Source organism: Podarcis bocagei, assembly GCF_964188305.1.
Source record: "Podarcis bocagei genome assembly, chromosome: 13".
In the NCBI taxonomy this organism is placed as follows: domain Eukaryota; kingdom Metazoa; phylum Chordata; class Lepidosauria; order Squamata; family Lacertidae; genus Podarcis; species Podarcis bocagei.
Window position 1 is genome coordinate 57,046,538 of NC_138138.1, and position 139,493 is coordinate 57,186,030.

Consider the following 139,493-nt stretch of genomic DNA (forward strand, 5'->3'; position numbering starts at 1 on the left):
ATTCTTAGCCATTCCTGGGGGGCTATTTTCGGCCCATACTCCTGGTGGCACCTGTAGAGTTCGGAGGAGCTTGTTTAACTCTGTATCCAATGTGGGTTGGACTTGCAGGGCTGACATTAGGCGCCATGATTGTTCCTTAGGTACTGAGAGGGAAATTATTCCTGCTGCCTTTGATGGCAGTTTCATTTCTGGACCTCGAGGAGTGAAGGTGATTTGGGCCTGCAATTTGGACAGCATATCTCTACCTAAGAGAGGTATTGGACACTCAGGTATATACAAAAACTGATGGGTTAAACGATGTCCCCCAATCTGGCATTCCAAAGGTTGGAGGAAAGACCTCTTAGCTGACTGACCAGTGGCACTTTTAATGACTACACTTTTGGATGCCTTTTTCTGCAATAGTTCTGGGAGTACTGAGTATTCAGCCCCAGTATCAATCATAAAGTCTATTAAATGGCTTCCTAATTGAATCGTGACCGTGGGCTCCTGGAAGCCTAACTTTATGGAGTCCGGTCTTTCCTAGTCTTGGGTAAAATCCTCCTCTGCCAGTCCAATGACATTGTCCCTACTCCGTCCTTGTCCAGGTCTCTGATATCTTCCATCTCGGATCATTCCCCGTCCCCGTCCCTGGTTTCTTGGGCCGGAGCCTGGGCCTGGGCCTGGGCCTGGGCGTACTTCTTCCAACCTCAGGGGTTCAGGACACTCCCGCTTCCAATGACCCTCCTTCTTGCAATTCGCACATTGATTCCTTCCCAGTGGTGGATTCCTTCCCCGCCCTCTTCCTCCATTTAAGGGGCGGTAGTCTTGCTTCACTGCTGTGGCTAGCATTACCATCTTTTCCTTCTGCCACTTCTTCTTCTCTTGTTTCTCAGCCTCATCCCTATTCCGATAAACTCGGCGTGCAATGGCCATAATTTGGCTCATCAGCATCCCTTCCCATCCTTCTGATTTCTGAATTTTCTTACGAATGTCAGAAGCGCACTGGGCCACAAATGTAGCAGTAATCATTCTGCTGTTTTCAGGGGCTTCAGGGTCAAAAGGAGTCCATATACGATAGGCTTCTTGCAGCCTCTCTAAAAAGTCTCCTGGACTCTCATTTGGTTTCTGTTCTACTTCTGAGACTTTAGACATATTAGTGGGCTTCTGGCATGCCCTGCGGATACCTTGCACAAGCGTCTGGCGATAGGTGGTAAGTCTGGCCAGGTGAATTACATTGTTTGGATCCCAATTAGGATCTTCCAAGGGAAAGTTGTCTTGGAGATGACGGTCAATATTATAAATATTTCCCACTCTGGCCTGCTCACGCAAATATATCTGTGCCTTTTCAATTATGTCTCTCCTTTCCTCAGTGGTGAACAGAGTATTCAGGAGCTGGCGGCAATCTGTCCAAGTAGGACTATGAGTATTTATTATTGAAGTCACCAAGTCCATCATAGCCTGAGGTTTTTCTGCAAAAGATGGGGTGTGTGTTTTCCAATTCATCAGATCCGTAGTTGTGAATGGAATATATTGCAGGGTCGAAGTTCGAGGTGGCCGTGGTCCGAGTTGCCCGTTAACCAGCACAGGCTCCTCAAGTGCATCAAATACTCTTCTGAGAGGGGCTACTACGTGATCTTTCTCTTCACTTCGCTCTAGGGGCCTCAAATCATAGGGGATGGTATTTGTCCCAAGGCGTTCTTTTAGCAGCTTTATACGCCTGGCTGTATTGCTTGCTGACCGATTAAGGTCTCCCTGTAACTTCTGTAATAATTCTCTAGGATTTGGATGTACAGGAGTTTGGGGTAGGCAATCAGTTGTTTCACTAAAAGAGACTGTAGATGGAGTTCTACTGGGACTCACAGATGGAATAACCGCTTCTGCTTGGGCTTTATTATAGGCCTCCAATGCCTCCTGAAGATATTTATCATAATCTATCAAGGAATCAAGTTCTGTGACTCCAGCCCCATTATTCATTCCACTTTCTTGCCTTGGGGTTACAACTGGTGGAGTGTTTGGATTAGGCTCCCTTCGATGTGGAGCATAGGGTGGAGGTGGAAGCAGCTCTTCCTCTGGTCCCTCAAAAATGGGTTTGAGTTTATTTGGCAAGATTCCTTTCCTAGCTTCGGCTTTTACAGCCAATAATTTGCATCATTGGACTTTGCATTCCCTTATCCATGGAGGATTTTTATTTAATGTGCTCAGCCAGGAATCTATATATGAAAATTGTTCTGGGCACCCTCCAATTTCTTTGGCGATGTTAGACCAAAGTTTGCTTACTAAATTTATATCAAAGGTTCCTTGAGATGGCCATTCAGTATTTTGCTTTGGCCACTCTAATTCACATAACGTTCTCAGGCGCTCTGGCGTCATTTTGACTCCATATGCCCCTGAGAAGGCTTTCTTAAAATTATTTAACATACATTCAAGAGGTGTATTTTCCCCTTTTGAACCCCCAACTCCCATTGTATGGCCCTGTGAAGTATCCACTCAGTCACTCACACACACGCTTCGTGGGTTTCCTTGCCCAGATGGAGTCGCCTCACTGGGAACCGAAGTACTACCCACTCCACACTCAGGTCAGCTACAGATTGCTCTGTACTTTCTCACACATACAATGCGCTAGATACTTCACCACACACTACCTCCCATTCTTCCCTTTTCCCCCACCAGATCACCATCTGATGTATCCAACCACCTAGCGTACTCAGTTCCCACTTACTGAGACGCAGAAGTTTGATCAAGACTTCTCTTCCTCCCAGTTAATTGGAGGGCCAAAAATCCCTTTGTGCACTTACCCTTGGTTGGTTCCGTTTCCCCCCGGTCCGTCGCCGCCAGTGAGCAGGGTATCAGACAGACGAGACTTCTGCGTCCCCCCTGGAAAAATTTACCAGTGCGCGCTTGGGTAAGCAATCAGTTGTCTTCTCTCTTGTACCCCGCCCAGTGAGGCGAAGGGGCTGCGTTCCAGCAGACCACTTATCCGAGTCACAGGAGCACCATAAAATGTAGCACCCTGCTTGTGGTTAACGCTTAGCTGGAATGAAATATTCAACGCAGCAATAGAGAAATTAAAATAATTATTTATTTGTCAGACAAATAAATGAGAGGCACAGTGGTATATGGTTACCAAGCTCTGGCCTGGGCTCCTGCCATTATGGCCAGCACTTATATCCCCTTAATCCAGCCCCCTTTGCTCCTCCTGTGGCTGCCTCTGTCCAATCAGCCTGGTTGGATTTCCTATTGGCTGATTGCTATAACCAATCCTAAAAGATACACCCATATCCTCCTGTCCTTATAAGGAACACAAAGAGCTATATATTGTTACATCTATAAATGACAAATAAGCAGTAATATATCTTACATGTGTCTCAACAAGGAATCTTAATTACCAGCTCACCTCTTGCCCTCCTTGCCCTATTGCCTTCTAAAACAAATGGTTAATCTTAAATTTTTATCTTAAACATATGTCAAGGATCTTGAGTTTCACATCAACATTGAAAGATATCCTTCATTTGAAGGTTTCCAAACAAATGTCTGACAGCCATATATCAGGACAGCTTGGATGGCGTCTCTTTGTCTAGCAAGAGGGCTGGGCTGGTGTCTGACTTAATTCCAGGATAAATACAACTCTTTACAACTATATGAAATAAGAATCTAGCATTTCTAAATCCTTTGCATAATTATATTTAAGACAATATATTTAATACACAACACAGGTAGCCTCTTAAAAGGAATAAGGTCTTTGTAAAGTAGAAAAGGGAACTCAGTATAAAACAGTTTCAGAAGAAACCTCTTTAGTTTACATTCCCCCCCCCTTCAGCCAGCTGCTTCAGCCAGCTGCTTTGTTTCCATTAGCTCTTCCCAACATTTATTGAAACTCTCTCAGTTTAAGAAAGAAACAGCTTTAAAAGACTTCCCAGCTAGATGCTTCTCCATTTGGTCTTGGCCTTTTTAACCTTAGAAGATCTGGCTCATTTTACTGGGAGGCACATTGGCATTATTTTTCTATTTACCAACTATTAATTATGTTTATCTCTGCCTTTTTTATCTTCTATAACATGTAGGGTCAGTGCCTTACTCAGTCTGTAATTTCAGCTTTTACGACTTTGAGAATTGTTTTCTGCTATCAATCAAAAGGGGCCCCTTGTCTAGGAGGAAAAACATTGCCAGTGTTTTCTTAAGCAGCTAGCCTTCTTGCCTGGCATGAAACTTTTGAAAATCTTTTAGGCTCTCTCTTTAATATACAAGTCCTGATCAAACATTAATAAAATGCAGGCTTATGCCTGATGCCTCACAAGCACCATTTTGTAAGGCTGCAGTAGCAGCAGGAGCTCCCGTAGGGGCCGCTCTTGCAAAGGAAAAATCAGGTCATTTTAAACTTTAAAGGGGATGTCATGTTTTGGTGCTTGGGGACGTGTGATAATGCACTTAGGTTCCTGCATTTATTTTTGGGGACTTCAATTTCTTATACTGCCCTGAAGAAAGTACACTTTTCACCCAGCCGTTATCGAAACCCCCACCCCCACAAAAAGTGGGAGAAATGTAATAGAAAAAGGAGAAATTTGAGTGTATGGTTTGCAACTTATCCATCAGGACATTTTGAGTGCCAATGTCTTGGGGTGCTTCTCGCATTTTGATGCCTATTTGCATTTCCTTTTGCAATTTCAATTCCTGAAACCAGGTCACAGGCTCACCCTATTTATACACAAATACACCCTTAAGACAGGTAAGCAAAAGACAGAGCAGGGATCCTCAAACTTTTTAAACAGGGGGCCAGTTCACTGTCCCTGAGACACTATTGAGGGCCAGACTATAGTTTTTAAAAATGAACGAATTCCTATGCACACTGCACATATCTTATTTGTAGTGCACTAAAAACAGGAAAAATACAAAATATAAAATGAAGAACAATTTTAATCAACAGAAACTTATATTTCAATGGAAATTATGGGCCTGCTTTTGGCTAATGAAATAGTGTCCAGTTCCATTTTTGTCACGGCTAGTCGTAGCAAGTGATGCAAGTGTTCATCAGTTAGTCTGGGTCCGGTTGGGGATTTTAGATGTTTCATTTGGGGAAAAGTCTGTTCACAGACATAGGTGCTCCCAAAGATGGTTGTAAATTTGAGTGCATGATTCCTGAGATTCAGATATGTCTCAGAGGGGAGAGATGCACAGAAATTAGTGAGGCTGCTTGATTTGAATGCATCTTTCAGAGAGTCACAATTCTGTAGTTCGATCAATTCCATTCCGCAAATTGGATCAGCAGTTTCAAAGTCAACAGAAAATGGGTTCTGGGAAAGCTGTATGCCCTGCTCATGGATGTGAAGCTCTTTAAACAGAGTTTGAAACTCCTTTTGCAACATTTCCAGTAAATCCACACGTTTCGTGGGGAGATGGCAGACGTTTTCCTCCTTCACTTGTTTAAAGAGGTCTAATTTTGCTTGAAACGCTTTCACAAGTGAAAACATATCACAGATGAGATTCCCCTTTCCTTGAAGCTGAACACTGGAAACTGTTCAGTAGCTCTGTTATGTCTGTCAGAAAGGCAAGGTGCCATTTCCATTCTGCCAACATGGGGATTCAGGGCACAGTTCGAAAATGGTTACGCTCCTTTCTCTCAGGTCGGGGACAGAGGGTGCCGCTAGGGAGGGAGTTGTTGCTGCAGCACTCCTTGGTGTGTCGAGTCCCGCAGGGTGCAATCCTTTCCCCAAAGCTTTTTAATATCTTTATGCACCCCCTTGCCCAGATTGTCCGGAGCTTTGGGCTGGGTTGTCATCAATATGCTGATGATACCCAGCTTTATCTCTTGATGGACAGCTGCCCTGACTCTGCCCCAGACACACTGACCAGATGCTTGGAAGCTGTGGCTGGATGGTTGCATGGGTCCTGGTTGAAGTTAAATCCTTCAAAGATAGAGGTCCTCTGGCTGAGTCGGGGTGACTTGGGGTTGGGGGGCCAAATCCCATCTCTTGCGGGGGCTCAATTAGTGCCAGTGCCTTCTGTCAAGAGCTTGGGTGTAACCTTCAATGCCTCCCTTTCCATGGAGGCGCAGGTTGCAGCCATAGGAAAGGTGGCATTTTCCCATCTCTACCGTATTAAACAGTTGGTCCCTTACCTTTCTCACCCTGATCTGACCACAGTGATCCATGCAACGGTTACATTCAGGCTTGATTATTGTAACTCGCTTTATGGTAGGCTGCCCTTGAAGCTGACCCAGAAACTCCAGCGGGAGCAGAATGCCACAGTGAGGCTCCTTACAGGGTCCTTGCCGCAGGATCACATTTACCCGGTGCTTTACCAGCTGCACTGGCTCCCGGTGGAGTAGAGACTCAGGTGTATGGTGCTGGTTTTGACCTTTCAAGCCCTATGCAGCCTAGGACCCACGTACCTACAGGGTATACCGTATTTTTTGCCCCATAGGACGCATCAAGTTTTTTTGGGGGGAAATAAAGAAAAAAAAATTTATTCCCCCCCAGGCGCTTGTGGGGCAGGCAGCGGGGAGAAGCGCTCTTCTCCCCGCTGCCCGCCTTGAGATCAGGTCCGGGGACAGCAGGAAGACGCTCCGCACGGAACCCCTTTTTTCTTTCCGTATATTTTCCCTCAGTAAGACCGAAACGCTCTATCTAGCCCTATCCTTATTATGGGTAGACCAACTGTCTGAACTCAGGGTCAATCGGCTGCCGTTCCAGCCAATCAGTGTTACCGAACAGCGCCCCTTGTGGCGGCCACGCAGGTACTGCAGGCAGCAGGCGCTCGCTTCTCTATCTTTGACGGTTCTCAAATACAGAGTTTCCGAGTCCAATTGACTGTGACTGATTTAATCAAAATGTTGCAAACCGCTTCCGGAAAGGCGAAAGTGCTTTGAACTTCAAGGACAGTAGTATTCATAAATTCGCCATAAATCAGCCGTATATCGGATTTTCACCGGACCACTTTTATTCTGCTTCACATTACAAGGACTATCAAGGGGGGGTGGCCTGATACCAGTCAGCCATAATCCCTTGACCGAGCAGGCACGTACTCGGCAGCCCTTCCCAGTTGACCTGGCAACCTTGACAGTCATCTTGATGGGCTCAGACAGAAGACTATCAAGGACACAACGAAATGCATACACTAGTGTATTCAACTCAGACTTTGACAAAGGGACCGTGACCGGATTCCCCTCAGGGGGCAGGAAATTGCGCCTTTCCCTTTGTTTTCAGAGAATGACTCATGAGGAGGAAGGGAGGGGGCTCCCGCCAGGTGTCAGGATGTTCAGATTACCTGTGCAACCCCTCCCCTGACTCCTCCTGTTTTAATGTAGACATGATGTAAATATGATGTATTTCTAGGGGTGTAACTTAGGGCTCCAGTACTTTGGCCACCTCATGAGAAGAGAAGACTCCCTGGAAAAGACCCTGATGTTGGGAAAGATGGAGGGCACAAGGAGAAGGGGACGATGGAGGATGAGATGGTTGGATGGTGTTCTTGAAGCTACCAGCATGAGTTTGACCAAACTGCGGGAGGCAGTGGAAGACAGGAGGGCCTGGTCCAGGGGGTCACGAAGAGTCGGACACGACTAAACGACTAAACAACAACAATTTAGGGGATTAGGAGCTAATAAAAGTTGGGGTCTTCTTTTGTTCTGGACTTCCATCTTGCTTCACCTTGTGGGCGGTGGGAGTCGTGTCGCGACAGTTTTTTCTTCAATAAAGACCGAGCCTACAGGCTGCTGATTTGCTCCAAATTGCTCTGGTTGGTGTCTTGATTTCTGCCCAAGGGAGCCCTCGGATTTTCCCGGTAACAGTGTCTTTAACTTCCCTCCTTTCAGGGTGTGTGGCAAAGGCCTCTGGGCGTGCTGAGAGGTACTCTGCTTTTAAAAACTTTTTAATACATGCAGAGAGCATTTTGCTCAAGGCCCTTCTCTTTCCCCAGCGAAATGCAGAGCTTGCCAGCAAAACTCCATAAAGGGAGCCCACTGACTGAATTCCTATATTAGATGCTCTAAGCTACGTTTTGGTATGAGCAATTCAAAACAGACCACTTCATTTATTAATGAACTGCTTGTTTTATGTTTAGGAAACACAACCAGACAGCTGTCGCTATTCAATGTATCACTCTTCTTACTAAGATGCAGAAAGAAAGCATGTTGGTGTCAGCGGATGTGAAAAATAAGCCAGTTTGGCTGACTTTGGTTAAACAGAGCACACACACACAAGATATTCCCTTTAGGCTTTCCCCATTTCCTTCCTCCTTGCGGAGGAATATTTGAGGTCAATTTGGGAGAGTCGAAATGGCTTCAGGATTGCTCTCCTGTACTATTTCAGACACCTGGTTTATATACTTAGGTAGGTGTTTGCCTTGTACGTTTATGAGCATTTAATTTATATTTGAGACCTTAGAATTCTTACAAGAATACCCTCGCCTTGAAACCCTAAAAGGGGCAGGAGGCTGTCCGTTCCCCCGCTCAGCCTCTCCTACAACTGCCCCCCCTCCATGGCAGCCATTTTGTGACCGGCACCCATGGCACACCCCCACCCCCCGGGGGACCTGCCTGGACCCCACCTCGCCAGCTGGGAGCATATGGGGCAATGGCTCTGAGAGGGGAGGAAGAGACTTACTAGGATAGACCGGGCCCAACAAAAACAGGTTCCCATGAGGTCAACATTGCAACAGGGAACACTGGCGCCTCATGAATCCTGAGGTATGGGCTGAAGATAACCCCCCAGGCATGGCTAGAAATATACCCCCCATCATCGCGAAGCCCAAACCATTTGCTAATCCCATAGTTGCTAGACAGTATCCCATCCCACGCCTAGCGGCAGAAGGGGTCTGGTTCCAGATTCTTCTTTGCGTTCCCCTTCGTTAACAAACAAACACAGTGCCCCCCCCCACTGTCCCAGAAACTGGATAATCCTTTGCTGAATGGTTGGTAATACTTTGTCTCAAGTAATAATTTTGTGTGGGAAGACTACGGCCCTGATCCAACAATGGTTCTTCAGCATACGGAATAAGGTTTCGACAAATGATTCAATCTCATCTGTTCTTGCTAAAGGCTGTTGCAGCAACAGACAGCACAGCTTGGATCTAAAGGCAGTACAGATTCATGCAAGTAGTAGGACATCAGTTTTGCACGCTTATCTCTTGGCTGCTATGTCATCATCCTGAACTATCGTATCTGAAGAAGTGTGCATGCACACGAAAGCTCATACCAAGAACTAACTTAGTTGGTCTTTAAGGTGCTACTGGAAGGAATTTTTTTATTTTGATCATCCTGAACTGCTGGTCATACTGCCTGGAGCTAATTAGGAGCTACAGCCCAACAACATAAACCCAGAAGGCCAAAGTTTACCCACCCAATGCTCTAAGCAAGGACCTCAAGAGTAACTTCTTTTAAAAAAAAGCAAGTGAAAGTGTTTTGGGAACTTTGTCAAAGTTTTTTTTTCAGGTGCTGTTTCACTCTGGAAGCGTTGTAATCACACCTTCCCAGCCCAGACAACCGTGACTGAGTCCGCACTAGGAACTCTTTCTGGCTGTAATCTAACTAGGTGCCTGACACACTTGGCAAGGGCTTCAGAAGGGGGAGGTGGTGTCTCTGATCAAGAACATGATGTGTATTGGGTGTGTGGAAAGCTGGCTTATCATATCCTGCCAAAGGGATGGTGTGGAGTGTGCTTCCCAGCCTCTTTAATTCCTCCCATGTGGATTTATGAGCCAATTGCCACTGCACCCCGTCGGAGGAGACGCTCATAGAATCATAGAATCATAGAATCATAGAGTTGGAAGAGGCCACAAGGGCCATCGAGTCCAACCCCCTGCCAAGCAGGAAACACCATCAGAGCACTCCTGACATATGGTTGTCAAGCCTCTGCTTAAAGACCTCCAAAGTAGGAGACTCCACCACACTCCTTGGCAGCAAATTCCACTGTCGAACAGCTCTTACTGTCAGGAAGTTCTTCCTAATGTTTAGGTGGAATCTTCTTTCTTGTAGTTTGGATCCATTGCTCCGTGTCCGCTTCTCTGGAGCAGCAGAAAACAACCTTTCTCCCTCCTCTATGTGACATCCTTTTATATACTTGAACATGGCTATCATATCACCTCTTAACCTCCTCTTCTCCAGGCTAAACATGCCCAGCTCCCTTAGCCGTTCCTCATAAGGCATCGTTTCCAGGCCTTTGACCATTTTGGTTGCCCTCCTCTGGACACGTTCCAGTTGGTCAGTGTCCTTCTTGCTCGGTTGACCTAGTAGCAGTTGCAGGAGGCAGCTCCCAAAATTGGGGCAAGGATCAGTGGCCTCCAGAAAGGATAGTGGCCCATTACGATCCGGCCTCATGGAATCGGGGAGAAAAAATCACAGGGGCGAGGGGGCCAATTTATAATTTAAACTGCATAATAAGACTCCAAGCGGTAGTAGAGATTGTTGCCAATGCCACAGCCACAGCCCTCCGGTTAATCGCCACCCAATTAGATGAGACGCACACAGCAGTCCTTCAGCTCCGCTTAGGGCTGGACTTTCTCCTGGCGCGACAGGGCGGATTTTGTGTTGCGTTAAATTTGACAGGAGGGGCCTGTTGCTTTAACATCTCTGACCGTGCTGAAGCTATTCAAAATTTGGCAGCAGAAATTGAAAAAGTGGCCCATGTCCCTGTCCCTACTTGGAATGGATGGGACATGTCCTGGTGGACTGATTGACTTCCAAACCTAGGGTGGTTTTGAGGACTTTTAATGATGTTACTAGGCCCATTGACAATTTTGCTTCTTTTCTGCTCCAGTGTACCTTGCTTCTTGCAATGCTTGCAAAATATGATGCATAAAATGGTGTCACTAATGGTTCGGCCCCAGATTATAGCACTAGCCCGAGAATATCAGCCAGTGCCTCCTTGGGACGAGCTGGAAGGCTGTCCAAAATAAAGGGGGGGGAATGAAGGGACAGGATACCCAAATCCTGACTGTGTGGTCACCCCAATTAGTGTGTAGTCACCCCAACTAGGCCTCAAGACTTCCCAAATTCTTCCTTTGAGAATGCAAACCTAAAATGCATTAGCTCTGCTGTATAACACAAAGCATAACACAAAGTAGCTGAAAGGAAGAAAGCTTTCTCCTCTTCTCAGGAAAAGATGACCTAGCCGCCAGCAGCGCATCCAACTGATCAGCCTTCTCGCAACTTTCTTGGCTCGCTGACAGGAGCAATGCACACCCGACCCGTGGGAAAGGCCTGAAAGGAAACAACCCAATGCAAAAATCCTGAGGATGCATGTGGATCTGTGCTTTGTAACCACGTTTTTGCTGCATTGCAGCCCCACAAAACAGTGGGTGGGTGATTTTTTTGGTGCAGGCTGTAGTCATGGACATGCTATGTGATCTGGTGGTGAATTTGGGGTGACCCAATGCAAAAATCCTGAGGATCCGTGGGCTTTTACCTCCCCCCTCCCAGGCAGCCTCCTTTACCTCTAGCCTCCCTTATCTCGCTCCCGATCGCTTGCCGATCAGAGGATTTGTTTCAACACCCCCTTCCCTCTTTCAAAAAAAGAAGCATGACCTGCTTTTCTCCCCTGGGCAATTCGGCTCCAGGGACCACACATTTGCTCCGTAAGACGCATAGACATTTCCCCTTACTTTTTAGGAAGAAAAAGGTGCGTCTTATGGAGCGAAAAATATGGTAGGTGGGAATCCGTCTTCCCCCTCTCCTCCCCCCCTCCTTAAAAACCCTGCTCTTCCTGGCTGGGGTCTCTTTCCCCTCTCCCCCCCCAGCCAACCCCCCCCATTCCTGGGTTATGGGTTCGGGCCCCACGCTGGGCCAAATATTCCTGCATTGCACGGGGGGGGTAGACTAATGACCCCCCCTTCCAGCTCTGATATTCTATTATTGTATATATGGGCAACTTATGAACACTGATAGGATTGTAGAGCTGGAAGGGAACCCGGGGGTCATCTAGTCCACCCCCCCACCCACCCCGCAATGCAGGATTCGTCAGAAGAATCGGGAGCCAGGAAGAATCAAATTTCAATAAAGAATGGGGAGAGTTTAATATGCATTTGAAAAAAATTATTGTAAACAACAACAATCCCTCGTAGGTTTGACAGAAAACGTGTAGTAAATATTCGAATCATGGATTGGAGTAAGGACTTATAATAACTGGAGTCAGGGAGGAGATGCAGGACAAAAATTGTAACCTAAGGGTCCACAAAGGGGGGGGGAGTCAAAGGAAATATGATGTTTGTATTTTGATTCTTTGTAACATTGAAAATGAAAAAGAGGAACCTTTGGCCCAGCATGGGCTCGAACCCACGACCTTGAGATGAAGAGTTTCCTGCCATACCTTCCAAGTGTCTTGATTTTCCAGGGACAGTCCCAGAATTCCGAAGGCCCACCAGGCTTCTGATCTTTATTTGTGTATTTTAATTGTGGGTGTTCATGTTTTCATTGGATTGTTTTGATTTCTTGATATATATTTTTTTGTAAACCAGTGTTTTACCTTCTGTGGCTAATGTGCCATTAGATTATAAACTACGTCTTATACAACCAAAAATAATATTGGGCTCCGATACATCAGTATAGAAAGGGATGATCTACAAGGACGTCTTGCTGGAGGTGCCAAAATGAGAATGCCTCTTGGGAAATAGTAGAAAAAGATGGAAACACATGGAGACTGCAGAGTTTTGAGAAATTAAAGGATAAAGTGCGAGACTGGTTACATTATGCTCAGATCAGAGAGGCCTTTAATATGGACAAAAAAACAGGTTTCCAGGTGGAAAAATCGAAACTAGAAACAGAACTGTTAGAACCAAAAATTAAGGTACTTTCAAAAATGTATAACTTGCTGTTAAAATGGAACACTCAGGATGAAACGGTTAAATCAGCTATGATAAAATGGGCGCAAGACATTGGCTACAATATTATGTTTGCTGACTGGGAACGGTTATGGACCACCGGTGTGAAATTCACGGCATGTAATGCCTTGAAAGAAAATATTATGAAAATGATATATAGGTGGTACATGACCCCAGTCAAGCTTGCAAAAATATACCATTTGCCAGACAATAAGTGTTGGAAATGTAAAGAAACTGAAGGAACATTCTTCCACCTTTGGTGGACGTGCCCAAGGGTTAAGGCTTTCTGGGAAATGATCTATAATGAGCTAAAAAAGGTATTCAAATATACCTTCCTTAAGAAACCAGAGGCCTTCCTTTTGGGCATTGTCGGCCAAATGGTGCCAAAGAAGGACCGAACTTTTTTTATGTATGCGACAACAGCAGCAAGAATACTTATCGCGTATTCTTTTCCTGGCAACGACATTGCTTCCTGCCTTAGGGCAGGGCAGCCTCTCTACAAATTAGCATTTATATATCCCAATACTTTCCTCCAGAAATCTGTAAGCATCAGACATTGCATAAGCAGATGCTTCAAAGAGGCATTCTCATTTTGTTTTTGTTTTTTTATAGAATATTTATTAAGAGATTTTAAACAATTTAAACAACACAACAATCTTCCCATTCACAATCCATAAAAAAGAAAAACACCATAAACCAAATAAAGACAAGAAAAACATACAAAGCATACAGAAAAAAACAAGCAAAAAAGACATAAAAAGACAAAAAAAAAGAAAATGATTCAATTTCTTAAATATTATTTCCATAACCCTCTTTCATGACTCCCTCACGTCTCCCTTTTCTGTGTTCCTGTTTATAAAATCTTCTTCAGCAATACTTCACCTTCTTTCAAATCTTATTTTATATTATACATTACAGCTATTACATCTCTAATTTTTCCCTTTTCTTATCAGTTATTTGAGCTTAACATAATATTATTCAAATTTCACCTTTGTTCTTATAAACCAATTTTTACATACTCCTCTCAAATTTGTCACTAATGCCACATTATCTTTATATCCTGCATCGTTCTAACATTCATACAATTTACAATGCTTTTGCAAATAAACCTTAAATTTCTTCCAGTCCTCTTCCACTATCTCTTCTCCCAGGTCTCGGATTCTGCCAGTCATTTCTGCCAGTTCCATGTAGTCTATCCGTTGCATCTGCCATTCTTCCAGAGTGGGCAAATCTTGAGTCTTCCAGTACTTTGCGATGAGTTACAGATAGGTAGCCGTGTAATGCCTTGAAAGAAAATATTATGAAAATGATATATAGGTGGTACATGACCCCAGTCAAGCTTGCAAAAATATACCATTTGCCAGACAATAAGTGTTGGAAATGTAAAGAAACTGAAGGAACATTCTTCCACCTTTGGTGGACGTGCCCAAGGGTTAAGGCTTTCTGGGAAATGATCTATAATGAGCTAAAAAAGGTATTCAAATATACCTTCCTTAAGAAACCAGAGGCCTTCCTTTTGGGCATTGTCGGCCAAATGGTGCCAAAGAAGGACCGAACTTTTTTTATGTATGCGACAACAGCAGCAAGAATACTCATCGCGTATTCTTTTCCTGGCAACGACATTGCTTCCTGCCTTAGGGCAGGGCAGCCTCTCTACAAATTAGCATTTATATATCCCAATACTTTCCTCCAGAAATCTGTAAGCATCAGACATTGCATAAGGAGACGCTTCAAAGAGGCATTCTCATTTTGTTTTTGTTTTTTTATAGAATATTTATTAAGAGATTTTAAACAATTTAAACAACACAACAATCTTCCCATTCACAATCCATAAAAAAGAAAAACACCATAAACCAAATAAAGACAAGAAAAACATACAAAGCATACAGAAAAAAACAAGCAAAAAAGACATAAAAAGACAAAAAAAAAAGAAAATGATTCAATTTCTTAAATATTATTTCCATAACCCTCTTTCATGACTCCCTCACGTCTCCCTTTTCTGTGTTCCTGTTTATAAAATCTTCTTCAGCAATACTTCACCTTCTTTCAAATCTTATTTTATATTATACATTTCAGCTATTACATCTCTAATTTTTCCCTTTTCTTATCAGTTATTTGAGCTTAACATAATATTATTCAAATTTCACCTTTGTTCTTATAAACCAATTTTTACATACTCCTCTCAAATTTGTCACTAATGCCACATTATCTTTATATCCTGCATCGTTCTAACATTCATACAATTTACAATGCTTTTGCAAATAAACCTTAAATTTCTTCCAGTCCTCTTCCACTATCTCTTCTCCCAGGTCTCGGATTCTGCCAGTCATTTCTGCCAGTTCCATGTAGTCTATCCGTTGCATCTGCCATTCTTCCAGAGTGGGCAAATCTTGAGTCTTCCAGTACTTTGCGATGAGTTACAGATAGGTAGCCGTGTTGGTCTGCCATAGTCAAAATAAAAAAATTCCTTCCTGTAGCACCTTAAAGACCAACTAAGTTAGTTCTTGGTATGAGCTTTCGTGTGCATGCACACTTCTTCAGATACACTGAAACAGAAGTTGCCAGATCCTTCTATATAGTGAGAAGGTGGGGAGGGGTATTACTCAGAAGGGTGGTGGGAATGGGAGATTGGCAGATAGCTGAGATGAGCCTGTTGACGACTCTTAACGACTGTAATAGGTCTTACAGGAAAAGGCAAGGGGTGAGGAGGTGAGAGATGGCTTAGTCATGTATAATGAGATAAGAATCCAATGTCTTTGTTCAAACCAGGTCTCTCCATGGTTTTAAGTTTGGTAATGAGTTGCAATTCAGCAGCTTCTCTTTCCAGTCTATTTCTGAAATTCCTTTGTAGTAAAACAGCTACTTTGAGATCTTGTATAGAATGTCCTGGGAGATTGAAGTGTTCTCCTACTGGTTTCTCTGTTTTGTGATTCTTGATGTCAGATTTATGTCCGTTTATTCTTTGGCGTAAGGTTTGGCCTGTTTGTCCAATATAGAGAGCTGAAGGACACTGTTGGCATTTGATGGCATACACAATGTTAGACGATGAGCAATTAAATAGTCCCGAGATGGTATGTGTGATGTTGTTGGGGCCAGTAATGGTGTTGTCCGGGTGTATGTGGCAGCAAAGTTGGCATCTGGGTTTATTGCAGGCTCTGGTGCCAGTGTCCGTGTTAAGTCTGGTTGTAGTATTATTGTGGGTTAGGAGTTGTTTAAGATTGGGTGGCTGTCTGTAGGCAATGAAAGGTCTTCCTCCCAGAGCTTGAGAAAGAGAACTGTCATTGTCCAGGAGAGGTTGTAGATCTCTGATGATGCGTTGTACTGTTTTAACTTGGGAGCTGTATGTGATGACTAGAGGTGTTCTGTTGTTTTCTTTTTTGGGTCTGTCTTGCAGCAAGTTCTCTCTGGGTATCAGTCTGGCTCTGTTGATCTCTTGTCTAACTTCATCTGCTGGGTATTTTAGTTCTGAGAAGGTTTGCTGTAGATCTCTTAGGTGAGAGTCTCTGTCTGTAGAATTGGAACAGATGCGGCTGTAACGTAGTGCCTGGCTATATACAATGGACTGTTTGGTATGTTTGGGATGGTAGCTAGAGGCATGTAGATATGTTTGTCGGTCAGTTGGTTTACAGTATAAGGTGGTGTCTATGTGCCCATCCTGTATTTTTATAGTAGTGTCCAAAAAATGTATTTCTGTAACTCATCGCAAAGTACTGGAAGACTCAAGATTTGCCCACTCTGGAAGAATGGCAGATGCAACTGAAAGACTACATGTAACTGGCAGAAATGACTGGCAGAATCCGAGACCTGGGAGAAGAGATAGTGGAAGAGGACTGGAAGAAATTTAAGGTTTATTTGCAAAAGCATTGTAAATTGTATGAATGTTAGAACGATGCAGGATATAAAGATAATGTGGCATTAGTGACAAATTTGAGAGGAGTATGTAAAAATTGGTTTATAAGAACAAAGGTGAAATTTGAATAATATTATGTTAAGCTCAAATAACTGATAAGAAAAGGGAAAAATTAGAGATGTAATAGCTGAAATGTATAATATAAAATAAGATTTGAAAGAAGGTGAAGTATTGCTGAAGAAGATTTTATAAACAGGAACACAGAAAAGGGAGACGTGAGGGAGTCATGAAAGAGGGTTATGGAAATAATATTTAAGAAATTGAATCATTTTCTTTTTTTTGTCTTTTTATGTCTTTTTTGCTTGTTTTTTCTGTATGCTTTGTATGTTTTTCTTGTCTTTATTTGGTTTATGGTGTTTTTCTTTTTTATGGATTGTGAATGGGAAGATTGTTGTGTTGTTTAAATTGTTTAAAATCTCTTAATAAATATTCTATAAAAAAACAAAAACAAAATGAGAATGCCTCTTTGAAGCGTCTCCTTATGCAATGTCTGATGCTTACAGATTTCCGGAGGAAAGTATTGGGATATATAAATGCTAATTTGTAGAGAGGCTGCCCTGCCCTGAGGCAGGAAGCAATGTCATTGCCAGAAAAATGTTTGCGTAATTTCTACCTCTGCCCCCGCAAGGCTCAGGTCAGCTTGGACCTCACTGCCCTGCCTGGCAGGAGACGGAGGAGGAAGAGGAGGAGGAGGCAACCTTTGAACTGCACCCAACACCCCCACCCACAGGGTGCTTCAGAAACCCTAGTGATTTCTTACCCTGTCTTTCTTCCAGGGGCACCTAAAGGCCATCAGGAGGAGCTGCGCTTGATCCCTTTGAAAGGGAGGCAGCTGCAGATCCTCAGAGCACTCTTCACCTGCTCAGAGGCACTCTTTCTTCCCTAGAGCTACAGTACCACCAAAGCTGCGATTCCTGCCTTGCAAGGGGTTGGGCTGGATGACCCCTGGGGGTCCCTTCCAACTATACCGCTTTATGGTTCTACCAGAAGTCCCACTGTTTTTGAAATAAATCTGTTGTTTTGAAAACGGTTCTTCTCTGCTTTTTATGGCATTTTATGCTGCTCTGACCCCGGCTTTGGCTGGGGAGGGGGGGGATATAAATAAAATTTGATGATGATGATCTCCTAAAGCGCAGCTTCCTCCGTGGTTTGGAGAATGGAGGCAGGCAGATGGGGCAATCGATCCTGGCACCCTAACCTTTGTCTTGTGGGCCAAGAGGGCGGGGCGGCCCTGGAATGAGGGCCAAGGGGAGGGAGCCGAGGGCCGGCAAGGCAGGTGCCAGGCAGGGCTGCGAGTCAAAAGAAACGAATCTGAAGGTCCTCTGGGCACGCCCAGTTTGGGAGCCACTGGGCTTGACCTTTTTAAGATCAGGAATGAAATGACACACCTTGTCTCCTTTCGGAGGAGAGCTCAGCCAGGTCCCCTTTGCCTCACCTGAGTGCCAGCAGCATCCTTATTGCCAACTCACCTGGCTACCAAAGAGCAGGTGGCAGAGAGAGACTTGTGCATTGCAGCCGCGGGCAAGACAACATCTTCTCCTGGACAAGTGAGCCTCTTTCCTCCTCCTCCTCCTCCTGCCCCACATGCTGCCCCCTTCCTGAGGGCACGGCTGAAGGGGAGCAGCTGGGCTTTGGGATGCAGGTCAGAGGCCACCTGTGCTGAACACACCTGCGTCTTCACGCTCTCCCTTCTGCCAAGGCAGGGGCCCCTCCTGGCTGGAGTCCTGCTGCAGATCCGCCCCACAACCCCCCCTGTGGATTCCCCCCCCCCCCCAGGATCTCTTCCTTTTCCTCTTCCTGAGACCCAGGGTCAGAAGATGGCTCTGAAGAAACACCTGGAGGCTCTTAGCGTCTTCCAGTGGGTCCTCACCTTCCTCTTCTTTGGTAAGTTGGGAGCTGGGGTGGGAGGGAGGGAGGGGCAGGGGGTGCTCAGGGAAGAGGGGCAGGGGGTGCTCAGGAGGTCCTCTGGCAGGCCAGGCCCCTGTAAGAAACGTAAATCTGCCCTTCTTCCCTTATGGGGGACACAAGAGCTCTTACAGAGTCCTTTGCAGGTTCTCCATCGGTCGGAGAAAAGAACAGAGGCCAAGCAGAGAATATTGAGAAGCAAAGCAGCTAGTCTGATGTATATTGAACTGTTGCAACAGGGTGCCCCCTTCACACGCAGGAAAGGAGGAGGACCCAGAACCAAGGTGTGCCCGCTCTCATATAGACATTTTAAATTGCCCGCCCTGGAGTCCAAGACCACCCCCAGAAACATCACACCTACATCACAGAAAGTGTGGTCTACAACAGAAATCTGAGTGCGTTGTTTACCTCCTGTCTGGCAGGTTACCTGTTAATGGTCACTTGACTGGATACCCTGGGGAGCCTGGCCAGTCTTTTGTGGTGACAAATGCTTCGTTCCTGAGCCAGGTCACAGGCTCACCCTATTCATACACAGACATACCCTTAAGACAGGATTTGTGAAGGAAAAGACAATGGGGAGGCTTTTCTATTTTCCTTCGACCTTGCAGAGAAATCGTTTGGTCAGTTTGGGAGCCAAAATGGTTTCCGGGCTGTCTTCCTGTGCTGCTGCAGACATGTGGTTTATATATTTATGTACATGTTTACTTGGTACATTTATGAACATTATATATATATATGTCAGGGCTGCCTCAGGTCTCAGCTCACAAAAGACCAACGCCAGGTTCTTCTTATATACAAGGATGTTTATTGCAGTTCATTATTGGTTCCACAACCGAGGCGCGCAGCCCCGCGTCTCTTAGCCTAGACATTTGAAGTCCCCTCTGAATCGGTCCCGCCCCTACACCAGCTTAAGAGGCTTGTGCTAGTCCACCTCTTCCTGTCTTTCCTTTTCCGCAGGGTCTTTCTGCCCCCCTGGGTTCCTTCCCTCCTGCTCTCTCCTGAAGCGGATTCCTCAGATGCCTGTTCCCCCCTCCTTCGTGCTTTGGGGCCAGGCTCCTCCTCCGAGCTCTCTCCATTTCCGCGCGCCTCCACATTTGAACTTGGCGCGCGTTCGCTACCCCTGACCTTTCTCTTGACACTTACACTACTCCCTGTACTACTCTCCGCCTCTTCCGGCAGGACGTCCTGCCCCGATCTCCTTCCCCTGTCTCCTCCCTGCTCCGCTCCGTGTGTCACACTGGGAACTCCACTCTCTTCACTTCGTTCCTGCTGGGAAGCCGGCCCCGATCTCCCACTCCCACTCGGGGTTTCCCTGCTGCTTCCCTGCTCCTGGCAGGTCCCCCCTGTGACCCCCCTTGGCCTGACTAGGGGCGCCCCCTTCTGGGAATCCTCCGATTCACTTGAGAGACTCATGGAAGACCTCAAGTCATTGTCATCCTCTTCCTCACTGTCCTGGGATTCTTCCCCATCGCTCTCCGTCTCCCCCCTCACCTGTGCCTCTGTCTCTGAACCCCTGACATCCATCCCCCCTTGAAGCCCCCCCTTCCCCCTCCCGCTGCTCGGGCGCAGGTTCCGGGGGCTCCGTCGTTGCGGAGGTCGCTGCCGGACACAGGTCGTCGACGTCGATCTCCTCTGCTTCCAGTTCATTGTTTGTGTGCTCGAACCCATGGTCCTCTCCCAACATGTTCACGTCCTCCCCTCCCCCTGTTGCCTGGGTGGGGTCTGCTTGCCAAGGACCCATCCGCCACCTCGTGCGCCAGTCCTCTTCTGGTTGGTCGTCCCACCAGTAAGAAGGGTCGGTGTCCACCCCCGAACACGATCCCCTTGGAGGGCTCGACTCTGGCGTCGTCTCCTCTGCGGAGGAGAACCCTCGGAAGGTGCTGGCGGAAAGTGTGGGCGTAAAAAGCCAATCGTCGAAAAACTGTGCTGGCATGGGCCTGTGTGGGAAAAGGGCATGGAACTTGTCCTTGAGGAGGGGTTCGTCCAAAGCGTAGTCCGGCACCCAACTGTTGGCGCTGGCCGGGGCGCCCTCCCTGGCGAGAAAATATTCTACTCCCTCTTCCCCCCATCTCGAGTCCAGAATCTCTGTGACCTTGTTGATTGGTTCGTCCCTAGGTGACCTCCCCCTCTTGGGCGACTCTCTGCTCGGTTCTGGTGCCGTCCCTGACTCCTGAAATCTGTGTGGGGCCCTGTAAGGGGTGAGCACCGACCTATGAAAGACCGGGTGCATTCTGGAACCTTCGGGGAGGGCCAGTCGAAACGCTACGGGATTGATCCTGGCCTCAACTTGGTACGGCCCTAGTTGCCTGTGTCCTAGCTTCTTTTTAGCTAACGACTTGGCCGGCATTGCTTGGGCCGCTAACCATACCCAGTCTCCCACCTGGATGTCTTCCCCCTCCCTCCTGTGTCTGTCTGCCTGCACCTTATAGGCCTGTTTGGCTAGCTCCAAATGTCACCGTAGCTCGTCGTGGACCTCTTGCAATTCTGCTGAGAAATGGTCGGCTTCCTGTGGCGCCCCCTCCCCCGTCGATACGAGCCCCGGGAAGGTTCTGGGATGCCGTCCATTGTTAGCGAAGAACGGCGTCACCCCCGTCGACGCGTGCTTCGTGTTGTTGTAGGCAAACTCAGCCATCGGCAGGTAATCCACCCAAGCCGCGGGTCGCTGATTGGCGTAACATCTCAGGTACTGCTGCATGATCGCGTTGACCCTCTCCGCTGGGCCGTTGGTCTGCGGATGTCTCGCCGACGACAGGTTGATTTTGACGTGCAGGATCCCTAGGAGCTTCCGCCAGAAACTGGACACAAACTGGCGCCCCCTGTCGGACAGAACGGACCGTGGCAAGCCATGCACCTTGAACACGTGGTCGATGAACAGTTTGGCGGTCTGCTCCGCTGTCGCCACCTTCGCGCAAGGAATGAAATGCGCCATCTTGGTGAACAGGTCTACAACCACAAGCACCACCGTCTTGCCTCGCGAACTGGGCAGATCAGTGACAAAGTCCAGCGCCACCCTCTCCCACGGTTGCAGTGGCGTCTCCAGCGGTTCCAGCAGTCCCGCTGGCTTCTGGTGCACTGGCTTGGACCTTTGGCATGTGTCACACCTGGCGACGTACTCCGCGACCTCCCCTCGCATCTGGGGCCACCAAAAGTCTCTGGCCACTAATTCCGTCGTCTTTTCCTTGCCGAAGTGGCCAGCGCTGGGTGCGTCGTGCAACTGCTGCAGAACCTTCGCGCGGAGATCGTCTCCCGGAACGTAGAGAGCACCTTTACGGGTCAGCAGGCCGTCGCGTATCTGGAACTCGTCGTCCTTCGCCGTGCCTCTCCGCACCTCTTCCATTTTGGACTGTGCGAACGGATCCGCCTGCAACACGCGCCGCACCGCCTCCAGGTCCACGGCGGCTGCAGCGCACGCCCACGCCTGTGGTGCAAAAATGTGCCTGGCTGCCGCCGGTGCCGCTTCCTCGAGATACTGCGGTTTCCTGGAGAGCGCATCTGCTATGACATTGTTATCGCCTGGGATGTACTCTATCCTGAAATCGAAATCCGCAAAGAACTCCGCCCAGCGTATGTGCCTCTGGCTCTGTAGCTTCGCCGTGCGCCAGTACTCTAGGTTCTTGTGGTCCGTGCAGACCTGCTTGGCTCCGATGAGAAAGTGCCTCCATGCCTTGAAAGCTGTGTGGATGGCCAGCAGCTCCCTGTCCCAGATGGTGTAGTTCTGTTCCGACTTGCTGAGCTTCCGGGAGTAGAAAGCACAGGGCCTCCAGTACCCCTGCGGGTCTTCCTGCAAGAGGACGGCCCCCACCGCTCTGTCAGAAGCGTCAGTCTCCACCCTCATGGGCCTGCCGGGATTCACGTGTAACAGCTGTTCTTCGGACGCAAAGAGACTCTTAAGTCTCCTGAAGGACTGCTCCGCCTGGTCCGTCCAGGTGAACTTCTTCTTCTTGGAGCTGAGAGTGTCCGTGATAGCTGCCGTCTCCCTGGCGAAACCCCTGATGAACTTGCGGTAAAAGTTGGCGAAACCGACGAACCTCTGGACCTCCTTCCGCGTTCGCGGGCTCTTCCAGTCCAACACCGCGCGGACCTTGGCGCTGTCCATGGCTAGTCCCCTGTCGGACAGCCTATAGCCCAGAAAATCCACCTCCGTCACGTCGAATTGGCACTTCTCCAGTTTGGCGTAGAGCCTGTGCTCCCGTAGCCTCTGCAGGGCTTCCTTAGCGTCGCTCTCGTGAGCCTCCGGCGATTCCAAGAAGATAAGAATGTCGTCGAGGAAACATACGCACTTCTTGTAGAGGAGTCCCGCTAGCACGTGATGCATAAAAGCTTGGAAGAAGTGGGAGCCATTTTGGAGACCAAACGGCATAACTCTGTATTCGTAGGTGCCCAACGGTGTGAACATGGCCGTCTTCCACTCATCACCCTCTCGCACGCGTATGAGATTGTATGCGCCGCGGAGATCCAACTTGGTGAAGATCTTTCCTTTCCGCACCGTCCCGAGCAGGTCGTCAATCTTGGGCATGGGGAAGGCTGCAGGCTTTGTTTTCGAGTTTATGAAGCGATAGTCCACGATCAGCCTTTTTTGGGGCGTGTCCTTCTTCTTCACGAAAAACACAGGACTGCCCCCTACAGCCTTCGATTCTCGGATGAATCCCCGCTGCAGGTTGTGAGCTATGAACTCCTTGAGCTCCTGCAGCTCGTCCTCGGACATGGAATACAGCTTCGCAGTCGGTAGCGTTGTCCCTGGCAAGAGGTCAATTGCGCAGTCGTAGGGCCGGTGGGGTGGCAACTGGTCAGCCTCCTTCTCGCAGAAAACCTCCAAAAACCCCTTGTACTTGAGGGGTACAGCTTGCGCCATGCTGAGCCTCAGCTGCTGCCCTTCCTCTGGGCCCTCCTCCTCTTGACCGGTCTGGATGCAATGCTGCGCGCAGTAGGACGAGCCGAAGGTGAGCTGCTGCTGGTACCACGCCATGGTTGGGCTGTGCCTATCCAGCCAACTCATGCCTAACACTATAGGCGTGTCTGACAGGCGGGTGACGTTGAAACTGATGATTTCTCGGTGATTGCCAATCTGCATCACCATGGGTGGCGTCTGTTGCACCACCTGCCCACCCAGCAACTTCCTGCCATCCACCGTGACGACGTTCAAAGGCAGCGTGGCTGGTAGGAGCTCTATGCGATGCTGCTTGACGAAGTGCACCCCCACGAAGTCTGCGTTGCTCCCACTGTCAATTGTAATGGGGACTTCTAGGGTGCGTCCATTAGGTAGTTGGAGAGTTGCAGTGAGCTGCACCACTGGCTTAGGTGGCAGGGGGTCTGTAGGCTGCAAAAGCGCTGGGGACTGCCCTACTGACTCACCTGGCTGTGCCCCAGCATTCCTGCTTCCAGCCAGGCATTGCCGTTTCCCTGAAACTGCTCTTCAGGGGGAGCCAGTGTGGTGTAGTGGTTAAGAGTGGTAGTCTCGTAATCTGGGGAACCGGGTTCGTGACTCCGCTCCTCCACATGCAGCTGCTGGGTGACCTTGGGCCAGTCACACTTCTTTGAAGTCTCTCAGCCCCACTCACCTCACAGAGTGTTTGTTGTGGGGGAGGAAGGGAAAGGAGATTGTTAGCCGCTTTGAGACTCCTGAAGGGGAGTGAAAGGCGGGATATCAAATCCAAACTCCTCCTCCTCCTCTTCTTCTTCTTCTTCTTCTTCTTCTTCTTCTTCTTCTTCTTCATGTTGTGCTGCTGCAGTTACTGTTGCTAAGGCTGCAGTGTGCTGCCGGAGCCTCTGGGGACACTCTTTGGCCATGTGCGTCCCACTGTCACAGATGTAACACTTCCTGTTCCCTCTAGGAGGCTTTGTCTTGACTGCTCCGGACGCTGGGGCTCCGGCCGCTGACTGAGCCTTTGCACTCCCCAGTTCCATCGGTTCCTCCCCTGCCGGCAGCTGAGGGGAGGGACGCGTACGTCCTGGATCTCTGGGAAAGAAAGGAGGCACTCTAGACGGTGCGTGAAGCTGGCTACCCCCCTCATTGCGCCAAGGGCGTTCTTCCTGGCGCACTCCAATGGCAAGCGCCCGCTGCACCACGTCTGCCAGGGTTTTAGGTCTGTCTCCCCTTGCCAGTTCGTCTTTCATAGGGCCAGAGAGCCCCTCCCAAAACAAGTCTCTGACTGCCAGGGAATCTTTCTCCCATCGCAGCACATTCAGCAAGGCGAAAAAGCGAGCATGGTACTGACGTACTGAAGCCTTGCCTTGCCTTAAACCATGCATCTGCTGGCGTGCTACATCCACATCCACGCTAGACTGGAAGCAAGCGTCCATGCATTTGATAAATTCATCAGAGTCCCTTCGAGCAGGGCAATCCTCGCGCCACAGATTGCGCAGCCAAGCCCTCGCTTCCCCATGCAAGTGGGACACAATGAAACCCACCTTCTCCTCCTCATCTTTAAAGTCGTCGCGAAGCAAATGCAACGCATATTCTACGTCTGCTCTAAAACTGGGGTACTGCTTCAGGTTCCCATCGAAGTGGGCTACCAAGTTGCCTCCTCTTCTGCCCAGTGCTACTCCAGCAGCTTTGGCCCCCGGGAACCCCACCTGGCATGCATGATCCCACCTGGCTTGCAGATCTTGGCACCGCTTTTCCGCCTCTTCCCCCCTCTTCTGGGAGATCGCTACCTCAGTGGTAAGCTGGGAGACTGCGTTGCGTAGCTCAGCTATCTGCTGCTCCATACTCATGGCTGCCAAACTTCGTGAGCTTTGCAAAAAAAAAAAATTTGCGTATCTTTGGGAGGGGACTTACTGTCAGGGCTGCCTCAGGTCTCAGCTCACAAAAGACCAACGCCAGGTTCTTCTTATATACAAGGATGTTTATTGCAGTTCATTATTGGTTCCACAACCGAGGCGCGCAGCCCCGCGTCTCTTAGCCTAGACATTTGAAGTCCCCTCTGAATCGGTCCCGCCCCTACACCAGCTTAAGAGGCTTGTGCTAGTCCACCTCTTCCTGTCTTTCCTTTTCCGCAAGGTCTTTCTGCCCCCCTGGGTTCCTTCCCTCCTGCTCTCTCCTGAAGCGGATTCCTCAGATGCCTGTTCCCCCCTCCTTCGTGCTTTGGGGCCAGGCTCCTCCTCCGAGCTCTCTCCATTTCCGCGCGCCTCCACATTTGAACTTGGCGCGCGTTCGCTACCCCTGACCTTTCTCTTGACACTTACACTACTCCCTGTACTACTCTCCGCCTCTTCCGGCAGGACGTCCTGCCCCGATCTCCTTCCCGTCTCCTCCCTGCTCCGCTCCGTGTGTCACACTGGGAACTCCACTCTCTTCACTTCGTTCCTGCTGGGAAGCCGGCCCCGATCTCCCACTCCCACTCGGGGTTTCCCTGCTGCTTCCCTGCTCCTGGCAGGTCCCCCCTGTGACCCCCCTTGGCCTGACTAGGGGCGCCCCCTTCTGGGAATCCTCCGATTCACTTGAGACTCATGGAAGACCTCAAGGCATTGTCATCCTCTTCCTCACTGTCCTGGGATTCTTCCCCATCGCTCTCCGTCTCCCCCCTCACCTGTGCCTCTGTCTCTGAACCCCTGACAATATATATATTTTTTTATTTCACCCCCTCCCCCAAAAGCCAAACCCCCTCTTCTTTTCAAAGCAGGTTTGGGCCAGATGAGTCTGGACTAGGGAGTCAGCACTGCAGGGGGTTGGGCTAGATGACCCTGGGGTGCCCCTTCCAACCTAAAATGTTCTTCTGGGTTAAGGGAGGCTTCAGATCACATCTTCGGGGGTCCCGTGAAATTGGGGTTGTGGTCCCAGGCAGGGCCTCTGAATCCCAGTGAGGGGGGAGCGCTGCTCTTGCACTCAGAGTTGGAAGATATATTGATATATGATCCAAAACTGGTTTGAAGTCCACATTGTGATATTGGTTTCATTTTATAAAAAAATTATTTATTTGGTTTTTCAAATCAGAATTTTGCAATCATATATGCAGAATACAACATAAAAACAAGATTCCACAGAATCTCCTTCCCTCCCCCCCCCCCAGGTTCCTTCTTCTCCGTTCTCCTGGTCTACCTGCTCTTCACCTCCTACTGGCCTATCAGCGTCCTGTATTTCGCCTGGTGGATCTTTGACTGGGATACGCCACAGAGAGGTGAGTTCGATTCCCCCCAACCAGGGCCGGATTGGGGTTTGATGAGGCCCTAAGCTACTGAGGGTGATGGGGCCTTTATATGTCCAGCTGTCCGTTGTCCACATCAAATTCTGTTTTTTGAGTTGAATACATGCTATATGGTAATTGATGGACCTCATAGGCATCTCAAGCCATGCAAGCAGTCCATGCAGATTGTAAGGTAAAGGGACCCCTGACCATTAGGTCCAGTCGCAGATGACTCTGGGGTTGCGGTGCTCATCTCGCTTTATTAGCCAAGGGAGCCGGAATATAGCTTCCGGGTCATGTCGCCAGCATGACTAAGTCGTGTCTGGCGAACCAGAGCAGCGCACGGAAACGCAGTTTACCTTCTCACTGGAGCGGCACCTATTTATCTACTTGCACTTTGATGTGCTTTTGAACTGCTAGGTTGGCAGGAGCAGTGACTGAGCAACAGGAGCTCACCCTGTCACGGGGATTTGAACCACCGACCTTCTGATCGGCAAGTCCTAGGCTCTGTGGTTTAATCCACAGCGCCACCCGCGTCCCAGATGCAGATCATAGGTACCCTATATATAGAAATGAACAAATAAAAATACCCAATAAAAGACACAATGGCAGAAAGCTTTTCTCTTTCTCTCTTGTGGGATGTAAAACACAGGAGCAGTCAATTACAACATTCCTAGAGTGTACATGTTAAGGCATGGGGAGGGATGTTTGTCCAACCAGCAGGTAAACTTCCTGGGACGTACTTCCTCCGCATGTGACCAGAGGTGGGTGTGGCCTCACCTGTGCAGGTAATGATAAAAGCACAGGGCAGACCAGCCATCTCTCTTGCCTCTCTTCCATCGCTCTAGTAACATCTGCTAAAGATGCCCTCTTGGCTCCCAGCCAAGAGAGGAGAAAGGGACTATCTTCTTATAAGATAGATTCTAAATGTATATTACTTTATTAAGCCTGTCTGCCTTCTGGGATCTGATTGTGAACAGAATGTGAGTAAACTCTTTTTATACTTTTATGAAAGACTGTGTCGTGTCTTGCATTTTAAGAGGGAACAAGGGGGAAAATACCAGAGTGATTATTATAGAGGTTCTAGCGAACCTGAGCACACGTTACCCTTGTGAACTTAAAAAGGGAATGTTTTATGTTAGCACAAGTTGGATAAGCATATAATTAGTCAATATATCCTCTCCTGCATCCCTGAACATTCCCACATCTCTCTCTGTGTATACGGAGGGCAGAAAAATCAGCTGCATTTATGTATAATTATTAAATGTTACTATAAAAAACACACAAAATCCTGTAATTGAAATGAATCAAAAGAACCCTCCCAAAATATAACATAGAATCAGAGTTGGAAGGGACCCCAAGGAGCATCTTGCTCCTCATGATTGATTATAATTTTATTTATACCCTGCCCATCTGGCTGGGCTGCCCAAGCCACTCTGGGCAGCTTCCAACAAACATAATAATAATAATAATAATAATAATAATAATAATAATAATAATAATAAATAATAACAACAACAACAACAACATCAAGTATTAATAGTAACAATCAGATACTATATAAACAGTCACAATAATGTTAAAATAATTTATACCAAGTAAAGCAATATGCACTGATCCATTAGAATCCAATAATAAACACTAAAATTAAACACCAGCGAGTAATAATTTAATTAATTAATTAATTGATTTAAAGCAGAGGTTGGGTGGTCACCTGCCAGGGATTCCTCAGCTGTGATTCCTGAATTGCAGGGGTTTGGGCTGGATGACCCCTGGGGGGGTCCCCTTCCAACCCCACAATTCTCTGACTCTTGTCTTCGCAGGTGGGCGCCGCTGTGACTGGATGAGGCGCTGGAGAGTCTGGGAGCTCCACCGGGATTATTTCCCCATCAAGGTATGAGAAGGGGGCTGGCAGGGCGAAGGAGGGTCCGCCTTCCTCAGAAGGATGCCCGGGGTCTCTGGAACCCCTGGAGACCAGATTACGGAGGAGGATGTGGTGGTTGTCAAAGGCCACTGGCCATGGAATCTGCGCATGCCCACCAATGGAAAGCAGGGCATGCCTTTGAATGTGACATTCAGGTGGGGGTCCAAATGCCAAAGGACTTGCCCCTCTTGCCTTGCAGCTGGTGAAAACGGCCGAGCTGCCCCCGACGCGGAACTACGTCCTGGGCTCCCACCCCCACGGGATCATCTGCGCGGGGGCTTTTTCCGTCTTCTGCACCGAGGCCACGGGCTTCTCCCGCGCCTTCCCAGGCCTCCGCCCCAGCCTGGCCCTCCTTGCACGGCAGTTCCACATGCCTGTCTACCGGGAGTACATGATGAGCTCAGGTGAGGCCAACGGGGCGAGGAATGTTGGGGGTGGGGAAGTGGGGTGGCCCCTCCCCTAAGGACCACCTTCAAGAACCCTGCCTGGCCCATCAAATGGGAGGAACCACCCCAGTCTCAGGAATGCCCTCCCAGAGCCCCTCGGAATAGAATTCCCCAGCAAGAACGTCTGTTTTTCCTTCCATTCTTCGCTCCTGTGCAAAAGAAAAGGGGCGTTTGTTTGTGCAAATGATGATGATGATTATGATTATTATTTATACCCCGCCCATCTGGCTGAGTTTTCCCAGTCACTCTGGGTGGCTTCCAACAGAGAATTAAAAACATGATAAAACACCAAACATTAAAAACTTCCCTCAACCTTCAGATGTCTCCTAAAAGTCAGATACCATAGATTCTGGCATATAAGACGACTTTTTAACACCGGAAAATTCTCTAAAAAGTCAGAGGTCGTCTTATACGTTGGGTATGGGTTCGCTGGGCAGCGGCAGTGGGCAGCGGGCTCTGCGCCGGGAGGAAGCTGCCCAGCGATGCTAAGCCGGTTTTGCCGGGCGGCTTCCTCCCGGTGTGGAATGGCCAATTTAGGGGGTCATCTTATACGCCCAGTTCCCTAATACGCCGTAATCTACGGTAATTGTTTTTCTCTTTGACATCTGATGGGAGGTCATTCCACAGGGTGGGCACCACTGCTGAGAAGGCCCTCTGCCCTGTAGCTTCGCTTCTTGCAGGGTGGGAACCGCCAGAAGGCACTTGGTGCTGGACCTCAGTATCCAGGCTGATCGATGGGGGTGGAGAAACTCCTTCAGGTCTACTGGGCTGAGGCCGTTTAGGGCTTTCAAGGTCAGCACCAACACTTTGAATTGTGCTCAGAAATGTACTGCGAGCCAATGTAAGTCTTTCAGGACATGTGTTATATGGTCTCAGCGGCCGCCCCCAGTCACCAGTCTAGCTGCCACATTCTGGATTAGTTGCAGTTTCCGGATCAACTTCAACGGTAGCCCCACGTAGAGCGCATGCCAGTAGTCCAAGCGGGAGATAACCAGAGCATGCACCACTCTGGCCAGACAGTCCAGGGGCAGGAAGGGTCTCATCCTGCATCCCAGATGGAGCTGGTAGAAAGCCGCCTTGGACACAGAATTGACCTGCGCCTCCATTGGCAGCTGTGAGTCCAAAATGACTCCCAGGCTGCGCACCTGGTCCTTCAGGACCACAGTTGTCCCATTCAGGACCAAGGAGTCCCCCACACCTGCCCGCCCCCTTTGCCCCCCCAAACAATACTTCTGTCTTGTCAGGATTCAACCTCAATCTGATAGCCACCGTCTCTCCTCCAACCACTTCTAGACACGCTGATCCTTTGCCAGCAACCCTTTTGTGCTTTAATATACTCGCATAATTTCAGAGTTGGAGAATCGCGAGTGTCTTCTAGTCCAACCCTCTGCAAAGCAGGGAACCCCAGGAAATGTCTCACACCCACAAGGATGTTTGCTTCCTCCCACTTCCAGGGATGGTCCCAGTCAACAAAAGGTCCCTGGACTTCCTCCTGAGTGGCCCCCCCGGGCACGCGGTGGTCATTGTGGTGGGGGGTGCGTCCGAGATGCTGGACAGTGTCCCTGGAGAGCAGCGCGTCCGCCTTCAGGGGAGGAAGGGCTTCGTGCGCTTGGCGCTGCAACACGGGTAGGGGCACCAAGGGGGCAAGGGGTGGGGGTGGGGGTGGGCACAGGTCAGCAATATCTCGGGCTGCGTGAGCATGGCAGTGCTTCCTGGTGGATTTTGCCGCAATGAAGCAATTGCAAGAACGGAAGGTTCCTGCCCTTCCTTGCTGTATAATTTCTCATTATATTTTTCATACATTTTCATAGTAACCTTCCCAACAAATAATTCCGCTGTTCCATAAGTGGACTTTCCACCTACAGTGTTTTTACTCAAACCTTTTCTACTGTGCTGTATCTCCATCTATTACAAAAAGATTAGTAAAATTATTTTGTCATTTTTCTTCTGCTGCTTTTATCTTGAATTCTGTCCGTGATTTCATTTGACTGTAATATTTTTTAAGTAATCCACAAACTGCCTCCACCCTTCTGTAAGAAGTTCATCATTCTGATCTCTTAATTTTGCTGTGAGCTTTGCTATTTCTGCCTAGTCCACGTCTTTCAAAAGCCACTCCTCCTTCGTTGGGACCTTCTCTTTTCCCCAATTAAGTTTTCTCTTAATGTATAACAGGCCGTGGATTCCATATGCTAAAGTCCCTGACTTCCCACAGCCTAGCCTCCCTCGCAAGGTTCTTGGTTGGATTAAATGCTCTCCCTGACCCGACATTCCATCTGTGAGTTATGAGCTATAACCTGTTCTGCTGAACATCTATTTCGACTGTGAACAGCTGAGTGCTTTGGCATCCAGCACTCTTCTGATGCACAACCCTGCTCCTCCCGGCTTCAGCAGAGTATAACAGATAGCTTGTGTGAGTAGGAAACAGTTGTAGGAACGATTCAGAGTGAAATTCGCCATTTCCCAAGCTTCCGCCCAGAAGCGTTGTGGTAAGCCTGAGTCAAAAAGCATCGCTTCCACCGCTTCCTGGAGCGTTCTGTTCCGCCTTTCTGCCATCCCGTTTTCCTGTGGTGAATGCGGAACCGTCAACCTGTGATGTATCCCTTTCTGGTGAAAGTAATTCTGCAACGTAGTGAACTCCCCACCGCTGTCTGATTGGAAACTGCAAACCCTCAGTGAGAATTGGAGCTCCACTGCAGTGACCCACTCCCTCAGCATGGTGGCAGCTTCACCCTTGTCCTTCAGAGGTATCACCCAGCTGTTTCTGGAGTAATCATCTGTCAAGGTTAAAACATATTTAGCCCCACCCAGACTTGCAACAGGCATAGGGCCACAAATATCTACATGAACCAAGGTTTCTTGGTTACCCTGTCAGACCTAGGATAACTGCACGTTTTTACCTTTGCCTCCTTGCATGCTCTGCAATCCAGGAACTTGGCACATGACTTCATTTTGCATCCCTCAGTGCACCCTGGTATTTTTCTCACATATCCCCAATTGCAGTGGGACATCCTCCTGTGCCACAAATGATGACACATATAGTGAGTGGGAACATTTGCACACTGTACATGTGCTGACCCAGTGTTACCCTTACCTGCTTGAGATGTTTCCAGAATAGCCTGTTCTGACATTCAACACTGAATGCTGTTCAGTGTTCCAGTCCCGCCCCTGGAAATAGAGCATGCATTATTCTCAAAGCAAACCTTAAACCCATCTCTAACTAAAGAAGACACAGACAATAGACAGCATTACATCCCTAGGACCACAAATGCTTCCAGTTCAGCTTGCAAAAAAGGAACAAAAACAGAGCCAACAGTTGTCAGCTGTCTCTTGGATCCATTGGCAAGAGCGACTGTTTTTCCTTCAGAAACAGCTCTGCAGTTCCGCATTTGGCCACCAGATGGCAGAAGATGATGACTGGCTCCGCTGTCGATCACCCACCGTTCCCATGGAAACCGCCAAATGATGGGACCTTTCCTTACGTTCCCACACTGGTCCGTTCCCCTAATCTGGTTGCCCGGGGCAACGGCCTTGGAGGCATTCTGTGCAGCTTCCTTGGGACATTGTTTACGCAGGCGGGTTTCCGAGCCACAACAATAACGTCTCATAGCAAAAGCCTTCATGGTGTCCTCTTTCACTGCCCCCCCCCCACTCTTGGAAGCAGGACTGCCCGGGCCAGCATGCCCCTCTCTGCCGATGTTCCTCCTCATCGCATAGGCGACCCGAGACAAACTGCAACGTTAGGTCAGCAAGGGGCATGGCTTCTAGAGTTAGGCACAAATTGTCATAACTCTTGTCTAGTGAGCTCAGAAGAATGTGAACTTTCAAATCTTCTGAAAAATTCATGTTTAACTGTCTCAGTCGGTTAAACACAGCCACCATTTTTGTCACATATTCTCTGATGCTGTCCCCTGGACGTAGCCTCAGCTCAAACAAACTTCTGGTGAAATGGATCTCCTGCTGTGGTTCTGTGATGGACCCTCTCAAGAGTTTGCCACATTGCCTGGGTGGCTGACTCCATAACCTGTGAGTTATGAGCCATAACCTGTTTTGTTGAACTTCTGTTTCGACTGTGAACAGCTGAAGTGCTTTGGTGTCCAGGACTCTTCTGATGCACCGCTCTGCTCCTCCTGGCTTCAGCAGAGCATAACAGATAGTGTGTGTGTGTGTGTAGGAATCTGAGCCATGCAGAGAAACCCTTGTACGAAGCTCCTTCTAATCTAAGAAGCGATCTATTCAGCAAAATAAATCAACGACCCGGGAGAGCACGGTGACATGCTGTCTCTCCCTCTCTCAAAACAGAAAGTAAATCAGCTCACATAACAAAGTGTAAACCCCGTATCTGAAACCCCCCCCCTAGTGATAGGACTTAACTTCCCACACTATTAACCCTATAAGCTCTGGGTCTCCTCACACTTTCTTCCTCCTCTTCCTCCTTGCAGGGCTGACCTGGTGCCTGTTTACACCTTCGGGGAGAATGACATTTTCCGACAGATCCGCTTCCCCGAGGGCAGCTTTGCTCGCCGCTTCCAGCTCGGTTTCAAGCAGCTGACCCGCTTAGCCCCTTGCCTCTTCAGCGGGAGGGGCCTCTTCTCCAGCACCTCTTGGGGGCTCCTGCCCATGGCTGCCCCCCTCACGGTGGTGGGTAAGGACCCACAGGGCTCCCCATCCCTTCCTTAGCCTTCGCCCTGCACCCCAAAATCCCAACCCACCTACCTGCTTGCAAAGAGCCACAAACTCTTCTGCATCGTACAAAACGGCAGGTTGTGGTGCTTTCGCCCCCTCCTAGAACTGAACCAGAGACCTGTGGAGTTGGATGGGAGCCCCAAGGGTCATCGAGCCCAACCCCTTTGCAGGAATCAAATGAGCAGGCTCGTTTTATGAGGCTTGCTATGGAGGGAGTGGAGATTGCACGCACGCACGCACGCACACACACACACACACTTCCTTCTCCTCATCCTTGGAGGTTACTAAGCAGAGGTTGGTTGGCCACCATTCAGGGATTCCTGCATTACAGAGGGTTGGGCTGGATGACGCTCGGGGGTCCCTTGGGTTCCTGCACTTAACCCACCCCTGAATACCAAGCCAGGGTGCAAAGCTGCCGGGGTGCGGAGGCCCTGGCTGCCATGGGGTGGGGGCGAGGGGCAGAGCAGACCCCCCAACTGTCCATGCTTCCTCTCCTTCCTGCAGTGGGGAAGCCTATCCCGGTCCCGCTCCGCCCGCGCCCCACCGAGGACGAGGTGAACAGCTTCCACGCTCTCTACGTCGAGGCCCTGAAGGAGCTCTTTGACGCCCATAAAGAATCTTGCGGCCTCCCGGCCTCCCAGCAGCTTCTCGTCACCTAGACTGAGGGACCCAGACTTGACCCGAAGCAGCATCAGCGGACACAAGGTTGCGGTTGGGGGGAGACACGCGGGAGCCTTTGTTCCCCCCACCCCTGTCTGTACACACCATTTCCATCAATCAATCAATCAATCAATCAATCAACTTAACTGGCACGCAGAGAGTCCACAAAAGTATATACAGTGGTGCTTCGCAAGACAAAATTAATCCGTTCCGCGAGTCTCTTCGCCTAGTGGTTTTTTCGTCTTGTGAAGCAACCCTATTAGCAGTTTAGTGGATTAGCGCTATTAGTGGTTTAGCGGCTATTAAAGGCTTAGCGGCTATTAAAGGATTAGCGGATTAGCGGCTAAAAGGCTATTAGCGGCTTAGAAAAAGGGTGGGAAAGCGGAATAATAATAATAATAATAATAATAAATAATAATAATAATAATAATAATAATAATAATAATAATAATAATAATAATAATAATAATAATTTTTTATTTATACCCCGCCCATCTGGCTGGGCCTCCCCAGCCACTCTGGGCGGCTTCCATAAAAACCAAAAATACAGTAAAATGTCACACGTTAAAAACTTCCCTGAACAGGGCTGCCTTAAGATGTCTCCTGAATGTCAGGTAGTTGTTTATCACTTTGACATCTGCTGGAAGGGCGTTCCACAGGGCGGGCGCCACTACCGAGAAGGCCCTCTGCCTGGTTCCCTGTAACTTGGCTTCTCGCAGTGAGGGAACCGCCAGAAGGCCCTCGGCGCTGGACCTCAGCGTCCGGGCAGACTGATGGGGGTGGAGACGCTCCTTCAGGTATACTGGACCGAGGCCGTTTAGGGCTTTAAAGGTCAGCACCAACACTTTGAATTGTGCTCGGAAACGTACTGGGAGCCAATGCAGGTCTTTCAAGACCGGTGTTATATGGTCTCGGCGGCCGCTCCCAGTCACCAGTCTAGCTGCCGCATTCTGGATTAGTTGTAGTTTCCGGGTCACCTTCAAAGGTAGCCCCACGTAGAGCGCATTGCAGTAGTCCAAGCGGGAGATAACCAGAGCATGCACCACTCTGGCGAGACAGTCCGCAGGCAGATAGGGTCTCAGCCTACGTACCAGATGGAGCTGGTAAACAGCTGCCCTGGACACAGATTTGACCTGTGCCTCCATGGACAGCTGTGAGTCCAAAATGACTCCCAGGCTGCGCACCTGGTCCTTCAGGGGCACAGTTACCCCATTCAGGACCAGGGAATCCTCCACACCTGCCCGCCTCCTGTCCCCCAAAAACAGTACTTCTGTCTTGTCAGGATTCAACCTCAATCTGTTAGCCGCCATCCATCCTCCAACCGCCTCCAGACACTCACACAGGACCTTCACCGCCTTCACTGGTTCTGATTTAAAAGAGAGGTAGAGCTGGGTGTCATCCGCATACTGATGAACACCCAGCCCAAACCTCCTGATGATCTCTCCCAGCGGCTTCATATAGATGTTAAAAAGCATGGGGGAGAGGACAGAACCCTGAGGCACCCCACAAGTGAGGGCCCAAGGGTCTGAACACTCATCCCCCACCACCACTTTCTGAACACGGCCCAGGAGGAAGGAGCGGAACCACTGTATAACAGTGCCCCCAGCTCCCAGCCCCTCAAGACGGTCCAGAAGGATGCTATGGTCGATGGTATCAAACGCCGCTGAGAGATCCAGCAGAACTAGGAAACAGCTCTCACCTTTGTCCCTAGCCCGCCGGAGATCATCAACCAGTGCGACCAAGGCAGTTTCAGTCCCATGATGAGGCCTGAATCCCGACTGGAAGGGATCCAAATGGTCCGCTTCTTCCAGGCGTGCCTGGAGTTGTTCAGCAACCACTCGCTCAATCACCTTGCCCAGGAATGGAAGATTTGAGACTGGGCGATAGTTGGCCATCGTGGCCGCATCTAAAGATGGTTTTTTAAGAAGCGGTTTAATAACCGCCTCTTTCAGCGGGTCTGGGAAGGCTCCCTCACGGAGGGAAGCATTCACCACCCCACGAAGCCCATCGCCCAGTCCTTCCCGGCTAGCTTTTATAAGCCAGGATGGGCAAGGATCCAGGAGACAGGTGGTTGGTTTCACTCGTCCAAGCAGCCTGTCCACATCCTCGGAGGTAACAGATTAGAATTGATCCCACTCAACTTGACTAGACAGAACTCTAGCACTCTCCCGCCCCGGCCCTGCTCCCACGGTGGAGTCTACTTCTTCCCGAATCTGGGCGATTTTATCTGCAAAAAACTTTGCAAAATCATTGCAGGAGAACATGTGGCCCGTACTGGGCCCCGATGTTGCAGGTGGTTCCGCTAAATTGTGAACCACCTGAAAAAGTCTCCTGCTGCTGTTTTCTGCAGATGCAATAGAGGCGGTGAAGAAATTCTTCTTCGCCGTCGCTATCGCCACTTGGTAGGCTCGACGTTGAGCTCTAACCTGTGTCCGGTCAGATTCGGAATGAGTTATCCGCCACCGGCGCTCTAGCCGTCTCAACAATTGTTTCATTGCCCTCAGATCCGTGGAAAACCACGGGGCTGTCCGGGCTCCATGCAATCGGAGAGGGCGCTTCGGAGCCAAACAGTCAATAGCCCTGGTTAACTCCACATTCCAGCGGGCCACCAGGGAATCGGCTGAAAGGCCATCAACATGGGATAAAGCATCCCCTACCACTCTCTGGAAACCATTTGGATCCATTAAGTGGCGGGGGCGGACCATCCGAATTGGTCCCACCTCCCTGCAGAGGGGATGGGTCGCAGAGAAGTCCAGTTGCACCAGGAAGTGATCTGACCATGGCACTTCTTTCATTTCGCTTTTACTTAGTGTCAGATCACCAACATCCATAGAGGTAAACACCAGGTCCAAGGCATGTCCACGGCTATGGGTTGGGCCAGACTTATTCAGGGACAGCCCCATGGAGGCCATGCTTTCCACGAAGTCCCGAGCGGCCCCTTGTAAGGTCGTGTCGAAAAAAAATGGAACACTTGCAAGACGTTTTCGTCTTGCGAAGCAAGCCCATAGGGGAAATCGTCTTGCGAAGCAGCTCAAAAACGGAAAACCCTTTCGTCTAGCGGGTTTTCCGTCTTGCGAGGCATTCGTCTTGCAGGGCACCACTGTAAGTCAAGGCATAAAATTGGAGTCTGCTTATAAAACGATATTCTAAGGCAATAAGGTTAAACAGTGTCTTTATAGCGACGTAGTTTCATAGCATCTCTTAGAAATTCTGCTACCTTTATACTTTCGCCTAAGGCTGTTCCATAGAAAGGTGTGAAAGGTGCAGGGTAATAAAGCACGTGGAACCCTGGTTTCCACCTGCCTTTGTGCCACAACTAAAACGAAGCCTTTCTGGGTGTGGAGTTTGCGGGAATATTCCTTGCAGGGTTGCGGGTGGCGTGAGGTCAAGTCTTGTAAGGGAAAAAGCTCTGCGTTGGTGGGGACGTAAATATGGGTGGGCAACGGGGTGAGGGGTGTGCCAGGAGCCTCTAGCCGAAAGGGCATGGGGGAGCTGGTCTGTGGTTCAGCATTTTGCCCATCCGTGCACGTCGTGTGCACTCTGTGCATGCGCCAAAGCAATCACCGTCTGAGCTTGCACCTTGATAATAATAAATTTTATTTATACCCCACCCTCCCCTGCCAGAGCCGGGCTCAGGGCGGCTAACACCAGTAAAATTACAGTAAAAATATAACAGGGTGGGGGAAACCAATTTAAAACACAGGTTAAAATGCAATTTAAAATGCAGTCTCATTTTAAAAGAAGCTCATAGATCAAAACCATAAGGGGAGGGAAAACATAAGGGTCAGACTGTGCCTTGGCCAAAGGCCTGGTGGAACAGCTCCCTCTTGCAGGCCCTGCGGAAAGATGTCAAGTCCTGCAGGGCCCTAGTCTCTTGTGACAGAGCATTCCACCAGATCGGGGCCAGTACTGAAAAGGCCCTGGCCCTAGTTGAGACCAATCGGGTCTGGGTAAAAAGCAGATCTACACGGGTATCCTCATGGATCCTCCACTTCTTAATAAATAACTCCACAAATGCAGTGACAAATCACACCTGGAAGGCACGCCTACAAACTGGACTATAAAAAGGTGGATCCAACACTTTGCCGCTCTGCAGCACCACAAAAACATGGATCCGAGGCACGGATCCTCATGAATTCATATGCTTTTTATATCGAAACAAAATAAAACACCATGATACTGTAGACCACTTCTTAGTCTGTAGGCAGAACCAAAAAAATCACGCATCCATTGTTTCGTGGTGCCGCAATGGCGCAAAAACATGGTTAAAAAACACGGATCCTCATGATTTTTGCACTAGATCAGCCCAAACTCACCGTCAAATTACACATCATGGCCAGGGGCACAGCCTGCACCACAAAAAACTCAGATCCACGCCTGTCGTGGATGGAGGACTTGACCTGGCATGTGTAAGAGACTTGGTTGGATGAAGCAGATGGTCCTGTCCTAGCTGCTGCTTGTCCACCAGGTTTCTCTTACACATAGCAACCCAGGTCATGGGGTGGGGTGGGGGTTTGCAGTGATTTTTAGGAAGTCACTAGCTTGCATCAGGCGTCCTATTGGGAAGACCCAGTTTTCTGAGTGCATGTTCTGGAAGTTGGGCAATAGGGGCAGTACAGGATTCCTTTTGGTGTACTGACCTCCCCGCTGCACCAAGGATTCCCTGCCTGAGCTGCTTCAGGTCATGGCGGATGTTCTCCTGGAGACACCTAGTTTGGTTGTCCTAGGGGATTTTAACATCCATGCCAACACGACCTTACAAGGGCTGCTTGGGACTTCGTGGAAAGCATGGCCTCCATGGGGCTGTCCCTGAATATGTTTGGCCCAACTCATAGTCACGGACATGCCTTAGATCTGACACTAAGTAAAAGTGAAACAAAAGAAGTGCCATGGTCAGATCACTTCCTGGTGCAACTGGACTTCTCCGTGACCCTTCTCCTCTGCAGGGAGGTGGGACCAATTCGGATGGTCCGCCCCCGCCACTTAATGGATCCAAATGGTAGGGGATGCTTTATCCCATGTTGATGGCCTTTCAGCCGATTCCCTCTTGGCCCGCTGGAATGCGGAGTTAACCAGGGCTATTGACTGTTTGGCTCCGAAGCGCCCTCTCTGATTGCATGGAGCCCGGACAGCCCCGTGGTTTTCTTCGGAGCTGAGGGCGATGAAACAATCGCTGAGACGGCTAGAGTGTCAGTGGCAGAAAACTCACTCCGAATCTGACTGGACACAGGTTAGAGCTCAACGTTGAGCCTACCAAGTGGCGATAGCAACGGCGAAGAAGACTTTCCTCACTGCCTCTATTGCATCTGCAGAAAATAGTAGCAGGAGACTCTTTCAGGTGGTCCGCAATTTAACGGAACCACCTGTACCACCGGACCTTGTAAAGACCCCAAGATCTCCTGCAATGCTTTTGCAAAGTTTTTTGTAGATAAAGTTGCTCATATTCGGAAGACACCACTGTGGGAGCAGGGCCGGGGCGGGAGAGTGCTAGAGCTCTGTCTGGTCAAGTTGCATGGAATCAATTTCAATCCGTTACCCCCGAGAATGTGGACAGGCTGCTTGGACGCGTGAAACCAACCACGTCTCCAGGATCCTTGCCCATCCTGGCTAATAAAAGCAAGCCGGGAAGGGCTGGGTGATGGGCTCTGCGGGGTGGTGAATGCTTCCCTCTGTGAGGGGGCATTCCCAGACCTGCTGAAAGAGGTGGTCATTAAACCGCTTCTTAAAAAAAATCTTTAGACCCGGCCAGTAGGGCCAACTATCGCCAGTCTCAAATCTTCCATTCTTGGGCAAGGTGATTGAGCGGGTGGTTGCTGAACAACTCCAGGCTCGCCTGGAAGAAGCGGACCATTTGGATCCCTTCCAGTCGGGATTCAGGCCTCATCATGGGACTGAAACTGCCTTGCTCGCGCTGGTTGACGATCTCCGGTGGGCTAGGGACAAAGGTGAGAGCTGTTTCCTAGTTCTGCTGGATCTCTCAGCGGCTTTTGATACAATCGATCATAACATCCTTCTGGACCGTCTAGAGGAGCTGGGAGCTGAGGGCACTGTTATACAGTGGTTCTGCTCCTGGTTTTGAAGCACGGATCCCCATGGAACCTCACGCTTTTTGCACAGCCTGAACCACAGAAAACTTGGATCCATGGTTATCTGGCAACACCATGGACCAAAAACGTGATTTCGAAGCACGGATCCTCATGGATCCTAACGCTTTTTGCATTGGGCCACCCCTAACTCACCATCAAATCACACATTATTTCCAGGGGCACAGCCTGCACCACAATAAAACTGGGATCCATGTCTTCCTGGCCATACCGTGGCCCAAAAACGTGATTTCGAAGCACGGATCCTCATGGATCCTAACGCTTTTTGCATTGGGCCACCCCTAACTCACCATCAAATCACACATTATTTCCAGGGGCACAGCCTGCACCACAATAAAACTGGGATCCATGTCTTCCTGGCCATACCGTGGCCCAAAAACGTGGTTTCGAAGCACGGATCCTAATGGATCCTCATGATTTTTGCACTAGATCATCCCAAAGTCACCATCAGATCAAACATCATGCCCAGGGGCACAGCATGCAACACAAAAATCACGGATCCACGGCTTCCTTGTGAAATCGTGGCCCAAAAATGTGGTTTTGAAGCACAGATCCTCATGGATCCTCACGCTTTTTGCATTGGGCCACACCTAAATCGCCATCAAATCACACATTATTTCCAGGGGCACAGCCTGCACCACAGAAAACTCGGATCCATGGCTTTCTGGCCATACCGTGGTAAAAAAACGTGGTTTTGAAACACGGATCCTCATGCTTTTCTCATTGGGCCAACCCAAACTCAACGTCAGATCACGCGTCTTAGCCAGGATCACAGCTTGGACCACGAAAAACTCGGATCCACAGCTTCCAGGACACTCCATGGCCCTTCCTCCTGGGCCGTGTTCAGAAAGTGGTGGTGGGGGGATGAGTGTTCAGACCCCTGGGCCCTTACTTGTGGGGTGCCTCGGGGTTCCGTCCTCTCCCCCATGCTTTTTAACATCTATATGAAGCTGCTGGGAGAGATCATCAGGGGGTTTGGGCTGGGTGTCCATCAATATGCGGATGATACCCAGCTCTACCTCTCTTTCAACTCAGAACCAGTGATGGCGGTGAAGGTCCTGTGTGAGTGCTTGGAGGCGGTTGGAGGATGGATAGCAGCTAATGGATTGAGGTTGAATCCTGACAATATGGAAGTTCTGTTCTTAGGGGACAGGGGGTGGGCTGGTGTGAAGGACTCCCTGGTCCTGAATGGGGTAACTGTGCCCCTGAAGGACCAGGTGCGCAGCCTGGGAGTCATTTTGGACTCACAGCTGTCCATTGAGGCACAGGTCAATTCTGTATCCAGGGCAGATGTCTGTCAGCTCCATCTAGTACACAGGCTGAGACCCTACATGCCCAGAGACTGTTTCACCAGAGTGGTGCATGCTCTAGTTATCTCCCGCTTGAACTAATGCAATGTGCTCTATGTGAGGCTACCTTTGAAGGTGACCTGGAAACTACAACTAATCCATAATGCGGCAGCTAGTCTGGTGACTAGGAGTGGCCACCGAGACCATATAACACATGTCCTGAAAGACCTACATTGGCTCTCAGTACGTTTCCAAGCACAATTCAAAGTGTTGGTGCTGACCTTGAAAGGCCTAAAGGGCCTCAAAGGCCCAGTATACCTGAAGGAGCGTCTCCAACCCCATCGTTCAGCCCAGACAATGATGTCCAGCACCAAGGGGCTTCTGGTGGTTCTTTCACTGCGAGAAGCAAAGTGACAGGGAACCAGGCAGAGGGCCTTCTCGATAGTGGCGCCCACCCTGTGGAATGTCCTCCCATTAGATGTCAAAGAGATAAACAACTACCTGACGTTTAGAAGACATCTGAAGACAGCCATGTTTAGGGACGTTTTTAATGTGTGGCTTTTTAATGTTTTTTTATTTCATATTTTTTTTGGAAGCCAGCCAGAGTGGCTGGGGAAATCAGATGGGCAGGGTACAAATATATTATTATTATTATTATTATTATTATTATTATTATTATTAGTAGTAGTAGTAGTAGTAGTAGTAGTAGTAGTACTTGTACTTTGTAGGATTTGATAATCTTTACAGGTCTTTTAAATTTCTTATCTATCTATCTATCTATCTATCCCCTCCCCCTTTTCCCTACCCGGAATTCCCTATCCTTATAAAACTGAATATATATATTTTTAAAAAATTTACGGCTCCACAGTTTTCTGGGTAGCCCCATATTCATTACCTATGCTGCTCATGGCCAGATCACTCTGGGGCACTGCCATGCTGTAAAAAGATTCTCATGAAGCACAGATCCCCATGGATCCTTAGGTTTTTTATGTTTGGTCACCCTGAAATCACTATCAAATCACACCTGATGTATATGACCACAGAATGACCACAAAAACCACAGAGCACAGCCAAGGAACAAACACTATATTAAATACTTTAATCCTCATGGATCGTCATGATTGTTAAATGGGCTCCACCAAATTACATTGTAAGATCACACCAATGTCCATGGAATGACCGAAATAAAAACTCTATCTGAAATGGTTCTGCATTAGCAAGAACATTGTATTAAAATGACATTCATATCCATAGCTTCCACTGTGAAGAACTGCACCTGGAAATTTTTGACGCTGCTAAACTTCAAGAATATCCAAGGCAGAGATTGTGATGATCTTACCTGTGAATGTAAAGTTTTCTTGCCAACAGAGTTTGTCAGTGCATACTTTGAAATAGGGGGTCTCCAACGTGGTGCCCATGGGCATCATGGTGCCTGCTGACAGCTTTCCTGGAGTCCACCACATGTTTTTAGAAAAAGAACAGGATTAGTGGTGAATTGTGCCCAGCATGACTTCAGATTGTTCATAGTACATTTGATTGGCTGCAGGGGCATACGAAGGGGCAGTGGGGTGGTGGTGCCCAGGGGTGCCATGCTGGGGGGAGGGTGACAGTACGGTCGCTGTACTGGCTGCCGCTTGTGTGGCGTCCGCTCTTGCAGCAACTGTACAGGCAGCCCTTCTCGCAGCGACCGTATGGGCCGTACGGGCAGCTGCTCCTGCGGCGACTGTACAGGCTGCTGCTCGCGTAGCGTCCATACAAGCAGCCCCTCTCGCGGCGGCCGTACAGGCTGTACAGGAAGCCGCTCTCCTGGCGATCATACGGTCTGCCATGCATGCACAGTCCGTACAGGACATTGTGTGCATGCCCATCATCCAGGACTTGTTACCATATTATAGCTGCCGCAAAATCTATCGGCATGCCACCAGAACCAGGGAAGCCTTTGTAGAGTCTGGTGATTAAAGAGTTAACCTCCTTTGTGTTCTGCCCTGGAAGGAGGAGCGTCTGACCGAGGCTACACTGTAGGTCACAGGTTTCTTTGTCACTTCTTCTTCTCCTCTGAGCGCGAAAGGAGACAGACAAGATGGAATTGAGTTCTGATGGAATGGAATGCTTCTTGCTGTAAAGAAAAGCTTCTTAGAATAGAAGACGTTGCCTGGACTGATTTAGAACTCCCTCTGCTCTCACACGAAAGACGCTGCGTATCTGCTGTTTGTTTTTCTCCCGGGGCCGTGCTTAGCAGAGCGCACGCAAAGGAAGTGTGGCTGGACGGAGAAAGCAATAAATCAATCAATCAACAGTCTTGCCAGTTGGAGCTCACACAGTTGAAGCAAAATAAAAGACATAAGAGTAGATCGGGAAGAAAGTTCCCCAGACTGCAGGAAAAGATAACAGTAGCTCCAGCAGCTGATTCAGTGCAGGCTGCTGAGGGGGTTGACTCCTTAAGATCACCAACTGACTATGAGACACCTGGAAAGCACTCAGCCTCAAATGACCTCCACTCCACTTCACATTCCTGCCCGCCGTAGCCATTTAGTGATCGCCATGGGGGGAGGGTTTTGGGGGGTTGGGTTTTTGGAAGATGCCTGTGCGTGAATTTGTTTTATGTGTGTAGATCAGTGCGCGCTGACCAAGTAGGGCTCTGTTCTGATGGCATGGAGTAGCCACGACAAATCGGTAGATTCCTATCTGCTGCAGCCTTCACCCGCGTTGTAACATATCGCTTGTTATCATCCGCTTGTTCTGCCGTTGAGGACTTCTTGGATCATTCTTTGTCTAGCTCCTTCCCTGTTATGTACTAAGCTTGGATCCTAGAACAATAGGCAAGTAGGATCCTAGAATGCAAGAACTGATTGGCTTGCAGGAAAAGACCAATCAGGCTCCAGGAGGGAAGCAGAATCAGCCAATCAGACGGGACTCATTGTGTAAATAATGTATATCAAGCCTGAGGTTTGGGGGGGAATTCAATCACTGTTTTACAAGCTGCAATAAAGAGCATGAAATCACTACAGGACTCTGAGCATATTTAATTTTCTTTGACCTTACCACCTTGGGTGACCCTGCTGGGAGTACGAGATTCCCAACGGCTTCGCTCACAAGGGTCATAGGAATGTGCAAGCCCACTCACCATGACAAGTGAGAGAACTGAGATAGATTGCACTGAGCCCTGGTCTCATTAGACAAAGCATTCCACCAAAAAGGCTCTGGCTCTGGTAGAGGACAGCTGGATAGGTTTTGGGCCAGGGACCACCAGTAGGTTGCTGTCAGATGAGCATCACACTCATGGGGCATGAATTGGAAGAGAATTCCCACAGATAAGAAAGGTCACAGACTGTTTAGGGCTTTAAAGATTAGCACCAAAACATTGAACCTGATTCGATACTCCACCTGGAGCCAATCCAGCTGATGAACAACCAACTGAATGTGGGCTCTCCACAAAGTCCAAGTAAGAACTCATGCATCTGCATTTTAGACCATTTGGAGTTTCTGGAGCAGTCTCAAGGGTAGCCCTGCATCTCTCTCTCTCTCTCTCTCTCTCTCTCTCTCTCTCTCTCTCTCTCATTTATACCCTGCACTCCCCGGCTCAGGTGTACAGCAAGTTAAAGTAGTCTAGTCTGCAGGTGACTACTGCATGGATCACCACGGCTAGGTTGGAAAGGGACAGGTATGGTACTGATCGCCTAACCTGACATAGATTAAAAAATGCCAGTTTGGTTACATTTGTGACCAATGCCTCCTTAGAGATATAAGCATCCAGGATCACACCGGGACTCCTGATGGCGGCTACAGGTGACTATTGCACCCCATGAAGAGCTGGGAGCCGGCAAACCGAATTGAAATCATTCTTGCCCAGCCATTGGACGCCCATCTTTAATGGACAGAGATTCAGCCGACTCCATTTCCTCCATCCCAGCACACCCACCTAAAAATTGGCCAATATATCTAGGTTAGCATCTGGCCAGGGCCATGAAGCAGTAGATCCATGATGTTTGTGGTCAGATCTGTAGTTATGTACAAGATATTTGAATAAAGGGTGAAATTGGGGTTCCCCAATGCAAAAAGTGTGATGATCCATGAGGATCCGTGCTTCAAAACCACGTTTTTGGGCCATGACGTTGCCAGGAAGCTGTGGATCCTAGTTTTTTGTGGTGCAGGCTGTGCCCCTGGCCATGACGTGTGATTTGATGTTGAGTTTGGGTTGGCTCAATGCGAAAAGTGTGAGGATCCATGAGGATCCGTGGTTCAAAACCACGTTTTTGGGCTACGGTTTCACCAGGAAGCTGTGGATCCGTTATTTTTGTGTTGCATGCTGTGCCCCTGGGCATGATGTTTGATCTGATGGTCACTTTGGGCTGATCTAATGCAAAAATCATGAGGAGCCATGGTTCAGAACCACGTTTTTGGGCCATGGTGTTGCCAGGAAATCGTGGATCCGAGTTTTTTTGTGGCGCAGGCTGTGCCCCTGGCTATGATGTTTGATCTGATGGTGACTTTGGGTTGGCCCAATGCAAAAATCATGAGGATCCATGCTTCGGAACCACGTTTTTGGGCCACAGTGTCGCCAGAAAGCCGTGGATCTGTGATTTTTGTGGTGGATGCTGTGCCCATGGCCATGATGTTTGATCTGATATTGACTTTGGGCTGATCTAGTTCAAAAATCATGAGGATCCATGCTTTGGAACCATGTTTTTGGGCCACGGTATGGCCAGGCAGGCGTGGATCTGAGTTTTTTGTGGTGTAGGCTGCGCCCCTGGGTAAGATGTGTGATTTGACGGTGAGTTTGGGTTGACCCAATGCAAAAAGCGTGAGAATCCGTGCTTCAAAATGACGTTTTTGGGCCACGGTGTCGCCAGGAAGCCATGGATCCGTGATTTTTGTGGTGGATGCTGTGCCCATGGCCATGATATTCGATCTAATGGTGACTTTGGGCTGATCTAGTGCAAAATTCATGAGGATCCATGTTTTTTAACCATGTTTTTGTGCCATTGCAGCACCACGAAACAGTGGATGCGTGATTTTGTTGGTTCTGCCTACAGACTAAGAAGTGGTCTACAGTATCTTGGTGTTTTTACTTTGTTTCAATATAAAAATCATATGAATTCATGAGGATCCACGCCTCAGATCCATGTTTTCGTGGTGCTGCAACACGGCAAAGTGTTGGGTCCACTTTTTTTATAGTCCAGTTTGTAGATGTGCCTTCCAGGTGTGATTTGACACTGCATTTGTTGGAGTTATTTATAAAAAAGTGGAGGATCCATGAGGATCTGTGTAGATCCGCCTTTTACCCAGACCCCAGAGGAACTAGCATTTCCTGCAGCTCAGCATACTGCATTTTAATAAGCCTGGCTGTTTGTAAAGGGCCTGCTCTATGGCTTCTTTCTCACCAAACCTCATCCTGTACAGTGGTACCTCGGGTTACATACGCTTCAGGTTACAGACTCCTTTAACCCAGAATAGTGCTTCAGGTTAAGAACTTTGCTTCAGGATGAGAAGAGAAATCATGCTCCAGCGGGAGGCCCCATTAGCTAAAGTGGTGCTTCAGGTTAAGAACAGTTTCAGGTTAAGAATGGACCTCCGGAACGAATTAAGTACTTAACCCGAGGTACCGCTGAGGGCCTTTTGGCGGTTCCCTCCCTGCGAGAAGCCAAGTTACAGGGAACCAGGCAGAGGGCCTTCTTGGTGGTGGCGCCCGCCCTGTGGAACGCCCTCCCACCAGATGTCAAAGAGAATAACTACTACCAGACTTTTAGAAGACATCTGAAGGCAGCCCTGTTTAGGGAAACTTTTAATGTTTGATGTATTATAGTATTTTAATATTGTGCTGGAAGCCGCCCAGAGTGGCTGGGGAAGCCCAGCCAGATGGGCGGGGTACAAATTATCATTATTATTATTACCTCCACTCTTTCCTCTCTAGGGGGAAAAAAGGGAGAAGAGCTCCTGCGCACCGTGTGCCTTTGCAAAACATCCCCGCTCCCTCTCGAAAAGTGACGGGGTGGCCGTTGCTTCCCTGCCCCCCCCTCAAGCCCAACCGACCCCGCCTCCTCGCGAGGCAACCATTAGCAACCTCCTCGCGCCCCCCCAAGACCACGCGAGAAGAGGCCCACTCTCGCGAGAGGAGGAGCTCCCTCAGGGGTCGGCAGGGGAAGGGAAACGGGGCGCGCAGCGGGGCCTTGACTTCTCACCGCCGGGCTTCTCTATTTCTCGTCCCTCGGCGTTACTGAGCCTCCGCCGACCGAGGCCTTCGAAGGAGGCGCTGTCTTCCCCCTCAGCGGCGCCTTTCAAAGCCGGGACATACCATCTCCGCGGAGTGGGGGGGGGCGGGAATCAAGCGCGGAGCCCGGGATTCTTCCCAGGGAGAGACGAGCCGGCGGAGGCTGTGGGAATCCGGCTCCCTTCGCTCCCCCTCCAGGCCCGCGCCTCCCCTCGCCCTCCTGCTTCCCGCCTCCCCGGCCAACCGCCTCACATATCAGCCCCATCTCTCTCCCCCCCCCCCACAGCCTGACTCACTTGGTTGGCTCCGCCGCTCTTCCCGCGCTTTTCTGCCCTCAACCGCCGCTTCCCTCGCGCGCGGGAAAAAGGGACGTCCGGCCGCTTCTTATAGCCTCCGCTCCGGGCCGAACCATTGCTTGCTGGAGCGGGGGGGGAGAGAGGCAGAGAAGACCAGGCCAGACCGCGCCATTCCTTGATTTCTTCAGGAACCCGTCGTAGCCCAGACAGGCTTCAAAGGCCTGGCGTAGATACCGAAGGCGCACTCGGGTCCCTTGTCGAAACAGGAGGACGTGGAATGTACCAACTGTGCTTCTCTCCCCCTCCTCCCTCTTGGCGCTGTTCTCCTTCAAAGGGTTGCTGGGCCCTAGAGCTAGCAGGGCAGAGGAGCGCAGCAAGAGGCACGTGGAGATGCTGCGGGTTCGATTCCTCTCCCCTGCTGCACAACACCTGGAAGGGTTAATGATCACATTTTCGTCATTGTCTGTTTATTTGGTGATTTCAGCAGATTCCCTGCCTGGGCCACAGAGGATGAAAGGCTTCAGTTCCTGCAGATGGGCATGCTCTGTTTTATTTTAAGATGCCGTGTAACGTTGGGTCAGGAAACACACCGAACTGTGCCTTGAGTTTCTGCAGCGCTGTTGCCTTTCTTGGCCATCCACCGTCCTAAATCAAGAAAACGAAATAGCTTAGGTATAGACAAGACAAACAAGTTGCTATGTGATATTATTGTTCACTCTATAGGACGCACCGGACCATAGGAAGGGGAGAACAGGGAAAAATATTTTTTTCCCTTGTTCTCCCCCTCAAAAACAAGGTGCGTTCAAGAGCAGGTCGGGGAACAGCGCAAAGGCTGCGTGGAGCCTTACCGCTGCCCCCCGAGCCTGTGGGGCTGGCGGTGGGGGGAAACTCTGTTTTCCCCCCACCGCCAACCTCAAAGATCGCTGAAGCCTTTGGAGCGCAGCTGCACTCCAAAGGCTTGAGGCTTTGGGGACATCCTTTCAAGCCTCCACAGGGCAGCGGGGTGAAGGCACCCCACTGCCCTGCGGAGGCTTTGCGCAGCCATCCCAAAGCTAGAACAGCGAGACGGAGGGCTGCACAGCGCCCCATCTCACTGTTTTGGCTTTGTGCAGCCATCCTGAAGCTAGAACAGCTTCGGGCTGCAGGCTGCGCCACGCTCCCCGGGCTTCGGGCTGCAGGCAGCTATCCGCAAGCCTGCGGAGCCCAACAGGAGTTGCCGCCGGGCTCCGCAGGCTTGTGGATAGCTTCCTGAGCCCTTTCGCTCTCCAGGCTTCAGTGAAAGCCTGCATTCACTCCATAGGACGCACACACATTTCCCCTTCATTTTTGGAGGGGAAAAAGTGCGTCCTATAAAACAAAAGATACGGTACTAGTTACACTGGCTCTCTTGTAATAATAATAATAATAATTTATTATTTGTACCTTGCCCATCTGGCTGTGTTTCCCCAGCCATTCTGGGCGGCTTCCAGGAAAGATTAAAAATACATTAAAATGTCACACATTTAAAACTTCCCTGAACAGGGCTGCCTTCAGATGTCTTATAAATGTCAGGTGTTAATTACCTTGACATCTGAAGGGAAGGCGTTCCACAGGGCGGGCGCCACCACCGAGAAGGCCCTCTGCCTGGTTCCCTGTAACTTGGCTTCTCGCAGGGAGGGAACCGCCAGAAGGCCCTCGGAGCTGGACCTCAGTGTCAGGGCTGAAGGATGAGGGTGGAGACACTCCTTCAGTTATACTGGCCCTTTGAGGGTGTTTAGGGCTTTCAAGGTCAGCACTTGCTTGGAAATGTACTGGGAGCCAATGGAGGTCTTTCAGGACCGGTGTTGGATCAGTTGTAGTTTCCAGCTCACCTTCAAAGGCAGCCCCACATAGAGCGCATTGCAGTAGTCCAAGCAGGAGATAACCAGAGCATGCACCACTCTGCCAAGACAATCTGCAGGCAGGGAGGGTCTGATCCTGCGTCCCAGATGGAGCTGGTCCATGGGAAAAAGCCCGATTACACATAAACGGGGTCAGTTTGGCTTTAGGTCTTTAACTTCGCTCCTTACAGGGTGTGTGGCAAAGGCCTCTGGGCGTGCTGAGAGGTACTCTGCTTTTAAAAACTTTTCAATACATGCAGAGAGCGTTTTGCTCTAGGCCCTTCTCTTTCCCCAGCGAAATGAAGAGCTTGCCAGCAAAACTCCATAAAGGGAGCCCACTGACTGAATTCCTATATTAAATGCTGTAAGCTACGTTTTGGTATGAGCAATTCACAACAGACCACTTCATTTATTAATGAAATGCTTGTTTTATGTTTAGGAAATACAACCAGACAGCTGTCGCTATTCAATGTATCATTCTTCTTACTAAGGTGCAGGAAGAAAATAGAGAAAGCATGTTGGTGTCAGTGGATGTGAAAAATAAGCCTGTTTGGCTGTCTTTGGTTAAACAGAGTACACATACAAGATATTCCTTTGGGCTTTCCCCATTTCCTCCCTTACTGCAGAAGACTATTCGAGGTCAATTTGGGAGAGTCGAAATGGCTTCAGGATTGCTCCCCTGTACTATTTCAGGAGAAGGGGACGACAGAGAATGAGATGGTTGGATGGTGTTCTTGAAGCTACTAGCATGAGTTTGATCAAACTGCGGGAGGCAGTGGAGGACAGAAGTGCCTGGCGTGCTCTGGTCCATGGGGTCACGTAGAGTCGGACACGACTAAACGACTAAACAACAACAACACTATTTCAGACACCGGGTTTATATACTTAGGTAGGTGTTTGCCTGAAATCAGCCCTGAGTGCTCACTGGAAGGACAGATTGTGAAGCTGAGGCTCCAAGACTTTGGCCACCTCATGAGAAGAGAAGACTCCCTGGAAAAGACCCTGATGCTGGGAAAGATGGAGGGCACAAGGAGAAGGGGGCGACAGAGGACGAGATGGTGGGACAGTGTTCTCGAAGCTACCAGCATGAGTTTGACCAACTGTGGGAGGCAGTGGAAGACAGGAGTGCCTGGTGTTCTCTGGTCCAGGGGGTCACAAAGAGGTGGACACGACTAAATGACTAAACAACAACAACATGCCTTTGCCTTGTACGTTTATGAGCATTTAATTTATATTTGAGACCTTAGAATTCATACAACCATACCCTCGCCTTGAAACCCTAAAAGGGGCAGGAGGCTGTTTGCCCCCCCCCCCTCAGCCTCTCCTACAACCGCCCCCCCTCCATGGCAGCCATTTTGTGACCGGCACCCATGGCACACCCCCAGCCCCCGGGGGACCTGCCTGGACCCCACCTCACCAGCCAGGAGCATATGGGGCAATGGCCCTGAGAGGGGAGGAAGAGACTTGCTAGGATAGACCGGGCCCAACAAAAAGAGGTTCCCATGAGCCCATGGTCAACATTGCAACAGGGAACACTGGCGCCTCATGAATCCTGAGGTATGGGCCGAAGATAACCCCCCGGGCATGGCTAGAAATATACCCCCCATGACCATCTGCTAATCCCGTAGCTGCTAGACAGTATCCCATCCCACGCCTAGCGGCAGAAGGGGTCTGGTTCCAGATTCTTCTTTGCGTTCCCCTTCGTTAACAAACAAACACAGTGCCACCGCCACTGACCCAGAAATTGGATAATCCTTTGCTGAATGGTTGGTAATACTTTGTCTCAAGTAATAATTTTGTGTGGGAAGACTGCGGCCCTGATCCAACAATGGTTGTTCAGCACACGGAATAAGGTTTCGACAAATGATTCAATCTCATCTGTTCTTGCTAAAGGCTGTTGCAGCAACAGACAGCACAGCTTGGATCTAAAGGCAGTACAGATTCATGCAAGTAGTAGGACATCAGTTTTGCATGCTTATCTCTTGGCTGCTATGTCATCATCCTGAACTGCTGGTCATACTGCCTGGAGCTAATTAGGAGCTACAGTCCCACAACATAAACCCAGAAGGCCAAAGTTTACCCACCCCATGCTCTAAGCAAGGACCTCAAGAGTAACTTCTTAAAAGCAAGTGGAAGATTTCTGGGAACTTTGTCAAAGTTTTTTTTCCAGGTGCTGTTTCACTCTGGAAGCGTTGTAATCGCACCTTCCCAGCCCAGACAACCGTGTCTGAGTCCGCACTAGGATCTCTTTCTGGCTGTAATCTAACTAGGTGCCTGACGCACTTGGCAAGGGCTTCAGAAGGGGGAGGTGGTGTCTCTGCTCAAGAACATGATGTGCATTGGGTGTGTGGAAAGCTGGCTTATCATATCCTGCCAAAGGGATGGTATGGAGCGTGCTTTCCAGCCTCTTTAATTCCTCCCATGTGGATTTATGAGCTGATTGCCACTGCACCCCGTTGGAGGAGACGCTCGGTTGACCTAGTAGCAGTTGCAGGAGGCAGCTCCCAAAATTGGGGCAAGGATCAGTGGCCTCCAGAAAGAGTGGTGGCCCATTACGATCCGGCCTCATGGAATCGGGGAGAAAAAATCACAGGGGCAAGGGGGCCAATTTATAATTTAAACCGCATAATAAGACTCCAAGCGGTAGTAGAGATTGTCGCCAAGGCCACAGCCACAGCCCTCCGGTTAATCGCCACCCAATTAGATGAGACGCACACAGCAGTCCTTCAGCTCCGCTTAGGGCTGGACTTTCTCCTGGCGCGACAGGGCGGATTTTGTGTTGCGTTAAATTTGACAGGAGGGGCCTGTTGCTTTAACATCTCTGACCATGCTGAAGCTATTCGAAATTTGGCAGCAGAAATTGAAAAAGTGGCCCATGTCCCTGTCCCTACTTGGAACGGATGGGACATGTCCTGGTGGACTGATTGACTTCCAAACCTAGAGGACTTTTAACGATGTTACTAGGCCCATTGATAATTTTGCTTCTTTTCTGCTCCTGTGTACCTTGCTTCTTGCAATGCTTGCAAAATATGATGCATAAAATGGTGTCACGAATGGTTCGGCCCCAGATTATAGCACTAGCCCGAGAATATCATAGAATCATAGAGTTGGAAGAGACCACAAGGGCCATCGAGTCCAACCCCCTGCCAAGCAGGAAACACCATCAGAGCACTCCTGACATATGGTTGTCAAGCCTCTGCTTAAAGACCTCCAAAGTAGGAGACTCCACCACACTCCTTGGCAGCAAATTCCACTGTCAAACAGCTCTTACTGTCAGGAAGTTCTTCCGAATGTTTAGGTGGAATCTTCTTTCTTGTAGTTTGGATCCATTGCTCCGTGTCCGCTTCTCTGGAGCAGCAGAAAACAACCTTTCTCCCTCCTCTATGGGACATCCTTTTATATATTTGAACATGGCTATCATATCCCCCCTTAACCTCCTCTTCTCCAGGCTAAACATGCCCAGCTCCCTTAGCCGTTCCTCATAAGGCATCGTTTCCAGGCCTTTGACCATTTTGGTTGCCCTCCTCTGGACACGTTCCAGTTTGTCAGTGTCCTTCTTGAACGGTGGTGCCCAGAACTGGACACAGTACTCCAGGTGAGGTCTGACCAGAGCAGAATACAGTGGCACTATTACTTCCCTTGATCTAGATGCTATACTCCTATTGATGCAGCCCAGAATTGCATTGGCTTTTTTAGCTGCCGCGTCACACTGTTGGCTCATGTCAAGTTTGTGGTCAACCAAGACTCCTAGATCCTTTTCACATGTACTACTCTCAAGCCAGGTGTCACCCATCTTGTATTTGTGCCTCTCATTTTTTTTGCCCAAGTGCAATACTTTCCATTTCTCCCTGTTAAAATTCATCTTGTTTGTTTTGGCCCAGTTCTCTAATCTGTCAAGGTCGTTTTGAAGTGTGATCCTGTCCTCTGGGATGTTAGCCACCCCTCCCAGTTTGGTGTCATCTGCAAATTTGATCAGGATGCCCTTGAGTCCATCATCCAAGTCGTTGATAAAGATGTTGAATAAGACCGGGCCCAAGACAGAACCCTGTGGCACCCCACTAGTCACTCTTCTCCAGGATGAAGAGGAACCATTGATGAGCACTCTTTGGGATCGGTCAGTCAGCCAGTTACAAATCCACTGAGTGGTAGCATAGTCAAGACCGCATTTTACCAGCTTCTTTACAAGAATATCATGGGGCACCTTGTCAAATGTCTTGCTGAAATCAAGGTAGGCTACATCCACTGCGTTCCCTTCATCTACCAGGCTTGTAATTCTGTCCAAAAATGAGATCAGGTTAGTCTGACATTACTTATTTTTCAGAAATCCATGCTGACAGAAAATGTGTAGTAAAAATTCGAATCATGGATTGGAGTAAGGACTTATAATGACTGGAGTCAGGGAGGAGATGCAGAAGAAAAATTGTAACCTAAGGGTCCACAAAGGGGGGGGGGAGTCAAAGGAAATATGTTTGTATTTTGATTCTTTGTAAAATTGAAAATGAAAAAGAGGAACCTTTGGCCCAGCATGGGCTCGAACCCACGACCTTGAGATTAAGAGTTTCCTGCCATATCCTCCAAGTGTCTTGGTTTTCCAGGGACAGTCCCAGAATTTCGAAGGCCCTCCAGGCTTCTGATGTTTATTTGTGTATTTTAATTCTGGGTGTTCATGTTTTCATTGGATTGTTTTGATTTTTTGATATATATTTTTGTAAACCAGTGTTTTACCTTCTGTGGCTAATGTGCCATTAGATTGTAAACTACCGCATTTTTCTCCCTATAAGACGCACATTTTCCCCTCCAAAAATGAAGGGGAAATGTGTGTGCGTCCTATGGGGCGAATGCAGGCTTTCGCTGAAGCCTGGAGAGAGGCATCGGTGCGCACCGACCCCTCTCACTCTCCAGGCTTCAGGAAGCTGTGCGCAAGCCTTGCAAGCCCGGCGGGAGTTCCTGCGAGCTCGCAAGGCTTGCGGATAGCAGCCTGTTCCGGGGGCTGGGGTCGGGAGAAGCTCGGGCTTATATTTTTTTCATTCATTTCCCAAAAAACCCCCGAGGTGCGTCCTATGGGCCAGTGCTCCCTATAGGGCGAAAAATACGGTACGTCTTATACAACCAAAAATAATACTGGGCTCCGATACATCAGTATAGAAAGGGATGATCTACAAGGACGTCTTGCTGGAGGTGCCAAAATGAGAATGCCTCTTTGAAGCGTCTGCTTATGCAATGTCTGATGCTTACAGATTTCTGGAGGAAAGTATTTGGATATATACCAGTAAATGCTAATTTGTAGAGAGGCTGCCCTGCCCTGAGGCAGGAAGCAATGTCGTTGCCAGGAAAAAGGTTTGCGTAATTTCTACCTCTGCCCCCGCCAGGCTCAGGTCAGCTTGGACTTCACTGCCCTGCCTGGCAGGAGACGGAGGAGGCAACCTTTGAACAGCACCCAACACCCCCACCCACAGGGTGCTTCAGAAACCTTGGTGTGTTTCTTCCAGGGGCACCTAAAGGCCATCAGGAGGAGCTGCGCTTGATTCCTTTGAAAGGAAGGCAGCTGCAGCTGCGGATCCTCAGAGCACTCTTCACCTGCTCAGAGGCACTCTTTCTTCCCTAGAGCTACAGTGCCACCAAAGCTGCGATTCCTGCCTTGCAAGGGGTTGGGCTGGATGACCCCTGGGGTTGGGCTGGATGACCCCTGAGGGTCCCTTCCAACTTTACCGCTTTATGGTTCTACCAGAATTCCCACTGTTTTTGAAATAAATCTGTTGTTTTGAAAACGGTTCTTCCCTGCTTTTTATGGCATTTTATGCTGCTCTGACCCTGGCTTTGGCTGGGGAGGGCGGGATATAAATAAAATTTGATGATGATGATAATGATTATCTCCTAGAGCGCAGCTTCCTCCATTCTTCGTGGTTTGGAGAAGGGAGGCAGGCAGATGGGGCAATCGATCCTGGCACCCCAACCTTTGTCTTGTGGGCCAAGAGGGCGGGGCGGCCCTGGGATGAGGGCCAAGGGGAAGGAGCCGAGGGCCAGCAATGGAGGTGCCAGGCAGGGCTGGGAGTCAAAAGAAAAGAATCTGAAGGTCCTCTGGGCACGCCCAGTTTGGGAGCCACGGGGCTTGACCTTTTTAAGGTCAGGAATGAAATGACACACCTTGTCTCCTTTCGGAGGAGGAGAGCTCAGCCAGGTCCCCATTGCCTCACCTGAGTGCCAGCAGCATCCTTACTGCCAACTCACCTGGCTACCAAAGAGCAGGTGGCAGAGAGAGACTTGTGCATTGCAGCCACGGACAGGACATCTTCTCCTGGACAAGTGAGCCTCTTTCCTCCTCCTCCTCCTGCCCCACATGCTGCCCCTTTCCTGAGGGCACGGCTGAAGGGGAGCAGCTGGGCTTTGGGATGCAGGTCAGAGGCCACCTGTGCTGAACACACCTGCGCCTTCTCCCTTCTGCCAAGGCAGGGGCTCCTCCTGGCTGGAGTCCTGCTGCAGATTCCCCCCCCCACAACCCCCCCCCGTGGATTTTCTCCCCAGGATCTCTTCCTGAGACCCAGGGTCAGAAGATGGCTCTGAAGAAACACCTGGAGGCTCTTAGCGTCTTCCAGTGGGTCCTCACCTACCTCTTCTTTGGTAAGTTGGGAACTGGGGTGCTCAGGGAAGAGGGGCAGCTTGGCCTCCTCCTCTTCCTGGGGCCATGGCCCTTGGGGGGTCCTCTGGCAGGCCAGGCCCCTGTAAGAAACGTAAATCTGCCCGTATTTCCTTATGGGGGACACAAGACCCCTTATGGAGTCCTTTGCAGGTTCTCCATCGGTCGGAGAAAAGAACAGAGGCCAAGCAGAGAATATTGAGAAGCAAAGGAGCTCGTAAGCCTGATCTTTCTTGAACTGTTGCAACAGGGTGCCCCCTTCATACGCAGGAGAAGGAGGAGGACCCAGAACCCAGGTGTGGCCCCCCTTATATAGACATTTTAGATTGCCAGCCCTGGAGTCCAAGTCCACCCCCAGAAACATCACACCTACATCACAGAAAGAGCGGTCTACAGCAGAAATCTGAGTGCGTTGTTTACCTCCTGTCTGGCAGGTTACCTGTTAATGCTCACTTGATTGGATTACCTGGGGAGCCTGGCCAGTCTTTTGTAATGACAAATACTTAGTTCCTGAGCCAGGTCACAGGCTCACCCTATTCATACACAGACATACCCTTAAGACGGGATTTGTGAAGGAAAAGACAACGGGGAGGCTTTTCTATTTTCCTTCAACCTTGCAGAGAAATCGTTTGGTCAGTTTGGGGGTCAAAATGGTTTCCAGTCCGGGCTGTTTTCCTGTGCAGCTTCAGACATGTGGTTTATATATTTATGTACGTGTTTCCTTGGTACATTTATGATGCTGCACCCCCCTGCAATCCCTACACAGATCTGGCTGGCACAGGGCACAAAACCACAGCTCGCCCCTATACACGAAGCCAAGCCAGAGCACAACTAAGTGCAGTACAGCCATCTTCTCAGAAAAACTCTTCACAAGCTCAAGAGGTCAAGACACGAAAGCTTTAGCAACTAATCCACACCTAATGACCCTCCTAAGTGGTACTCAGAATATCACTCAAGAAATCACTCAAGATATCCCTCAAGTAATTAATGAACAAAAGAAGAAAAGGCACAATAACCTGGGAACTTCCTCTCTGCCCAGAACGTTGGAGGCTATACACCACACCCCCTCAACAGTATTTATAGGAACTCAAACACTGAGATCCTGCTCTGTTCTAGTAACAAGAAGCCGAAAGCACCAGCCTGAAGATGACGAGTGAGACCTCGTCGAAACGTCGCCTAGACACCCCAACTCTTACACGGGAAGATACCCGAAGACACCAAAACCTGCATTCCTGTACCCGTGAAAATCTACGAAAGCATATATATATATATATATATATATATATATATATATATATATATATATATATATATATGCTTTCGTATAAAATTTTTTTATTTCACCCCCTCCCCCAAAAGCCAAACCCCCTCTTCTTTTCAAAGCAGCTTTTGGCCAGGTGAGTCTGGACTAGGGAGTCAGCACCGCAGGGGGTTGGGCTAGATGACCCTGGGGTGCCCCTTCCAACCTAAAATGTTCTTCTGGGTTTAGGGGGGCTTCAGATCACATCCTTGGGGGTCCCGTAAAATCGGGGTTGTGGTCCCAGGCAGGGCCTCTGAATCCCAGCGCTGCTTGTGGGTAGTGTTGGGCGATATATTGATATATAATCCACAACCAGTTTGAAGTCCACATTGTGATATTGGTTTCATTTTTTTAAAAAAAAATTATTTGGTTTGTCAAATCAGAATTTTGCAATCACATGTGCAGCATGTAACATAAAAACAAGATTCCACAGAACCTCCTTCCCTCCCCCCCCCCAGGTGCCTTCTTCTCCGTTCTCCTGGTCTACCTGCTCTTCACCTCCTACTGGCCTATCAGCGTTCTGTATTTCGCCTGGTGGATCTTTGACTGGGATACGCCAGAGAGAGGTGAGTTCGATTCCCCCCAACCAGGGCCGGATTGGGGTTTCATGAGGCCCTAAGCTACTGAAGGTGATGGGGCCCTTTATATGTCCAGCTGTCCTTTGTCCACAACAAATGATCACTGTTTTTTGAATTAAATATATGCTATATGGTAATTGATGGACCTAATAAGTATCTAAAGCCATGCAAGCAGTCCATGCAGATCGTAAGGTAAAGGGACCCCTGACCATTAGGTCCAGTCGCAGATGACTCTGGGGTTGTGGCGCTCATCTCACTTTATTGGCCGAGGGAGCCGGCGTACAGCTTCCGGGTCATGTGACCAGCATGACTAAGACGCTTCTGGTGAACCAGAGCAGCGCACGGAAACGCCGCTTACCTTCCCGCCGGAGTGGTACCTATTTATCTACTTGCACTTTGATGTGCTTTCAAACTGCTAGGTTGGCAGGAGCAGGGACTGAGCAACGGGAGCTCACCCCGTCACGGGGATTTGAACCGCCGACCTTCTGATCAGCAAGTCCTAGGCTCAGTGGTTTAACCCCCCAGCGCCACCCGCGTCCCAGATGCAGATCGTAGGTACCCTATATATAGAAATGAGCAAACCAGGGATAATTAAGGGAACAGGCTAGCAGGCGGGGCCCATGACTTACATCACAGGAGCTTACACAACACAAAACACTGTTCCTGTAGGTAGGGTTTATTTTATTTGTTTTTTATCTTGTATTTTGGATATGTGCATCCAGGTTTTTTTCCTTTAATTTTTTCGGTGCCCCCAAGGGAGTGGGGCCCTAAACTATAGCCTGTTTAGCTTATAGGTAAATCCGGCACTGCCCCCAACCCTACCTGGAGGTCAGGTGAAAGGCGCCTCTCCTTGTCTGAGAAGGGTGCTCTGCCCCACACCCAGACCCACACAATTGGAGCTGCTGCCTCGCCCTGCCCCTCTTCTTCCAGCTCACCCCCTTCCCCTGGGGCAGCTTAAAGGTAAAGGTAAAGGTACCCCTGCCCGAACGGGCCAGTCTTGACAGACTGGGGTTTGTGCGCCCATCTCACTCAAGAGGCCGGGGGCCAGCGCTGTCCGGAGACACTTCCGGGTCACGTGGCCAGCATGACAAAGCTGCATCTGGCGAGCCAGCGCAGCATACGGAACGCCGTTTACCTTCCCGCTGGTAAGCGGTACCTATTTATCTACTTGCACTCGGGGGTGCTTTCGAACTGCTAGGTTGGCAGGCGCTGGGACCGAGAGGCGGGAGCGCACCCCGCCGCGGGGATTCGAACCGCCGACCTTTCGATCGGCAAGCCCTAGGCGCTGAGGCTTTTACCCACAGCGCCACCCACGTCCCAGCTTGCAACCATCCTAAACCTGTTTTCCTCACTGCTATTTACTATTATCTATTTTCCAAGACAGCCTCCGATATATGACACAATGGCAGAAGGTATTTCATTTCTCTCTCTCTCTCTCTCTGTATGGAGGGCAGAAAAATCAGCTGCATTTATTTATGTATTTATCATTATTTATTAAATTTTGCTATAAAAACACACACAAAATCCTGTAATTGACATGAATCAAAAGAACCCTCCCCAAAATATAACATGGAATCAGAGTTGGAAGGGACCCCAAGCATCATCTTGCTCCTCATTGTTGATTGATTGATTGATTGATTATAATTTTATTTATACCCTGCCCATCTGGCTGGGCTGCACCAGCCACTCTGGGCGGCTTCCAACACACACACGTAACAATAATAAAACATCAAGTATTAATAGTAACAATCAGATCCTACATAAAAAGTCACAATAACTTTAAAATAACTTACACCAAGTAAAGCAATATGCAATAATCCATTAGAATCTAATAATATACGCTAAAATTAAACACCAGCAAGTCATAATTAAATGAATTTTTAAGCAGAGGTTGGGTGGTAATCCGCCAGGGATTCCTCAGTTGTGATTCCTGCGTTGCAGGGGGTTGGGCTGGATGACCCCTGGGGGTCCCCTTCCAACCCCACAGTTCTCTGACTCCGTCCCCTGCCTGAACCCTTGTCTTCGCAGGTGGGCGCCGCAGCGACTGGGTGAGGCGCTCCAGAATCTGTGAGTTCCACCGGGATTATTTCCCCATCAAGGTATGAGAAGGGGGCTGGCAGGGCTCCTGAAGGATGCCCGGGGTCTCTGGAACCCCTGGAGACCAGATCACGGACAAGGAGGAGGCGGCGGCCGTCAAAGGCTGCTGGCCTCTGAATGTGACATTCAGGTGGGGGTCCAAATGCCAAAGGACTTGCCCCTCTTGCCTTGCAGCTGGTGAAGACGGCCGAGCTGCCCCCGACGCGGAACTACGTCCTGGGCTCCCACCCCCACGGGATCCTCTGCGCGGGGGCCTATTCTGCCTTCTGCACCGAGGCCACGGGCTTTTCCCGCACCTTCCCTGGCCTCCGCCCCAGCCTGACCGCCCTCGCAGGACTGTTCCGCATACCCGTCTATCGGGAGTACATGATGAGCTCAGGTGAGGCCAATGGGGCGAGGAATGGTGGGAGTGGGGAAGTGGGGTGGCCCCTCCCCTAAGGACCATCTTCAAGAACCCTGCCTGGCCCATCCAATGGGAGGAACCACCCCAGTCTCAGGAATGCCCTCCCAGAACCCCTCAGAATAGAATTCCCCAGCAAGAATGTTTGTTTTTCCTCCCATTCTTCGCTCCTGTGCAAATGAAAAGGGGCGTTTGTTTGTGCAAATGATGATGGTGATGATGATGATAATTATTATTTATACCCCGCCCATCTGGCTGAGTTCTCCCAGCCACTCTGGGTGGCTTCCAACAGAATATTAAACACACGATAAAACACCAAACATTAAAAACTTCCCTAAACGGGGCACCCTTCAGATGTCTCCTAAAAGTCAGATACCGTAGATTCTGGCATATAAGATGACTTTTTAATCCTGGAAAATTCCCCCAAAAGTCACAGGTCGTCTTATACGCTGGGTATGGGTTCACTGCGCAGCGGCAGCGAATGGCAGGCTCTACGCCGGGAGGAAGCTGCCTAGCAATGCTAAGCTCGCTTTGCTGGGCGGCTTCCTCCTGGTGTGGAGCATGCCACCCATTGTTGCTGCCCAGCAAAGCTGCCGCGTATAAGACTGGGCCTATAAGTCAACCCCCCGAATTGGCAGCTGCCCAGTCGCGTAATACACCGTAATCTACGGTAATTGTTTTTCTCTTTGACATCTGATGGGAGGTCGTTCCACAGGGCGGGCACCACTACTGAGAAGGCCCTCTGCCCTGTAGCTTCACTTCTCGCAGGGTGGGAACCGCCAGAAGGCCCTTGGAGCTGGACCTCTGTGTCCAGGCTGAATGATGGGGGTGGAGACGCTCCTTCAGGTCTACTGGGCCGAGGCCGTTTAGGGCTTTCAAGGTCAGCACCAACACTTTGAATTGTGCTCAGAAACGTCCTGAGAGCCAATGTAGGTCTTTCAGGACCAGTGTTACATGGTCTCCCAGTCACCAGTCTAGCTGCTGCATTTTGCATTAGTTGTAGTTTCCGGGTTACCTTCAAAGGTAGCCCCACGTAGAGCGCATGGCAGTAGTCCAAGCGGGAGACAACCAGAGCATGCACCACTCTGGCCAGACAGTCTGCAGGCAGGGAGGGTCTCAGCTGGTGTACGACATGGAGCTGATAGAAAGCCGCCCTGGACACAGAATTGACCTGTGCCTCCAGGGACAGCTGTGAGTCCAAAATGACTCCCAGGCTGCGCATCTGGTCCTTCAGGGGTACAGTTGCCCCATTCAGGACCAGGGAGTCCCCCACACCTGCCCGCCCCCTTTGCCCCCCCAAACAATACTTCTATCTTGTCAGGATTCAACCTCAATCTGATAGCCACCGTCTCTCCTCCAACCACTTCTAGACACGCTGATCCTTTGCCAGCGACTCTTGTGCTTTAATAGACTCACGTAATTTCAGAGTTGGAGGAGAATCGCGAGGGTCCTCTAGTCCAACCCTCTGCAAAGCAGGGAACCCCAGGAAATGTTTCACACCCACAAGCACCTTTGCTTTCTCCCACTTCCAGGGATGGTACCAGTCAACAAAAGGTCCCTGGACTTCCTCCTGAGTGGCCCCCCTGGGCACGCGGTGGTCATTGTGGTGGGGGGCGCGTCCGAGTCGCTGGACAGCGCCCCCGGAGAGCAGCGCGTCCACCTTCAGGGGAGGAAGGGCTTCGTGCGCCTGGCACTGCAACACGGGTAGGGTCACCGAGGGGACAAAGGGATGTCGGGGGGGGGATTGGGTGCAGATCAGCAATATCTCGGGCCTCGTGAGCATGGCAGTGCTTCCTGGTGGATTTTGCCCCAATGAAGCAATTGCGAGAACGGAAGGTCCCTGCCCTTCCTTGCTCTATAATTTCTCATTACATTTTTCTTATGTTTTCACAATAACCTTCCTTACAAAAAATTCCACTGTTCCATAAGTGGACTTTCCACCTACACAGTGTTTTTACTCAAAGCTACAGTGCTGTATCTTAATCTATTACAAAAAAATTAGTACAATTATTTTGTCATTTTTATTCTGCTGCTTTTATCTCGAATCCTGTCCGCAATTTCATTTGACTGTAATGTTTTTTAAGTAATCCACAAACGGCCTCCATCCTTCTGTAAAAAGTTAATCATTCTGATCTCTTAATTTTGCTGTGAGCTTTGCTATTTCTGCCTAGTCCATTTCCTTCAAAGGCCACTCCTCCTTCGTTGGGACCTTCGCTTTTTCCCAATTAAGTTTTCTCTTAATGTATAACAGGCCGTGAATTCCATATGCTAAGGTCCCTGCCTTCCCACAGCCTAGCCTACCTCAAAGGTTCTTGGTTGGATTAAATGCTCTCCCTGACCCGACATTCCTTCTGTGAGTTATGATCCGTAATCTGTTCTGTTGAACGTCTGTTTCGACTGCAAACAGGTGAAGTTCTTTGGCGTCCAGCACTCTTCCGAAAAATCAGCTCACATAACAAAGCATAAAATCCCATATTTGAACACCCCTCCGGTGACAGGACGTAACTTCCCGAGCTATTAACCCTATAAGCTCTGGGTCTCCTCACCCCCCTCCCTCTCGTCCTGTACCACTGGGGTGAATGTAAGTACTACCACTTACCCCAAACACAACCCTTCACAGAACTCCCTGTGTCTTTGGACGCTCAAAGGTTTAGTGAACCCATCTGCCAGATTCTTCTGGCTCAGACAGTATTTCAGATTTACTAAGCCTGTCTGGACACTCTGACATACATTTTGGAAACGTATGTCTAAATGTTTAGTTCTGGACTTGAACTGTCCAGACTCTGCCAACGTCAAACAGGGTTGATTGTCTTCCCAAACGGTGATGGGCAAGCAACACTCCCCACAGATCTCTTGGACCAAACACTTGTAGAACTCCAGTTCCCGACAAAGCTCTGACAACGCACTGAATTCAGCTTCTGTAGAGGAAAGCGCAATGAGACTTTGCTTTCAGGACTTCCACCCAACTAGAGATTCTCCAAACTTCACTACCAACCCAGACACTGATTTCCTGTCCCCAAGATTTGCCCAATCACTGTCAGTCCAGCATGTGAGCAGTGTGTCACCCTCAGCTGACAATTTAAGGCAGAAACCTTTGGTATCCTGCAGATACCGCAGCACTCTCTTTATGCCATTCCAGGCAGTCACGCTTGGCTTTGTAGCTTCCCTGCTGAGCAGATTTGTAGCAAACGCTATGTCTGGTCTGCTCCATTGGGAAAGATACAACAAACTCCCTAGAGCTGACTGAAGGATCTCAGCGTTTTCGAACTCAGAACATTCCCCGAGCTGACTGTCTTTCACATAGCTCATTTCCATGGGTGTTCTGATCCCTGCACACTCAGCCATCCTGAACTTCTCAAGCAACTGCTCAATCTCGCTTTTCTGACTGAGCAAGAAACTGCCATCCTCGGTTCTATCTATCTGGACACCTAGGTTCACCTTTAATGGTCCTAGGTTCTTGAGTTTAAAATGCTTTCTAAGCTCTTTGGCAAAACCTTGCACCTGTTACCTGTCTTAGCCACATGTATGATGTCATCAACAAAGACCAACACTGTCTCTCTCCTGACCCCTTCAGGTTGTTGTTGTTTAGTCGTGTCCGACTCTTCGTGACCCCATGGACCAGAGAACACCAGGCACTCCTGTCTTCCACTGCCTCCCACATTTTGCTCAGACTCATGTTTGTCGCTTCAAGAACACTGTCCCACCATCTTGTCCTCTGTCGTCCCCTTCTCCTTGTGCCCTCAACCTTTCCCAACATCAGGGTCTTTTCCAGGGAGTCTTCTCTTCTCATGAAGTGGCCAAAGTCTTGGAGCCTCAGCTTCATGATCTGTCCTTCCAGTGAGCACTCAGGGCTAATGTCCTTCAGAATGGAGAGGTTTGATCTTCTTGCAGTCCATGGGACTCTCAAGAGTCTCCTCCAGCACCAGAATTCAAAGGCATCAATTCTTCGGCGATCAGCCTTCTTTATGGTCCAACTCTCACTTCCATACATCACTACTGGGAAAATCATAGCTTTAACTAAACGGACCTTTGTTGGCAAGGTGACGTCTCTGCTTTTTAAGATGCTGTCTAGGTTTGTTATTGCTTTTCTCCCAATACCCCTTCAGGTACAGGCAGCTATCTGCAAGACTCTTCCAGAAACTCATACTTTCCAAAGTTTCATTCAGACACAAATTCCAGTTTCTGGCCGATTGCTTGAGGCCATAGATGGATTTGTGTAACTTCAGCACTACATGTGGCTTATTGCCCTCAAACCCTGGAGGAGGTAGCATGTAGAGACTCGTCCTTCAGATCTGAGTTCAAATAAGCAACATCCACATCAAAATGATGTACCTGACAACCCCTCTGGGCAGCAACTGCTAGTAGCAAGCGCAGAGTTTCACTCCTAGAAGTTGGAGCATACACTTCAGTGTAATGCAGCCTTTTTCTCTGTGTGAAACCTCTAGCAACGAGCCTAGCTTTGTACTGTGGTGCTCCTGTTGCTATGGGTTTAATTCTGTAAACCCAATGACAGCTCACGGCCTGTTTACCTGCCGGCAGTGTTGTGGTGGAGAACACACCTAGAGACTTCATTGAGTTCAACTCGTTCTCCATTGCCTCATGCCATTTCCTGGCTTCTGCCTGAGGCAACTGTTGCACTTCCTCAAAACTCTCTGGTTCACATTGAGCCAAACCAACCCACACGCTAGTGACTGAGAACCTTTTGGGTGGCTTCCCTTTCGTAGCGCATGCAGAACGCCTTGGCACTACGTCAGATGCCCCCTCTCACCTTGAGGTACTGGGACCAGCACGTGTGTCCTTGTGCTCAGAAGACTCCCCCTCTGACTGACTGCATCTTTTGAACTTAGCTGGACTGGTAGGAGAAGTTGGTGCACTCCGAGGCTCTTGCTTAACAGCCTCTGGAGATGGCCATTCCTGCTCCTGCTCCTGGTCAGGGACCTGATCCTCAGCAGGTTCAGTTACTAACTCTCCCTCTTCAGCAGAGTCAAGCAAACTGAGAGAATGTCAGGATTCCCATGGATGACTGTGATAAAAATGAATGTATTGCCTAGAATGTTGTTTCTGTTTCAAACATTGCAAATTTTGGATAAAATGGAGTGCTTCAAGAAGTGGCAGAGAGATATTTCTAGATTTGTCTGGCAGGGCAAGAAGCCCAGAATAAAATTTAAAATACTAACAGATGCAAAGGAAAGAGGTGGATTTGCCCTGCCAGACCTTTTTGCTGGTTGAAAGAATGGCTGCTTCTTGAAAACACAGACATTTTGGATTTAGAAGGTTTTAATAATGTATTTCGATGGCATGCATATTTGTGGTACGATAAGGTCAAAGCACACAAAGCATTTAAGAATCATATTGGACGCATTCCTTGGGACTGTTTACGCAGGTGGGTCTCCGAGCCACAACGATAACGTCTCGTAGCAAAAGCCTTCACGGTGTCCTCTTTCACTGCCCCCCACTCTTGGAAACAGGACTGCCCGGGCCAGCATGCCCCTCTCTCTGCTGATGTTCCTCCTCATCACATAGGCGACCCAAGACAAACTGCAACGTTAGGTCGGCAAGGGGCATGGCTTCTAGAGTTAGGTACAAATTGTCATAACTCTTGTCTAGTGAGCTCAGAAGAATGTAAACTTTCAAATCTTCTGGAAAATTCACGTTTAACTGTCTCAGTTGGTTAAACACAGCCACCATTTTTGTCACATGTTCTCTGATGCTGTCCCCTGGACGTAGCCTCAGCTCAAACAAACTTCTGGCAACATTGATTTTGGCTCCTGCTGTGGTTCTGTGATGGACCCTCTCAAGAGTTTGCCACATCGCCTGGGCGGCTGACTCCATAACCTGTGAGTTATGAGCCATAACCTGTTTTGTTGAACGTCTGTTTCGACTGTGAACAGCTGAAGTGCTTTGGCATCCAGCACTCTTCCGATACGCCGCTCTGCTCCTCCTGGCTTCAGCAGAGCATAACAGATAGTGTGTGTATGTTTGTAGGGATCTGAGCCATGCAGAGAAACCCTTGTATGAAGCTCCTTCTAATCTAAGAAGCGATTTATTGTACAGCAGCAAAATAAATCAACGACCCGGGAGAGCGTGGTTACATGCTGTCTCTCCCTCTCTCAAAACAGAAAGTAAATTCTTCCTCCTCTTCCTCCTCGCAGGGCTGACCTGGTGCCCGTTTACACCTTTGGGGAGAATGACATTTACCGACAGATCTGCTTCCCTGAGGGCAGCTTTGTTCGCCGCCTCCAGCTCGGTTTCAAGCAGCTGATCGGCTTCGCCCCTTGCCTCTTCAGCGGGAGGGGCCTCTTCTCCAGCACCTCTTGGGGGCTCCTGCCCATGGCTGCCCCCCTCACGGTGGTGGGTAAGGACCCACAAGGCTCCTCGTTCCTTCCTTAGCCTTTGCCCTGCACCCCAAAATCCCCCCAACTCACCAACCTGATTGCAAAGAGCCATAAAGTCTTCAGCATCGTACAAAACAGCAGGTTCTGGTGCATCTCCCTTCCGCCCTCTCTTAGAACTGAATCGGAGACCTGTGGAGTTGAATGGGACCCCCCAGGGTCATCTAGTCCAACCCCTCTGCAATGAAGAAATAAAACGAGCCGCCTCATTTTATTGGGCTTGCTATGGAGGGAGCTGCCATTGTGTGCGTGCGTTCTCACACCCACCCACCCACCGACTTCCTTCTCCCCTTCCTTGGAGGTTTCGAAGCAGAGGTTGGTTGGCCATTAATCAAGGGGTTGGGCTAAATGACCCTTGGGGTCCCCTCCATTCCTGCACCTAAGCCACCCCTGAATCCCACGCCAGGGTGCAAAGCTGGGGAGGCCCTGGCTGCCATGGGGTGGGGGCGAGGGGCAGAGCAGACCCCTCCAAACCACCCCTCTTTCTCTCCCTCCTGCAGTGGGGAAGCCTATCCCGGTCCCGCTCCGCCCGCGCCCCACCGAGGAGGAGGTGAACAGCTTCCACGCTCTCTACATCGAGGCCCTGAAGGAGCTCTTTGACGCCCATAAAGAATCTTGCGGCGTCCTGGCCTCCCAGCAGCTCCTCATCACCTAGACTGAGGGACCCAGACTTGACCCGAAGCAGCATCGGGGGACACAAGGTTGTGATGGGGGTAGACACACGGGAGTCTTTGCCCCACCATCCCCATCTGTACACACTGATACAAAAGGGGGGCATGTCTTCTTCACCCTTCCGCTGGGCACCAGAGGGTCCGAGGCAATGACCTCAAGGGTACCTAGCCCCACATGGACCCCTCAGCCCCCACACCAACCCAGACTTGACCCGAAGCAGCCTCAGGGGACACAAGGTTGTGATGGGGGGGAGACACGTGGGAGACTTTGTTCCCCCCACCCCCGTCTGTATACACAGTTTCCAATAAAAGGCGCCGTGCCTGATGTCTGATCTTGGGTCCTTGGTGCCCGAACTCCCTCTTTGTGCCCGCCTGCAGAGCCCAAGGCTGGTTGTCTCATTCACACGTGCATTATTAACCCGAGGTTTGCAGAGCCTGGCAGCCAAAAAAGCTGGCCCTGGATCTGTGGTGCAGGTTTGAGGGGGCTGCCCACATGCCCCTCAGGTGAGTGGTCAGGAACTTGTCTGCCTGCAAGAGAAAAGATCATTCGGACATGCAGGCCCAGCTCTTACTCGGAAAATGGGGGCCCTGCTCTTATGGTCCAGGAAAAAAAGGGAGGGGAAGCAGGGCTTGGGGATCTGTTTGCCTGAGTGGCTAGAGGACCCTTCTCTGACTGCAGGAGCAACGCAGGACATGCCTGGGTTGGGTGGAGGCAGGGCGGGGGTGGTGGTGGTGCCAGGAGTCTCAGGACAAAAGGGATGGGAGAGAGGGCCACGGTTCAGCATTCCCCTTTGCCCACCCATTGTATGCACTCTGTGCATGCCCCGAGGCAACCCCCAGTTTGCACCCTGCTAAAGAATAGCTTTGGTTCCTTTTGGAATGGAAATCTGGGCATTGCTGCAGTGGACAAGTTATCCCCTGAGGTCCTCGTGCAGGTCAGAGAAGTAAATGCCAGCAAAAAGCGGCTGTTCAGCCCCATCGTCCTTTCGTGGTTGCCAAGGTGACTTGAAATCTGGGTATCCCTGGTTGCAGTGCGCCCCGTGAGGTCCTTACACCAGTCAGGATAAATCAAGAAACCGCACCGCACCCAGGTATAGGAAAGCAAGAAGCAGCTATTAAGCCTTGTCTTTATTGTTGCGATAAGATTTCAACCTCTAAGCCAGGAAAGAATAAGTCCCAAACAAAGGCGTGCAACTCCTTTTAGAAGTTACATTTCCCCCCTACAATTCATTTCAGAGAAGCTTAATTCAAACTTCATGCCCTGCCGTAAAACAGGTGAAGTGACAGACATTTGAGTCCATAACCTGTCAGCTGTCAGTCAAGGTGTCAGTGTATTGCCTGCCTTTTCCTCTCGGAGCAAATATTTTACATTCCTTTTGGCATTACAGTTATGTCAGCTCAGTTCTGCTCATCCAGTCTCTTGTGCCAATATTGTGAGTATACAGTATGATTTTCTGTCTTTCCCTTTATCAGGTGTTGCCCATTGACAGCTGAGAGGAAAAGGTCCGAGTTGATGCTCTTCTGCTTCTGGGATTATGGCCACCCCTGCTCTGCCCAGCACTGCAGCTCAGAAACACTTTATTTATGCTTTTGTATTTCTAGTTTTACCCTCCTGTACAAAATAAAACAGTTTGTTTGGATATTTACAGTGTTTTTTCCATTGCTTTCCATTCATATAATAGGGTTTTATTGACTTAATTGATGATTTCCACAAACCTCGGAAAGCTCAGTCGGTAGAGAACGACGTTAAATAAGTTGGAGTTCTTGTTATTAAATACACCAAGAAAAAAGCACACCAAGCTCTCTGGCCAATATAAGTTTCAGTAGTGGGAGGGGTCCCTACTCGCAAATCAATAGTCAATTCTAACAAAAACTAATCCATTCAAAAGTAAGTATTCTGACAAGGATTACAAACTCAAATAGAGATAACGAACTGAAACAAAGATTACAAACTCATAAGGATATGAGTTTTTTCTGAGTGCTGCGGTGTTTGTCCGCTATTTATGCAGCTCTTCTTATAAAGGCCATTGTCCATTAAGGGGATTAAAGTTTAAGGGGCTGCCAGCGCCGTTTCTGATTGGGTGGCTGTCAAACGGAGTGGCGCCTGATTGGTCAGTTTTCAGGTTACAAGGGAAATGGAGGTTTCTCGCCTTATTTTGGCATAATGTTGTGAATGCACCCGTCTATGTATTGTTGCAGGAATTTATGTATAGGTGTGTGTGGGGGGGTGTTTCCCCTCCAGCAGATATCGTGCACATGCAGCCCACTACCAAAATCAGCACCATCACTACTGTGACTTGTCCCCACAAAACACTTGGTCACAGTTTCTTCCTATCTGTTCAAAGGGCCTTTGCTGCACAATACCAAATGTAAGAATTCACTGATCAATGTATCTCTGTACTGGCTCACTGGGAAAACCTCATAAATTCCTATAGACCTTTGAGCTCAGCTCCTCAGCAGCCCCTCGGCCTGAGTGATAATCCCTGGCCTCCTGATACCTGAGTGCCAGACAGGTAGCCGTTCCAGAAATAACAGACCCAGATGAAGACAAAAGGGTGGGATGAACTTGGCTGGGAAACAGGGAAATGTAAAGATCTCTTTTGTTCCACTTGATGGGTGTTTGGTGGAGGGCAAGGGGAACCATGGGGCAGGGTCCAGGATGCTCAGATTCCTGCCACCAGACCTCCCCTTTCATGATGTATGAGTGATATAGTTTTTGAGGGTGTAACATGAGGATCAGCAGCTAATAAAAGTTTGGGTTCCCTTTTGTTGGGGGCTTCCATCTTGTTCCACCTGGTGGCAGGTGGGAGTCCTGCTGCGAGAGTCTTCAATCAAGACCAAGCCGACTGGCTGCTGTTTTGCTCTGTGATTCCTGGCTGGGGTCCTTGTTTTTTCCCCAAGGGAGCCCTCAGATTTCTCCGTTCACAATTTCTCACCGTGTGCCTTTGCAAAACATCCCCGCTCCCTCTCGAAAAGTGACGGGGTGGCCGTTGCTTCCCTGCCCCCCCCCCGTCCAGCCCAACCGACCCCGCCTCCTCGCGAGGCAACGCGGCCATTGCCGGCCTCTGCGCCCCCCCCCAAGACCACGCGAGACGAGGCCCGTTCTCGCGAGAGGAGGAGCTCCCTCAGGGGAAGGGAAACGGGGCGCGCAGCGGGGCCTGGACTTCTCACCGCCGGGCTTCTCTATTTCTCGTCCCTCGGCGTTACTGAGCCTCCGCCGACCGAGGCCTTCGAAGGAGGAGGCGCTTTCTTCCCCCTCAGCGGCGCCTTCAAAAGCCGGGACATACCATCTCCGCGGGGGGGGGAGGAAATCAAGCGCGGAGCCCGGGATTCTTCCGAGGGAGAGAGGAGCCGGCGGAGGCTGTGGGAATCCGGCTCCCTTCGCTCCCCCTCCAGGCCCGCGCCTCCCCTCGCCCTCCTGCTTCCCGCCTCACATATCAGCCCCATCTCTCCCTCCCCCCCCCCAGCCTGACTCACTTGGTTCGCTCCGCCGCTCTTCCCGCGCTTTTCTGCCCTCAGCGTCTCCCTCAACCGCCACTTAGAAAGGGTCGCCCTTCCGCTTCCGGCCGCTTCTTATAGGCCTCCGCTCCGGGCCGAACCATTGCTTGCTGGAGCGGGGGGAGAGAGAAAGAGAAGACCAGCCAGACCGCGCCATTCCTTGATTTCTTCAGGAACCCGTCGTAGCCCAGAGAGGCTTCCAAGGCCTGGCATAGATACCGAAGGCGCACCCGGGTCCCTTGTCGAAACAGGAGGACGTGGAATGTACCAACTGTTCTTCTCTCCCCCCTCCTCCCTCTTGGCGCTGTTCTCATTCAAAGGGTTGCTGGACCCTAGAGCTAGCAGGGCAGAGGAGCGCAGCAAGAGGCACGTGGAGATGCTGCGGGTTCATAGAATCATAGAATCCTAGAGTTGGAAGAGACCACAAGGGCCATCGAGTCCAACCCCCTGCCAAGCAGGAAACACCATCAGAGCACTCCTGACATATGGTTGTCAAGCCTCTGCTTAAAGACCTCCAAAGTAGGAGACTCCACCACACTCCTTGGCAGCAAATCCCACTGTCCAACAGCTCTTACTGTCAGGAAGTTCTTCCTAATGTTTAGGTGGAATCTTCTTTCTTGTAGTTTGGATCCATTGCTCCGTGTCCGCTTCTCTGGAGCAGCAGAAAACAACCTTTCTCCCTCCTCTATGTGACATCCTTTTATATCTTTGAACATGGCTATCATATCACCCCTTGACCTCCTCTTCTCCAGGCTAAACATGCCCAGCTCCCTTAGCCGTTCCTCATAAGGCATCGTTTCCAGGCCTTTGACCATTTTGGTTGCCCTCCTCTGGACACGTTCCAGTTTGTCGGTGTCCTTCTTGAATTGTGGTGCCCAGAACTGGACACAGTACTCCAGGTGAGGTCTGACCAGAGCAGAATACAGTGGCACTATTACTTCCCTTGATCTAGATGCTATACTCCTATTGATGCAGCCCAGAATTGCATTGGCTTTTTTAGCTGCCGCATCACACTGTTGGCTCATGTCAAGTTTGTGGTCAACCAAGACTCCTAGATCCTTTTCACATGTACTGCTCTCAAGCCAGGTGTCACCCATCTTGTATTTGTGCCTCTCATTTTTTTTTTTTGCCCAACTGCAATACTTTACATTTCTCCCTGTTAAAATTCATCTTGTTTGTTTTTGCCCAGTTCTCTAATCTGTCAAGGTAGTTTTGAAGTGTGATCCTGTTTGATTCCTCTCCCCCGCTGCACAACACATTGAAGGGTTAATGATCACATTTTTGTCATTTTCTGTTTATTTGGTGATTTCAGCAGATTCCCTGCGGGGGCCACAGAGGATGAAAGGCTTCAGTTCCTGCAGATGTGCATGCTCTGTTTTATTTTAAGATGCCGTGTAACGTTGGGTCAGGAAACACACCAAACTGTGCCTTGAGTTTCTGCAGCGCTGTTGCCTTTCTTTGCCATCCACCATCCTAAATCAAGAAAATGAAATAGCTTAGGTATAGACAAGACAAACAAGTTGCTATGTGATATTATAGAACTACTGGTTACACTGGATCTTGTGTAGTAGTAGTAGTAGTAGTAGTAATAATAATACTAATACAGTGGTGCCCCGCAAGACGAAATTAATTCGTTCCGCAATTTTTGTCGTCTAGCGAATTTTTCGTCTTGTGAAGCACGAAATCCCATAGGAATGCATTGAAAATCAATTAATGTGTTCCTATGGTCAAAAAAAGTCAAAACAAAGCCAAATTTGGTACAACAACAGTTTATTAACTGCTCTTTAAAGTCACACATACTGTAAAGAGCAGTTCAAAAATTGAAGGGAAAATAAATTAACTTTATAAACAAAACATGTCTTTGTTTTTAGACAAAGGAAACAAAGCCGCGAGACGTTTTCGTCTTGCGAAGCAAGCCCATAGGGAAATTTCGTCTTGCGAGGCAAATCGAAAATGGAAAAACCTTTCGTCTAGCGAGTTTTTTGTCTTGCGAGGCATTCGTCTTGCGAGGTACCACTGTAATACTAATAATAATAGTTTATTATTTGTACCCCGCTGATCTGGCTGGGCCTCCCCAGCCACTCTGGGCAGTCTCCAACAAAATATTAAAATACAATAATCTATTAAACATTAAAAGCTTCCCTAAGCAGGGCTGCCTTCAGATGTCTTCTAAAAATTAGGTAGCTGTTTTTTTCCTTGGCATCTGGTGGGAGGGCATTCCACAGGGCGGGCGCCACCACCGAGAAGGCCCTCTGCCTGGTTCCTGTAGCTTTGCTTCTTGCAATCAGGGAACCGCCAGAAGGCCCTCGAAGCTGGACCTCAGGGTCTGGGCTGGACGATGGGGGTCTACTGGGCCTTTCAGGCCGTTTAGGGCTTTAAAGGTCAGCACCAACACTTTGAATTGTGCTCGGAAACGTCCTGGGAGCCAATGGAGGTCTTTCAGGACCGGTGTTATGTGGTCTCCCAGTCACTAGTCCAGCTGCCGCTTTCTGCATTAGTTGTAGTTTCCGGGTCACCTTCAAAGGTAGCCCTACGTAGAGCGCATTGCAGTAGTCCAAGCAGGGAGGGTCTCATTCTGCGTCCCAGGTGGAGCTGGTTCTTGAGAATAAGCCCGATTACACATAAAGGGGGTCAGTTTGGCTTTAGGTCTTTAACTTAGCTCCTTTCCGGGTGTGTGGCAAAGGCCTCTGGGCATGCTGAGAGGTACTCTGCTTTTAAAAACCTTTCAATACATGCAGAGAGTGTTTTGCTCAAGGCCCTTCTCTTTCCCCAGCGAAATGCAGAGCTTGCTAGCAAAACTCCATAAAGGGAGCCCACTAACTGAATTCCTATATTAAATGCTCTAAGCTACTTTTTGGTATGAGTAATTGTTACGGAAATTACAGGGGGGGGCACATCTTTAGAGTTAAATATTAATAATATTATGCCTGAATGTATCCTTTCAACTTGACAGCTCAGGGAAGTTACCTAGCTTTAAAATAATATAAAATCATCTCCTTTCCCAGTTCCCCCCATTCCAAAGCTATTTTTCCCCTTGCAAAAGGACTCCAGGAAGTTCTCAGAGGTGACAATTGCTGGGCTCATTGTTAGCCAAAGGAAGCCAAATCTCATCACCTGACTCGCCTCAGGCTCCAGACATGCAAAGGAACTTCTATTGTACTTTTGGGTGGTGGGTACTTAAGACATATTTGTCTATGCTAATCTTATACCTGAGTCTTGCCCCGCCATGTCTGCTTATGCTATTCTTGTACCAAGGACTTGTCTGGGCATGTTTGCCAAGGTTAACCCTTGCCCTTTTGTGACATGTCAGTGATGTAGCAATGATGCTGTATGAACTGTATTCTGGCATGTGGCGGGAAAGTTTTAAAAGTCTTTGTCACCCCATCCTCGGGGTTCAAATTTGCTCTTTGAACCTTGATACGGAAAGGGGGGCATGCTTTTTCACCCCTCTACCGACCACCAGAAGATCTGGGGCGATGACCTCAAGGGCTCCCAATCCCACGGGGACCCCTCAGTCCCACACGGTTACACAAGCACCACACTCTACCCCAAGCCCCTTAAATGAAGTGCCTCTCCTACACCGATCCGCTATTACGGGCGAAATAAGCCCAAATTCTTATGCCTCTTTCCCGCTCTATCTTTACTATGGGGTGACCGTACGAAGCTGTATTCCCTATTCTTTCAATGGCTGCGTTCTATCCAATCAGATCCATGCATTCGCTTTGCAGAGCTAGCTCAGCGAGCTCCTGCCCGCCTCATTTAACCTCTTGACAAGCTGCTGACGGCTCCCCGCTGGGAGAACTGTGGAATCGAAACTTGTGAACTCATAAAAGTGTCAAATCTTGCTACAATGTATCTATTTTGTTTCCGACTTCAATCACCAATATCGAATGGACTAAAATCTTTAGAAATTTGTATAAAGGAATCATCCACGAAGATCAAACGGGTTTCCTTCCGCGAAGACAGATGAGAGACAATGTGAGAAATATAATAAATTTTTTGGAGTACCTGATAGCTAGCAATGAGAGAAGAGCAATGTTAATGTTTGTTGATGTGGAAAAGGCATTCGACAATATATCATGGGATTTTATGTTAAAAAATATGGAATATATGGAGATGGGGAATGAGTTCTTTAATGGAATAAGGGCAATATACATGGAACAAAGGGCAAAACTGTTAGTAAATAATGTGACAACAGAAGAAATTAAAATATCAAAGGGTACTAGACAGGGCTGCCCGCTCTCGCCATTGCTGTTCATTATGGTTCTGGAGATTCTTCTGAACTCAATTAGAGAAAATAAAAAGATAAGGGGGGTGATAGTAGGCCGCAATGAATATAAAGTTAGAGCCTTTGCGGACGATTTGGTTATAATGGTGGAGGAACCGACGGATAATGCAACCGAGGTGATAGAGGAAATTGAAAAATTTGGTGAGGTGGCCGGTTTTATGTTAAATAGGGGGAAGACAAAGATCTTAACAAAAAATATGGATCAAACAATGCGAGAGATATTACAACAACAAATAGGTATCGAAATTGTCAAAAAGGTTAAATACTTGGGCATATGGATAACAACTAAAAATATTGACCTATTTCAAAATAATTATGTACCGGTATGGCATGGAATTAAGAAAGACCTGGAGAGTTGGGGAAGGTTAAAACTATCCTTTTGGGGTAGAATAGCAATGATCAAAATGAACGTGTTGCCAAAGATGATATTCCTATTTCAGATGATCCCAGTATTAAGAGGAGTGAAGATCTTTAAGGAATGGCAAAGATTGATATCAAGATATATCTGGCAGGGCAAAAAACCAAGAATCAAATATAAACTGTTGACGGATGTAAAGGAAAGAGGAGGTTTTGCCCTGCCAGATCTGAAGTTATACTATGAGGCATCATGTCTTTGCTGGGTAAAAGAATGGATAAAACTGAAAGATACAAAACTATTGGACTTAGAGGGATTTGATAATAGATTCGGGTGGCACGTGTACCTATGGAAAGAGAAGAAAAAGGGTCACAAATCGTTTGAAAACCATATCTTCCGGAAATCGCTAATTGAAGTATGGGACAGATATAAAAACATATTAGAAAGGGGAGTTCCACATTGGTTCTCTCCAGTAGAGGCCATAGTAATTAAGAAAATTAATATGGGGAGTAATTGGATAACATACAGTGATTTGGTCATGAAAGAAGGGGACAAATGGAGAATAAAACCATATGAACAAGTAAAAGAATATGTTTACGATTGGCTGCAATATCTTCAGATAAGTGATATGTTCAAAAAGGAGATAAAAGAGAGAAGATATAATGAAAAAGATTCGAAATTTCAAACAGAAATTATTAATAACGATTACAAGACAATATCTAAAATGTACAAAATTCTATTGGAATGGGAAACGATGGACGAAGAGGTGAAAGAGGTAATGATTCACTGGGCCAGGGATCTGGGGTATAGTATAGAGTTAGAGGAATGGCAAAAAATATGGATTGAAAACTTGAACTTCACGGCATGTATCACGTTGAAAGAAAACACTATGAAGATGGTATACAGATGGTATATGACACCGGCTAGGCTTGCAAAAATGTACAAAACTTGTAATAAATGTTGGAAGTGCAAAGAGAAGGAGGGTACATTTATGCACATGTGGTGGGAATGCAAAAAGGTAAAGGGGTTTTGGGAAACAATACATAATGAGTTAAAGAAAATGTTGAAGTATAATTTTGTAAAGAGACCAGAGCTTTTTCTGCTGGGAGTAACTAGAAATGCAATAAATAAGAGGGATAGAAAACTTTTTCAATATGCAATAACGGCAGCGAGAACCCTACTGGCACAGAGATGGAAACAAGAAGAGGCACCGACTTTGGAAGAATGGAGAGCAAAACTAACAGATTATGCGGAACTGGACAAATTAACGGGAAAGATCAGATCTCAAAGAGACCACAAGTTTTTGGAGGACTGGGAAAAATTTAGGGAGTATTTGGAAACTGTATGTGAGGACCATACAACGCTAGTGTGTTTTAAAGAAGCTTTGTGAAAAAAATAAGAAATATTGCAAGAAAGAAAATGTAGATAGGAAAATTTATTTAAAGGTGATATAATAATTAAGGAATGCGTAGGTAGAGAAATAAGTACGGAAGATTACCAGGGGAATTGAAGGAGGTCCAATAAGTGAACTATGTGATGTGTAAATTGAATGTTTGGAGATTATAAGAAAAAACCTTTAATAAAAAATAACATGGAAAAAAAAAGAAATTTGTATAAAATCAACCACAACTCCGATTTCCTTGCTTTTGGTGTCAATCGGCTCAGTCTCCTCGGGAATCCATGACACCCCCCCTGCCTCCATGATCCCCCGAGCGAGGCGTCACGTACTCAGGAAGACCCTAATCCGGTCAAATCGCTCGGCCAAGCCCTTCCTCCGGGCAATGCCAGGTGACAGACCATGCATATATGGACCATTCTCTTCCCATCACCGGCACTCGGGAAGTGCTTATCTGCACATATCTCCAGCTCTGCATATTCCCCCCTCTCTCCTCCATATGTTAATCTGGTATAACCCAACCTCTCCTTAATGTATTCATGATCAGAATAAAAAAATTCCTTCCAGTAGCACCTTAAAGACCAACTAAGTTAGTTCTTGGTATGAGCTTTCGTGTGCATGCACACTTCTTCAGCATGTATCCAAATTGGCTGTTTGCCCCCCCTCCCGCTCAGCCTCTCCTACAACCGCCCCCCCTCCATGGCAGCCATTTTGTGACCGGCACCCATGGCACCCCCCAGCCCCCGGGGGACCTACCTGGACCCCACCTCACCAGCCGGGAGCATATGGGGCAATGGCTCTGAGAGGGGAGGAAGAGACTTGCTAGGATAGACCGGGCCCAACAAAAGCAGGTTCCCATGAGGTCAACATTGCAACAGGGAACACTGGCGCCTCATGAATCCTGAGGTATGGGCCGAAGATAACCCCCCGGGCATGGCTAGAAATATACTCCCCATGACCACTTGCTAATCCCGTAGCTGCTAGACAGTATCCCATCCCACGCCTAGCGGCAGAAGGGGTCTGGTTCCAGATTCTTCTTTGCGTTCCCCTTCGTTAACAAACAAACAAACACAGTGCCACCGCCACTGTCCCATAAACTGGATAATCCTTTGCTGAATGGTTGGTAATACTTTGTCTCAATGAATAATTTTGTGTGGGAAGACTATGGCCCTGATCCAACAATGGTTGTTCAGCATACGGAATAAGGTTTCGACAAATGATTCAATCTCATCTGTTCTTGCTAAAGGCTGTTGCAGCAACAGCACAGCACGGCTTGGACCTAAAGGCAGTACAGATTCATGCAAGTAGTAGGACATCAGTTTTGCATGCTTATCTCTTGGCTGCTATGTCATCATCCTGAACTGCCGGTCATACTGCCTGGAGCTAATTACGAGCTACAGTCCCACAACATAAACCCTGAAGGCCAAAGTTTACCCACCCCATGCTCTAAGCAAGGACCTCAAGAGTAACTTCTCAAAAGGAAGTGGAAGTTTTCTGGGAACTTTGTCAAAGTTTTTTTTTCAGGTGCTGTTTCACTCTGGAAGGGACGCGGCACGCTCACATCAAAAAGCTGCTCCAACATGAGATTTTGAAACCTTGCCACACAATGGAACACCCAGTTGCTCCTGCAAGAACGAGACTTATGCCACTCTTTCAGGGGAGGGTATTTGTGTGGGACATTCAATCAGGGAATTGCGCCCCAGGCCGATTCGTTATCTTGCCACCTGGTAGAGCTCCATCCGGAGCCCCCAGGAATTACCTAAAGCCTCCCCCTGGCCCAAAGAACCTACTTGTATAATAATAATAATAATAATAATAATAATAATAATAATAATAATAATAAAATAATAATAATTTAGTCGTTTAGTTGTGTCCGACTCTTCGTGACCCCCTGGACCAGAGCACGCCAGGCATGCCTGTCTTCCACTGCCTCCCGCAGTTTGGTCAAACTCATGCTGGTAGCTTCGAGAACACTGTCCCACCATCTCGTCCTCCGTCGTCCCCTTCTCCTTGTGCCCTCCATCTTTCCCAGCATCAGGGTCTTTTCCAGGGAGTCTTCTCTTCTCATGAGGTGGCCAAAGTCTTGGAGCCTCAGCTTCAGGATCTGTCCTTCCAGTGAGCGCTCAGGGCTGATTTCCTTCAGAATGGAGAGGTTTGATCTCCTTGCAGTCCATGGGACTCTCAAGAGTCTCCTCCAGCACCAGAATTCAAAAGCATCCATTCTTTGGCGATCAGCCTTCTTGATGGTCCAACTCTCACTTCCATACATCACTACTGGGAAAGCCATGGCTTTAACTATACGGACCTTTGTTGGCAAGGTGATGTCTCTGCTTTTTAATATGCTGTTTAGGTTTGCCATCGCCTTTCTCCCAAGGAGCAGGCATCTTTTAATTTCGTGACTGCTGTCACCATCTGCAGTGATCATGGAGTCCAAGAAAGTCAAATCTCTCACTGCCTCCATTTCTTCCCCTTCTATTTGCCAGGAGGTGATGGGACCAGTGGCCATGATCTTCGTTTTTTTGATGTTGAGCTTCAGACCATATTTTGCACTCTCCTCTTTCACCCTCATTAAAAGGTTCTTTAATTCCTCCTCACTTTCTGCCATCAAGGTTGTGTCATCTGCATATCTGAGGTTGTTGATATTTCTTAATTCTGGCTTGGGATTCATCCAGCCCAGCCCTTCGCATGATGAACTCTGCATATAAGTTAAATAAGCAGGGAGACAATATACAGCCTTGCCGTACTCCTTTCCCAATTTTGAACCAACCAGTTGTTCCATATCCAGTTCTAACTATAGCTTCTTGTCCCACATAGAGATTTCTCAGGAGACAGATGAGGTGATCAGGCACTCCCATTTCTTTAAGAACTTGCCATAGTTTGCTGTGGTCAGCACAGTCAAAGGCTTTTGCATAGTCAATGAAGCAGAAGTAGATGTCTTTCTGGAACTCCCTAGCTTTCTCCATAATCCAGCGCATGTTTGCAATTTGGTCTCTGGTTCCTCTGCCTCTTCTAAATCCAGCTTGCACTTCTGGGAGTTCTCGGTCCACATACTGCTTAAGCACCTGCTAGGTAATAGATAACTAGATAACCTACTAGGTAATAGATAACTAGATCCCTGAGCCCAAGTGGTGCAGATAGGGCTGTGGGTGACTATGGTTTTGGCCATGATGGTATTTTTACTGCCTCTGGCCGTCAGCGTGCCCACACCCCTTCAGGTGACCAAGCAGCTAATGCGGGAGTGGGGTGCCCACAACACGAATAATAAACAGCTGCAAATGGCTGAAATGGGGGCTTATTCTGCAAACCGAACCAATTGCACGGTCTGCACTCTGGGACCTACAAATGCTTTGGGAGGAATGCCCTGCTTCCCTGTGCCTCGGAATGAGTCCTCAGTTACGGCCCCAATTTTTGGCTTCCGCCCTCGGGGAAACAATTCTTTTTTATGGAACCATTCTATCCCTTTCCAGGTTCACCGAATTCCTGGAAGGCTGTGTGTGAACCAGTCTGAGGGCGCCAGTAGCAATCTGACGTATGTGGGGACCTCCTGTTGTAATCGCACCTTCCCAGCCCAGACAACCGTGACTGAGTCCGCACTAGGATCTCTTTCTGGCTGTAATCTAACTAGGTGCCTGACGCACTTGGCAAGGGCTTCAGAAGGGGGAGGTGGTATCTCTGATCAAGAACATGATGTGTATTGGGTGTGTGGAAAGCTGGCTTATCATATCCTGCCAAAGGGATGGTATGGAGTGTGCTTCCCAGCCTCTTTAATTCCTCCCATGTGGATTTATGAGCCGATTGCCACTGCACCCTGTCGGAGGAGACGCTCGGTTGACCTAGTAGCAGTTGGAGGAGGCAGCTCCCAAAATTGGGCCAAAAGCCTGGTGGAACAACTCTGTCTTGCAGGCCCTGTGGAAAGATGTCAAGTCCCGCAGGGCCCTGGTCTCTTGTGACAGAGCGTTCCACCAGATCGGAGCCACAGCCGAAAAAGCCCTGGCTCTGGTTGAGGCCAGCCTAACTTCTCTGTGGCCTGGGACCTCCAAGATGTTTTTATTTGAAGACTGTAAGTTTCCCTGTGGGGCATACCAGGAGAGGCGGTCCCGTAGGTACGAGGGTCCTAGGCCGTAAGACGCATTTGCTCCGTAAGACGCACAGACATTTCCCCTTACTTTTTAGGAAGAAAAAAGTGCGTCTTATGGAGCGAAAAATATGGTAGGTGGGAATCAGTCTTCCCCCTCTCCTCCCCCCCTCCTTAAAAACCCTGCTCTTCCTGGCTGGGGTCTCTTTCCCCTCTCCTCCTCCCAGCCAACCCCCCCCCCATTCCTGGGTTATGGGTTCCAGCCCCACACTGGGCCAGATATTCCTGCATTGCCCGGGGGGGTAGACTAATGACCCCCCTTCCAGCTCTGCTATTCTATTATTTTATATATGGGCAACTTATGAACACTGATAGGATTGTAGAGCTGGAAGGGAACCCGGGGGTCATCTAGTCCACACCCCCCCCCGCAATGCAGGATTCGTCGGAAGAATCGGGAAACAGGAAGAATCAAATTTCAATAAAGAATGGGGAGAGTTTAAAATGCATTTGAAAAAAAAATTTGTAAACAACTACAATCCCTCGTAGGTTTGACAGAAAACGTGTAGTAAATATTCGAATCATGGATTGGAGTAAGGACTTATAATAACTGGAGTCAGGGAGGAGATGCAGGACAAAAATTATAACCTAAGGGTCCCAAAGGGGGGGGGGAGTCAAAGGAAATATGATGCTTGTATTTTGATTCTTTGTAAAATTGAAAATGAAAAAGAGGAACCTTTGGCCCAGCATGGGCTCGAACCCGCGACCTTGAGATTAAGAGTTTCCTGCCATACCTTCCAAGTGTCTTGATTTTCCAGGGACAGTCCCAGAATTCCGAAGGCCCTCCAGGCTTCTGATGTTTATTTGTGAATTTTAATTGTGGGTGTTCATGTTTTCATTGGATTGTTTTGATTTCTTGATATATATTTTTGTAAACCAGTGTTTTACCTTCTGTGGCTAATGTGCCATTAGATTATAAACTACCGTATTTTTCTCCCTATAAGACGCACTTTCCCCCCTCCAAAAATGAAGGGGAAATGTGTGAGCGTCCTATGGGGCGAATGCAGGCTTTCACTGAAGCCTGGAGAGCAAGAGGGGTCGGTGCACACCGACCCCTCTTGCTCTCCAGGCTTCAGGAAGCTATCCGCAAGCCTTGCAAGCCCGGCGGGAGTTCCCACGAGCTCGCAAGGCTTGCGGATAGCAGCCTGTTCCGGGGGCTGGGGTCGGGAGAAGCTCGGGCTTCCCCAGCCCCGCGGCCGTGGGTGGGATATATTTTTTAAATTCATTTCCCCAAAAAAACCCCGAGGTGCGTCCTATGGGCCAGTGCTCCCTATAGGGCAAAAAATACAGTACGTCTTATACAACCAAAAATAATATTGGGCTCCGATACATCAGTATAGAAAGGGATGATCTACAAGGACGTCTTGCTGGAGGTGCCAAAATGAGAATGCCTCTTTGAAGCGTCTGCTTATGCAATGTCTGATGCTTACAGATTTCCGGAGGAAAGTATTGGGATATATGAATGCTAATTTGTAGAGAGGCTGCCCTGCCCTGAGGCAGGAAGCAATGTCGTTGCCAGAGAAAGGTTTGCGTAATTTCTACCTCTGCCCCCCCCCCCCGGTCAAGTCATATTGGACCTCACTGCCCTGCCTGGCAGGAGACGGAGGAGGAGGAGGGGACGACCTTTGAACTGCACCCAACACCCCCACCCACAGGGTGCTTCAGAAACCCTAGTGATTTCTCACCCTGTCTTTCTTCCAGGGACACCTAAAGGCCATCAGGAGGAGCTGCGCTTGATCCCTTTGAAAGGGAGGCAGCTGCAGCTGTGGATCCTCAGAGCACTCTTCACCTGCTCAGAGGCACTCTTTCTTCCCTAGAGCTACAGTGCCACCAAAGCTGCGATTCCTGCCTTGCAAGGGGTTGGGCTGGATGACCCCTGGGGTTGGGCTGGATGGCCCCTGGGGGTCCCTTCCAACTATACCGCTTTATGGTTCTACCAGAAGTCCCACTGTTTTTGAAATGCGTCTGTTGTTTTGAAAACGGTTCTTCCCTGCTTTTTATGGCATTTTATGCTGCTCTGACCCCGGCTTTGGCTGGGGAGGGGGGGATATAAATAAAATTTGATGATGATGATAATGATTATCTCCTAGAGCGCAGCTTCCCCCGTGGTTTGGAGAAGGGAGACAGGCAGATGGGGCAATCAATCCTGGCACCCCAACCTTTGTCTTGTGGGCCAAGAGGGCGGGGCGGCCCTGGGATGAGGGCCAAGGGGAGGGAGCCGAGGGCCAGCAAGGCAGGTGCCAGGCAGGGCTGCGAGTCAAAAGAAACGAATCTGAAGGTCCTCTGGGCACGCCCAGTTTGGGAGCCACTGGGCTTGACCTTTTTAAGGTCAGGAATGAAATGACACACCTTGTCTCCTTTCGGAGGAGGAGAGCTCAGCCAGGTCCCCATTGCCTCACCTGAGTGCCAGCAGCATCCTTATTGCCAACTCACCTGGCTACCAAAGTGCAGGTGGCAGAGAGAGACTTGTGCATTGCAGCCGCGGGCAAGACAACATCTTCTCCTGGACAAGTGAGCCTCTTTCCTCCTCCTCCTCCTGCCCCACATGCTGCCCCCTTCCTGAGGGCACGGCTGAAGGGGAGCAGCTGGGCTTTGGGATGCAGGTCAGAGGCCACCTGTGCTGAACACACCTGCGTCTTCACGCTCTCCCTTCTGCCAAGGCAGGGGCCCCTCCTGGCTGGAGTCCTGCTGCAGATTCCCCCCCCACAACCCCCCCTGTGGATTCCCCCCCCCCCAGGATCTCTTCCTGAGACCCAGGGTCAGAAGATGGCACTGCAGAAACACCTGGAGGCTCTTAGCGTCTTCCAGTTGGTCCTCACCTTCCTCTTCTTCGGTAAGTTGGGAGCTGGGGTGGGAGGGAGGGAGGGGCAGGGGGAGATCAGGGAAGAGGGGCAGCTTGGCCTCCTCCTCTTCTTGGGGCCATGGCCCTTGGGAGGTCCTCTGGCAGGTAAGGCCCCTGTAAGAAACGTAAATCTGCCCTTCTTCCCTTATGGGGGACACAAGAGCCCTTACAGAGTCCTTTGCAGGTTCTCCATCGGTCGGAGAAAAGAACAGAGGCCAAGCAGAGAATATTGAGAAGCAAAGCAGCTAGTCTGATGTATATTGAACTGTTGCAACAGGGTGCCCCCTTCACACGCAGGAAAGGAGGAGGACCCAGAACCCAGATGTGCCCGCCCTCATGTAGACATTTTAAATTGCCAGCCCTGGAGTCCAAGACCACCCTCAGAAACATCACACCTACATCACAGAAAGAGCGGTCTACAGCAGAAATCTGAGTGCATTGTTTATCTCCTGTCTGGCAGGTTACCTGCTAATGCTCACTTGATTGGATACCCTGGGGAGCCTGGCCAGTCTTTTGTAATTATAAGTACTTAGTTCCTGAGCCAGGTCACAGGCTCACACCCTATTCATCTCTTAAATGAGTCCTTAAGACAGGATTTGTGAAGGAAAAGACAATGGGGAGGCTTTTCCATTTTCCTTCGACCTTGCAGAGAAATTGTTTGGTCAGTTTGGGGGTCAAAATGGTTTCTGGGCTGTTTTCCTGTGCTGCTTCATACATGTGGTTTATATATTTATGTACGTGTTTACTTGGTACATTTATGAACATTTAATATATATATAAAACCTTAATTTTTTTTATTTCACCCCCTCCCCCAAAAGCCAAACCCCCTCTTCTTTTCAAAGCAGCTTTTGGCCAGGTGAGTCTGGACTAGGGAGTCAGCACTGCAGGGGGTTGGGCTAGATGACCCTGGGGTGCCCCTTCCAACCTAAAATGTTCTTCTGGGTTAAGGGAGGCTTCAGATCACATCCTCGGGGGGTCCCGTGAAATTGGGGTTGTGGTCCCAGGCAGGGCTCTGAATCCCGTTGTGGGTAGTGTTGGGCGATATATTGATATATCATCCACAACAAGTTTGAAGTCCACATTGTGATATTGGTTATTTAAAATAAATTTATTTGGTTTTTCAAATCAGAATTTTGCAATCAGATATGCAGCATACAACAAAAAAAACAAGATTCCACAGAATCTCCCCCCCCCCCAGGTTCCTTCTTCTCCGTTCTCCTGGTCTACCTGCTCTTCACCTCCTACTGGCCTATCAGCGTCCTGTATTTCGCCTGGTGGATCTTCGACTGGGATACGCCACAGAGAGGTGAGTTCGATTCTCCCCAACCAGGACCGGATTGGGGTTTGATGAGGCTCTAAGCTACTGAAGGTGATGGGGCCCTTTATATGTCCAGCTGTCCTTTGTCCACAACAAATTGTCACTGTTTTTGTGCTGAATATATGCTATATGGTAATTGATGGACCTAATAAGTATCTAAAGCCATGCAAGCAGTCCATGCAGATCGTAAGGTAAAGGGACCCCTGACCATTAGGTCCAGTCGTGACTGACTCTGGGGTTGTGGCGCTCATCTCGCTTTATTGGATGAGGGAGCCGGCGTGCAGCTTCCGGGTCATGTGCCCAGCAGGACTAAGCCGCTTCTGGTGAACCAGAGCAGCGCACGGAAATGCCGTTTACCTTCCCGCCGGAGCGGTACCTATTTATCTACTTGCACTTTGACGTGCTTTCGAACTGCTAGGTGGGCAGGAGCAGGGACTGAGCAACGGGAGCTCACCCCGTCGTGGGGATTCGAACTGCCGACCTTCTGATCGGCAAGCCCAAGAGGCTCAGTGGTTTAACCCACAGCACCACCCGCGTCCCAGATGCAGATCGTAGGTACCCTATATATAGAAATGAGCAAGCCAGGGATAATTAAGGGAACAGGCTAGCAGGCGGGGCCCATGACTTACATCACAGGAGCCTACACAACACAAAACAATGTTGATGTAGGTAGGCTTTATTTTATTTGTTTTTTATCTTATATTTCGGAAATGTACATCCAGGGTTTTTTCCTTTAATTTTTGGGGGGCCCCCAAGGGAGTGGGGCCCTAAACTATAGCCTGTTTAGCTTATAGGTAAATCCGGGACTGCCCCCAACCCTACCCGGAGGGCAGGTGCAAGACGCCTCTCCTTGTCTGAGAAGGGTGCTCTGCCCCACACCCAGACCCACACAGGTGGAGCTGCTGTCTCGCCCTGCCCCGCCTCCTCCAGCTCACCCCCTTCCCCTGGGGCAGCTTGCAACCATCCCAAACCTGTTTTCCTCACTGCTATTTACTGTTATCTATTTTCCAAGACAGCCTCCAATATATGACACAATGGCAGAAGGTATTTCATTTCCCTCTCTCTCTCTCTCTCTCTCTCTCTCTCTCTCTCTGTATGGAGGGCAGAAAAATCAGCTGCATTTATTTATGTATTTATCATTATTTACTAAATTTTGCTATAAAAACACACACGAAATCTTGTAATTGACAGGAATCAAAAGAACCCTCCCCAAAATATAACATAGAATCATAGAATCATAGAATCATAGAATCATAGAATCATAGAGTTGGAAGAGACCACAAGGGCCATCGAGTCCAACCCCCTGCCAAGCAGGAAACACCATCAGAGCACTCCTGACATATGGTTGTCAAGCCTCTGCTTAAAGACCTCCAAGGTAGGAGACTCCACCACACTCCTTGGCAGCAAATTCCACTGTCAAACAGCTCTTACTGTCAGGAAGTTCTTCCTAATGTTTAGGTGGAATCTTCTTTCTTGTAGTTTGGATCCATTGCTCCGTGTCCGCTTCTCTGGAGCAGCAGAAAACAACCTCTCTCCCTCCTCTATGTGACATCCTTTTATATATTTGAACATGGCTATCATATCACCCCTTAACCTCCTCTTCTCCAGGCTAAACATGCCCAGCTCCCTTAGCCGTTCCTCATAAGGCATCGCTTCCAGGCCTTTGACCATTTTGGTTGCCCTCCTCTGGACACGTTCCAGTTTGTCAGTGTCCTCCTTGAATTGTGGTGCCCAGAACTGGACACAGTACTCCAGGTGAGGTCTGACCAGAGCAGAATACAGTGGCACTATTACTTCCCTTGATCTAGATGCTATGCTCCTATTGATGCAGCCCAGAATTGCATTGGCTTTTTTAGCTGCCGCGTCACACTGTTGGCTCATGTCAAGTTTGTGGTCAACCAAGACTCCTAGATCCTTTTCACATGTACTGCTCTCAAGCCAGGTGTCACTCATCTTGTATTTGTGCCTCTCCTTTTTTTTGCCCAAGTGCAATACTTTACATTTCTCCCTGTTAAAATTCATCTTGTTTGTTTTTGCCCAGTTCTCTAATCTGTCAAGGTCGTGTTGAAGTGTGATCCTGTCCTCTGGGGTGTTAGCCACCCCTCCCAGTTTGGTGTCATCTGCAAATTTGATCAGGATGCCCTTGAGTCCATCATCCAAGTCGTTGATAAAGATGTTGAATAAGACCGGGCCCAAGACAGAACCCTGTGGCACCCCACTAGTCACTCTTCTCCAGGATGAAGAGGAACCATTGATGAGCACCCTTTGGGTTCAGTCAGCCAGCCAGTTACAAATCCACTGAGTGGTAGCATAGTCAAGACCGCATTTTACCAGCTTCTTTACAAGAATATCATGGGGCACCTTGTCAAATGCCTTGCTGAAATCAAGGTAGGCTACATCCACTGTGTTGCCTTCATCTACCAGGCTTGTAATTCTGTCAAAAAACGAGATCAGGTTAGTCTGACATGACTTATTTTTCAGAAATCCATGCTGACTATTGGTGATCACAGCATTCCTTTCTAGGTGCTCACAGACTGTTTGCTTAATGATCTGCTCCAGAATCTTCCCTGGTATTGATGTCAGACTGACTGGGCGGTAATTATTTGGGTCCTCTCTTTCCCCCTTTTTGAAAATAGGGACAACATTTGCCCTCCTCCAGTCTGCCGGGACTTCGCCTGTTCTCCAGGAATTCTCAAAGATGACTGCCAGTGGTTCTGAGATCACATCTGCCAATTCTTTTAATACTCTTGGATGCAGTTCATCTGGCCCTGGAGACTTGAATACATCTAAACTAGCCAAGTATTCTTGTACTATCTCCTTAGTTATTCTGGGCTGTGTTTCCTTTGCTGAATCATTTGCTCCAAATTCTTCAGGTCGGGCATTGTTTTCTTTATCGGAGAAGACTGAGGCAAAGAAGGCATTGAGGAGTTCAGCCCTTTCTGTGTCCCCTGTTTGCATTTCACCATCTTCTCCTCTGAGTGACCCCACTGTTTCTTTGTTCTTCCTTTTGCTACGGACATACCCATAAAAGCCTTTTTTGTTGCTTTTAACCTCTCTAGCAAGCCTGAGTTCATTCTGTGCTTTAGCTTTTCTGACTTTGTGTCTACACGTGCTGGCTATTTGTTTGAATTCCTCTTTGGTGGTTTCCCCCCTTTTCCATTTTTTGTACACATCCTTTTTTAATCTTAACTCAGTTAAAAGTTCTGTTGGTACTAAAGGGTTAAGAGGTAACAAGTCGCTCTAGTCACTGAGCAGCTGGAAGTCATTAAGCATCCAGGAATGTGAGTTAGTTTGTATAAATAGTCAGTTCACCCATATGTTTTCTCTCTCTTCTCCCCCCCCCCCTTGACCTGACTCGCAGACTCAGTTTGTGGCCATGGGCGTGTTTGCTAATATGAGTTAAGTTTAGAGTAAAGTTTTCTTTATGCCGGAGATAAAAGCATGTGTGCTTTATCGCCAGGGTTTTTCTTTTGTAAATAAAGTTTTTTTTCCTGAGTTCCAAAGTGCTTGCTCCAGGATTCTTCATTGAAAGGTACTGACTCTCCTGCCTTCTTCAACCGCTGCACGAAATTCTCTGCTGAGATAAGATTTATGGCGTTGGAAGTGCACTGGACGTTTACTTAACATTAAACTAATTAAAGTTTAATGGACAAGTTCTTTAGATAGCCACCCTGGCTTCTTTAGGCACCTTCCATGTTTCCGTCTCATTGGTATTGCCTGAAGTTGTGCTTTTACTATCTCCCTCTTAACAAACTCCCAGCCATCATGAACTCCCTTTCCTTTTAGTATTACTGTCCATGGGATCTCACCCAGCACTTCCCTAAGTTTTATGAAGTCGGCTTTCTTAAAGTCAAGAAATTGAGTCCTAGTATGCTTGGCTGCTCCTTTCCGCTGTATAGTAAACTTCAGAAGAGCATGATCACTCGCGCCTAATGATCCTTCCACTTCTACCCCACTAACCAGGTCATCAACATTGGTTAGGACCAGATCTAAAATGGCTGTTCCTCTTGTTGCTTCTCCCACTTTCTGGACAATGAAGTTGTCTGCAAGGCCAGTGAGGAATCTGTTTGACCTTATGCTCTTGGCTGAGTTTGACATTCAACAAATATCCGGGTAATTGAAGTCCCCCATTACTACTATCTCCCTTCCTTTTGCATGCTTGGCCATCTGTTCCAGGAAGGCATCATCTATGTCCTCCGTTTGGCTTGGGGATCTATAGTAAACTCCCACAATGAGGTCTCTGTTATTCTTCTCTCCCGTAATTTTGACCCAAATGCTCTCACTTTGGCTTTGAGGTTCTAAATCTTGGATCTCTTCACAGGTATACACATCCCTGACATATAACGCCACTCCTTCTCCTTTCTTGTCTGGTCTGTTTCTCTGAAATAGATTGTATCCCCCCATTATTACATTCCAATCGTGGGACTTATCCCACCAGGTTTCAGTGATGCCTATTATGTCATATTTAGTTTGCTGTACCAAGAGCACAAGCTCATCTTGTTTATTTTCTTGGCAAATTGCCCTGCCGTCCAGCCAGCGCTTCCCCTGCGCAGCTCGGCTCGGAAGCTTGAAGCTGACCCAGGCAGGGAGCAGAGTGCACGCAGCGAGAAACTGTTGCTGTGCGTGTGTATAAAATAAATCAGGCTGCACGCACGGTGTCTTCCTTATCTTCTAAAAGTCTTTATTCGTGTAGAAAAACAGCTCTTAAATCTTTCCTGGCGAAAACGCACACATCGTGCTTCCTCTCTCCGCAAAAGCGAAACAGAACTGAACACAGGAAACACTCCCCTCAGTATACTCAACCACGCCTCAGAATGTAAGACGTCACACAGAACCTCTTAACCCTGTAGGTTCTGATTCTCTCCACACCCCCTCTCGCCTTACAATCTGAGAGAAGTTGTGGACACACATATTTACAGACCCTTGAGAGTTCAACACCTTCCCCATTGCCTTTCGCCTCTTCCTGGCGTCTTTGTCAGGCACCTGTTGAACCTCCTCACAAATCTCAGATTCGCACCTAGCCACACCAACCCAAACACTAGTGGCTTCATACCTTTCAGGTGGAATTCCCTTTGTTGCCCGAGATGAACGCCTGGGCACAAACTGGGGTGCTTCTTCTGACCCACTGGGGCCAGCAAGTGCGTCTTCTTCATCAGACGACCCCCCCCCCCTCTGACTTGACCCATCTGTGAGCTTTCTCCATTACGCTAACAGGAGATGAAGGCTCACTTTTGGACACTCCTTTAACAACCCGTGGAGATGCCCAAACCTGTTCCGGACCTTGATCCTGGACCTGGTCCTCATTTTCAGGTTCAGCCTCTAGCTCTCCTTCCTCCTCAGATTCAGATAGACAATCTGACTGAACGTCAGGACCATCCCTAGGCCGTGACCAACCACCCTGCTCACAGAACTCAGCATGCTTGCTGACCAGCAGCTTGGTCTGATCACCCTCTGGGTATGCAAACTTCCACCCATTTGTTGCAGGATCATACCCACAGAAGATCATTTCCTGGACCTTTGGACCACCCTGCTCTTGCAGAAACTTTGGTACCGACACCACAGCTTTCGTACCGAATACACGGAGGAAATGCAGGTTCGGCTTCTCTCCGTGAAGCATAAAATGCGGGGTGTCACCTACCACTGAATTGTAGGACCTATTCTTCGTGAAATTTACAAATTTAATTCCTTCCCCCCCAAAAGCTTTGAGGCAAACCAGAGTCATCCAGTAGAATCTCTGTTGCTTGAACCAGAGCTTTGCTCCTAAGCTCTGCCACTCCCTTCTCCTGAGGAGAAGTCACCTTGCGACGTATCCCTTTCTGGTGAAAGAATTTCTGCAGAGCAGAACACTCTGGAACCCCTGCACCTTGGTGGAGAACCTTAGTTCCACCTCCGCAATCCAATCTTTGATCAGTTGCGTTGCATCCTCTTTCCGTTTCAGAGGATAAAACCAGCCAACCTGGCTAAAATCATCCTGCAGCGTCAGCCCAAACCTGGCCCCGCCCAGACTCTGCTTTTGCATGGGACCAAAAAGGTCTGTGTGCACAAGCTCAAAAGGCTTTGTGGCCACCCTCTCCACCCTGGGAAAACCACACCCTTTTACCTTGGCTTTTCTGCAAGCCCTGCACTTTAGGGGTCTACCACATTCCCTTATTTTGCACCCTTTAGTGCACTCCGGTAGCATCTGGATATCCTCACAGGAACCATGTGACATTTTCTTGTGCCACACGCAAGCACATGAAACATGAGCATCAACATTTGCAGACTGTGCCTGTACTTTCTCAGTACACCCTTCACCCTCCAGAGGTGTTTCAAGAACAAAAAAGCCGTTGTGCCCTTTTGGAACACTGATCAAGACTTTCCCCCCTCTGGAAATTGTGCAGACATTCTTCTCAAAGCAAACCTTATACCCCTCCTGTAAGAGACAAGGTACAGATAAAAGACAATGTTGTATTCCCGGCGCCACGTAGACTCGCAGCTGCACCTGCAAAACAGAAACATAAACATGTCCAACTTTAGACAATGGCTTTTGTAAATCGTCTGCAAAACACACTGTCTTCCCAACCAAAACAGGTTTGCAGTTCCACATCTCAACACCAGGTGTCTCAGTTATCAGATGTCTGTTGACAGTACTGTCAATAATCCAACGTATCACGTTGCTCTCACTGCAGCTGTCCTTCAAAGCTGCCATAGCAACAAACGTCCCGCTGCCCCCATCCTTGGGGCCTTTGCAGGTGTCCTCTACAACCGCCATGGATGCAGTTAGCTGATAAGCGCCGTCTTCCTCCTCTGAGCCACGTACTCTCTGCGACTTCCCACGCCTGCCCCCTCTGCTGGACTGGTTGCCATGGAAACCCGGCTGATTCCCATGGGAAACGACCTTGGAGACATCCTGCCCTGTCTCCCTTGCTCTCTGGGGGCAGTTGCGATGCAGATGGTCAGGAGAATTGCAAACGTAGCAGCGACGAGTGGAAAAAGCCTGAACAGAGCATTCCGCTGGCCTGGCCCCTCTGCAACCTGAGGAGCCTCCCGAGCCAGCTTTGCCCTCTCTGATACGCCGTTCTTCTTCATCCCCCAAACGGCCTGTCACATAAGCCAGCGTCAGCTGTTGCGGATCCATAGACTCCAGAGTTAGACACTGATTGTCATAACTCTTGTCCAAAGAGCTGAGCAAGATATAAACTTTCAGTTCCTCAGAAAAGTTAACTTGCAACAATCTCAGCTGGTTGAACACAGAAAGCATCTCAGTCACATGCTTCCTGATGCTATCCCCAGGACGCAGCTTCATCTCAAACAAGCGTCTGGTGGTGTGTATCTTTGCCCCAGCTGTTGTTCTGTGGTGCACTCTTTCCAGTGCACGGTAGGCCTCATAAGCAGTATCAAGCCCCTCTACCAAAGGTAGCTGGGAACCATCCAAACTGAGCACAAAAGGCTCCCAGGGCCTTTTGATTCTTTCTCTGCGACGCATGTGCCTCTGCAATGTCTGCTGCCGCTGCACCGGCCGCTGGTGGGGGTAGTGGAAGCTGTTGGACCGCTCCCCACAAACCCTTGGCTACCAGCCAGGCCTTCAGCTTCCTACTCCACTCCTCCCAGTTTTTTCCGTCCAATTTTTCAAATGGAACCGCAAATGATTCATGGCTGTCTGCCATCTTCTCCCCCGGGGCCCAGCTTACTCACGTATACAAACAGCAGCTCTCCAGCTCCGGGTCCAGCAGATCAGCTCCTCCCAGCTGAGTTCGTCTGCCTCTCTCAACTTCAGGCAGGACTCAAAGCTGGCTTCAGCGTCGTCGTCAGCTTGCCTTCAAACGTTAGGCACAGCTCCAAGCTCTCTGCAGCCTCTCCTCAGCTGGCTCCCACACACACACCGGCACGTCTGGCAACAGCTTCAAAGCGTTTGCTGACCATCCATAACCTCTTGGCAAATTGCCCTGCCGTCCAGCCAGCGCTTCCCCTGCGCAGCTCGGCTCGGAAGCTTGAAGCTGACCCAGGCAGGGAGCAGAGTGCACGCAGCGAGAAAGTGTTGCTGTGCGTGTGTGTAAAATAAATCAGGCTGCACGCACGGTGTCTTCCTTATCTTCTAAAAGTCTTTATTCGTGTAGAAAAACAGCTCTTAAATCTTTCCTGGCGACAACGCACACATCGTGCTTCCTCTCTCCGCAAAAGCGAAACAGAACTGAACACAGGAAACACTCCCCTCAATATACTCAACCACGCCTCAGAATGTAAGACGTCACACAGAACCTCTTAACCCTGTAGGTTCTGATTCTCTCCACATATTTCCCATGCTTTGCGCATTAGTGTACAGACATTGAAGTCCATTAATCATTCCCCCGTGTCTCTTATTTAAGGATTTTTTCCTCCCACCACTAGGTCTGCATGCTGTTTGCTCCATTTGGTCTATGACATTTGGATGATCATCTTCATCAATTGATAGACTCCTACCATCAGGAGCATAGAATCAGAGTTGGAAGGGACCCCAAGCATCATCTTGCTCCTCGTTATTGATTGATTGATTATAATTTTATTTATACCCTGCCCATCTGGCTGGGCTGCACCAGCCACTCTGGGCGGCTTCCAACACACACACACAATAATAATAAAATATCTAGTATTAATAGTAACAATCAGATCCTAAATAAAAAGTCACAATAATTTTAAAATAATTTATACCAAGTAAAGCAGTATGCAATAATCCATTGGAATCCAATAATAAACACTAAAATTGAACATCAGCACGTCATAATTAAATGAATTTTTAAGCAGAGATCGGGTGGTCACCTGCCAGGGATTCCTCAGCTGTGATTCCTGCATTGCAGAGGGCTGGGCTGATGACCCTTGGGGGTCCCCTTCCAACCCCACAATTCTGACTCCATCCCCTGCCTGAACCCTTGTCTTCGCAGGTGGGCGCCGCTGTGACTGGATGAGGCGCTGGAGAGTCTGGGAGCTCCACCGGGATTATTTCCCCATCAAGGTATGAGAAGGGGGCTGGCAGGGCGAAGGAGGGTCCACCTTCCTCAGAAGGATGCCCGGGGTCTCTGGAACCCCTGGAGACCAGATCACAGAGAAGGAGGAGGTGGCGGCCGTCAAAGGCTGCTGGCCATGGAATCTGCGCACTGACATTCAGGTGGGGGTCCAAATGCCAAAGGCCTCGCCCCTCTTGCCTTGCAGCTGGTGAAGACGGCCGAGCTGCCCCCGACGCGGAACTACGTCCTGGGCTCCCACCCCCATGGGATCATCTGCGCGGGGGCTTTTTCTGTCTTCTGCACCGAGGCCACGGGCTTCTCCCGCGCCTTCCCTGGCCTCCGCCCCAGCCTGGCCACCCTCGCAGGGCTCTTCCACATGCCCATCTACCGGGAGTACATGATGAGCTCAGGTGAGGCCAACAGAGAGAGGAATGTTTGGGGTGGGGAAGTGGGGTGGCCCCTCCCCTAAGGACCATCTTCAAGAACCCTGCCTGGCCCATCAAATGGGAGGAACCACCCCAGTCTCAGGAATGCCCTCCCAGTGCCCCTCGGAATAGAATTCCCCAGGAAGAACGTCTGTTTTTCCTTCCATTCTTCGCTCCTGTGCAAATGAAAAGGGGCGTTTGTTTGTGCAAATGATGATGATGATAATTATGATTATTATTTATACCCCACCCATCTGGCTGAGTTTTCCCAGCCACTCTGGGTGGCTTCCAACAGAATATTAAAGACACGATAAAACACCAAACATTAAAAACTTCCCTAAACCTTCAGATGTCTCCTAAAAGTCAGATACTGCAGATTCTGGCATATAAGACGACTTTTTAGCACTGGAAAATTCTCTAAAATGTCAGAGGTCGTCTTATACGTTGGGTATGGGTTCGCTGGGCAGCGGCAGTGGGCAGCGGGCTCTGCGCCGGGAGGAAGCTGCCCAGCGATGCTAAGCCGGTTTTGCCGGGCGGCTTCCTCCCGGTGTGGAATGGCCAATTTAGGGGGTCATCTTATATGCCCAGTTCCCTAATACGCCGTAATCTACGGTAATTGTTTTTCTCTTTGACATCTGATGGGAGGTCATTCCACAGGGTGGGTGCCACTACTGAGAAGGCCCTCTGCCCTGCAGCTTCACTTCTCGCAGGGTGGGAACCGCCAGAAGGCCCTCGGAGCTGGACCTCAGTATCCAGGCTGAACGATGGGGGTGGAGATGCTCTTTCAGGTATACTGGGCTGAGGCCATTTAGGGCTTTAAAGGTCAGCACCAACACTTTGAATTGTGCTCAGAAATGTACTGCGAGCCAATGTAAGTCTTTCAGGTCCGGTGTTACGTGGTCTCCCAGTCACCAGTCTGCCTGCTGCATTTTGCATTAGTTGTAGTTTCCGGGTTACCTTCAAACGTAGCCCCACGTAGAGCTCATTGCAGTAGTCCAAGCGGGAGACAACCAGAGCATGCACCACTCTGGCCAGACAGTCTGTGGGCAGGGAGGGTCTCATCCTGCGTACCAGATGGAGCTGGGAGACAGCTGCCCTGGACACAGAACTGACCTGCGCCTCCATGGACAGCAGTCAGTCCAAAATGATTCCCAGGCTGCACACCTGGTCCTTCAGGGCCACAGTTGTCCCATTCAGGACCAGGGAGTCCCCCACACCTGTCCTCCGCCTTTGCCCCCCAAAACTTCTGTCTTGTCAGGATTCAACCTCAATCTGATAGCCACCGTCTCTCCTCCAACCACTTCTAGACACGCTGATCCTTTGCCAGCGACCCTTTTGTGCTTTAATAGACTCGCATAATTTCAGAGTTGTAGGAGAATCGCGAGGGTCCTCTAGTCCAACCCTCTGCAAAGCAGGGAACCCCAGGAAATGTCTCACACCCACAAGCACCTTTGCTTTCTCCCACTTCCAGGGATGGTCCCAGTCAACAAAAGGTCCCTGGACTTCCTCCTGAGTGGCCCCCCCGGGCACGCGGTGGTCATTGTGGTGGGGGGCACGTCTGAGTCGCTGGACAGCGCCCCCGGAGAGCAGCGCGTCCGCCTTCAGGGGAGGAAGGGCTTCGTGCGCTTGGCGCTGCAACACGGGTAGGGGCACCAAGGGGGCAAGGGGGTGTCCGGGGTGGGGGTGGGCACAGGTCAGCAATATCTCGGGCCTCGTGAGCATGGCAGTGCTTCCTGGTGGATTTTGCCCCAATGAAGCAATTGCGAGAATGGAAGGTCCCTGCCCTCCCTTGCTCTATAATTTCTCATTACATTTTTCATACATTTTTCATACATTTTCCCAACAAATAATTCCACTGTTCCATAAGTGGACTTTCCACCTACAGTGTTTTTACTCAAAGCTTTTCTACTGTGCTGTATCATCATGTATTACAAAAAGATTAGTACAATTATTTTATCATTTTTCTTCTGCTGCTTTTATCTTGAATTCTGTCTGTGATTTCATTTGACTGTAATATTTTTTAAGTAATCCACAAACTGCCTCCACCCTTCTGTAAGAAGTTCATCATTCTGATCTCTTAATTTTGCTGTGAGCTTTGCTATTTCTGCCTAGTCCATGTCTTTCAAAAGCCGCTCCTCCTTCGTTGGGACCTTCTCTTTTCCCCAATTAAGTTTTCTCTTAATGTATAACAGGCCGTGGATTCCATATGCTAAAGTCCCTGACTTCCCACAGCCTAGCCTCCCTCGCAAGGTTCTTGGTTGGATTAAATGCTCTCCCTGACCTGACATTCCATCTGTGAGTTATGAGCCATAACCTGTTCTGCTGAACGTCTGTTTCGACTGTGAACAGCTGAGTGCTTTGGCATCCAGCACTCTTCTGATGCGCAACTCTGCTCCTCCCGGCTTCAGCAGAGTATAACAGATAGCTTGTGTGAGTAGGAAACAGTTGTAGGAACGATTCAGAGTGAAATTCGCCATTTCCCAAGCTTCCGCCCAGAAGCGTTGTGGTAAGCCCGAGTCAAAAAGCATCGCTTCCACCGCTTCCTGGAGCGTTCTGTTCCGCCTTTCTGCCATCCCGTTTTCCTGTGGTGAATGCGGAACCGTCAACCTGTGACGTATCCCTTTCTGGCGAAAGTAATTCTGCAACGCAGACCCAGTGAACTCCCCACCGCGTGGTCTGATTGGAAACTGCAAACCCTCAATGAGAATTGGAGCTCCACTGCAGTGACCCACTCCCTCAGCATGGTGGCAGCTTCACCCTTGTCCTTCAGAGGTATCACCCAGCTCTTTCTGGAGGAATCATCTGTCAAGGTTAAAACATATTTAGCCCCACCCAGACTTGCAACAGGCATAGGGCCACAAATATCTACATGAACCAAGGTTTCTTGGTTACCCTGTCAGACCTAGGATAACTGCACGTTTTTACCTTTGCCTCCTTGCATGCTCTGCAATCCAGGAACTTGGCACATGACTTCATTTTGCATCCCTCAGTGCACCCTGATATTTTCCTCACATATCCCCAATTGCAGTGGGACATCCTCCTGTTCCACAAATGATGACACATATAGTGAGTGGGAACATTTGCACACTGTGCCTGTGCTGACCCAGTGTTACCCTTACCTGCTTGAGACGTTGCCAGAATAGCCTGTTCTGACATTCAACACTGACCAACTGGTTCCCACCCCTGGAAATAGAGCATGCATTATTCTCAAAGCAAACCTTAAACCCATCTCTAACTAAAGAAGACACAGACAATAGACAGCATTCCATCCCTAGGGCCACAAATGCTTCCAGTTCAGCTTGCAAAAAAGGAACAAAAACAGAGCCAACAGTTGTCAGCTGTCTCTTGGATCCACCGGCAAGCGTGACAGTTTTTCCTTCAGAAACAGCACTGCAGTTCCGCATTTGGCCACCAGATGGCAGCAGATGATGACTGGCTCCGCTGTCGATCACCCAGCGCTGTACATTGCTCTGGTCACTGTCCTTCACCGTTGCCATGGAAACTGCCCCGGGCAACCAGATTAGGTGCAACTGCTGGGTGACCTCTTAGCCCCACTCACCTCACAGAGTGTTTGTTGTGGGGGAGGAAAGGAAAGGAGAATGTTAGCTGCTTTGAGACTCCTTAAAGGGAGTGAAAGGCGGGATATCAAATCCAAACTCTTGTTCTTCTTCTAAGAAGCGATTTATTGTACAGCAGCAAAATAAATCAACGACCCAGGAGAGCACGGTGACATGCTGTCTCTCCCTCTCTCAAAACAGAAAGTAAATTCTTCCTCCTCTTCCTCCTCGCAGGGCTGACCTGGTGCCCGTTTACACCTTTGGGGAGAACGACATTTACCGACAGATCCGCTTCCCCGAGGGCAGCTTTGTTCGCCGCCTCCAGCTCGGTTTCAAGCAGCTGATCGGCATCGCCCCTTGTCTCTTCAGCGGGAGGGGCCTCTTCTCCAGCACGTCTTGGGGGATCCAGCCCATGGCTGCCCCCCTCACGGTGGTGGGTAAGGACCCACTAGGCTCCTCGTTCCTTCCTTAGCCTTTGCCCTGCACCCCAAAATCCCCCCAACTCACCAACTTGCTTGCAAAGAGCCACAAACTCTTCAGCATCGTACAAAGCGGCAGGTTGTGATGCTTTCGCCCTCTCTTCGAACTGAATCGGAGACCTGTGGAGTTGAATGGGACCCCCAAGGGTCATCTAGCCCAACCCCTCTACAATGCAGAAATCAAATGAGCAGGCTCGTTTTATGGGGCTTGCTATGGAGGGAGCTGCGATTGCGTGTGTGCATGCACACACACACCGACTTCCTTCTCCCCTTCCTTGGAGGTTTCTAAGCAGAGGTTGGGTGGCCACAAATCAAGGGGTTGGGCTGGATGACCCTCGGGGGTCCCCTCCATTCCTGCACTTAAGCCACCCCTGAAACCCAAGGCCAGAGTGCAAAGCTGCTGGGGTGGGGAGGCCCTGGCTGCCATGGGTGGGGGGCGAGGGGCAGAGCAGACCCCCCAACTGTCCATGCTTCTTCTCCTTCCTGCAGTGGGGAAGCCTATCCCGGTCCCGCTCCGCCCGTGCCCCACCGAGGACGAGGTAAACAGCTTCCACGCTCTCTACGTCGAGGCCCTGAAGGAGCTCTTTGATGCCCATAAAGAATCCTGCGGCCTCCCGGCCTCCCAGCAGCTCCTCGTCACCTAGAGGGACCCAGACTTGACCCGAAGCAGCATCAGAGGACAAAAGGTTGTGATGGGGGGAGACACGCGGGAGTCTTTGCCCCCCCATCCCCATCTGTACACACTGATACAGAAGGGGGGGCATGTCTTCTTCACCCTTCCGCCGGTCACCAGAGGGTCCGAGGCGATGACCTCAATGGCACCCAGCCCCACATGGACCCCTCAGCCCCCATACCGTTGCACAAGCACCACACTTTACCCCAAGCCCCATAAATAAAGTGCCTTTTCCCCCTTTCCTACACTGATCCGCTATTACGGGCGAAATAAGCCCAAACGTCTTATGCCTCGCCTCCCGCTCTATTTTTACTATGGGTAGACCGTATAAAGTTGTATTTCCTATCTTTTGAATGGGTGCGTTCTACCCAATCAGAACCATGCATTCGCTTTGCAGAGCTAGCTCAGCGAGCTCCTGCACGCCTCATTTAACCTCTTGACAAGCTGCTGACAGCTCCCCACTGGGAGAACAATGGAATCGAAACTTGTGAACCCATAAAAGTGTCAAATGTCGCTACAATGTATCCATTTTGTTTCCGACTTCAATTGTCAATATAAAACAGGCTAAAATCTTTAAAAATTCATATAGAATCAACCACAACACCGATTTTCTTGCTTTTGGTGCCAATTGGCTCCATTTCTCTAGGACTCCATGACACCTCCCCTGTCCTCCATAATCCCTCAAGCGAGGTGCCACGTACTCTCAGGAAGACCCTAATCCTGTCAAATCACTCTGCCAAGCCTTTCCTCCGGGCAATGCCAGGTGGCAGACTATGCATACATGGACCATTGTCTTCTCATCACCGGTACTCAGGATGTGCTTATCTGCGCATATCTCCGGCTCTGCATATTCCCTCCTCCCTCCTCCATATGTTAATCCAGTGTAACCCAACCTCTTCTTAATGTATTCATGATGTAATCTGTGTAACCCAACCTCTTCTTAATGTATTCATGATGTAACTGATGTATTTTGCACTGTATTCTGGGACATGGAGGGAAGTTTTAAAAGCTCATGTCACCCCTTTCTCACTGTGCAATCTCGCCTTGAACCTGTTGCGCAATAAACTTGGATCTTCTGCAGCTTGCACCTGTCTCCGGCTGAGCTTATTTTCCTCCGCAGGGACCCGAGGACTTAGTCCGACGAGCTGGGTGGCAGAGCAGCCTCGCACCCAGATTTTACCGTAAGAACACCATTTCCAATAAAAGGCGCCATGCCTGATGTCTAATTTTGGGTCCTTGGTGCCCGAACCCCCCTTTTTGTGCTTGCCTGTGGAGCCCAAGGCTGGTTGTCTCATTCACACATGCATTATGAAGGCAAGGTCTGCAGGGCTCGGCAGCCAGAGAAGCAGGTCGTGGCCCCTGTCTGAATACCTGACCCATGATTGCAGTCATGGGATTGTTGTCTTTTACATGACGGTGTATGTTTTGACTCCACAGAGTGGGAAGTGACGGAGACAGGATGTTTGTGTTCTGTGAAGTGGGACTATTGTCCTTTGTTCTTCCTCTTTGCTGTCTGATGCTAGAGAGAGAGGGAGCCATGTTGCAGTGCTCCGTGTGTGTTTATATGTAAATAAAGTAGATTAGCCAAAATGCTGAGTTCTGTTACGCATGATGTGCATACTCTGCGGATCCCTAAGTGTGCCGGTGTCGGTTGGCATCGGTCCGGGCTGAAGAAAGCTTTTGAAGCACCCGAACGATCGATCAGGAGGGAGAGAACATACCAGTCGGGCATGTTTCTCTGCCTGGGTCCTACTCGGGTGTAGGCCGAGCTCCTGACAGGCCCTGGATCCATGGTGCTGGCTTGAGGGGGCTGCCCACATGCCCTCCGGGTGAGCAGCTAGGAGCTTGCCTGTCTGCAAGAGAAAAGATCATTTGGACATGCAGGCCTAGCTCTTACTCGGAAAATGGGGGCTGTTACAGAAATTACGGGGGGAGGCACATCTTTAAAGTTAAATATTATGCCTGAATGTATCCTTTCAACTTGACAGCTCAGGGAAGTTAGGTAAAGGTAAAGGTACCCCTGCCCGTACGGGCCAGTCTTGTCAGACTCTAGGGTTGTGCGCTGTCTGCAGACACTTCCGGGTCACGTGGCCAGTGTGACAAGCTGCATCTGGCGAGCCAGCGCAGCACACGGAACGCTGTTTACTTTCCCGCTGGTAAGCGGTCCCTATTTATCTACTTGCACCTGTGGGTACTTTCGAACTGCTAGGTTGGCAGGCGCTGGGACCGAACGACGGGAGCGCACCCCGCTGCGGGGATTCGAACCGCCGACCATGCGATCGGCAAGTCCTAGGCGCTGAGGTTTTACTCACAGCACCACCCGCGTCCCATCAGGGAAGTTACCTAGCTTTAAAATAATATAAAATCATCTCCTTTCCCAGTTCCCCCCATTCCAAAGCTATTTTCCCCTTGCAAAAGGACTCCAGGAAGTTCCCAGAGGTGACAATTGCTGGGCTCATTGTTAGCCAAGGGAAGCCAAATCTCATCACCTGACTCGCCTCAGGCTCCAGACATGCAAAGGAACTTCTATTGTGGTTTTGGGTGGTGGTACTTAAGACATATTTGTCTATGCTAATCTTATACCTGAGTCTTGCCCTCCCATGTCTTATGCTAATCTTCTACCAAGGACTTGTCTGGACATGTTTGCCAAGGTTAACCCCTCCCCTTTTGTGACATGTCAGTGATGTAGCAATGATCTGTACGAACTGTATTCTGGGATATAGTGGGAAAGTTTTAAAAGTCTTTGTCACCCCATCCTCGGGGTTCAAAATTTGCTCTTTGAAACTACTGTGCAATAAACTTTGGTCTACAGCTATTTGCTCCGGTTGGTGGCTGGACTCCTTCCTTTATTCCGCAGGGACCCGCGGGCTCTGCCAGACGAGCTGGGGGACTGAGCAGCCTCTCACCCAGATTTTTCCTTAACAGGGGCCCTGCTCTTTGGCCAGGAAATAGAGGGAGGGTAAGCTGGGCTTACTGCCAACCTAGCAGTTCGAAAGCATGTCAAAGTGCAAGTAGATAAATAGGTACCACTCCGGCGGGAAGGTAAACGGTGTTTCTCTGCACTGCTCTGGTTCGCCAAAAGTGGTTTAGTCATGCTGGCCACATGACCCGGAGAAACTGTCTGCAGACAAATGCCGGATCCCTTGGCCAATAAGCGAGATGAGCGCCGCAACCCCAGAGTCAGCCACGACTGGACCTAATGGTCAGGGGTCCCTTAACCTTTAAGCTGGGCTTGGGGATCTGTTTGCCCGAGGGGCTCAAGGACCCTTCTCCGGCTGCAGGAGCAATGCCCGGGACATGACCGGGTCAGGTGGAGGAAGGGCGGGGGGGGGGGTGCCAGGAGTCTCAGGCCAAAGGGGGATGGGAGAGAGGGGGCGCGGTTCAGCATTCCCCTTTGCCCACCCATCGTGTGCACTCTGTGCATGCCCCAAGGCAACTCCCAGTTTGCACCCTGGTTTTGAGTGAAAATCTGGGTACTGGACTTCTCTGCGACCCATCCCCTCTGCAGGGAGGTGGGACCAATTCGGATGGTCCACCCCCGCCATTTAATGGATCCAAATGGTTTCCAGAGAGTGGTAGGGGATGCTTTATCCCATGTTGATGGCCTTTCAGCTGATTCCCTGGTGGCCCGCTGGAATGTGGAGTTAACCAGGGCTATCGACTGGCTCCGAAGCGCCCTCTCCGATTGCATGGAGCCCGGACAGCCCCGTGGTTTTCTTCGGAGCTGAGGGCGATGAAACAATCGCTGAGACGGCTAGAGTGTCAGTGGCAGAAAACTCACTCCGAATCTGACCGGACACAGGTTAGAGCTCAACGTCGAGCCTACCAAGTGGCGATAGCGACGGTGAAGAAGACTTTCTTCACTGCCTCTATTGCATCTGCAGAAAATAGTAGCAGGAGACTCTTTCAGGTGGTTCGCAATTTAACGGAACCACCTGTACCACCGGACCTTGTAAAGACCCCAAGATCTCCTGCAATGATTTTGCTAAGTTTTTTGCAGATAAAATCACTCATATTCGGAAGGAGCTAGACACCACCGTGGGAGCAGGGCCGGGGCGGGAGAGTGCTAGAGCCCTGTCTGGTCAAGTTGCATGGAATCAATTTCAATCCGTTACCCCCGAGGATGTGGACAGGCTGCTTGGACGCGTGAAACCAACCACCTGTCTCCTTGATCCTTGCCCATCCTGGCTAATAAAAGCTAGCCGGGAAGGGCTGGGTGATGGGCTCTGCGGGGTGGTGAGTGCTTCCCTCTGTGAGGGAACATTCCCAGATCCGCTGAAAGAGGCGGTCATTAAACCGCTTCTTAAAAAACCATCTTTAGACCCGGCCAGTATGGCCAACTATCGCCCAGTCTCAAATCTTCCATTCTTGGGCAAGGTGATTGAGTGAGTGGTTGCTGAACAACTCCAGGCACGCCTGGAAGAATCGGACGATTTGGATCCCTTCCAGTCGGGATTCAGGCCTCATCATGGGACTGAAACTGCCTTGGTCGCACTGGTTGATGATCTCCGGCGGGCTAGGGACAAAGGTGAGAGCTGTTTCCTAGTTCTGCTGGATCTCTCAGCGGCTTTTGATACCATCGACCATAACATCCTTCTGGACCGTCTAGAGGGGCTGGGAGCTGGGGGCACTGTTATACAGTGGTTTCGCTCCTTCCTCCTGGGCCGTGTTCAGAAAGTGGTGTGGGGGATGAGTGTTCAGACCCCTGGGCTCTCACTTGTGGGGTGCCTCAGGGTTCCGTCCTCTCCCCCATGCTATTTAACATCTATATGAAGCCGCTGGGAGAGATCATCAGGGGGTTTGGACTGGGTGTCCATCAATATGCAGATGATACCCAGCTCTACCTCTCTTTCAAATCAGAACCAGTGAAGGCGATGAAGGTCCTGTGTGAGTGCCTGGAGGCGGTTGGAGGATGGATGTCGGCTAATGGATTGAAGTTGAATCCTGACAAGGCAGAAGTACTATTTTTGGGGGACAAGGGGCGGGCTGGTGTGGAGGACTCCCTGGTCCTGAATAGGGTAACTGTGCCCCTGAAGGACCAGGTGCGCAGCCTGGGAGTCATTTTGGACTCACAGCTGTCCATGGAGGCACAGGTCAGTTCTGTATCCAGGGCAGCTGTCTACCAACTCCACCTAGTACGCAGGATGAGACCCTCCCTGCCTGCAGACTGTCTGGCCAGAGTGGTGCATGCTCTGGTTGTCTCCCGCTTGGACTACTGCCATGCGCTCTACGTGGGGCTACCTTTGAAGGTGACTCGGAAACTACAACTAATCCAGAATGCGGCAGCTAGACTGGGGACTGGGAGCGGCCGCCGAGACCACATAACACCGGTCTTGAAAGACCTGCATTGGCTCCCAGGACGTTTCCGAGCACAATTCAAAGTGTTGGTGCTGACCTTTAAAGCCCTAAACGGCCTCGGTCCAGTATACCTGAAGGAGCGTCTCCACCCCCATCGTTCTGCCCGGACGCTGAGGTCCAGCGCTGAGGGCCTTCTGGCGGTTCCCCCATTGCGAGAAGCAAAGCTACAGGGAACCAGGCAGAGGGCCTTCTCGGTAGTGGCACCTGCCCTTTGGAACACCCTCCCATCAGATGTCAAAGCGATAAATAACTACCTGACATTTAGAAGACATCTTAAGGCAGCCCTCTTCAGGGAAGTTTTTAATCTGTGATATTTTACTGTATTTTTGGTTTCTATGGAAGCCGCCCAGAGTGGCTGGGGAAACCCAGCCAGATGGGCGGGGTACAAATAATAAATTATTATTATTATTATTATTACTGTTATTCCCGAGGTCCTCGTGCAGGTCAGAGAAATAAATGCCAGCAAAAAGCGGCTGTTCAGCCCCATCGTCCTTTCGTGGTTGCCAAGGTGACTTGAAATCTGGGTATCCCTGGTTGCAGTGCGCCCCGTGAGGTCCTTTCCCCAGTCAGGATAAATCAAGAGACCGCACCCAGATATAGGAAAGCAAGAAGCAGCTATTAAGCCTTGTCTTTATTGTTGCAATAAGGTTTCAACCTCTAAACCAGGAAAGAATAAGCCCCAAACAAAGGCATGTAACTCCTTTTAGAAGTTACATTTCCCCTCCACAATTCATTTCAGAGAAGCTTCATTCAAACTTCATGCCCTGCCATAAAACAGGTGGAGTGACAGACAGACCTTTGAGGCCATGACCTGTCACCTGTCAGTCAAGCTGTCAGTGTATTGCCTGCCTTTTCCTCACGGAGCAAATATTTTACCTTCCTTTTGGAATTACAGTTATGTCAGCTCAGTTCTGCTCATCCAGTCTCTTGTGCCAATATTGTGAGTATACAGTATGATTTTCTGTCTTTCCCTTTATCAGGTGTTGCCCATTGACAGCTGAGAGGAAAAGGTCCGAGTTGGTGCTCTTCTGCTTCTGGGATCATGGCCACCCCTGCTCTGCCCAGCACTACGGCTCAGAAACACTTTATTTATGCTTTTGTATTTCTCTTTTTACCCTCCTGTACAAAATAAAACAGTTTGTTCGGATATTTACAGTGTTTTTCCATTGCTTTCCATTCATACAACAGGGTTTTATTGACTTAACTGATGATTTCCACAAACCTGGGAAAGCTCAGTCGGTAGAGAACGACGTTAAATAAGTTGGAGTTCTTGTTATTAAATACACCAAGAAAAAAGCGCACCAAGAACTCTGGCCAGTATAAGTTTCAGTAGTGGGAGGGGTCCCTACTCGCAAATCAATAGTCAATTGTAACAAAAACTAATCCATTCAAAAGTAAGTATTCTGACAAGGATTACAAACTCAAATAGAGATTACGAACTGGAACAAAGATTACAAACTCATAAGGATATGTATAATACAATGATTCGTTACGGTATTAGAGATAAGAGTTTATGAGTAGAGAAAAGTTCATGTTAGTCCATAGTCAAATTTGACGGGAAGGTCTGAGTTTCAATCATTGAGCAGAAGTCAGAAGTCAATTATGGATCAGAAACCAGGACAGGGCCCTGTTTCGACGTATTCACCTTCATCAGCTAATTTTTAAAGGGTTGTGTAAGTTTGAAGAATTCATGTAAATATATCCTGTCATTTTCTACGTTTCTCAGAAATAACAACTCAGTGTGGGCAGATCAACCTGTATCTTGAGCTTTTCTGTAAAGCAAAAGATTCCCGTGTTGCACCGGGTTGGACTAGATGACCCTCGTGGTCCCTTCCAGCTCTGCAATTCTATAATTTTATGGTTCTGTTTTAAGCCCTGCTGTTTGATGGGTGAGATGTTGACCTGCTCTTTGCAGAGGGTTTTTCTGAGCGCTGCAGCGTTTGCCTGCTATTTACGCAGCTCTTCTTATGAAAGCCATTGTCCATTAAGGGGATTTAAAGTTTAAGGGGCTGCCAGCGCTGTTTCTGATTGGGCGGCTGTCAAACGGAGTGGCGCCTGATTGGTCAGTTTTCAGGTTACAAGGGAAATGGAGATTTCTCGCCATATTTTGGCATGTTGTGAATGCACCTGTCTATGTATAGGGGGTTGAACTTATGTTCATGTGCACCTGGTTTGGGGAGGGGAGCGGGGTTGGACTAGATCTCCCTAGGGCTCCCTCCTAACTCTATAAATTTACAATTCCATGTGGAGGGAGGGCCTTCCACTGAGATCTGGCTGAAAGCAGCAAGGCTGGGTGGCGAGCCCCTTCCAGGCTCCACGGAGGGCACAACCCCTCCCCCCAAAATAGGGAGAGGCTGCCCTGCCCTGAGGCAGGAAGCAATGTCATTGCCAGAAAAAGGTTTGCCTAATTTCTACCTTTGCCCCCTCCTGGGTCAGGTCAGCTTGGACCTCACTGCCCTGCCTGGCAGGAGACGGAGGAGGAGGAGGGGGCAACCTTTGAACTGCACCCAACACCCCCACCCACAGGGCGCTTCCGAAACCTTGGTGTCTTTCTTCCAGGGGCACCTAAAGGCCATCAGGAAGAGCTGCGCTTGATCCCTTTGAAAGGAAGGCAGCTGCAACTGCGGATCCTCAGAGAACTCTTCACCTGCTCAGAGGCACTCTTTCTTCCCTAGAGCTACTGTGTCACCAAAGCTGCATTAACTGCATTTCAGCGAGGCTGAAAGGGGGGGGGGTCTTGAATCTCCAGACACACTTGCGCCCCAGAGAGGCCACTTTGGTGCTGCTAACACAGTTGTTTCACTTCACCCCGGGAAGCACACTCCATTGTCTCTCCAGGCGGACAGATGCCAACCAAAGGGGTCCCTTTGGGTCCCTTCCAACTCTTCTGTTTCATGACTCTACAGTGAGCGTCATGGTCTCTGCCGCTCTGTGCTCTGTCAACATTGCAGTGTTTTAAAAAATCATCTGTTTCTAAAATGGTTCTGAGCTGCTTTTTGCTGCATTTTGTGCATCTCCTTGAACCATGTGCATGGAAGGAGATTAATTTATTAATCATTATTATGATGGAACGTGGCCAACTCTGAATTACAAAGATGTCCGCTAACGTGACCATGACAGCTGGCAGTCATCTCAACCCTGATGGGTGCAAGTCCCTTGCCGGCAGCTGTGGGGCCTGGAGACAGAGAAGGAATGACTGCTTTGGGGAGCAGAGCAAAGAAGCGCAGCACAACCAGACGCCTTCACCTGCCCCGGCTGCAACAAAACATCTCTCTCCTTCATCGGTCTCTAAAGCCACAGCAGGTGCTGTGAACTTCCTAGAGTTTGACCTAACCCTCAAAGGCTCCCTCCTCTATTGTCTCCCGAGACAGACAGGTGCCAACCTGGATGATAATAATAATAATAATAATAATAATAATAATAATAATAATAATAATAATTTATTTATACCCTGCCCATCTGGCAGGGTTTCCCCAGCCACTCTGGGCGGCTTCCAACAGAACACTAAAATACAATAACCTATTAAACATTAAAAGCTTCCCGAAACAGGGCTGCCTTCGGATGTCTTCTAAAAGTCTGGTAGTTGTTTTTCTCTTTGACATCTGGTGGGAGGGTGTTCCACAGGGAAGGCGCCACTACCGAGAAGGCCCTCTTCCTGGTTCCCTGTAACTTGGCTTCTCGCAGCGAGGTAACCACCAGAAGGCCTCGGAGCTGGACTTCAGTGTCCGGGCAGAACGATGGGGGTGGAGACGCTCCTTCAGGTCTACTGGGCCTTTGAGGCTGTTTAGGGCTTTCAAGGTCAGCACCAACACTTTGAATTGTACTCGGAAATGTACTGGGAGCCAATGTAGATCTCTCAGGACCTGTGTTATAATCTGGAGTGCTAGCAGAAGCCAGTGCAGGGACTCCTCCTGGCATAATGGGACCCCCAAATCCACTCCAGGACATCAGAGGAACCCCCAGAATATTAGGTCCAGTCATGACTGACTCTGGGGTTGTGGCGCTCATCTCGCTTTACTGGCCAAGGGAGCCGGTGTACAGCTTCCGGGTCATGTGGCCAGCATGACTGAGCTGCTTCTGGCGAACCAGAGCAGCACACGGAAACGCCGTTTACCTTCCTGCCGGAGTGGTACCTATTTATCTACTTGCACTTTGACGTGCTCCCGAACTGCTAGGTTGGCAGGAGCAGTGACTGAGCAACAGGAGCTCACCCCGTCACGGGGATTCGAACCACCGACCTTCTGATTGGCAAGTCCTAGGCTCTGTGGTTTAACCCACAGCGCCACCCGCATCCTACTGTCACCTAGGGGCCCATAAATCTGCCCAGCCAGCCCTCCCCCTGGGCTCACAGCTACTGAAGGACCGTAGCAGGTAGGGGCACCTACCTGGCACGCAGAAGGGCCCAGCTGCCAAGCCCCCAGGGCAGCATCTCCCAGCGAGGCAGGGAATTCATGCTTCTGGAGAGGCACAGATGCCGCTGCCAGGCACAAGGTGGATGGGCAAAGGTCTCCGTCTGAGGCAGCTTGGAGAAGGGAGGCGGGCAGACAGGCCAATCGATCCTGGCACCCCAACCTTTGTCTCATGGGCCAAGAGGGCAGGGCAGAACTGGGACGAGGGCCAAGGGGAAGGAGCCAAGGGCCAGCAAGGCAGCTACTGGTTGTTGGGGATGGAGCGACTGGCTCTAGTGCCCTGGCTGGGGGTCAAAATAAATGAATCTGAGGGTGCCTCTGGGCACACAGAGTTTGGGAGCCGCTGGGCTCGACTTTTTTAAGTTTCCTGGAGCCCGGAGGAGGAGAGCTCAGCCAGGTCCCCATTGCCTCACCTGGGTGACAGCAGCGTCCTTATTGCCAACTCACCTGGGGACCAAAGTGCAGGCGGCAGAGAGAGACTTTTGAATTGAAGCCGCGGACAGGACATCTCCTGGACAAGTGAGCCTCTTTCCTCCTCCTCCTCCTGCCCCACATGCTGCCCCCTTCCTGAGGGCACGGCTGAAGGGGAGCAGCTGGGCTTTGGGATGCAGGTCAGAGGCCACCTGTGCTGAACACACCTGCGTCTTCACGCTCTCCCTTCTGCCAAGGCTGCAGAGCCCCCCCCAACTCCCCCCCCCGTGGATTTTCTCCCCAGGATCTCTTCCTCTTCCTCTTCCACTTCCTGTGACCAAGATGGCTCTGGAGAAGCACCTGGAGGCCCTTAGCGTCTTCCAGTGGGTCCTCAGCTACCTCTTCTTTGGTAAGTTGGGAGCTGGGGTGGGAGGGAGGGAGGGGCAGGGGGTGATCAGGGAAGAGGGGCAGCTTGGCTTCCTCCCACAGCTATCAACTTTCCCCCTTTCTTGAGAGGAATCCTTTTTGGAATAAGGGAATTTCCCTTTTAAAAAGGGAAACGTTGGGAGCTATGCCTCCTCCTCCTCCTGGGGCCTGGAGGGCCGAGGTTGAGGAAGCCTGCCTTAGATGGACCCCTTCAGACACCTCCCCACCACCCAGGGAGCTTTCAGCCTGGAGGGCCGGCCTGCCCCTCACCTGCCTCTGCCCCCCCAGGTGCCTTCTTCTCCATTCTCCTGGTCTACCTGCTCTTCACCTCCTACTGGTCTATCAGCGTCCTGTATTTCGCCTGGTGGATCTACGACTGGGATACAACAGAGAGAGGTGAGTTCGATTCCCCCCAACCCTACCCAGAGGCCAGGTGAAAGGCGCCTCTCCTTGTCTGAGAAGGGTGCTCTGCCCCACACCCAGACCCACATAGCTGGAGCTGCTGCCTCGCCATGCCCCGCCTCCTCCAGCTCACCCCCTTCCCCTGGGGCAGCTTGTGACCACCCCAAACCTGTTTTCCTCACTGCTATTTACTGTTATCTATTTTCCAAGACAGCTTCCAATAGAATGGAACACAACACAATGGCAGGAGGCATTTCATCTCTCTCTCTCTCTCTCTCTCTCTCTCTCTCTCTCTCTCTCTCTCTCTCTCTCTCTCTGTATGCAGGGCAGAAAAATCAGCTGCATTTACTTATGTACAGTGGTACCTCGGGTTACAGACGCTTCAGGTTACAGACTCCGCTAACCCAGAAATTAGTACCTTAGGTTAAGAACTTTGCTTCAGGATGAGAACAGAATCGTGCTCCGGCGGCAGCAGGAGGCCCCATTAGCTAAAGTGGTGCTTCAGGTTAAGAACAGTTTCAGGTTAAGAACGGACCTCTGGAACGAATTAAGTTCTTAACCCAAGGTACCACTGTATTTATAATTATTTATTAAATTTTACTATAAAAAACACACAGAATCCTGTAATTGACACGAATCAAAAGAACCCTCCCCAAAATATAACATAGAATCAGAGTTGGAAGGGACCCCGAGGAGCATCTTGCTCCTCATTTTTAATGAATTAATAAATAATAATATATCAAGTATTTGAAATACAAAATGTCTCCGTGACCAAGCGGTGTACAAACCGGACCACCCAAGGTCTGTCACGTGGAAGGTGGAGCTAGCAGGTCTCCTGCGGCTCCAGAGGGCAGGATCTGAACCCATGACTTCACATGGCAAGAAAGGAGATTCCGACTCCACATCAGGAAGTAGTTTTTGAGGGTTAGGGCTGTTCCTCAGTGGGTCAGACTCCCTCGGAAGGCGGCAGGCTCTCCTTCTTGGGAGGTTTTTAAGCAGAGGTCGGGTGGTCACCTGCCAGGGATTCCTCAGCTGCGATTCCTACATTGCAGGGGGTTGGGCTGGATGACCCCTGGGGGTCCCCTTCCAACCCCACAGTTCTCTGACTCCATCCCCTGCCTGAACCCTTGTCTTTGCAGGTGGGCGCCGCTGTGACTGGATGAGGCGCTGGAGAGTCTGGGAGCTCCACCGGGATTATTTCCCTATCAAGGTATGAGAAGGGGGCTGGCAGGGCTCCTGAAGGATGCCCAGGGTCTCTGGAACCCCTGGAGACCAGATCACAGAGAAGGAGGAGGTGGTGGCTGTCAAAGGCTGCTGGCCATGGAATCTGCGCATGCCCACCAATGGAAAGCGGGGCACGCCTCTGAATGTGACATTCAGGTGTGAGAAGGGGGCTGGCAGGGCGACGGAGGCTGCTGGCTGAGTATATTTCAGGGTCCAAATGCCAAAGGCCTCGCCCCTCTTGCCTTGCAGCTGGTGAAGACGGCTGAGCTGCCCCCGACGCGGAACTACGTCCTGGGCTCCCACCCCCACGGGATCATCTGCGCGGGGGCCTTTTCCGCCTTCTGCACCGAGGCCACGGGCTTCCCCCGCGCCTTCCCAGGCCTCCGCCCCAGCCTGGCCGCCCTCGCAGGGCTGTTCCGCGTTCCCGTCTACCGGGACTACCTGATGAGCTTAGGTGAGGCCAACGGGGCGAGGAATGGAGAAGGAAGGGGGGCAAGGGAAGTCCTTAGGAACATGACACATGGAGTCCACAGGCGGCTGAGACGTCCTCTTGTGCTTCTAGCCGGTCGGGGTGGGGAAGTGGGGTGGCCCCTCCCCTCAGGACCACCTTCAAGAACCTGCCTGGCCCATCCAATGGGAGGAACCACCCCCAGACTCAGGAATGCCCTCCCTGAGCCCCTGGGAATAGAATTCCCCAGCAAGAATGCCTGTTTATCCTCCCATTCTTTGCTCCTGTGCAAAAGAAAAGGGGTGTTTGGTTGCGCAAATAATACACGGAATTGACCTGCGCCTCCATGGACAGAATGACTCCCAGGTTGCGCACCTGGTCCTTCGGGGGCATAGTTGCCCCATTCAGGACCAGGGAGTCCCCCACACCAGCCCGCCCCCTGTTTCCCTAAAACAGTACTTCTGTCTGGTCAGGATTCATCCTCAATCTGTTAGCTGCCATCCACCCCTCAACCGCTTCCAGACGCGCTGATCCTTTGCCAGCCACACTTCTGCCCTTTAATACTCACAGAATTTCAGAGTTGGAGGAGAATTGCGAGGGTCCTCTAGTCCAACCCCCTGAAAAGCAAGGAACCTTTGCTTCCTCCCACTTCCAGGGGGTGTCCCGGTCAACAAAAGGTCCCTGGACTTCCTCCTGAGTGGCCCCCCCGGGCACGCGGTGGCCATCGTGGTGGGGGGCGCCTCCGAGTCCCTGGACAGCGCCCCCGGAGAGCAGCGCGTCCGCCTTCACGGGAGAAAGGGCTTCGTGCGCCTGGCGCTGCAACACGGGTAGGGGCACCGAGGGGGCAAGGGGATGTGGGGGGGGGGGCATTGGGTGCAGGTCAGCAATATCTCGGCCTCGTGAGCATGGCAGTGCTTCCTGGTGGATTTTGCCCCAATGAAGCAATTGCGAGGACTGAAGGTCCCTTCCCTTCCTTGCCGTATAATTTTTTATTACCAAATCTTTCATACATTTTCACAGTAACCTTCCTAACAAATAATTCCACTGTTCCATAAGTGGACTCTCCACCCCACTGTGTTTTTACTCAAACCTTTACTACTGCGTTGTATCTTTATCTATTACAAAAAAAATTACAATTATTTTGTCATTTTTCTTCTGCTTTTATCTTGAATCGTTTTCGCGATTTCATTTGACTGTAATATTTTTTAAGTAATCCACAAACGGCCTCCATCCTTCTGTAGAAAGTTCATCATTCTGATCTCTTAATTTTGCTGTGAGCTTTTCCATTTCTGCCTAGTCCATTTACTTCAAAGGCCACTCCTCCTTCGCTGGGACCTTCTCTTTCCCCCAATTATTATTATTTATTACATTATAATAAATATTATAATTTAATATAATTCTGTGAATATAATATTCTAGCTGCTGTTGTCACAAAAATAAATAGGTTAGTCATCTTCTATGCTACATCTCTCCCTATTATGCCTATAAGAAAAGCTCCTGGTCTTTTGGGAACAGACCACTTAAACATTTTCTCCATTTCATTATATATCTTTCCCCAAAAGCCTTTCGCTTTCCTAGGTCTCCACCACATATGGAAGAAAGACCCATCTATCTATTTCTAGCATTTACTTGACACATTTTTATAAATCTTGGTCAGTTTATCTGCCATTAAATACCACGAGTACAGCATTTTAAGATAGTTTTCTCTTAATGTATAACAGGCCGTGAATTCCATATGCGAAGGTCCCTGCCTTCCCCCAGCCTAGCCTCCCTCGCAAGGTTCTTGGGTGGGTTAAAGGCTCTCCCTGACCCGGCATTCCTTCTTCCTCCTCTTCCTCCTCGCAGGGCTGACCTGGTGCCCGTTTACACCTTCGGGGAGAACGACATTTACCGACAGATCCGCTTCCCCGAGGGCAGCTTCGCTCGCCGCTTCCAGCTCGGTTTCAAGCAGCTGATCGGCTTCGCCCCTTGCCTCTTCAGCGGGAGGGGCCTCTTCTCCAGCACCTCTTGGGGGCTCCTGCCCATGGCTGCCCCCCTCACGGTGGTGGGTAAGGACCCACAAGGCTCCCCGTCCCTTCCTTAGCCTCCGCCTCCTGCCCCACAAACACCCCCGACTCACCAACTTGCTTGCAAAGAGCCACAAACTCTTCAGCATCGTACAAAGCGGCAGGTTGTGGTGCTTTCGCCCTCTCTTCGAACTGAATCGGAGACCTGTGGAGTTGAATGGGACCCCCAAGGGTCATCTAGCCCAACCCCTCTGCAGAAATCAAATGAGCAGGCTCGTTTTATGGGGCTTGCTGTGGAGGGAGTGGAGATTGCACACACACACACACACACACACACACACACACACACACACACTTCCTTCTCCTCATCCTTGGGGGTTTCTAAGCAAAGGTTGGTTGGCCACTAATCACGAATTCCTGCATTGCAGAGGGTTGGGCTGGATGACCTTTGGGGTCCCCTCCATTCCTGCACTTAAGCCACCCCTGAAACCCAAGGCCAGAGTGCAAAGCTGCTGGGGTGGGGAGGCCCTGGCTGCCATCGGGTGGGGGCGAGGGGCAGAGCAGACCCCTCCAAACCACCCCTCTTTCTCTCCCTCCTGCAGTGGGGAAGCCTATCCCGGTCCCGCGCCGCCCGCGCCCCACCGAGGACGAGGTGAACAGCTTCCACGCTCTCTACGTCGAGGCCCTGAAGGAGCTCTTCGATGCCCATAAAGAATCCTGCGGCCTCCCGGCCTCCCAGCAGCTCCTCGTCACCTAGAGGGACCCAGACTTGAGCCGAAGCAGCATCAGGGGACGCGAGGTTGTGATGGGGGGAGACACGCGGGAGTCTTTGTTCACCGTTTCCAATAAAAGGCGCCGTGCCTGATGTCTGATTTTGGGTCCCTGGTGCCCGAACCCCCCCTTTTCTGCTTGCCTGCGGAGCCCAAGGCTGGTTGTCTCATTCACACGTGCATTATTAAGGTGAGGTTGGCAGAGCCCGGCAGCCAGAGAAGCAGGCCTTGGCGCTGGATTGAGGGGGCTGCTCACAAGCCCTCCGGGTGAGCGGCCAGGAGCTTGCCTGCCTCCAAGAGAAAAGATCATTCGGACATGCAGGCCAAATTCTTACTTGGAAAACGGGGACCCTGCTCTTGTTGTTGTTGTTGAGTCGTTTAGTTGTGTCCGCCTCTTCGTGGCCCCCTGGACCAGAGCACGCCAGGCCCTCCTGTCTTCCACTGCCTCCCGCAGTTTGGTCAAACTCATGCTGGTAGCTTCGAGAACACTGTCCCACCATCTCGTCCTCCGTCCTCCCCTTCTCCTTGCGCCCTCCATCTTTCCCAACATCAGGGTCTTTTCCAGGGAGTCTTCTCTTCTCCTGAGGTGGCCAAAGTCTTGGAGCCTCAGCTTCAGGATCTGTCCTTCCAGTGAGCACTCAGGGCTGATTTCCTTAAGAATGGATACGTTTGATCTTCTTGCCGTCCATGGGACTCTCAAGAGTCTCCTCGCCCTGCTCTTATGGGCCAGGAAAAAGAAGGAGGGGGAGCTGGGCTTGGGGATCTGTTTGCCCGAGAGGACCCTTCTCTGACTGCAGGAGCAACTCAGGATATGCCTGGGTCGGGTCGGGTGGAGGAAGGGCGGGGTGTGTGTGCCAGGAGTCTCAGGCCAAAGGGGGAGAGGAGAGAGGGTCCACTGTTCAGCCTTCCCCTTTGCCCACCCGTAGACGTACACTCATTGTGTGCCTTCTGTGCATGCCCTGAGGCAACCCCCAGCTTGCACCCTATTGTCGTGAAGAATAGCTTTGGTTCCTCGAGGAATGGAAATCTGGGTATTGCTGGTTGCAGTGAGCAAGTTATCCCCAGAGGTCCTCCTGCCGGTCAGAGAAATAAATGCCAGCAAAAAGCAGCTATTCAGCCCGATCGTCCTTTCATGGTTGCCAAGGTGACTTGAAATCTGGGCATCCCTGGTTGCAGTGCGCCCCGCGAGGCAGAAGCCAGACACGTGCTCTGGCAGGTTACAGAGACCAGTGTTCCCCAAGCTGGCGCCCTCCGGAATTTTTGGACTACAGCTCCCACCAGCGCCCTGGACTGGCACTGGCAACAGAAACTGTCGGAGCCACAAAGGCTGGGGCAAGGTTGGCAGAGGGCAGTGGGTCAGCACAATGGTTTTGAATAGTCGTGCAATTAATTTCTGCTGTTCTGAATTTTATCAGACTGCTGTCTTCCTTAGTGGGTCACACACTCCGACTTAATGGAAGATGCTATTCTGTAGGGCAAGGCAGGGATATGCTAACTTCGACCTTCTTAAGCTCCCCGGAGGAGAGCCAGGGTGAAAAGAGACCGGGAATGAAATAACACGCCTTGTCTCCTTTCGGAGGAGAGCTCAGACAGGTACCCCTTGCCTCACCTGCCTGACAGCAGCCTCCTTATCGCAGACTCACCTGGGGACCAAAGTGCAGGCGGCAGAGGGAGACATCTGCGCTGGAGCCGTTGGCAGGACAACATTTTGTTCAGGGAAGCTTTTAATGTTTAATAGGTTATTGTATTTTAATATTCTGATGGAAGCCGCCCAGAGCGGCCGGGGAAAACCAGCCAGATGGGCGGGGTATAAATTAATAATAATAATAATAATAATAATAATAATAATAATAATAATTGCGACAAGTCACCCCAACTGCTGCTTCCCTCCCCAGGAGGGATGGGCTGAAGGGGAGCAGGTGGGCTTTGGGGCGCAGGTCAGAGGTCACTTGTGCTGGACACACTTGCAGGCGCAGCTCTTGGCTGGAGCCCCGTTGCAAAGACCCTGCTGCCCCCCCAACTCCCCCCACCCCAGGAGGCTGGTCAGGGAGGGAGGCGGCAGAGGCAGCCCCAGCCCCAGGCAGGACAACGTTTTCACTTGCGACAAGAGACGCTGTTTCTTTCTCCCTTTCCCTCCGCGCAGGGCTGACCTGGCGCCCGTTTGCGCCTTCGGGGAGAACTCACTAGCCTCTCTGCTTCCGCGACAGCAGCTTCGTCCGCAGCCGCCAGGTCCGCTTCATCTTCTCCAGCTACTGCTGGTGGATCGTGGCCCACGTCGCCCGCATCACGGTGCTGGGCAAGGACCCGCCAGGCTCCGCATCCCTTCCTCAGCTTCCTGTCTGCCGCCCCGACTCACCCGCCTGCTTGCAAAGACCCGCGAACTCTCCAGCCTCGGGCGAAGCGGCACCTTCGGGCGCGCCTCTCTCTCGCGCGCTGCCTGGCTGCACCAAGCCCCCTGCAACTGAACGGGAGACCCGTGGAGTTGGAAGGGCCCCCCGAGGGTCATCTAGCCCAACCCCCCTGCGAGGCAGGAATCAACCGAGCCGCCTCGTTTTATGGGGCTTGCTATGGAGGGAGCGGCGATTGCACCCCCACACAGGCCCAGACAGAGGGGGGGGGGGCATATGGGCCACTTGGCCCGGGCCTCCGATTCCAAAGGGGGCCTCGGTCAGCGTATTCACAATCGCTAGGAAAGCATTTTTAAATGTAAATACTTAAAATAATCTTTTTCCCTATGTATTTTTAAAAAGCACTATTGTATATCTATACAGTATTTTCCATTTTGTCTTTATATGCAGATACGGTTCAAGCCTTGAAATAAAATTATTTGTCAGCATAACTTTTGTGAAAACTACTTATATACTTACTTATTTATAAGACTTCAGTTATCCCCAGGGTAAAAAAAAAGGGGGGGGCACATTATCTACCTGGCCCGGGCCTCTGCCTGGCTCTGCAAGGCCCTGTGCACACACACACACCCCGTCTTCCTTCTCCTCATCCTTGGAGGTTTCTAAGCAGAGGTTGGGTGGCCACAAATCAAGGGGTTGGGCTAAATGACCCTTGGGGTCCCCTCCATTCCTGCACCTAAGCCACCCCTGAATCCCAAGCCAGGGTGCAAAGCTGCCGGGGTGGGGAGGCCCTGGCTGCCATGGGGTGGGGGCGAGGGGCAGAGCAGACCCCTCCAAACCACCCCTCTTTCTCTCCTTCCTGCAGTGGGGAAGCCTATCCCGGTCCCGCTCCGCCCGCGCCCCACCGAGGACGAGGTGAACAGCTTCCACGCTCTCTACGTCGAGGCCCTGAAGGAGCTCTTTGACGCCCATAAAGAATCCTGCGGCCTCCCGGCCTCCCAGCAGCTCCTCGTCACCTAGAGGGACCCAGACTTGACCCGAAGCAGCATCAGGGGACACAGGGTTGTGATGGGGGGAGACACATGGGAGTCTTTGCCCCCCCCCATCCCCATCTGTACACACAGTTTCCAATAATCAATCAATCAATCAATCTACTTAACTGGCATGCAGAGAGTCCACAAAAGTATATAAGTCAAAGCATAAAATAGGGGGCTGCTTATAAAACGATATTCTTTAAGATAAAACTAAGGCAACAAGAGACATCACCTTGCCGACAAAGGTCCTTATAGTTCAAGCTCTGGTTTCCCCAGTAGTGATGTATGGAAGAGAGAGCTGGACCATAAAGAAGGCTGATGGCCGAAGAATGGATGCTTTTGAATTCTGGTGCTGGAGGAGACTCTTGAGAGTCCCATGGACTGCAAGAAGATCAAACCTCTCATTCTGAAGGAAATCAGCCCTGAGTGCTCACTGGAAGGACAGATCCTGAAGCTGAGGCTCCAAGACTTTGGCCACCTCATGAGAAGAGAAGACTCCCTGGAAAAGACCCTGATGTTGGGAAAGATGGAGGGCACAAGGAGAAGGGGACGACGGAGGACGAGATGGTGGGACAGTGTTCTCGAAGCTACCAGCATGATTTTGACCAAACTGGGGGAGGCAGTGGAAGACAGGAGGGCCTGGCGTGCTCTGGTCCAGGGGGTCACGAAGAGGCGGACACGACTAAACGACTAAACAACAACAACAACCACAAGGCAATAAGGTTAAAAAGTGTCTTTCCTTTATAGCGACGTAGTTTCATAGCATCTCTCAGAAATTTTGCTACCTTTATACTTTCGCTTAAGGCTGTTCCGTAGAAAGGAAACCGCGGAGAAGTCAGAGCAATTTCCTTTCTGCACGGGGTTTAGATATTTGCCGTGTGAAAGGTGCAGGGTAATAAAGCACGTGGAACCCTGGTTTCCACCTGCCTTTGTGCCACAACTAAAACGAAGCCTTTCTGGGTGTGGAGTTTGCGGGAATATTCCTTGCAGGGTTGCAGGTGGCGTGAGGTCAAGTCTTGCAAGGGAAAAAGCTCTGCGTTGGTGGGGACGTAAATATGGGTGGGCAACGGGGTGAGGGGTGTGCCAGGAGCCTCTAGCCAAAAGGGCATGGGGGAGCTGGTCTGTGGTTCAGCATCTTGCCCATCCGTTCACGTCGTGTGCACTCTGTGCATGCCCCAAAGCAATCACCGTCTGAGCTTGCACCTTGATAATAATAATAATAAATTTTATTTATACCCCACCCTCCCCTGCCAGAGCCGGGCTCAGGGCGGCTAACACCAGTAAAATTACAGTAAAAATATAACAGGGTGGGGGAAAGCAATTTAAAACACAGGTTAAAATGCAATTTAAAATGCAGTCTCATTTTAAAAGCAGCTCATAGATCAAAACCATAAGGGGAGGGAAAACAGAAGGGTCAGACTGTGCCTTGGCCAAAGGCCTGGTGGAACAGCTCTGTCTTGCAGGCCCTGCGGAAAGATGTCAAGTCCCACAGGGCCCTAGTCTCTTGTGACAGAGCGTTCCACCAGATCGGGGCCAGTACTGAAAAGGCGATGGCCCTAGTTGAGACGAATCTAACCACCTTGTGACTTGAGACCTCCAAAATGTTGTCATTTGTGAACATTAAGGTCCTCCGCGGGGCATACCGGGTGAGGCGGTCCCGTAGGTACGAGGGTCCTAGGCCGTGAAGGGCTTTAAAGGTCAAAAGCAGCACCTTAAATCTGACCCTGTACTCCACCGGGAGCCAGTGCAGCTGGAAAAGCACTGGGTGAATATACTCCCATGGCATTCTGCACCCGCTGGAGTTTCTGGGACAGCTTCAAGGGCAGCCCCGCGTAGAGCGAATTACAGTAGTCAAGCCTGGAGATGACCATCGCATGGATCACTGTGGCCAGGTCGGGGCGGGAAAGGTAAGGGACCAACTGCTTAATATGGCGGAGATGGAAAAATGCCATCTTTGCTGTGGCTGCAACCTGCGCCTCCATGGAAAGGGAGGCGTCGAAGGTTACACCCAAACTCTTGCCTGAACAATTGCTTTGGTTCCGTGGCTGGAACGAGACCCACGTGGAGCCCCTAACCACCCCACCCGCGATGCATGCACAAGGCAGCAGAGGGCGCTGAAATGGGTCTAGAGTGTGTGTGAACGGGGAGACACGTGTATTGTGGTGGGGAGCTGCATTGCGCAGCCCTGCCACGCAGATCCACGCCCTCTCGGCCGCCTTTGCAGGAGGCGCTCAGCCCCTGCGCAGGATTTCTGGAGGGTTAGGATGCGAGAGCCGCCTTCCTTCCTTCCTTCCCTCTCCGGCGTGCAAAAGCGAGACGATGCGGTTAAAAGAGGCGAGGCTGCTTCGCTCCGGGTGGAAAATGTGGGACGCTTCCTCTCGCTCAAGGGCAGCATCAGGCACCGCTGGGATTCGAACCCAGGATCTCCTGTTTACTAGACAGGCGCTTTAACCAACTAAGCCACGGCGCCGCGCGTTGCCTTCCCACTCGGCGGCCGGAGCTGTTCATGGCAAGGGCGGGGGGAGAGCCGCAAGACCCGGCGCGGGTCGCATCCGGGCGGAGCGGAAGGCGGGAGAACGAAATCCCGGACTGGAGTACTTTCTTGCTGTTCTGTTTTGCGCAGAAGCGCCAGTTCGAGAGAGAGAGAGAGAGAGAGAGAGAGAGAGAGAGAGAGAGAGAGAGAGAGAGAGAGAGAGAGAGAGAGAGAGGATCAATACCGGGGGTGGCGGGAGGGGGGGTGCAGAGGCGAGAGGGACCCCACTCCCGCCTCCAAATCCAGCTCCAAAATAATAATAATAATAATAATAATAATAATAATAATAATAATAATAATAATAATAATAATAATAATAATAATAATAATAATAATAATAATAATAATAATAATAATAATAATTTATTATTTATACCCCGCCTATCTGGCTGAGCTTCCCCAGCCACTCTGAGCGGCTTCCCAAAAAATATTAAAATACTGTAATACATCACACATTATAAGCAATAGATGACATGTCCAAAGGAGTGCCTTCCCCGATGAGGCTGCAATCGGAATATTGGGGGCAACGGAGGGAATGCAGGGGAAATGCCAGACCTCCCCTCCCCTCCCCCCCCCCATACACCCCGGCCTGCCTTTTGCTTCGCTGTGGAGCAATCTCAAAGGGATCCTTTAGCTGCGCCCCCTCTCCTGCCGGGGGTTGGGCTGGATGACCTTTGGGGGTCCCTTTTGCGATTCGCCGCGGGGCTGCGAGGTGGGGGGGATGCTGCCCGCTGGGTTAATTGACGCCCCCTTCTTCCCCTCTCCTCCACCCCCCCTTGCCAGCCCCCCAGCCCCGTCCTCCTCCTTCCACTCCGTTGCATCATTTTAACGAGCGGGAGGCCCCGTGCCAGGCCACACGGGGTGATGCAATGGGGCGCTTGTCGTGGAGGGATGCTTTGTGTGCGCGCAGGGGGGTGAGGGGGGGGGAGGAATGTTCCTGGCTGCTCTTGCCCCCCCCCCTAATGACCTGCCTGCCATCGCCTGCCAAGGGTTGGTTAAGGGGCCACCCACAGGGCGCGGGGTGGGGGGCGCGCCGGCTGCCAGCACCCAAACTCCAGTCGGTTGCCATCCTCCAAAGGGGGGGGGGCACAGATCACACGCAGGGCGGGGTCTGGGAGTCCAAGCCCCGAAGGAAGCTGCGGGGTGGAAGATCTCTTGCGGTTCTGTTCCTTCTCAGCTCCGCAAGGTTGCAAGCTGCAAAGGAGAGAGCGAGAGCGCCTCTGACCATGTGCAGAGTGCTCCCTTTCCACGCATAGGCTTCGAGAGGAGAAGGAGCGCCTCTGACCATGTGCAGAGTGCTCCCTTTCCATGCATAGGCTTCGAGAGGAGAAGGAGCGCCTCTGACCATGTGCAGAGTGCTCCCTTTCCACGCATAGGCTTCAAGAGGAGAAGGAGCGCCTCTGACCACGTGCAGAGTGCTCCCTTTCCACGCATAGGCTTCGAGAGGAGAAGGAGCGCCTCTGACCATGTGTAGAGTCCTCCCTTTCCACGCATAGGCTTCGAGAAGAGAAGGAGCGCCTCTGACCACGTGCAGAGTGCTCCCTTTCCATGCATAGGCTTCGAGAGGAGAAGGAGCGCCTCTGACTATGTGCAGAGTGCTCCCTTTCCACGCATAGGCTTGGAGGCTTGGAGAGGAGAAGGAGCGCCTCTGACCATGTGCCTCTGACCATGTGCAGAGTGCTCCCTTTCCATGCATAGGCTTGGAGGCAGCTGCGAAGGGCGCCGGACGCTTCCTCTTGGAGAGGAGAAGGAGCGCCTCTGACCATGTGCAGAGTGCTCCCTTTCCACGCATAGGCTTCGAGAGGAGAAGCCTCCCTTTCCATGCATAGGCTTGGAGGCAGCTGCGAAGGGCGCCGGACGCTTCCTCTTGGAGAGGAGAAGGAGCGCCTCTGACCATGTGCAGAGTGCTCCCTTTCCATGCATAGGCTTGGAGGCAGCTGCGAAGGGCGCCGGACGCTTCCTCTTGGAGAGGAGAAGGAGCGCCTCTGACCATGTGCAGAGTGCTCCCTTTCCATGCATAGGCTTCGAGAGGAGAAGGAGCGCCTCTAACCATGTGCAGAGTGCTCCCTTTCCACGCATAGGCTTCGAGAGGAGAAGGAGCGCCTCTGACCACGTGCAGAGTGCTCCCTTTCCATGCATAGGCTTCGAGGCAGCTGCGAAGGGCGCCGAACTCCTGTGTTTCCTTCTCAGCTCCCAGCAGAGGAGGAGAGCCTCTGACCATGTGCAGAGACGTCCTCCTCTCTCGCGCAAAGGCTTCGAGGCAGGCAGCGCTCCCGGGCTGAAAAGGAGCAGCGCCTCGGCCGCGTGTCCCCCCCCCCCCCAGGCGCGCAAAAGGAGCCCCCGCTGGGCGCCCGCCGCTCCTGACCCCGACGTGATTCGAACACGCAGCCTTCTGATCTGGAGTCAGACGCGCTACCGTTGCGCCACGAGGTCGGCCGTGCTAGGCGCTCCGGGCAGGTCCTTGCAAGGCGGCGGTGGCGCTTCTCTTCCCAGCCTCTCTCCTCCTCCTCCTCCGGAGCTGGACTCTCCTTCCTTGAGGCGGCAAGAGGCAGAGAGAAGAAGAGAACTGCGGAGTTGGAAGGGACCCCGAGGGTCATCTAGTCCAGCCCCCTTCCAATGCAGGAATCTCAACTAGATGCCATGCAGCCTCCAAGGAAGGAGAGTCCAGCGCCTCTTGTGGCAGTCTGTTCCACCGTCGAACAGCTCTCACGTCTCATTCCTTGTACTTTGACTCCATTGGTTCTGGTCCTCCCCCAGCAGGAAAAAAACGAGCTTGCTCCCTTTAGATATCTGAAGGTGGCTCTTATCTCTCCTCTCAGTCTCCTCTTTCTCGGGCTAAACTTCCCCAGCTCCTTCAACCGTTCCTCATCAGGCTTGGTTCACAGACCCTGGGTCACCTTGTTTGCCCCCCTCCCAGCTTGTCAATATCCTTCTTAAAATGTGGTGCCCAGAACAGGACACAGGACTCTAAATCTGGCCAAGGCAAAACGATGCTTCCAGAGGGATGTATCCGACAGGCAGACTGTTTTAGTTTATCAGTCGATCCAACCCCTGATATGTTTCCAATATCGATCAACTTCCTGCCATTGTTAGATCTGTTTCTCCTCGCGATGATGGATTACCAGTTGAATGCTTTCTGAGTTTCATCGAGCTGGAAGATCACACCAGTGAAAGTATGGCTGAGCAGCTAACACTACTTCCGTGAATTTGAAATAGATTTCAGTAAATGTACAATATTTTGATTGGAAAATATAAGGGCATTCGACAACAAAAATCTGGGAAGGAACAAGCTTGCAAAGTTTATTCCATGTTCTGGACATTCCCCCTAGATCTAGTTGGACCAACCGCAGTTGACCCATGCCTGGATGCAGTGATTGATTGATTGATTGATTGATTGATTTGCAACAATACATGAGCTTTATTGTTTTTTTTCTCAGCTGGGGAAAAAATTTGCTTGTTGAGTTATAAGTTCCTAAACATTTAATCAGACACAAGATGGGAGGTTCAAGCCAACTCTGCCATTGTATGGTTTCTATTATTGTTGAAGCCCTCAAGCATATTTGCTGTGATGAAATTGAGAAAGGAGCTACTAGATGGGAGGCGGAAAATCTTCTGCAAAAAAATGGGAGAATTTGAATTCATTTCCATGCTTCAGATTTCATAAAGTTAGCAAGGCCCATTTTGCAAATTTCACGGAGCACATGTGCAAATATTTACAGCTCACTCTTGCAGTTCGTATCAGACAGGCTGATTTTGATGAAGTTGAACAGCAAGCGACATTTACTCTACCGGATGCAGAATACAAAACTGTCAAAAGAAGGCAGAGAGTACGAAATAAAATCAAAAGAAAGCTGAGACAAGCTTTGAAGCCTCAGACGAACTTTCTGCAAGAGGCAAGTTTAGGGTAAATCCATTTATCCCTAAATAAAAAAATTCCTTCCAGTAGCACCTTAAAGACCAACTAAGTTAGTTCTTGGTATGAGCTTTCGTGTGCATGCACACTTCTTCAGATACGTATCTTCAGATTCGAAGTGGTATCTGAAGAAGTGTGCATGCACACGAAAGCTCATACCAAGAACTAACTTAGTTGGTCTTTAAGGTGCTACTGGAAGGAATTTTTTTATTTTGACTATGGCAGACCAACACGGCTACCTATCTGTAACTGGAACCATTTATCCCTGTCATGGATGCTCTTGTGTCCAACCGAGACAGACGTGCAACGGTGTGAAGGAGGAAAGCTGGCAATTTTTCATTTTTGGTGAACCTGCGAGCAACCAAGGATCGGATTCTTAATGCAAGAATATCCAAAGGCTGTTGACTTTAGTCTAGTCGATGAACTTTTGCACTTCCGCCTGCGCGTCAAACAAGCTCACCTTGAGAAAGAAAATTTCAGCCACCAAGAGGTGTATCCAATAATATTCCTGGAGAAAATTCGGGTGGCGTTTCCAAATGTGGAATTGACATATTGTTCCTGTGTGCTGGTGACAGACTGTTTTGTAGCAGACTAAAAAAGGATTTTTTAAAAAAAAAATTATCTGCGGCCTCATCAAGATCAGTTTTCTGATCTAAGCCTTCTCTGCATAGAAAATGATAAACTGAATTTAATGAAATAATTGATAAGTCTGCATCCAAAAGAGCTCGAAAGAACTTTGAATATAGGGTAGGATTATAATATAGCTGTGATTCCCCCATGAATGCTCTGTGTGACTGTCTTTATTAATTCCATACTTTTATATCGTTATTAAAGGTTGCATATTTACAAACAATATTTTTAATCCACGCTAAAATCTGCTTTCACTGAGTAGATAAAGAGGAGAACGAGGTTTTGCTCAGGGGCTTCCCGGAACAGGTACCTGCTTGCGGACCGTGGGGAGAACAGGAGAGGGGAGAGGGAACGTGGATGCGTAGAGAACAGACTCTGAAGGAGAGCAAGTCTCGAGGTGGAGAGGGAAGGGACCCGCAAGGGCCATCTAGTCCAACCCCTGCCATGTGGCAGTGACCGGGAAGGAAGGAAGGAAGGAAGGAAGGAAGGAAAGGAAGAAAGAAAGAAAGAGAGGAAGGAAGGAAGGAAGGAAGGAAGGAAGGAAGGAAGGGAGGGAGGGAGGGAGGGAGGGAGGGAGGGAGGGAGGGAGGGAGGGAGGGAGGAAGGAAGGAAGGAAGGAAGGAAGGAAGGAAGGAAGGAAGGAAGGAAGGAAGGAAGGAAGGAAGGAAGGGAGAGCACACGGCCGGCACGACAAAGGGCCAAAGTCACCGAGCGAGGAAGGAAGAGCAGGAAAAAAGAGAGGAAACAAGAGCCCGTAGAGGAATGATACGCCAGGTGAGGGCGGAATCAGGCTCCAGCAGATGAGGAAAGGCAGCAGCGGAGGACAGAGGAGTGGAAGAGGAAGCAGAAAGGAGGTCTAGGAATCCCCCGTCACCCGGGGGTCCCGTGTGGTGCTGGCTGGAGAAGGGCCCACCTCCATGCTGCCCCACTTGGGATCGTGGGGTAGTCGGGAAAGGGGCGCCCCTGGAGGCTGGTCTGGAAGTTGCTAGCGGGAGTGCTTCGGGGTGATGCCTTCGGCCACCGCACCGCGCCAGTCCTGGCCTGACCCAGAGGCAGCGCAGGTCTTGCAAGAGAGGGTGCGCGTGCAGAAACGCGCGCGCGTGTGTATGAACCTCCAAGTCACCTGGGAGCGCGCTGGGATCTGCGGGTTTCGAGTCCTGCGCCTCCCGCGAGTTTGTCTAAGACTAACGGTTTGAAAAATTTAATTTATTCAATTTGTATAGCGCCCTCCCTCCGCAGATCTCAGGGCGGATTACAACATAAGAATGCAAGATGAAAAACCCACACAAAATGCAATACCCCCCTTCAAAACCCCTCCCCATCATTTAAAAGGGATGTCAAAGGCTTGGAAGAAGAGGAACTTTTCCGCCTGGCGCCCAAAGGTTGTACAATGAACCTCACTTTTAATTTAAAAGAAAAAGCAGAGGCGAGAAAAAAATCCGCACCCAGACCGGACAGGGAACAGAGCGAGTTTTCAGCTGCGGGGTCTGAGAGGCTCAGGAGAAGCTTCTGAAGGCGACGCCCTCGCTGGGTGGCCGGTCCAAAGCGGCCTCTCCCTCCTGCCTTGCAGCGGGTTGGTCTGGATGACCCCTGGGGGTCCCTTCCAACGCTACAGTCCCGCGATTCCGTCGCGGCTCGTGAGCCTGGCTGCGCGCCTGCTTGTTGCTGTTGGGGGACTCCTCTCTTGCGCGACCTGCCAGGTGCGCTCTGGAGGGGGGGGGGCGCATAACAGGTGCCATGGGGCTAATTCGGGTGGGGTGGGGGCGCCGTCCTTCCAGCGAAGCCTGCGCGGGAGCATGGGGGGAAAGAGGGTCGTGAGCACCGTCTCCTTTCTGGGTCCTCCCCCCGCCCTGCGCCCTTGTCCCCAAATGCCCTCTCTCCCCACTTTCGCCTCCTCCATCCTCGTCTCTGACGTCGGGAGAGAGCCCCCCCCCCACCGCGCCGGAGTGATGAACCCCCCGCCGCCCCGGAGGCCAGGAGAGGGCGGGGCTTCCCGGCGGTGGGCGGGGCTTCTCTCCATCTTTATAGGGGGAGGCGGAGGAGACTTCTCCGCGCGCAGCCTGGGCGAAAAGGGACCGAGGAAGAAGAGGAGGAGGAGGAGGAGGAGGAAGACACACCGACCCAGCCTCGGCTCCCGGCGTCCGCCCGGCTCTCCTTCTCTCCTTGCGCGCAGCAGGTACTGCGGGTTGGGTTGGGGGGGGGGCGCAGCTCACCTCCACCAGCCCAGAATCTCCGCGTCCTTTTTCATTCCGGGAGGGGAAATGAGTTTCTATGGGGCCAGCCATTTTTACGGAGATCGGCCTCAGGGAGGATTTGCGGGAAGGTGCGCTAAAGGGGTCGCCTGGGGAGAATAGATGGGAGGGGGCCTGGGAGCCGCCCTGATCTTTGAGAGGGAGGGGGGCTGAGCGAGGACTTCCTTCCATATTTCTCTCCCCCACCCCCCAGTCTTGCAGGACCCTCCCGGCATTGTCTTCTTCCCGGCTGCCGATGGGAGTTCCCACCCCCCCCCGGTCGAAGTGAGCTGGGAGGGAGACGCGTCAGACGCCCCCATCACTTCCCCACTGCAAAATCTCCTGGGGAGCCGCTCCTGGCTATGCCCCCCCCGCCCCTCTTCTGCCAATTAATGCCCCTCCCGGGAATGGTCCGAGATAAGAGGGGGTCCATTTCCGGCCACCGCCTCCCATCTCCTCAGAGAGAAGCCCCTCCCCGCAGGGGGCCTGGGGCTTTGCCTGGGGAGGGGGCCTGTGGGGGGTGGGGGGAGGCGGCGAACAGCCGGCTCGCCCAGGGATGCTTGGCGGCGGCGTGGATCCCCATTGAATTCTCAGGTGCCCCCCTCCCGCTCCGCTTTCTCTCTCCCCCCCACCCTCCCGCCCCACTTCCAGGGGAGGGGTGGTGTTACATTTCCTTTCTTCGTGCCTGCTATTTATAGGGCTGGGCATGTGACGGGGGAGGGGGGGCGTCATCGGCACAGATGGAGCCCAGAGGGGGGGCGAGGGAGGGAGGGATGGGAGATGGAGGAAGGGTGGCCAGGAAAGATGAAGGAGGAGGAGCGGGGCCTCATTGCTGCCCCCCCACCCCACGTCAGATCTTTGGGGGGTGGGGAGGGCGATGAGGATCTCTCTGCGTTGCTGCAAAGCTCCTGGCTCCCTCCCCGCGCCCCCCCCCCTTCCAGCACCATCTGCTTTATATGGAACTGGTTCAATGCTGGGGAATCGGGGGCGGGGGCGGAGTCTGGTGAGGTGATCGTTTTAATTGGCCCCCCTGGTTAATTTCCATTCCCGTCAGTCTTGGCAGTTCCTGATTAATCCCCGTGAAGATCGATGGGGATTGATTGTGGGGGGTTGGGGAGCGCGGCGCCAGAGGTCACGCCAAGGGTATGGGGGGCGCAGCTTCCCCTCTCCCCACACATATCTCTGCCCCATCGCAGCGTAACCCCACAGGGTCACCCGATGGCCAGGACGCACAAAAGGCGGCCGTTCTTCAGATAAACTGCGGAACTCCCTCCGGCAGGAAGCGCCCTCGCCGGCTGCGAAAGAGGACCAGGCGAATTCAGGGAAGAGGCGGCGGGTTTCCTGCTTCTCGCTCTGTTGCCGGAATCAGATAACGCAGCGAAAGTCTCTGCGCCAGGGCAGCTTCTAGGAATCGCAAGGGGTGGGGGGAGAGCGCCCGAGGGGGCGGGTAGTTGGCCATCCTGAAGACAGGATTCTGCTGGGCCAGACGGGAGCCCTTTGGCCAGTCCAGCGGCGAAGCTCCTTTATTTATTTGTTCATGGAAAGCGGATCTCCTAGACGCCTTTTGAGGACAGAGTGCCACAAAGTGGGTCTGTAGCTGTGCGCGCACACATATAATCAAAGTGGGGCGTGTGGGGTGTTAGGCCAGAGGAAAGGCCTCTGCTGAGGGACATCATTCTGGGGGGTAGTTTGTCCATGAGACCAAGACGGGGTCCAGCGGTCAAGAAGGTGGTTTCTGGATCTGCTGCAGAGGGAAGTGAGGGGCCAGTGGGCCTGATCCTAGGAGGAAAACTCTGGTCCTCAACCTCCGCTGCCTTGTGGGATATCTTCAGGAGAAGAAACTACTCGGGAGTAAACCCTGGACAAATCCACAGTGATGGTTGGAATGTTCCTTGTTCGCCTCCCAGCAGCCCCTGCGGCCAAATCGGTGCCCAATGTCTTGGTCTGCTTTCCTTTGGAGCACACCAGTGAGGCTGAGAGGGGGGGGGGTCTTGTCATCTGGGCAGCCCAGGACCCCCAGACACACGACACACCTTTTGCCCCAGAGAGGTCATTTTGGGGCTGCTAATGCAGCCGTTTGACTTCACCCCTGGAGGCAAACTCCATTGTCTCTCCAGACAGACGGGTGCCGACAATGGTCAAAATCCACGCCCCAGTGTTGTGCCACTGAGGGGGTGTGTGTGTGATGACTCAGTCCAGGCCAGGGTCAGCAACAAAGGGGCGGTCTCTGTGTGGGTTCAGGACCACCCGCAGAGGGCAAACAGCCAAGTTGCCCTCAGAAGATTCTGCAGAGAGACTGGCTGAGTTTCATAAGAGGCCTGGACATTCATTGACTGCCTCCTGGCAGTTAAAAGGCCAGGTCCACCTTTGGCAGCCGTTGTCTCCTTAGGGGCAAAGGGGTTCCCAGCTGTGGAGATGCCACTCTCAGCGCTCTCTCGATCTTATCAGCGCAAAGGAGCCTCTGTGGACCTCAGAGTCTGGCAGTGGAGGTGTCCCTGTGGGGCTCAGGGGAGAAGAGGTAGACAGGCTCCTCCTCAGGAACTGAATTCGTTTGCTTAGCTTATTATTAGTCCCTGTGGGGCCATTGCTGAGAAGGCCCTGCTGCGAGGCTGGCCTGTCTGCTGAATCTCCTTCACTGGCGGGAGGCACTTAAGCAGGCCTGTGATGCAGCTCTCCAGGGGTGCGGTGGGGGCAGGCTTGCATGGGTGCAAGTGCCCCTATAAGTAGCCCATTCCCAAAGCAGACAGCTTTGCCCCTGATGCCCAGAATTGCAGAGAGGCACCTCCTTTGTGTGCCCTTTGCAGGTGAACAGAAATCCTTCCTTCTTGCCGTGTGTCACATGATTCCTTCCAAGGCCAAGACCTGGCAATGAACGCGGTTCTTTGGTTGGTGGTGTTGGAGATGAGAGCATTGGGGGGGGGGGAGAACCTGAGATCTCCCTCACGTGAAGCCCCTCCTGCTGCAGGAGCAAACGGATCCCTCTGACCCACCTGCAGGGAGATGGAAAATATCGGTATTTCGAGTCTTTCCGCCTGGTTTTATATTCCAGGCCTCATTTCTCCCGGGGCCTCTTTCGTCTCCCGGCTGAAGAGGCCTCGAGTTCCGCAGCATGGAATATTCATGATCAGTTGCTGAGGAAACGCGATCCCGGCGTCTCAGGTGCGAGTCCTTACCTGGGTCAAGGGCTTCCGGAGCTCAGGTCCTGCAAGCCGAGGCTGAGCTTGGGTTTCCAGTGTTCCTTGTGGTCACAGGGTGTGCGTCTGTCCTTGCCACAACCCCACAAAATCAGCCCCTCTTCTGCTTGCTGAGGTCCTGGTGTCTTCCTCCTTGACCTCTTCACTCACCACCCCCCTGCCAGCCCCAGAGGTCACAATTTGAGGAGACAGCGAAGCTGCAGTTCTGATTAGAATGATGAATTGTAAAGCTGGAAGGGTCTATGACAGGTGCCCCCCCCAACCTCTCTGCTTCCAAACCTCCAAGGAAGGAGAGTCCACCATTTCCCAAGGGAGTCCATTTGATTGTTGGGTGGTTCTTACCATCAGAACGTTCTTCCTGATGTTTAGTCGGAATCTGCCTTCTTATAGTTTAAACCCCTTGGTTCGGGGGTTCCTGAAGCAGCAGCAAACAAGCTTGCTCCATCTTCCACGAGAAAGTCCTTCAGATGATTGAGGATGGCTCTCATATCATCTCTTAGTCTTCTCTTCTCCAGCCTAAACAGACCCAACTCCCTCAACCGTTCCTCTTCAGGCGTGGGAGATTCTCTGAGTTCCTCTGGCAGAGAGAGGATGGTGTCCATCAGTAAGGGAAGTCATAGTGCTGCTCTCTTCTGCCTTGGTCAGACCCCACCTGGAGTCTTGTGTCTGGTCCTGGGCACCCCAGTTGAAGGATGTTGACAAGCTGGAAGGAGCGCAGAAAAGGACAGACGATGGAAGGTCTGGAAACCAAGCTTTGTGAGGAATGGTTGAAGGAGCTGGGGATGTTTAACTTGGAGAAGAGAAGACGGAGAGTGTGGGATGTGAAACACAAGAGCAGTCAAGTACTATGTTCCTAGAGTGAACATGTTTACACCTGGGGAGGAATGTTTGTCCAGCCAGCAGGTAAACTTCCTGTTTCCTTCTGGACTGGGACAGACTTCCTCTGCATGTGACTAAAGGTGGCCATGGCCTCACCTGTGCAGGTAACGACAAAAACACAGGGCAGGGTAGCCATACATGTATCGAAGAAGCAACATCTGCTTGGCCAAAGATGCTCTCTTGGCCTCCAGCCAAGAGAAGACAAAGGGACTGTCTCCTTATGAGATAGTTTCCAGGTGTGTATTACTTTTCTAAGATAAGTCTGCCTTCTGGGATCCGATTGTGAACAGAATGTGAGTGAGTAAACTCTTTTTATACTTTTATAGAAGACTGCGTCGTGTCTTATCTTTTAGGAGGGAATAAGGGGAAAATACCAGAACAGTTATTCTAGAGGCTTTAGCGAGCCTGAGCAAACGCATCCGCCGTGAGTTTAAAAGGGGGAATGCTACTCTGCTAAATTGTGAACTTGTTAACGCAAGTTGGAAAGGCTATAATCAGACAATATATCCTCTCCTGCATCCCTGAACATTCCCACAGAGAGGTCATCTGAAGGGATGGCACATGGAAAAAGGAGCCAGCTTGCTTTCTCCTGCTCTGGACTGTAGGGCTTCAGTGTTACAAGAAAGGCGATTCTGACTCAACACCTGGAAGAACTTGGAAGACATTAAGACCCGTTTTGACAGTGGAACGGTCTCCCTTGGAAGGTGGTGGACACTCCTTCCTTGGAAGTTTTTAAGCAGAGGTTGGAGGGCCAGCTGGGAGGGAGTCTTTGGTGAGGATTTCTGCATTGTGTGGGGGTTGGACTGGATGACCCTTGGGGTGTCCCAACTGTACAATCAACTATATGAGGGGAGTGGGGAGCTTACATACCCCCAAGACATCATCCCATGGCAGAGTGGTGAAATTGTGTGTGTGTGTGTGTGTGTGTGTGTGTGTGTGTGTGTGTGAGAGAGAGAGAGAGAGAGAGAGAGAGAGAGAGAGAGAGAGATTGGTCTTATGGAAGCATAGACCTTTTTTGTGTTTTTAAAGTCAGCTGGGAGCACTGTTTGCTCCCCATCCCACTCACCCCAAGGCAGACTGAATCAAAATCCCTTCCCTCATTGTCCTGATTTTGTCTCCAAAGCGCCTGGGTTGAGGCCAGAGGCTGCCAGAGCCAGGAGCACCGCCACCACCACCAGTACAACCAGTACCACCAGTTCCCCACCAGTGAGAGCGTCCCTGGGAGCAGATCAGCCAAGTAACAACGACCCGTAAAGCAGAGGTTTCCTTTGTTTTTGTTTCCATCTGGCGTCAAACTTCTCACAAGTGGCTGTAGCAGCGGCGGAACAGGGGGTTCAAGGCATAGCGGCTGACTCTGGGAGGGGGGGCTGTGGGGAAGGGCAGGGGGGCCAGTTCTGGATTTTGGGGGAGGGACAGCGAACAGCACTAGGGCCACATCAATGGGGCTTTTTTCTGCAAGAGTCAGGATTGTAATTTGCTGTGCCTTGAAGAAGAGTCTCCCCTGGGGGGGGGGCATTTCCCCTGACTGCATGTTTTGCTTCCTAATAACATACCTGGGGGGGGGGGCAAACTGTCTACTTGTAAGCCCCTTCTGGGAAAAGGGAAGCCTGGGGGGCACCCCGCTTTCTTAATGCACAACATGGAATGGAACCATCCCCCGACAGTTATCATGGATTTGGCCCACTGGGCATCTTCATTTTTGAGGTGCCAGTGGCAAAATGGGTGGTTCGATAGGACTCGGGTACTGTCTGGAATAAATGGGGTGGGGGACCCTCGCCTAAGTGCAGGAGCTCCGACTTGGTCCCCAGGTTATGGGGATCATGATGTCATATGCCCCACAGCCTCAGAACCCGGCTTCGGGTGGCACCAAAGTTTTGTGGGTGTGCTATAGTTGGCGCCCCCTTCCTAAGCACTTCTTTGATGGGGGGCTGGAGGGCTCTGAAGGCATTTTTCAATTTCTCTTAAGTTCCCACGCTTGGCAAATGTGGGGTGGGGTTGGGGGAGCAAGTTCCTAAGTTGCAGCTGACAACGCACCTACTTCTGAGTAAACCCACTGGAGTTAAGCAAGGGGGGTCGGGCTGTGGCCGGGACACGATAGGATAGGAGCTGTTTGTTCCCTTGACTTAATACTGCTTCCACCAGAAAATTGGGGTGCAGAGCAGGCTAGTCCTTTCCTGGATGAGAAAAGGCTCCCCTGATTTTTTCCTGTGGATCGATGCTCCTTTTGTGGTGGAACAAGGGCTGGGCCATTGCTTCAACTCCCAAAACAAGGGGGAAGGCTGCCTAAATCAACAAGCTGGGTCTTTTCTCCTTCCCACACCCACTCAGGACAGTCCGAAAACTCACTCTGCCCACCCACCTCTGGCCTCTGCAGCCTTCGCCCCTTTCAAATAACACAGAACCCTTCAGATTACGACATTCTCGCTTCCTCTGGTCTGGCTGCAGTTACAGCTGCCCACTTAACCAGCCGGTGTGTGAGAACATTAGAAGATTCAGGGCAGGGAAAAGGTTCAGGCAGCACGTAGCCAAACTATATTTCGGCATAGCTGACAGGCCAACGGAAGAGAAAGTGTTGTCATTTAGAACTTGTGGCTCCCAGTAAGTTTCCGAGCATAATTCAAAGGGTTGGTGCTGACCTTGAAAGCCCTAAACGGCCTCGGTCCAGTATATCTGAAGGAGCGTCTCCACCCCCATCATTCTGCCCGGACGCTGAGGTCCAGAGCCAAGGGCCTTCTGGCAGTTCCCTCCCTGCAAGAAGCCAAGTTACAGGGAACCAGGCAGAGGGCCTTCTCAGTGGTGGCTCCCGCCCTGTGGAACGCCCTCCCACCAGATGTCAAGGAAATAAACAACTACCAGACTTTTATAAGACATCTGAAGGCAGCCCTGTTCAGGGAAGCTTTTAATGTTTAATAGGTTATTGTATTTTAGTGTTTTGTTGGAAGCCGCCCAGAGTGGCCTGGGAAACCCAGCCAGATGGGCGGGGTATAAATAATAAAATATTATTATTATTGTGGACGTCCAATGTTGGATGATTCAGGACAGAGAAAAGCAAGCCCTTCTGCACGCAACTGCGGAACTCCCTGCCACAAGAGGCAATGGGCACCACCAACTTGGATGGCTGCGAAAGAGGAGGAAGCAAATTTACGGAGGAGGAAAGGGCTGTTTCCTGTCTCCACAGTCGGAGGCGGTAAATGATTCTGAATACCAGTGGCTGAAAACCACCTTGGGAGGGGCGGAGAGTGCGGCTCTTGCACTCAGGTCCTGGCTTGGGGGCTTCCCAGTTGAGGCATTGAGTTGTCCCCTGTGAGGGCAGGATGCCAGACTGGTTGTGCTGACATTCTTCTGAAGGTACCCTTCCCTGCCTCTCCCTGGGGGTGGGAAGCTTGCAGGAACGCAGAGAGGCTAGTTCTGCACTGGTTAGATCAGGAGAGTGGCCCCCAGGTTATGGGGGGGGCTCCATGTGGGACACAGGCTCAGCACACCTGATTTGGGGAGGGGAGGGGAGGGTTTTCTGTTGTGACACTTCAGGTAAAATGGATCTTGTTGCCCTGGCGGTGCTTCCAGGGTTACCTGGATTTTTCACCTGACGGGACAATTGGCAGGGAGAGTTTGTGGGGAAGGTGAGAAGGACCGGGAAGAGCACATATCCATATCCCAGCTGAGTCCTGTTCACACGATTTGAGTCTCGTTATTCTGCACAGAGTTGGAAAACCAGAATAATGTGGTGTCCCATCTTAGTTTCCCCAGTAATCCCAGTTTCTGGAGTGGGTGGGTGTCAATGGATGAACATTATACCTCCGTGAAGAGACCTTACCTTTGCTGACCTCACCTTTCGGAAAAACACACTCCCCCCCCTTTCCTTTTACTTTACTTTTTTGCCTTTGAAACGTTTGTTTTTCCTGCAAACACGATTTGGATGCAGCGGCAACAGCGAAGGGTTTGGCTTTGACACACCGGCCTTAAGGAACAAAGGCAGCCCATAATAAGACGTCTGCTTGTTTGTATTTTGTATGCACCCTAAAAAACATTCCGGTCCGGAATGGCATCTTAAGGTGTGGCTCTCTGGAGGGGGAGAAACACGTCTCAAAACAACCAGGTAGAAATAAGAGAAGAGCCACAGAGAGGAACTGAGAGCAGGGCAGAGAAAACAAGATTTTTTTGGGTGGATGGGGAGGAAACATAGTCTAGAAGCTAACCCTCCCCATCACCTCCAAAAGCCCTGTGCACAAGAAATATTTTTGCAGTGTGTGTGAGAGACAGACAGACAGACAGACTGACTGACTGACCAACCCCAGGCAGTGGGGGGCAGAAGCCCAGATGGGTGCAGTGCTAAACATGGCCTGCCCCACATTCCCCCCGCTTGATCTCCCAAGGGGGCAGATTTAGGACAGATACCAGGAAGATTCCTCACGCAGCACTAATTTGACTATGGAACTCCCTCCCACAAGAGCCACCAACTTGGAAAGAGGATCAGACAAATTCATAGAGGAGGAAGAGGAGAAGCCCGTCATGGGCTCAACGGTCTCCCTCCACAGTCAGAGGCAGCAAATGCCAGTCTCTGGAGAGGGGCGAGCTCAGCTCTTGCACTCGGATCCCATAACAGGCACCCGAGAGAACAGGAGGCTGGACAATTCCTGCCTCGCAGGGGGTTGCGCTGGATGACCCTCGGGGTCCCTTCCGACTCTCCAATTCTAGATCCCGCCTGATGCAGCAGGGATCTCAGAACTGTGGAGGTGGAAGGGACCCGAGGGTCCTCCATCCCAACCCCCTCCAGGCCACTGCCAGGCCGGTCCCCTTTTGGATTTGGGACTTGTGGGGGCACGTCTGCCCCTCCCTCCCCAGGCAGCAAAGCGCCTGGGGTACCCCCCTTCCTCGCCCTTCTGTGTCTGTCTAACCGGCTTGTTTTCAGAGGCCCCTGGCGCTTGGGGACCCCCGGCCAGCGCAGAGACCCCCCCCAGGGTGGTTTTCATGGAGGTTTATCTCCCTGCAGCCGCACAAGTCTGTAGCCTCGCGTGTAGACATGAAGCTGGAGAGCCCCAGTGCCGACTCGCAGCTGGAGTTTGTGGTGGCCACCGAGAAGGAGTTCGAGGAGATCCTGGCCATGTCGAAGGGCATCTACGGGGGGCTGGACTACCTCCCCAGCCGCTACCATGCCTGGATCCGGGAGCCCAACCGCACCGTCGTGCTGGCCAAGAAGAACGGAGCTGTGGTGAGAGCGGTGGGGGGGCCGGGCCGGCCAGATGCATCCTCTCCCCCCTCCCAGGGCCCCCACGGTGGTCCCTGGGAGGCTGGGGGGAGAGGACCTCTGCCACCTGGGGGGCTGAAATGGACGGGGGGGGGGAGGTCGTCTTGGTGGGTGCTGCTATGGAGCAACTCGGAGGGCCCAGTCAAGTCGCTGCCTGACAGGATCCTTGCATCGCAGCGGGTTGGGCTGGATGACCACATGGGGTCCCCTTGCAACTCTTACGGTTCTAGCCTTACCGTTGCTGTTTTCCTGCAAGGGAATAGGAACGGCAGTAAGCAGAAGCAAAAAACCCCCAGAGCCTGAAAATGAAATTTAGCAGCGGCTCCTGTGTTGCAGGGTGGGGTTGAACTAGATGACCTTTGGGGGTCCCTTCCAATTCTTTGGTTCCCACGATTCATTGCAGGTTTTTAAGGAGAGGCCAGGTGCTTCAGCTCCTGCACTGCCAGGGTTGGGCTGGAAGACCTTTAGGGGTCCCTCTCAACTCTGCGATTCTGCAAAAAAGGAAAAAGGTGATCTATAACCACAAAACCACCGTGGAGGCGATTCAAATGATATAGTATCTCTCGCAAGCTAGGGATCAATAGGAAAAGAGCCATTGCGCAACCACATGTGAAATAATAGGGTGTGGCGTTCTGGCTGCCTCATCCCGAAATGGATATTGCTGAGTTGGAGAAGGTTCAGAAGAGAGCAGCCAAAGCGATTGAGGGAGATGGAGCGACTCCCCTGTAGAGGGAAGGTTGCTGTGTTTGGGACTTGAGAGAGCAGGCGAGGGAGTTTGTGGAATTATGCAGGGCGAGGAGAAAGTGGAGCGAAAAAGGCTTTCCTCCCTCTCTCCCAACGCAGGAACCAGGGGATCACCCAGGGAATCTGGTGCTGGCGATTCAGGGCAGAGAGAAGGAAGCCGTTTTTCATACAGAGCACAGAGAAACTATGGCCTCCAACTTGGATGGCTTTAAAAGAAATTCATGCCTTCTGGATCCCAGTTACTGGAATCTGCAGGAGGGCATTCGGATCCTGAGTTCGAATTCTGATTGTGGGTTTCCTTTTGGGGCACCTGTTTGGCCCCCAGCTGCTGGACTAGTCGGGCCCCCACTGGCTTGACCCAGCTTCCTCAGGGGTCTCCTGGCCTCCTTGCACCTGGGGGAGGCAAACTGCATTTCCACGGCCCCGATCCAGGCAGATCTTCCGAGGAAGCGCTTGCTCCCGCGATCTTCCGTGCCTTTTGCTCCATAGCAGGGTCCTGAGCAGCCCGAGACCTCCTGGCGCCCCCTCCCACTTCTGTGCCCCTGGTGCCAGCTTCAGGGGGGGCAGATAAAAGGGGTCCTTTGTGGGCCACCCCCCAGATCGCACTCTTCACACATGGCGGGTTTGGGGTGGGGAAGTTGGGGGAGCCTGGAGCTCATGGGTAAGTCTGTTGCACACGCGTGTGTAACGCTGGCACCGCAACTGGACGTGGTTTTCGCACTCGCCCCCTCCTCGTCCGGGGGGGGGGGAGATTTCCAGGAAAGGGGGGAGGAATGGTTGAGAAATGGAGCCAAACTCCATTCAAAATCTGCTACCAGCCGATTCTGCCAATTTAAGTGGGAGCCTAAATCCTACAGGATGGATGCGATTGGACCCCCCCCCCCCAGCCTTAATTGCATTTGGTAAGGACAGTGTGTGTGCGTGGTGGGGGGCACCCCCCCAATTATGGGGTGTTTCCCAAAATCTGCAAATCTCAAACACATACGGGTCATCCTGCATAAAATCTTAGTCTGGACTGTTTGGGGGAGAACTGTAGGCTTATAGCCTTTCTCTCTGTGGGCTGTTAGATGGTGCTATTATTATTATTATTATTATTATTA

At 50.4% G+C, this 139,493-nt stretch overlaps 5 protein-coding genes and 1 long non-coding RNA gene across 13 annotated transcripts in view; 5 read left to right on the forward strand and 1 right to left on the reverse strand.

Annotated features, from left to right (window-relative positions):
- The first annotated feature begins 18,079 nt into the window (after positions 1-18,079).
- LOC308572165 (2-acylglycerol O-acyltransferase 3-like) lies at positions 18,080-68,602 on the forward strand. Of its 2 annotated transcripts, none has more exons than XM_081168123.1 (8): positions 18,080-18,243; positions 56,716-56,811; positions 58,586-58,693; positions 60,734-60,804; positions 60,977-61,181; positions 62,735-62,906; positions 67,355-67,557; positions 68,095-68,602. In XM_081168123.1, exons 2-8 carry the CDS (start codon positions 56,745-56,747, stop codon positions 68,247-68,249), a joined length of 981 nt encoding a protein of 326 aa, XP_081024249.1. In that variant the 5' UTR covers positions 18,080-18,243; positions 56,716-56,744; the 3' UTR covers positions 68,250-68,602. The 2 variants fall into 2 exon arrangements, with proteins under 2 accessions (XP_081024249.1, XP_081024250.1); XM_081168124.1 differs by lacking the exon at positions 18,080-18,243 and adding an exon at positions 56,319-56,496.
- Positions 18,242-34,550, forward strand: LOC308572163 (2-acylglycerol O-acyltransferase 3-like). The gene is made up of 7 exons (XM_081168120.1): positions 18,242-18,580; positions 26,611-26,718; positions 28,548-28,618; positions 28,848-29,052; positions 30,549-30,720; positions 33,534-33,736; positions 34,282-34,550. The coding sequence occupies exons 1-7, from the start codon at positions 18,514-18,516 to the stop codon at positions 34,434-34,436; spliced, it is 981 nt and encodes a 326-aa protein (XP_081024246.1). The 5' UTR covers positions 18,242-18,513; the 3' UTR covers positions 34,437-34,550.
- Positions 68,603-69,359: 757 nt separating the features above from the next.
- On the reverse strand, positions 69,360-71,805 carry LOC308572290. 2 transcript variants are annotated; one of them, XR_014001662.1, is made up of 2 exons: positions 71,743-71,805; positions 69,360-69,874 (listed from the first exon to the last, which is right to left on the reverse strand). It is a non-coding gene; the product is annotated as an uncharacterized lncRNA (long non-coding RNA). The 2 variants fall into 2 exon arrangements; XR_014001663.1 differs by having other exon boundaries at positions 69,360-69,877; positions 71,743-71,799.
- A 12,504-nt stretch (positions 71,806-84,309) lies between these two features.
- Positions 84,310-106,695, forward strand: LOC308572162 (2-acylglycerol O-acyltransferase 3-like). Of its 2 annotated transcripts, XM_081168119.1 has the most exons (9): positions 84,310-84,445; positions 84,672-84,767; positions 85,975-86,082; positions 94,992-95,062; positions 95,260-95,464; positions 96,951-97,122; positions 99,271-99,473; positions 100,005-100,204; positions 106,527-106,695. In XM_081168119.1, exons 2-8 carry the CDS (start codon positions 84,701-84,703, stop codon positions 100,157-100,159), a joined length of 981 nt encoding a protein of 326 aa, XP_081024245.1. In that variant the 5' UTR covers positions 84,310-84,445; positions 84,672-84,700; the 3' UTR covers positions 100,160-100,204; positions 106,527-106,695. The 2 variants fall into 2 exon arrangements, with proteins under 2 accessions (XP_081024245.1, XP_081024244.1); XM_081168118.1 differs by lacking the exon at positions 106,527-106,695 and having other exon boundaries at positions 100,005-101,778.
- Positions 106,696-110,673: 3,978 nt separating this feature from the next.
- On the forward strand, positions 110,674-119,217 carry LOC308572166 (2-acylglycerol O-acyltransferase 3-like). Of its 3 annotated transcripts, none has more exons than XM_081168126.1 (7): positions 110,674-110,775; positions 111,081-111,188; positions 112,334-112,404; positions 112,668-112,872; positions 113,522-113,693; positions 114,712-114,914; positions 118,856-119,217. In XM_081168126.1, the coding sequence occupies exons 1-7, from the start codon at positions 110,709-110,711 to the stop codon at positions 119,008-119,010; spliced, it is 981 nt and encodes a 326-aa protein (XP_081024252.1). In that variant the 5' UTR covers positions 110,674-110,708; the 3' UTR covers positions 119,011-119,217. The 3 variants fall into 3 exon arrangements, with proteins under 3 accessions (XP_081024252.1, XP_081024251.1, XP_081024253.1); XM_081168125.1 differs by lacking the exon at positions 118,856-119,217 and adding an exon at positions 115,475-115,715; XM_081168127.1 differs by lacking the exons at positions 110,674-110,775; positions 111,081-111,188; positions 118,856-119,217 and adding an exon at positions 115,475-115,861 and having other exon boundaries at positions 112,170-112,404.
- An 8,906-nt stretch (positions 119,218-128,123) lies between these two features.
- Positions 128,124-139,493, forward strand: part of NAT16 (N-acetyltransferase 16 (putative)) — a 16,005-nt gene continuing 4,635 nt past the window's right edge. Inside the window, exons 1-3 of one of the 3 annotated variants that reach the window (XM_081168128.1) lie at positions 128,126-128,276; positions 133,528-133,665; positions 137,395-137,613. In XM_081168128.1, the coding sequence (XP_081024254.1) occupies positions 137,425-137,613 (189 nt within the window). In that variant the 5' untranslated portion in view covers positions 128,126-128,276; positions 133,528-133,665; positions 137,395-137,424. Of the gene's footprint in view, positions 128,277-133,527; positions 133,666-137,394; positions 137,614-139,493 lie in introns of those variants that run through there. The other 2 variants (XM_081168129.1, XM_081168130.1) reach the window with 2 other exon arrangements.

What these genes read in the sequence shown, in the direction of transcription:
- LOC308572163 (XM_081168120.1), top strand. Translation starts at nt 18,514, where the DNA reads ATGGCTCTGAAGAAACACCTGGAGGCTCTTAGCGTCTTCCAGTGGGTC. An exon ending in CCTCACCTTCCTCTTCTTTG is followed by an intron (nt 18,581 to 26,610) that starts GTAAGTTGGGAG and finishes CCCCCCCCCCAG; the next exon opens with GTTCCTTCTTCTCCGTTCTC. An exon ending in GGAGTACATGATGAGCTCAG is followed by an intron (nt 29,053 to 30,548) that starts GTGAGGCCAACG and finishes TCCCACTTCCAG; the next exon opens with GGATGGTCCCAGTCAACAAA.
- LOC308572165 (XM_081168123.1), top strand. Translation starts at nt 56,745, where the DNA reads ATGGCTCTGAAGAAACACCTGGAGGCTCTTAGCGTCTTCCAGTGGGTC. An exon ending in GGAGTACATGATGAGCTCAG is followed by an intron (nt 61,182 to 62,734) that starts GTGAGGCCAATG and finishes TCCCACTTCCAG; the next exon opens with GGATGGTACCAGTCAACAAA. An exon ending in TGCCCCCCTCACGGTGGTGG is followed by an intron (nt 67,558 to 68,094) that starts GTAAGGACCCAC and finishes TCCCTCCTGCAG; the next exon opens with TGGGGAAGCCTATCCCGGTC.
- LOC308572162 (XM_081168119.1), top strand. Translation starts at nt 84,701, where the DNA reads ATGGCACTGCAGAAACACCTGGAGGCTCTTAGCGTCTTCCAGTTGGTC. An exon ending in CTGGGATACGCCACAGAGAG is followed by an intron (nt 86,083 to 94,991) that starts GTGAGTTCGATT and finishes TTGTCTTCGCAG; the next exon opens with GTGGGCGCCGCTGTGACTGG. An exon ending in TGCCCCCCTCACGGTGGTGG is followed by an intron (nt 99,474 to 100,004) that starts GTAAGGACCCAC and finishes TCCTTCCTGCAG; the next exon opens with TGGGGAAGCCTATCCCGGTC.
- LOC308572166 (XM_081168126.1), top strand. Translation starts at nt 110,709, where the DNA reads ATGGCTCTGGAGAAGCACCTGGAGGCCCTTAGCGTCTTCCAGTGGGTC. An exon ending in CCTCAGCTACCTCTTCTTTG is followed by an intron (nt 110,776 to 111,080) that starts GTAAGTTGGGAG and finishes CTGCCCCCCCAG; the next exon opens with GTGCCTTCTTCTCCATTCTC. An exon ending in TGCCCCCCTCACGGTGGTGG is followed by an intron (nt 114,915 to 118,855) that starts GTAAGGACCCAC and finishes TCCTTCCTGCAG; the next exon opens with TGGGGAAGCCTATCCCGGTC.